A 143,252-nucleotide genomic window follows, 5' to 3' on the forward strand; every position below is an offset into this window, starting at 1 on the left:
AAGTCTTCACTGCTACTGGACCTTATCAAGGTATCACGACAAGATGACACACTACTGTGAAGATGCCAAAAAGACGATTATTGTGTGTGGGTGAATAGTTTAGTAATTCTGAAGCAGCAGCGACTCGTGACCTTGGATTTTGGTGTTGCAGGACAACATTAATAAAGACAAATAAAATGAAGCAGAGACGCTATCACACTTGACTTATGCTACAGGTTACTATCTAGTGACTTTTTAGAGTAACCCTTTAAAAGGTGGTCGAGTGTCAATAACAATCAGTCATCCAGAGTGCAGTCTAGCAGCTCGTTTTCAGCGATTTCAGCAAAAGTTTTCCAAAACCTGAAACTAATCTAAAAAATTTGCCATTGGAAAATGGAGACACATTTTTCTCAGCCTTTATGTGGGGAAACAAGGTCACTGTAGTGCGCACACATTTCTGATGTATGGATATTATATATATATATATATGGTGGGGCTCTGCATTACTGCCCCATGGATGGCTCTAAAGAACTAAAACTGCTTAGTGAACAATACGACACAAAAAGTATTTCACAAACCACTTTTAATTACTTGAAGGCTGTATTACATAAAAGGAAGATAAAATTGTGTCTATTCCCAATATACTAAATAAACCTTACCTTCATTTGGGTTTGTCAGGGCATGAAGTATCTTCATCACAGGGGTGTGTGTCACGGCCGACTCAAGTCTCGTAACTGTGTTGTGGACGGACGATTTGTACTGAAAGTAACTGACTACGGTTACAATGAAGTTCTCCATGCCCAAAAGTTCCCCTACACAGAACCTAAAGCAGAAGGTAAGTGTTTTGTTTAGTTTATTTTAGTTTAGTGTTGTGTTTAGTTTATGTCACTTACACTGATGCATAAACAAAAAGTCGCAAGCACATTGACTTGAATTAAATAGCAACATAAAGCGTTTTTATAACATTCATAAGGTATTTGTAAGGTTATAAGAAAGGTAGGCTATAACATTCCAAATGTTATGTTCCTGCAATGTTTTAAACTCATCTGTTGTAATAATGCTTCATAATGTTATTAGAATATTACTCAACATTCACAGGTAGATAAAACTTACAGAAATGTTAGTGTTCAAGTTTCTACAGCTAACAATGTTGCAGCAACGTTGTAGGAATGTGTACAAACTTTATATAAAAATGTTCGCAGAACATACAGAAATATAGAAAGAATAAAGCCGTTTCTCAATATGTGTTCTTATGTGATCTTTCTTCCCTGTGAACTCGTTCTACGTCATCATCTACCGCCGAAGTTCAGTTCCAGTTCTCAAGAACGCACGACCCGAGGAAGCGTGAGATTACCCAATGTGTTCTTGTGACGGAAACCTGACCCATACCTGTAGTTTTAACAACTTTTTAATGACAATAATCTAAATATGAATCTAAAAAGAATGAATCTGATATATGATTTAGATTGAGAGGTTTTTGAAAAGTCTATTGCTCAACAGGAAGCTCACATCTCAATTCTCACAAAGATGCATTCTGTGTCCTCATGTCCTTCCGAGTTTGTTCTTCCAAGGTCTCCTGGCATGACCGGCCTTCACGAGAACGCAAGTTCGTTCTTTGTGTTCTTAGAATTGAGAAATAGCCTAAGTTCACTCAAGTCCAGAAAGGTTCTGCTAAGCTAAAATTGTTGCTTTGATAGCGGTCTTCAGCTCGTCTGTATCGTCGGGTCTGGTGTCTCTCGTAGTCTCTCTATGGGGTTCGGGTCAGGCGAGTCGGCTGACAATCAAGCACACTAATACCACGGTCAGTAAACCAGTTACTAGAAGTTTTGGCGCTGTGGGCAGGTGCCGAGTCCTGCTGGAAAAGGAAATCAGCGTCTCCATAAAGCTCGTCAGCAGACGGAAGCATGAAGTTCTCTAAAATCTCCTGGTAGACGCTGCATCGACCCTCAACTTGAGAAAACACACTGGACCAACACCAGGAGATGACACGGCTCCTCAAATCATCACTGACTGTGGAAACTTCACTCTGGACTTCAAGCAACTCGGATTCTGTTCCTCTCCACTCTTCCTCTAGACTCTGGAACCTTGATTTCCAAATGAAATGCAACATCAACCAGACTGAGAGATTAAAGCCTCAGGAAACCTTTATATGTATATATATATATGTGTGTGTGTGTGTGTGTGTGTGTGTGTGTGTGTGTGTGTGTGTGTGTGTTTCCTTGGGGACTCTTTTTAAATGGTTTTCCTAGGCCCAGAATGTATCATGATGTGTACGTTAAGCAAATAACTAGTGGTGCATTTAAAAAAGAACTTTGAAACTAAGCTTGAATATATTTTTATTTACAGTCTACAAAAAATAAATTGACACTAAAAAGGAAATAAAAAAAATTAGTAAAAGATCAACAATTTTAATGATTAAATCTTTAAAAAGGTGACTGATTCAGCTGCATCCGTTTAATTCAGTTCGTAATAATCAGCACAGGATAAGCGGTATAGAAGATGGATGGAATAATCAGCCCTCGTGTCTGGTGTTAAATATTTCACTGCTCTGTGTCTCGGTCTTTACAGATCTGCTGTGGACTGCTCCTGAACACTTGCGTACTCCGCACCCTGGCCAGTTTGGTACTTATGAGGGTGACGTCTACAGCTTCTCCATCATCGTACAGGAGGTGGTGCTGAGAGGGCCTCCATTCTTTATGCTCCAAATGTCTGCTGAGGGTGAGCCATAAACTCATCAGCATCAAGAAATACTCACACACAAATGCTAATGCGGCTAAAATTGAAAACAAAAACCCTAATGGGGCTCAGTGCGATAACCATAATTACATTTATATTTATTTACATGGCAGATCATTTTATTCAGAGCAACTTAACCTGAAAGACTAAAGACGAGTAAAGAGAAACTGTTTTATTATATGATGTAAAAGTGGATCTCTATATTAATGTGAGCAGTTTTAGTGGAATAGAATATCATTATCAAGTTCATGAGCAGATCTATTGAGGTTCTACTGAACTGTTCATTCATACTTGTGGTATGTTATGGAAAGTTTTAATCCAAACAGGTGTACTTTTATCTACAGAAATCATCCAGAAGATTAAGAAACCCCCTCCGCTGTGCAGGCCAGTGGTTTCTCCTGACTACGCTCCTATGGAATGCATTCAGCTCATCAAGCAGTGCTGGAACGAACAGCCAGATCGACGACCTGCCTTTGATGAGATCTTTGAACAGGTGCTGCTCTCCTTAGCTCAGATCAAACAGCAATCAGGAGAATCAATACATTCATTTCTAATTCATCCATAGCATCAGTTGTGGAAAAATTACCGAGACATTATACATGACGTGAAAATATTTCAAATCTTCCTAGATTAAAAGTAGGAGTATTCAGCTAAAAATATACTCAAGTTAAAGTACGTATTAAAAGTGAAATTAAATGCTTTTAACTGGTGAAATGAAGTTAATATCATGCTTTCAGCTGAACTTTTATTACTTATCTAAAACTGTTAGATCATTATAGTTTTAAAGCAACAATGCATTTTTATATGAACTCATCACTCAGTCTCTGTGAGTTTGCTGCTCGTATACATGACGAGCGCTACGTAGTTTACTAATAAATGAATCAGAAGTTAAATATCCTGTAAATAACCGATATTTGCCATTAGCTAGAATTTAACTGGCTGCCTAGCCAACTATGTTAGTTACAGGACTTAATGTTAGTGTAACCTCGCGTTAGCAAAGAAAACAAGCTAACTTAATTACATAGAGCTAGTTAATGTTCACAGATTAGTGAAACTTACCTCAATATGGTTTTAGATCGAGTTCATGGCTTCTAGGGAGGTAAAGGAGACGCCTTGTTTTATACGAGTCTTGGTTTACTCCAGCGTGCTGAAGTATTTGACTGTGGTAGGGTCAGGAGCGCTCATCCTCAACTTCCACACTGCAGTGCGGCGGATTATCCGTCTTCAGACGCTCACGGATGGCTGCAGCGCTAACTACACTGTGTAGTGTGAGAAGGTCGAGCAGATGATGAATCGATTCATGATTCGTGACCATTTTTTTCTACATTGGACGCTAAACTGAACCCATGTGCTTGATGTGTAGCGTACAGTCAATGGCTGGATGACAGATTAGGAAAACTTTGTGACATGGAATGAGTCCTTTAAGGTCTAAATAAAAATGTAAGGTGTAAAAACCTCTATTTGGTTTCAGTTATTATTCAATGTTTTTTCCCAGTGTCAGTTTCAGTCCTGTGAAGACTTTTGTCTTTGGCCTCAGTTTAGGAACATTAACAAGGGGAAGAAGACGAACATCATAGACTCCATGTTGCGAATGTTGGAGCAGTACTCTTCCAACCTTGAGGAGCTCATACGTGAGAGGACAGAAGAGCTGGAGATTGAAAAGCAGAAAACAGAAAAGCTGCTCACGCAGATGCTCCCCCCGTAAGCATTACACTCTCATTTCACACACAAACCCTCAAAACACACCTATTAGACATACACAACAACTTTAAGTGTCTTTCCCATATAACGAATTTGTTGTTTCCCAGATCTGTAGCTGAGGCCCTCAAAGTCGGCGGCACTGTGGAACCCGAGTACTTCGATAACGTGACGTTGTACTTCAGCGATATTGTGGGCTTCACCACCATCTCTGCCAACAGTGAGCCCATTGAAGTGGTTGACCTGCTCAATGATCTATACACCTTATTTGATGCGATTATTGGAAACCATGATGTCTACAAGGTAAAATGTTCTTATTATTAAAGCATAATAATATCACAGTGAGGGATTAACCTCATTCAGCAAACAGCTCTCTAATATTAAAATCTGTTATTCCAAAATTATATCCTAAAATGATCATGAAAATACCTGAAATTCTACATCATAATTTATTCTTTAATGAACTGTGAGTGTGTTTGCAGGTAAGAATAAGCAGCTTCTCCACGGGAGATTACATACTTCTTCTTCTGTAATTAGATTAACTGTATGACATGTACAGTATATATATAGAAACACACTGTGACCTTTAAAAGAAGTGAACTGTAAATTAGCTTGGCGGATGCACACACAAACATAAAAATGTACTATATACTGTCACTCCTGCAATAATCAATACATTTAAAATGTATACACACACACACACACACACACACACACACACACACACACACACACACATATATATATATATATATATATATATATATATATATATATATATATATATACATACATTTATTTATTATACACCTAAAAATCGATAACTAACCCTCACCTATGATATTCAGGTGGAAACAATCGGAGATGCGTACATGGTGGCGTCTGGAGTTCCTGTTCCCAACGGCGACCGACACGCCGCCGAGATCACGAACATGGCACTGGACATCCTCAGTGCTATAGGCACCTTTAAGATGAGACACATGCCAGACGTTCCAGTACGCATTCGAATCGGACTGCACACAGGTCAGTGGCATGCAGTGTCCCTCAGTGTCTATATTCAATTATCAAGAACGTACTTCATAAAAACGGTCCAGATACACAACAGAGGGAAACTTTCAAACACTGGAAAAAGGCCCAGTTACAGATTAGGAAATGATGTAGGAACTACATCTGCTATTTTGTGAAATAAACCTGTTCTCCTACATGTCCCTTCAGGGGACTCCTCTTAACCCAACACATGCTGCTGTGTGTTTTAGGTCCGTGTGTGGCTGGAGTTGTCGGTCTCACCATGCCTCGATATTGTCTGTTTGGGAACACAGTGAACACTGCCTCGAGAATGGAGTCCACTGGCATGCGTGAGTGACTCGATTATATAAAAAACAACAATATGACAATAAGGAAGTGAAAGAGCCATGGTGCCAGTGTTTTACCACAGGGTTTCCTAAGAGCAAAGAACAATGCAATGTGTGCAAACGGAAATTACAGTTTGTTGTTATTGAGCTGCACAGATAAATCAAATTTAAGGCCTGCTCTTTGAATTATTGCAGTGGTGCAAGGGTGAATAGAGAGAGTAATAGACTAAAGGAAGAAAATAAATTAAAAATGGGTTTTCCAGGTCTAATATTCACAAATTTTGAGTCAGTTCAAAAGTGAAATTCAAAATGTAAAATAAACATTATTGCTAATGTTTTGTAAAAGCTATAATGTAATGTTAAAATAGTACAAAATGGTATGCTCGACAAACTGCAAAATGATCTGAAATCCTGAAAAGCGACCCTGAAAACTATTAGAGTTTAAGTCTAAAGCTACTGACACAAAACAGACAGTCAGTTTCCTCAAGAGCATATGAATAGTTGTGTACAGGGAGTTATTATAAACCTTTTTTAGTAAAATATGGACATTATATTGCAATGTAGTGCAGATTCATAAGTATAATTTTCCAGTGATTAGGCATGTGACTGTTGTCCACAGCGTACCGCATCCATGTCAGTCACACTACTGTTAAGATCCTTCTTGAGCTCAAGGAAGGATACCGAGTCCAGATTCGTGGAAGAACCGAACTAAAGGTAAATATATATATATATATATATATATATATATATATATATATATATATATATATATATATATATATACACACACACACACACACATATATATATATATATATATATATATATATATATATATATATATATATATATATATATATATTCACAATAAAGTGTAGCGTAGACCAATTATTGCTGATTAGCCTGGGTTTTGTTTATGCTCGTTTTATCAATACATATGTTTACATTTTAATTACATTTAGTATTTATTTTAGCTAGCTAACAGTACCGCAGTAACAATGAGCCAAAATCAGGGATTTTCCAGGGAACGAAAATGACAAAATTTTTCACTGAACTTAATCAAAAACATGAGCTACAACCCTCTAAATTGTTCCAGAGTGAAAGTATTATTTTAAAACTGCTAAACTGGTTAATATTGTTATTTTTCCATTCGAGCGTCATTTCAAGAAAGCACCATAACCCTAAACCTAAACATTTCTCCAATAGGCCTAAATTCCTGTCCAGAATTTGTCACTTCCTGTCCGGCTACAGGAAGCTCTGACTTTAGATAACTGACATAGCCGGCTTTTTGAAGACAGGGCGATGGCAGGAAAATCTGCATAGAAGGATTTATTTCTTATAAATAATTTCTAATCCCTGATCAAAATACACTTCACTCCCGGCAGGGCAAAGGGATGGAGGAAACCTACTGGCTTGTGGGTAAAGACGGATTCACTAAACCACTACCTGTGCCCCCTGAGCTCAAGTCAGGGTAGGTTAATTAATCAGAGATCTTTTAGGGGTAGCTGTCTTTGTTCCTGGAGGTAATCATCCTGTGATGCTCAGAACAGCTAAATATTTCCACAGGGTTGTGGGTTGTAGGTTAATACACATTAAATGATAAGATGTCTGATAATAAATTTTACTGGATCTAGCCCAACCCTTATTTTGGTGAGACAGTAGGCCTCCAGGATTGAAGCTGGTTGCCCCTTTCCCTGTCCCTGTATTGTGTTTGGCTTGTTTATCGTGCCTCTTTAATATATCTTTCAGACAAATGGCCCATGGCTTGCAGATGGAGGAAATCGCCCGATTCAAACGGAAAAAAGCCGAGGCCCAGTTAGCGAAGAAGAAATGAGGTAGTGTTACGCATCCAGCGCTGGACCTCGAATCGTCTCAACCCTGTTCCTGACCCAAATTCATTTCAGTGTTTATTTTTTATTTAATTTGATCTCTGCTGTGTGGTTTACCCCTTATTGTCTCTCAAATATGCGGTGATACTTACAGGACAACGAAGAGGGTATTCATAAAGAATCTGAGCGAAGCGTTGTTTTACCATCATTCAGTCCAAGAATACATGCTGTCCAGTCAAATATTACTTTTATAAAACACTGTTCCAAACAAAAATGACAAATCAGTGGTGTTTGTCATGGAGCAGCTGTGATTGACACCTAAGCTGTCAACATGAGCACTTTAACTGTAGGTGAGAGGCTTGCCTTTTTATTAGTCGAGTGTCAGCATAAGATCTTTAAATTATGTGTATTATCATGGCAGTTATGGCGAAGGTTGTCAACAGTGTTTTAAGTTCAGGAGAAAGTCTCTCAGTAATGACAAACCCTGTTCATCTTAATCTGATCCTATTAAGCAGCACTGATCCAGCAGGAGTGCAGCTCAGATCCTTCATGAATGTATCTTCATACAGAAAAATTATTTAAACTATAAAGCTTTGACTGTGCTTCTTTTATTTCTGGCATCTCCATCATAGCTAAGAATTTCCTTCAGACACTTTCCTTGGGGCTTGTGTGATATTGATTTTTTCCCCGCTTGCAATTTTCCATTAAAAAAAAGTCAAGATATACCATTTAATGGTCTAGAGCTGATAGTCTAAAAAACTACTGAACATTTCCAGCATGTCAGGTGTAAGGAGAGTAATAATATTATCGGCTGTGCATTCGGGAACTGCTTACCAGGCAGTGCCAGGTGGAGTTTGAACTTTCATATTATTTTTCTCTTTTGGCAGAAAACTGAAAGTGCCGTTTTTATTAAATACATGACTGGGGTTAGTTGGTGGAAGGGGGCGGGGTTTCCAGGTGGTGTCAGCTAATATCCGAGAGTTTGAAACACTTATTCAACTGTCAATCATCCCAGATTCATGTGCTGACTGGATCATGTCACGTTTTATCAGGGAGAAAAAGACTGATCTTCTGGAGTATTTTTGAGTGAGAACTCGTACTAAGGTGCTCTGATGTTCAACTGTGCAGCTCTTACACAGAATGTGTAAACATCAGCAGGTCTGATAATAATAATATAATATAATATAATCAGAGTAAACATCACTGGATATTGTAGCTGTGTAATATGAAGTAGAAACAGTTAAATTGTTATATCACACAAGTCTACTTTCCTTCTGTATTTAACATAAACTCTGCAGATTGTGGAGTTTACAGGAAAAAGATTTGGCAGTTTTTAGTGAAGGACTGGATAAAACCAGCTGAGGCAAAGTTAAAGCTTACAAGTTCTCCTCCTTCACATAATTGACTGTGTTAAATGACTAATCTACGCAGTTCTGTAATCCTGACAGGTCTCCCGAGGAACGAGTAGGATCGCGGGGTCTCAGAGATGATCTGAACTGATGTTGCTTATTGCTGTGTTGCAGGTCAGAGATGGCACGCGACTTCAAGCAGCTGCTGCAGAAAGCAGTAAGGAGGATTTTGGTTGTGAGGCACGTGGCCCAGCTGTCCAATGTGGACTTCACTGAGGAAAATGTTATGATCCACCATCATTAACAGCTCTATTGTGATGGACATTGAGAGAACTGGCCCACAAAAGCAATATCTGTGACTCAGTAAAGTTCCAGAAAAGTAGTTTTTTCTCCCGGCTCATTAATGTGTCAGGAACTATTAGAGAGCATTTTTTTCAAGATTCTTTTCTTCATTCCACAAAACCAGGCGAGTTTAAGAACACATGGGTTATACCATCTGGCTGAAGAAGCAACTCTCCGACTTGAACGTGAAATCTATGCAGCTTTCTAAATCATGAGCCTGATTCTTTTAACTGGAGGTTACAGTACCTTTCATCCTAGTGGGCATAAATGATTAATTCCGTACTTAAGGAGGATGTGGTATGTATGAGAGTCGAAAGGTGAAGTGCTTTGGGCACCTGGAGATTATCGGATACTTCAGTAAGAGGCTCTTCAAATGAATTTGGCTGTAAGGTTTATAAATAGCAAATGGGACTATTACGCTAAGCCAGAGAGGATCGGACTCTGTTCTCACCCATTACTCCAATTCACTGAGTCCAGCGAGCAGGTGCTGAGCTTTGGAAGAGGATCTACCTGAAACCCGTGCTGGAAGAATGAAAATATGTGCTTCTAGTTTCAAATACTGAACTAACACAAAGAAGGAAAGATATTGTTTAGAGTCCATTATATTTTATAATTCCAATGTGTAGTCTTGTTCCCTTTTTGAACAAATGAAAAAAAAAAGCTGATTGAATGCAATATTTATATCTGCAATTTATATTCTTCTTAGTTGCCCAGAATTAGTCCTGTACTCCCTGTAATTTAGCGAACTCCCTTTTAGGTGCTACCAAGTGTAATCTGCTGAGTGTTGTTAAGTGTCATTCAGAAATGTAATATTGATTTTAATTATTATTACAATGGATTCAAATAAATTGGCAGCACAGTGATGCCCTCACAGCTCCAGGGTTCCATCCTGAGCTCGGGTTCCTGTCTGTGCAGAGTTTCACATGTTCTCCCCGTGTCCGTGTGGGTTTCCTCTGGGTTCTCCGGTTTCCTCTCACCTCCCAAAAACATGCCAGTAGGGGGACTTTCTAAGATAAAAATTGCCCCTAGGTGTGAGTGAGTGAGTGAGTGAGTGAGTGTGTGTGTGTGTGTGTGTGTGTGTGTGTGTGTGTGTGTGTGTGTGTGTGTGTGTGTGTGCGTGCGCGCATGGTGCCCTGTGACGGACTGGCGTCCCACTTGGGGGTATTTCTGGGATAAACTCTGGATCCTCTCTGACCCTGACCGTGATAAAAACCAGTTGCTGAAAGTGAGTGAGTGAAAATAAATATTTAAATTAATAAATTAATTTGGAAGTAATTAAAAAGACATAATAATCCCAGTTTTCATAATCTCTACTTCTCTGATGTCATTTGTCCGGTTAATTATCAGTGTGCTTGAAACAGAAATGCATGAACACAAGTAAACCAAAACCCAACATTAAAGATGCACAATATACAGATGCAGCGTTTGTCAAACATAAATAAATAAATAAATAAACAAATAAATAAATAATATTTAAAGAGAGAGAGACGGAAACACACGTCTCCGATTATAATGTAATTATTTAAAAAAAAAAAAAAAAAAAAAACGAACCCGGAAATAACACAAGGCTAATAAATACAGATTTGTAAAACGTTTAATTTTCCTTTGTTCAGTGTGATCGCCCATCTTCTGCCTTTTTTGTCTCCTTTTCTGTAGGCACCTCGTCCTTATTCTCATTACACATCTCTTTTTTTTTCTTTTTTAAGCAACGCCTCCGTCTGCACACAGGACCAGACGCACCAATCAGACGCTCGAGACTGGCGGATTCGTCCATGTTACTGGTTGTTCCCGGTGCCAGTCACAATCCTTTTGACCGTCTGACCAATCCGAAGCCTAGTTGCCTAGCATGCACCCCCCCTCTCCTTTACCGTCCCTATCGCCCTGAACTTCTCGCTGACGTTTTGGTCACGTGATGTTTTCGCTGGGTCGTAGTGATGTGTAGCCACCATGAGTGAAGGGGAGAAATAAAGCGCGATCATGGCAGCGCGTGATTTCGGTGCGTCTGCTGAGGTTCCGTGTTTCGTGCTGAAGATACACCGGAACACCGCGTCCGACGGCGGCGAGGATTATTACCTGAACGAGTGAACCTCATCTTGGAGCTATAATTCTCTCTCTCTCTCCCCCTCTCTCTCTCTCCCCCTCTCTCTCCATCTCTCTCCCCTCCCCTTCACTCCCTCCACAAAAAATGGGCCGCGCGTCAGTGTAACTGAGGTAAAGTGACCTTTAATTTCATCGTCCCATGGAACATCTCCACGATAACGGCGTTATGTTGACGCTGGAGGCGCAGCCGCGTCGTGTTGTTGCAAAAACGGCGGCGGTCGCGACCAACGGAGAGCCTTCATCATCATCATCATCATCATCATCATCCTCCTCCTCCTCCTGCTGCTGCTGCTCAATCAATAACGGTGGCTCGCGCTTGCCCGTGCACTCGACGGCCTCTGCTCATCAGCACCACGTTGCCCCTCCGAGGAGACACCCACCCCCTTACCACTTCAGAGTTCATCATCTGTTCCCGGAGGAGAATGCTCAGGATCCTGTGGTGAGGAAACACCTCCCCGCGCTCCAGTACAAGGTCCACGACTCTGCCTTCTGCCGCGTCCTCAGCACGGACACCACGGCTGCTGCTCTGGCCGCCGCCGCCGCTGTGTGCTCGGGCAGCGTGGACGCCGATGTGTGGAAGTGTGGATATCTGAGAAAACAGAAACACGGCCACAAGAGGTTCTTTGTGTTGAGAGGGCCCAGTAACCTCGGGCCCAGTCGCCTGGAGTACTATGACAGTGAGAAAAAATTCCGAAATGCACTTAAAGTTGCTGCCTCCACTGCCGGTGTTTCGTGTCCTCCTAAGAGGGTTATTTACCTGTCCCAGTGTTTCACGGTCAACAAGAGGGCTGACGCCAAGAACAAATACCTCATTGCTCTTTATACAAAAGATGAGTATTTTGCGGTGGTGGCTGACAGCGAGCAGGAGCAGGAGGACTGGTACCTGGCCCTCACCGAACTGATGACCGAAGGCAAAAAGGGCCAGCTGGACACGGACGAGTTAGATGATGGCTATGGGACCATTTCACCTGGGACTATTTTTAAGGAGGTGTGGCAGGTGAATGTGAAACCTAAAGGTTTGGGGCAGACCAAGAATTTAATGGGGGTGTACCGTCTGTGCCTTTCCGCAAAGACAATTCACCTGGTGAAGTTAAATTCCGAGACTCCTGCTGTGAACCTGCCCTTGATGAACATTCGCCGCTGCGGCCATTCGGAGAGTTTTTTCTTCATCGAGGTGGGACGCTCTTCTTCTATCGGTCCAGGTGAGATCTGGGTGCAAGTGGAAGACTCTGTGGTGGCTCAGAACATGCACGAGACCATTCTGGACACCATGAAGGCTTTGAAGGCCTTTCCGGACTTCAGACCACGGAGCAAAAGCCAGTCCTCCGGGTCCAACCCCATACCCTTTATCACGACACGCCGCCACTTCGGCAATCTCCCTCCCAGCCACACAGGGCTCCAGCGTGCCTCCAGGACTGATTCGGTGATGGGCATACCTCCTACTGGAAAGAGTAAAGGAGTAACAGGACAGCGCTACCGTACCTCCAGCGAAGGCGAGGGCACTTCTGACCGACCTCTCAGCTCAGGCACGGGCAGCTTGTTGCACCTGAACACGCCCTGCCTGAATGTGGGCCGGGAGGAGAGCGGTGGCTGCTGCGCCCATGCCTCACCTGGTTCTGCCCATCATACTCGCTCTGCCTCCCTCCCGGTATCGCACTTTCTGTCTGCTACCAGTCCCATCAGCGTTTCCAGCAGCAGTGGCCATGGTTCAGCCTCGGACACGCACACACGACCCTCCAGCTCCTCCATCTGCGGCTCCCCCAGTGATGGAGGCTTCAACTCCTCTGACGAGTTCTGTCCCAGCCCTTGTGACTTTAGATATTTCCGTGCAAGCAGCAGTACACCTGAGCCACACAGCGACACTCCACCCATTAGGGAGGAGAATCGATTAGCGGATTACATGGCCATGGATTGGTACAAAGACGCACAGGTCGCTGCCAGGACTTTTGAGGAGGAGAGCAGTTATATGGAAAGAACTTTTCTCAAGCTCACACATTACGCCAAGCCAAAACCTGCTAACAGTTTAGGTGTCATGCACCAGAAAGCGACGCAGACTTCATCTTCATTAGATGAATCGAGCCCCGTGGAGTCAAAACGGCACGCCGTCTGCTCCTGCCTCCTCAAAGCAGGCTATAAATCTTACTCGGAGTTACATCACCCAAACAGGCCTCCCTCACTCAACTCAGACGGTCAGAAGAAGCTGCCTAAGGATGATGGCTACATGCCCATGATCTATAACATCGTCCCCTCTCCTCATACAGATTACACCCCTATGCAACCCAGAGCAAACCACATGGCCACCCTGCACCTTCATCCCTGCTCTTTACAGCAGGTGGACAGACATGGCTACATGATGATGCTGCCACAAGACAGCCCTTCTCCCGGAATAACCAGTCCCTCCTCCAGAAGCCAAACTGAGTATGATGATTACATGGACATGTCCCAGATCGGCTCAGCTGAAGGCTACAGGCAGGCTTCCCCTGAAGGCCCCAAGTCTTACGGCTCTTATTTCTCCCTTCCTCGCTCTTACAAAACTCCGTGTCGAGACGATCGCAGAAAAACGGAATATGTTCCCGAGTCACCAGTTGAACCTCCGAGTCCTCCCAGTCCAGGAGATTACATCCACATGGAGTTTGGAGACAGGCCTCGTCATGCAGCGTCCTCCCCGTCAGCAGTGGACTCCCCCTCCCAGCCTTGCTATCAGCTGTGCTGCTCCTCACCTGACCACGATTACATAGGCCTAAACATGGACAACCTCCTGAAGAACCGTCCTCCTCGGCACTCCCTCGTAGCCCCATGGAACCCTCCGAACTACGCACGCCCCTTAGGATGCACCTACAGTCAGGTTCAGAATAACTTTGTCCCTAAGAGCGTCCACAGAGAAGCTGAGAGTCCCTCTAGGATGATACAACACCTCTGTGTTTCTGAAAGGTGCCCCAGTCCTCAAACCGAGCCTAAGGTCATTAGGGCAGATCCTCAGGGCCGGAGGAGACACAGCTCTGAGACCTTCTACCCCTGTCCTGGTGGCACTGCGGGTGGATGCGCCGCCAGAGCCTCTGCCATCGTGAATCTTGTAGAAGGCTGTCGATGGCAGAATTCTGCCTCGTTTGATAGCATGTGGTCTTACACAGAAGATCAAGGATCTCCTGACTCTGTTCTCCTCACTGCTAACTGTGCCACTGGAGGAACGCGCTGCAATGTTTCATCCAGCTACCTCAACTACATTGCTCTGGACCTGAGGGAAGTCCAAAGGATCACCCACGATGCCACACCTCCACACCCAGCCCACGGGACACTCGAAGAGAGCGAGGCCTGTGCTGGTTTGGACTTATCCAAGTCAGGAGGACACACCACTGCCTCGAAAGGTTGGTTGTATTTCTGTCTCCCCTTATGCTACAAGTTAAATGACGACTAACCTGCCAGGTGTTTCACAGGTGCTTTTTGTCTGAGTTTAGCAATGTGGAAACGAACGCTCCGGCAAAGTGCGATGCGTAACACGCGATGGACCGCTCTTTCACTGCTGACTGTATTCTGTGTTCCGGTTCAGTTCATGCTTTCTTTCTCTGCTTTTTGTTTTGTTTTTTGTTTTTGTAAAATGGTTTCTCTTTTCAGAACCTTATTCAGTATTTAGAAGAGCAGTAGTGTTTCAGCACTGAGTAGTCGTCACTGTCAGTACACTGAAACACTCAAAATCAAAGAAAAAAGAAGTTGAAATTCTGAAATGCACAGAGTTACGCTTGATTTCGTTTGGAAAATTAAACGGCAGATATTTGTGGGGTTTTTTTTGCACTGAAAATTGCACTTTGCTAAATGCATAAACATTTGTTTATTATTTTGCACTCACATCTGTGCAGGTGTGTGATGTGGGATTGTGACTCCACATTAAAGATAAACTCACACAGATCATGTATGTTGTCTTTCCCTAGCTCATGATTTCTCCTGAAGGGTCGTGTTTTTTAACGTACGCACGCGGACGTGTTCTTTGTGTTCATCAAGTGTCCTTTATTTGTGTCTAACTGATATTTATGTCGGTAATTTTCTCTGATTTGATCATCACACTCACGTTAATACGGAGGTTTGTGTTCAGCTCGTTTAAAGCAGGTTGCTTCAGTGTATTTTTCACATCGTTTGAGGAATTACACACTGCACAAAAAACCTCATGAATAAATCTGAATAAGTTCTGTATGTATGATGTCATGCAGTGAAAGTCCACGCTCTGCTTCTCCTTATTGTTCAGATTATTATCCAGGATAACTAAATTACCCGAGATCTTTTATAGCACATATACAGTAGTCCTTCATAATAATCCTACACAACGGCCTGCTTTAATAAAAACATCTTTACACAAACGGTCTAAAAATAAATAAATAAATCTCACACTGATGGATTGTAAAAGGTTTAAACTGTAAAGGACATTACAGCGTCAGAGTTTCATTACAGTTCAGGAGCTGGAACTAAATCCGTCTTTCTGAGGCAGTACAGTGATGAGTACAGTGATGAGTACAGTGATGAGTACAGTGATGAGTACAGTGATGAGTACAGTGATCAGTACAGTGCTGAGTACAGTGATGAGTACAGTGATCAGGAATAAAACACTACGGGTCATACTGTTACAGGAAAATAATAAAGGATGGAGTGAGGTTTGTGTCATGTTTTCACTCCGGTGTCAATTATGACCTGAACCGTGTTACTCCTCTTATACCGCAGCCATTTACACAACGATGCAGTCTTTAATTTATTTATAAACATCGCGCTTTTTATCTGTTTATATTTACGTTTAGTTCCTGTTCTCACTTGTGTTACAGCAGCTGTATGTTTTTAAATGAATTCATTATTAGGTTTAGATTATGAGGAGCGGTCATCGGGCGAGGTATATATCACGATATATAATAATAAATGTTTATTATTAATAAACACGTTTATAATTAATTACTTTTATTTTTAAAAATCTTTATTTATAGATATGAATAAAAATATTTGACACTGAACTTTTTTGTATTTAAAAAAAAAAAAACAATTCTAAAGAATAAGTACAGAATTTTAACATCACATCAGCTGAGGGACAATTTGGGATTTATTATTTTTTTAAATAATTTAAAAAGAAAAACATTTCATGCTACCCAGAAGAATACTGTGACCCAATGATCACGATATCGGTATTACACGGCTATCACCCAGACGTAGCCGTGTCTCAGTCGGTGCGGGGCAGATGTGCGGCGTGTCTCAGTCGGTGCGGGGCAGACGTAGCCGTGACTACAGATCCAGATGTTTCTCACGTTTATGGTCATAGTTATTAAACATAACTAAACATGATCTAAAAGGAATGACTAGTCTCTCTGAGGCGAATGTTTTCTCACTCTTATGTTGAAGTGTTTTGGTGTTCGTGTAGAATTTCTTAACGTACACAATATATATATTTTAATATTTGTTGTGAGTCTCCATCCTGCTTTTGGTCCAATCACTGATTCCAGGCACTGAAGACTTCAGAGTCAACTCTAAAGCTTTGGAGTTGATTCCACACACTGAAAACGATTCACACACACACCCCCACACCCACGGAGCATCATTAGTGAGACAGCCAGTGGATGTTTATTTAACTTTTTTTTTTTTTTTACTGGTCTGAACAGATCATAATAAGATAAGAATATATATATATATATATATATATATATATATATATATATATATATTAGTGTGTGTGTGTGTGCGTGCGCGTGTGTGTTGAGCCGGTGAGAAAAGTGCAACAACACTACATTAGTTTGTGTGTCTCATTGTGTGGAAATAAACACTTTATAATATTCTCATGCTGTGACGGATTATCTGTTAAATCTCAGTAATGTTGTTAGTGACCTGTTATTTGATCAACACTAATTAAGAGTTCCGATTTACTCTTAAATAAAAAAAATAAATCAAACTAACCAATGATACACACAGTACTGTGTAAAAGGCTTAGGCACTCTAATTATTTTAAATACAAATCTTGTCTTAAATGTTTTTTATGACTTCATTATTATCAATAAAAACTTTTGATTCCAAACATTACTTTTCCTAAAAAAAAATGAAATGTTAAGGGAAATGTTTGTTTGTCAGTAAAGAAAGGAACAGATCACATAATACACCACTTTTGAAACCAAAGTCCTGATGAAGTCTGTGGGGTTTTATCTGCAGAAACAGAAACAGAAACGAGAGTCGACGATGCGTTTTTAATCAGCACAGCGCTGTTACGCTTCATATCCACTTGGTTTAGTTTATTATCGTTTACTGCTTTTAACAGAGGACTTTATTTATGTACAAATGTTCAATTTCATTATTTTTGGAAGACATCTTTGATTTATAGCATTTCTTTGCGTGTGTGTGTGTTCATTGTCTTGGTTATAATCATGGTGGATGGCGTGTGTGTGAGGTTAAACTGCAGGTTGTGTGTGAGGTGTGAACAGCCAGGTGAGGACCTCTGAGGAATTCTGCTTCCTGTTATATGGAAGTCGTGTTTATCAGCAGTCTATAAACTACACTCTCATCTACACACTTCCTCTCATCTTCTGAACTTCCTGAGATTTTATTCTTTAAAAAAAGTGTTTTTATACATATTTTTCTGTTTGATTACTTATTCACGGTGTAAAGCATTACCAGTAAATTTGGAGTGAGTTCTGACCCGTGTGTCTCTCGTGCAGAGTGAGCACGCCGTACGCTGGGAGGAAATCAGAACTTTGGAAATCCAGTGGACTCCAGAATGCAGAAGAGGAAGCTGCCTCGTCCTCCTCGTCCTCCTCGTCTTCATCAGACCTCCAACTGCAAAGACTGAATAAACTACACAGCCTCTTTTGCTCTGTATCTCCTACATAACTGCCTCAGATCGGTTCCATTTTTATTGTTCAGTTAAAACACGTGTTATTGTTTACGTGAGTGACTGCGCTGATCCTGAGTCCGAAATCAGAGCTGTGATCTTCATCCAGACTTCGAGCACTAATCTCCATAACCACCTTCTTCACTTCCTCACACAACCTGCTGAATCACTGTAAATACGAGGTGCTTGTGTATCAAATGAGATTTTGTAAAATGTGCCAACTACGTAGTAGTCCCCTACACACACACTCTCTCTCTCACACACACACTCTCACACACACACCTTTGTTTATTTAGATTGATTTGTATTTCTCTGTAGTTTTTTCTGAGATCCTGCACATCAGTTGTAAAAGGATTCACATTGACCACACACACACACACACACACACTTCAGACGTACACTAGTTGATGTTTTTGCCTCTGCTTAGGACTTGGATACGCTAGCGAAAGTTTCCACGATGCAACATTTCCGATAAATCCTGTTTCCAGAGTTCGAGCGTTCAGACTTCCACTGATTCCTTCAGCTTTCACTAAAACACTTAAATACTTCCACAGTTGCTGCAGAAGCATCTCCTGGATCTCCTGGATCTCCTGGAGCAGTAGATTGGAATGATATTTGGAGATCTCTAACAGAGGAGTGTATTATAGCGTATCCGAGCCCTAAGAAGATTTAGTATAAATACTCCCTTTCTTCCCCCAGAGTGTGGGAGGACGGAGTGAATTCAGATCCTCAACAGTGTGAAAATCTCACTTAACACAAACCACGAACTCACAGACAGCACTTTGTAGGTATTAGATAAATAAAAATGAATAAGACGGTGTTTCTAAGTCATGTAGTCGCTACCTCCAGTACATATCAGAAATCTATTCAATAAATCTGTCTCACAGTAACAACAGACCTGCAACTGGACAGCCTGGAATCCCTTTAGATGTAATGTGTGAACTTACACACACACACACACACACACGCACACACAAATAATTTCTTTCTGTATTTGAGTCTTCAGTATGGAAGGACGCTAAGTCAACATCTTTTCATTCTGTTGTACTTCATATTTATTTCATATTTGTATTTATTTTACGTGTAAATGCTGCAGATGAGTTGAAGTTTTATACTGATTTGAGTTTCAGCCCTGAAAATGAGAGAAAGATGTTTACTGAGTTGTTCCTCTGATCCACACAAGTGCGTCTACATGCTACACACTGTAGCCTACTGTTCTGTACTTTATTTATTTGTTTGTTTGTTTGTTTATTGATTGAATCAGATACAGTGGCGTTCGCTGAACACGGGACCATTTGTACAGAGCGTTGCTGGTGATTTCAGTTACGTTAATGAATTACAGAAATGGAGACGTTCGTGTAAATAACGGAGTTATTTAAGACCATGTGTTTTTTCTCATATATTTTTGTCTTTATTTATTTATTTATTTATTTATTTATTTATTTATTTATTATTTTTTGAATTGTTATTCACAGTCCCTTCCTTGCCTGTACCTGAAAGCTTTATAAGAAGAATTGTTGGCTAGGGTGGAAAGCTGTGTAGTGAGAAGTGTGTAGCTTTGCAGTAGTAGTCCAGATGATGTTGGGACAAAAAAACACGCTGTATGTCAGTGAGCTTTCCATTTCTTTCTTCTTTCTTTCACTAGCGTTTGTGTCATGCTATTGTGTCATGATATTGCGTTGCTTTTAATGTATGTGATATGTGACGTGGGATTGAGGGGGGGTGAAAAAATAAGAGTAGTATACCGTTTTTTGGGAACTTTTCTACACAATAACTGCAGTGATGAGCTGAAAAATAACCACGCTCGTGTTTTTATTTTGTACTTTGAGATCTTTTGAGGATCTAGAATTGGGGAAACTGATATTGTAATCATTGGAATCATGTTATTGGCCTTTTTTATTTACCTTGTTGTTTTAGTTGTTAAGGAAGAGAGCAGCAAGAAGAAGAAAAAAGACCTGAAATGTGCAGAGTGTGTGTTGACAGTTTGCATTTCTTTTCTCTTGAGGATCCCAGTCAATGCTCACAATCTACTGCTGAAACGGTCTGTGATTGGGCCGAACCGTGCCGGTAGGATCGGATCGTTCGAAACACTGTCTTCCTTTGTAAATATTGTAATTTTTTGATATCCCTTTCTCTTGTTGATCATGCTACGCAGCACCCACTTTCCTTGATTTCAGAACGAGGGTGTCTGAGGATTTTTTTGTCGGTTCTACATTTTTATATTTTATTTTTGGTGTATATTTAACAAATTGGGTTTTGCTTGTCATAGAGCTATTGCAATAAAAAAAGTGCCAAGGTATTCCTGACTGGGAACGATGTTTTGTGTGTTTTCCTATCAGATGTTTGTGATCAGACATGATGCAACATTGCTCCAAGATGTGTTAAGACCAGAGATTCCCATCTAAACACATAACTGACAAAATAGTCTTTTATTATGGAGCAGCTTGGTAAGTACTGCCCTCTGCTGGACAAAGTGAAGGTCACGTTCAGGGGCTTCAGCAGGTGAGTCTCTCCCCCAAACTGAAGCTCTTGACCTTGTCTCTGCATGTCTTTATATACGGACACGTGACTGACTGATTGGGTAAATGCATGAATGAGCAGGTGTAAGAGTGTTCCTAATAAAGAGGTCAGTGAGTGTAACGCTATAATAATAATGTAATGTATGCCACAAATGTCCAAACCCAAATCCATGAATGACCCAGCAGCCGCAGTTTAAAAGCAGAGCTGAATTCTACATGGAAACCCCGGGCCTGGCCACGCCCGGAGAACTTTACTGATTCATCTCATTCTCAAACCATTTCATTTTCAGAACTTTTGGACAATTTTTTTGTCTCAAATTTTACCTCCACATGTGAAACCTACTACAGATACAGATTAAGACCTGGAGAAGGTGCATTAAATATCTTTATTTTCAAGCATATTTACATGAATGTGCAATTTGTTTAAGAATTAGGGGTTTATTATATAACTTGTCTGATTACGAGGGAAAAGAAACAGTTACCCAAATCACTCCAACAGGCACTTTACTGTGTTCATCATTTCCCCTCATATAACACTGAATACACATTTCTGCATATCTGACTCCTACTCCTGGATTCAGGAGGTAGTGTGTGTGTGTGTGTGTGTGTGTGTGTGTGTGTGTGTGTGTGTGTGTGTGTGTGTGTGTGTGTTCTAAAAAGACATCTCCAGGCTTGTTCTCTCACAGGTCCTATGGAGTAAGAAATGTCATGATACAGTACAATGCAGTTAATGCAACCGGAGGGTTCTCCAAACAGTTTTATAAACACACACACACACACACACACACACACACACACACACACACACACACACACACACACACAGGTCTGACTATGAATAGAGCTAAAATCACACATAGTAGCTACAGTAATCCTTGGCTTTTTCTCGATTACCCCGTATTCCAGAGAGAGACAGTGAGATCAGGCGTTTCTGCTGTAAATACCGACTGTCCTTCACACAGGAACTCTGACCGTTCCGTGGTCTGTAGGTCCTGGTGTATTATTGTGGGGTTTTTTAAGTTATTTTTTGCAGTATGGGTGTTGTGCTTGGTGTTGATCTGAGGCACTTGTGTGGTGTGGATCAGTAGAAAGCTGATGATTCAGCTTTCAAACTTTCTTTGATTGCATGAAGGTTAAACGTGTGGAGCTCACACATTCAGGATCTCAAACTCCTCCTCAGACTCGAACAGCTTATCTGTGGACTCGATGAACTCTACAAAGTAAACAAACAAAGCTGGTGATGAAACACCATAACAATAAAACACATCGTTCAACAAGTGCCTGAAATATTTCACATCAGGTTTATATCAGAAATATTTCATTTCAGCTCTTTCACACAGCAGCTGAAATCTGCCACAGTGCAGATTTTTATTAAACCAACACACCACTACACTTCATGCAAACTGATATTAAAGGTCATTAAAGCAAAAGACTTTTCCAAGCACAGTCCTGTGTGGCTGAATGTAGACTCGACTTCATCTAATGTGAAATATTTTAAGATTAACAAACTACATTTCGCTTCTTTCTTTATCGTCTGCCTCACGGTTTTTTCCACTGGCTACTCGACATGTCCACGGCGGAGACTAAAGAACGCTGTGGCGACTCGTCCACGGGGCAGGTGATGCAGAGCCCCACGTTTTACTAACCATTTCACAAATCTTGATGAAATCCTGATTCACAGCTCCATACATTTCAAATTCCTGCCTCTTTTCAAGCACCAACAATTAAAAAAGTGATGTTATTTGACAGATATAAGCCGAGGTTCCATTTATTTGCTCATTTTTCTATGATGTGTGGTGCAGCGTACTCACTGCCCCATTTAGCACCATAGCATTAATATTGCACCTGGTGGTCAGAGTGGGAACTGCAACATGCGCTAATAAATAGAGGCCCACTGAGGCAAGACTCACGCTGCCCCAGGCTCACAGTATTAATGTTTTCAGTAGAGGAGGACAGGACAGTTACTGATAGAGGTGTCAGGTTGGAATTGCAATCTTGTTTTGTAGGAAATAACTGGAATTAAATGTAATACGTTTCTGTAAAAATGCACAGTGTAAGTGCAGGCAGTGTGTGTACAGCGGTGCTTGAAAGTTTGTGAATCCTTTAGAATTTTCTACATTTTTAAACATTTGTTTAAGTGTTGATTAGTCCTGCACATCGCCTTGGAGGAGTTTTATCCCATTCCTCAGTACAGAACAGCTTCAACTCTGGGATGTTGGTGCTTTTCCTCACATGAACTGCTCGCTTCAGATTCTTCCACAGCATTTCTACTGGATTAAGGTCAGGACTTTGACTTGGCCATTCCAAAACATTCACTTTATTCTGCTTTAACCGTTCTTTGGTAGAACGACTCGTGTTTTTAGGATCGTTGTCTTGCTACATGACCCACTTTCTCTTCAGATTCAGTTCAGGGACAGATGTCCTTTAGAACTCGCTGATATACTTCAGAACTCATTGTTCCATCAGTGATGGCGAGTCGTCCTGGTCCAGATGCAGAAAAACAAGCTTGAACCATGACACTACCACCACCATGTTTCACAGATGGGAGAAGGTTCTTCTGCTGGAATGCAGTGTTTTCCTTTCTCCAAACATAACGCTTCTCATTTAAACCAAAACGTTCTATTTTGTTCTCATCCATCCACATTTTCCATTAGTCTTCTGGCTCGTCCATGTGATCTTTAACAAACTGCAGAAGGGCAGTGATGTTCTTTTTGGAGAACAGTGGCTTTCTCCTTGCAGCCCTGCCATGCACACCATTGTTGTTCAGTGTTCTCCTGATGGTGGACTCATGAACATTAACCAATATGACAGAGGACTTTAGATTCTAATAATTTGCCCTGGATGATGAGGTCTTTTAATCTCCCTTTTACAGGGTTACTCTAAAAATCCACTAGATAACAGCCTGTAGCATAAGTCAAGTGCGTCTCCTCTTAATTATAATTTTTTATGTCATTATAAATGTCTGCAGTGATGAGGTCACCGGAGTAATGAGGTCACCAGGTCACGAGCCGGCGCTGAGTAAACGTGTTAGTCGACTAGTCTATACGACCCGTAATGTACGGTTGGGGTCAGTGCTCTCACCTGCTCCGGTGGTCTGCACCTCAGGTTTAGTTGGAGGAATGAACGGAGGCCAGTGAGACGGATGCTTCTCCACCAGCTCAAACATCCGCAAGTTCCGCTTCTTCAGGATCTCCTTAAAGGTCACGAGCAGAAAGGATTAAAGCACAAACCTGAATAAAGGCACGAACACATCAGCAATGAGGATCATTTATTTTAAAGTGCTACCTGCTGAACCTGATTACACCAGCTGTCAAAGTCCTCCTCACTCTTACAGAAGAAGCCCTGTTTCCAACACACACACCCACACACGCACAATTATATTTACAAGAACATACATTTTTACTGCTTTTCTTTTCATTTCAATATTCAAAGTACTTGTTAGGAATCTGAGATTTTTTTATTTCTTGCACCGCTCAGTCAATCAGTTGTGTTTTTGCATTTTTACATATTTGTTAGCATAATGCTTAATAAATATTTATCTAAATAAATCTGTTAAAATATTTATTTTTAATGTTGAACACTTAAGCATGTTTAAACGTAGATACTTTATGCTTTTCACTCGATTAGATGTTTTTTGCTTCATATTGTAAGATTTGGACGCAGAACCCGCTTCACTTCAGCTTCTCTGCTAGCTTCCACACAGAACATGGCTGCTACTGCGCATGCTTCATGGAAGTTTCTTTTACTTTTGAAATGAATAATGACTAAATTACTAACGACTCATGACGTGTGTTTGATTCTGACTCTTCCACTCCGGAAACCTCACCAGTGCTACAGAAGGGTCCAGGCTGGTGATCTTCATGCGATGAGGACTCCTCTGGCAGTGGTAGCTCTGGTCATCCACCCCGAGGTCCGTCTCCGAGTCCACAGCTGACTGGGTGGTGTGAGGGTCCAGATAAATCAGCTCATCATCTGGGGAAAGCGAATGTGGGAAGAAACATCAGAATGTTAATATAAACAGTGAAGCAATATGTCTGTAAGCCTTGACTAAAGTACACATGTGAGGAGATGGTGTTAGGGATTGTGCTAGTTTTCAGTTAGCACATATCAGGAATTGACACACACTCCTAGTTTTACAGATAATTCAGAGAACACCATGACAAAACAAAAATCTAGTCTTAAACTGCATAAACTAAATCAATCATATTTTAAACAGATCTCAGAAAATGATGAAATGAACAGAGTACACAGGGATTACCGTCAGTAATCAGCCTAATTAATATGACTGCAGGTCAATCGGGGTTAGTCTTACTGTCTTTTAATCCACCAACCTAACTTCTTTACTGTAAAAGAAACAAACCATGCTGGAAAAATCCCCCACATCGAAATATCCGCATCGTAACACAGCCTGAGAGCAGTTTTTCCTTTAATTTGTCACCCATGTTAATATATATTTAGTTTAAGGTTGCAGTGTATATTGCAGAGTGAAATACTGCTCAGAGACAGTACTCACCTATAAATCCAATAAAGTAATAAGCCAGGTTGGGTTTTCCACCAAGCACTCCACAAGACTGAGGCATCTTAAAACATTCCTTCATTAAAAATAAAAGATTTAGATTTAAAAACATTATACATGATGATTCGATTGACTACATTGCACTTAGCACTGTGTTTTGTGGCAGATTAATATTTCATCAGCACCTGTGGTCTTACATAAATTGGCCGTGAGAAATCCGATCAGAAAATTAAGACAAATAATATCGTTAGTTTAACACAATACAGAGATAATGTACTGTTAGGAGTACTGCGAGATCAGAATCCGATTTCTGCGTACTTTCAGGGCCTGGATGTAGATGGGGTTGATGTTGTTGATGCCCATGCGGAGTGGGATAAGAAGCAGCAGAGGCCTCCAATCCAGGGAATGCTGGGAATGCTGTTGGGAATACTGTTGGGAATGGGATACGGGGGACGGAGCCAGGCGCTGCTCACGGTCGTCTGTTAGTTTGTGTCCTGATGATGATTCGCCCGATGGAGGAACTTCTACACCTCCACGGATACACCGACTGGAACTCGCTTCCTGATGACACTGCTTCTCTATTGAAGAGAGTGAGAGAGACAGAGAGAGACAGAGAGAGAGAGAGAGAGACCAAGATAGAGGCAGAGAGGGAGAGAGAGAGAGAGACAGAGAGAGGGAGAGAGAGAGGGAGAGAGAGAGGGAGAGAGAGAGAGACAGAGAGAGAGAGAGAGAGAGACAGAGAGAGGGAGAGAGAGTGGAGAGAGAGAGAGAGAGGGAGAGAGACAGAGAGAGAGGGAGAGAGACCAAGATAGAGGCAGAGAGGGAGAGAGAGAGAGAGAGAGAGAGAGAGAGAGAGAGAGAGAGAGGGAGAGAGAGTGAGAGAGACAGAGAGAGAGGGGGAGAGAGAGAGAGAGAGAGAGAGAGAGAGACAGAGAGAGGGAGAGAGAGAGTGAGAGAGACAGAGAGAGAGGGGGAGAGAGAGAGAGAGAGAGAGACAGAGAGAGGGAGAGAGAGAGAGAGAGAGAGACAGAGAGAGGGAGAGAGAGAGTGAGAGAGACAGAGAGAGGGAGAGAGAGTGAGAGAGACAGAGAGAGAGGGAGAGAGACAGAGAGAGAGGGAGAGAGACCAAGATAGAGGCAGAGAGGGAGAGAGAGAGAGAGAGAGACAGAGAGAGGGAGAGAGAGAGGGAGAGAGAGAGGGAGAGGGAGAGAGAGTGAGAGAGAGACAGAGAGAGGGAGAGAGAGAGAGAGAGAGACAGAGAGAGGGAGAGAGAGAGTGAGAGAGACAGAGAGAGGGAGAGAGAGAGAGAGACAGAGAGAGGGAGAGAGACCAAGATAGAGGCAGAGAGGGAGAGAGAGAGAGAGACAGAGAGAGAGGGAGAGAGACCAAGATAGAGGCAGAGAGGGAGAGAGAGGGGAGAGTAACCATTGTGAACACTCTAAACCAGTTCTCTATAAAGAGAATAACAGGAGAACACTTACTGATGTCTTCGATCACGACGGTGTTGTCCATTGACACGTACACAGCTAACGAACTCCAATCATCAAACAGTGTGAGTTTCCTGTGATGGAAAATATATATCTATAAATCTCAAATCATGAAATATCAACACAGATTTTTAATGCTAACTTAGAACTGAATTTTGAATTCTTATAGCAGACATTTAAGAAAATGAGCTTAACCCCGTCACCGAGTCGTCTCAGGATGAAGGTCCACGCTGTGTTTAGAGCGCTGAGGCTTCTCCGGCGGTGCTGCGCTTCAGTTTCTCAATATCACATGTTTTATTCACTCAAACATTTAGTCTTCATTTATAGAAACTAAAACCTGACGTCTGTCTATTATTATTATTATTATTATTATTATTATTATTATTATTATGTCTATAATTCAGATTCAGCTGAGTTTTTACTCACAATGTTCACAATTTTTCATCTAATTTTTGTCAACACTTTGAAGTTGTGTTCGGAGTTATTCATATAAATGTGTAAACAGAGGAAAGAGTTATATAATATTGTAGTATTATATATTATAACATAATATTTATATAATAATTAAATAATATAAACGATTGAAAAGCCACTATTTAAGCACCAAACTTCCAGCCAGCGCAGAAACAACTCATTATCAACAAACAACTAAACTAGTCAAATAAATTCCACCGCTCGTATCACTACAGATTTACTTCATGAACATTATTTAAGCTTAAATGAGCTGTTTCTTCCAGAATGTTCCACAGACAGAACACATCAGGCCTCTGAGGATTTTATTTACACATGACTTGTTTTCGAGTTACAATTGAAATTACGCTTCACAGAGTCTTTCTGGTCCTCAGAACCCCACTGAGAAACACTGGTGTAGACCAATCAGTGTTCCGAAGGAAAAACAAGTAGAAGAACTCTTACCTGAGGACTTGTGCTACTGTGTTCGGACCATACCACTCTCCGACAGATTTACCCTCGCCCACCCCCATCTGAGCTGCTCAGAGAGAGAGAGAGGGAGAGAGAGAGAGAGAGAGAGAGAGAGAGAGAGAGAGAGAGAGAGAGAGAGACTCAGACAGAGAGAGAGACAGACAGAGTGTACAGGATGAAACTTTTCATTTGCATGCCACGTTTACACACACACACACACACACACACACACACACACATCACATACCCATCTGGTGAATTGAATAACAGCTATCTTTTCTATCCAGAAAGCAGTGGAGGATGCGCTGGTACTCGGCTGGCTGACTCTCCTCACTCACCCACCGCCAGGCTACAGGGTTTCACACCAACAGCACAGGGTCATGTTACAGGTAACAAAATGAAAAACCTTCTCGTTCAGGTGACTGGAACTGTCGCGCTACATGACGCCTAAATTTCAACTGAACAAACTTTATTTATATTCATTAACATGGTGACTGACACACTAACCATCAACACAGTGGAAAGGGCATACGAGGTAAATAAAGTAAGAGAATAAGAGAGCGAGAGAGAGTAATTTAATTAACTCAAAATACAGTACATAGTGTATATACTCACTGGTCACTTTATTAGAAACACCTTAGAAACATCTGAGATGCTTTTCTGCTCACCATGGGTGTACAGAGTACAAGGATATTTGAGTTAAAATAACCGTCTACATCAGCTCTGGTCATTCTCCTCTGACCCTCTCTCATCAACACAGAGTTTCTGCCCACAGAAAAGGATGTTTTTTTGATTTTTGCACCATTGTGTAAACTCTAGAGACTACTGTGTGTGAAAATACCAGAAGATCAGCAGTTTCTGAAATACTCACACCAACCATGCCACAGTCAGAGTCACTGAGATGTGATGTGAACATTAACTAAAGCTCTTGATGTCACATGACTGGACTGAATAATTGCATGATTGAGCAGGAGGTACGGGTGTTCCTAATGAAGTGGCTAGTGTATGAATATAAGTCTATTTCTTAAACTCATGTCCCTGAACAGTCTCTTGGTACTACTCTATCCAGTGTTTGGTGTAGCTCTGATTAGTCGTGATGGTTGTAAGAAGTCAGGAGTTTATATTCTGTCCTACTTCTCCCAAGATGGCTGCAGACGAGGGCCTGTGCCAGGATCATCTGTCCACAGCGCAGCATGCAGCCCCAGCCTGTGTCTGACGACGGACCTGTTCCTCCTGAAGACCATAAATACAACAGCATCAGCACAGAGCTCTACAACCATCCTGGCGTTATCGCTCACGGGCCGTAATGTAACGCTTCCCCAAAAGGAAAGCGGTGATGTGGTCACGCTACTCACCGATAGGGCTGAACTTTCTCCTGTACGTGAACCAGAGCCGTGAACACACATCAGAAAGAAGCTCTGACTTTTCTGCAGAAAACCAAAATAAGAGAGAAAAACATGACAATCACACAAACACCTGTAAGAGCTTCAGTTTACTCGATTCATTACGATATGCGTAAGCGTTCACATTTTCTCTTATAACGTTTCAGACAAATGTTTCTGATGTTATTTACAGAAACGCAGCACGGCCACGTGGGAAAAATATTCACATCAGCATCTCATGTAATAACAAGCTCTAATTCGCATAATAACATGATGATTCTCTCTATTCTCTGACCACAACTTCCTAACAAGCTAGGACGTGTGAAGAAAAGAATTTCACTGTACTGTAATGAATGCATGACAAATAAACACGACTTCTTCTTCTAATAATAGTAATAATAATAATAATAATAATAATAATAATAATAATAATAACGATGATTTTCTTGTAATAACGTGATGCTGATGCGGGTTTTTTTTCTTGGAGATGATATGAACTACAGAATGGTTTATTATGAATGCCACATGTCCATGCCAGGTGTGTGTTATTACCTGTTTTAACATGATAAGATTGTCCTAAAACCCAGACTGGATCTTCAGTGTCTGGTAAATCATCTAGGAATTCAGAGAACACGTTGATCTGGTTTTCATACTTGGCTAAAACTGGAACAAAGAGACCTGGATGTTTTTTAACAGCAGACAGTCGGAGGTAAACACACACTAAAGTACATCTTACAACAATCACATCATTGTATTGCTAATGATCAGAGAGATCAGCTCCTGTCTGAAACACCGGCGTTCCCACTTCACCCCGGGCTTATTTACATGCACGACTTTACAGTTAGGTACTTTACACAGAGTCGCTGAAAACGTTATGTAAAGCAGCTGTGTGTGTGTGTGTGTGTGTGTGTGTGCTGAGGATGTGTTCAGGCCACTAACCGAGGAACAATGAGAAAACTTACAACTCAGTTACGAAATGAAATTCCAGGAAAGAAATAAACACTTCTTTTCCACAGCGTTTCTCACTTTAACCTCGACACACGCGCGATAAACACACTGACCGACACACTCCACTTTAACTGTGTAGTTTTATTTCTATATTTCTTACCTGCCTCCATCCTGGGCTGTCATCGGTGTTTAAAGTCAACGATACAAATGCAAAAGCACGGAATTGTGGGTGATACTGTTCATTTCTTGTTTTCTTTGCGTCAAAAAGGACTAAAGAAACTACAAATCCCAAATATATTGGAAGACACGTAGTGGTCAAACGTCACCAAAAACATTGCGAGGCGTTTTGGGAGTTGTAGTTTATCTCTGGCGATAGGCTTCAGTTTCCGGTTTACGTCATATGTTTTCGTTTTTAGCAAGCAAGCTGTGTCTGTAGAGCAGGAATAAAGATCGGTTTCGGAGGATTTCCAACATTAGTATAACTTTTAAGGTATTCCTTTTATTCGGTGTTAGCCATGTTGTCTGTTAAAATCATAATGTTTGAAGGCTAGTCAGTGTGTGTTGTTAGCTAACATTGCTAGCAGCTAGGCTGACGTGTGATCAGGCTGCAGAGTAAATAGAAAAAGGTGTCATTTACAGATGTTGTTAGTTTATGGTTTGTTAATAACTGGTTAACACAGACAGGTTTAAGCTCATTGTTTATCAGGTAGCTGAAGTTGGTCTGTGTTACAGCTTTAATGTGTTATTTGTTCATGTTGAAACTCTTTAAATTAAAAGCATTGTTGACTCTTACTCTTTTCAGGGGAAAGTAGCTAATGCAAGCTCGAAAAGTCGGTAGAAGTCGCCAAATGATGTCACAGACTAATTTGCATATCCATTAAATCCCAGGGCGAAACACAGATGTGTGTTAGATATAGAATGTGATAGCTGTTATGTTCTGTAAAAAAATATTGTGGAATATTATTTCTCTCTGTACTGCAGCAGTTTGTAAACACGCTCATCTAATCGGAATTGTTTTGCAGGACGTTGATCGTGCGTTTAGCAGCAGCATGTCGTACATGTTCTCCAGCGATTCTCTGCAGGCCACGCTCCCGCTGCTGCAGGCCTGCATTGACGGAGATGTGGCCTACGCTAAGCGCCTGCTGGAGACCGGCTTTGACCCAAACGCCCGTGATTGTCGGGGACGCTCGGGGATGCACCTGGCTGCGGCGCGCGGGAATGTGGAGATCTGTCGCTTGCTACACAAGTTCGGAGCGGACCTGCTGGCTACTGACGCTCAGGGGAACACTGCACTGCACATGTGTGGACACGTGGACACCATCCAGTTCCTTGTGTCCAACGGACTCAAGATCGACATTTGGTTGGTTTTTTCACTGGTTTACTCCAATACTGTACAGTACTGCATTTGTAGCTAGGCCTGTGTGATATAATGATTTAATCATCTACACCATATTACACTGCAGAGATATCCTGTAATGTTTACTCTGATTATATTATATTTGATTAAATTATTAAATTAACACAACTTATACACATTTTGTGTAGGAGCTCCACAATAACATCAGACTACACTTTACACAGCAGGTTGCCATGGGAACTCGGGGAGAAGGCTGAACTGGGGGGAGGAGCTGAGCTGGGGGGAGGAGCTGAGTAGTAGTGGTGTAGTCTCAGAGCTGCAAAATGATTCTGAATCTTATTACTCCTCCACTACTATCTTTACCCCTGAAATGGTGGTAATGCTCGCTGTCCTGTCTTTATTCAGTTCTGGACAAATAAATAATTTATTGCGATTATTAAACGGTAAATCATAAGCCGAGGAAAATCTGTATCACAGTTTGTAAGCAGAAGACTTTGAGAATAATCTGTTTGAACATACCCCTTTCCACCTGCAGGGAGTTGTTGTTCTGATGACACTACAGTGGATTTCCTCTTGTGTCGTTCCGTGCTCTCTGGGTGGGAGGGGCATAGTCTTTCTCCCCTGTCAATCACAGTGGCACTAGCCAATCGTGGGCATCTGTGAGCTCGTGTATGAGGAAGAGGGTGGAGAGCGCTTTCCTCTGAGTGTGTTACGCAGCCCTGTGATGCAGCACGAGCGGCAGTCTAATGAAAAGACCTGCTTGTCTCAGAAGACTCCACCCTCCCTGATTGGTAGCTGTCATGTGGTAGGGCAGAGAGGGCTGGTGGGCGGGACCTCATCTTTGTGCAGCTGCTTTAAAAGTTTATATTGTGATAAAGTTCCTGTGTGTTTTTTTCTTTACAGTAATCATAACGGAGCGACTCCTCTGGTCCTGGCTAAGAGGCGTGGTGTGAACAGAGACGCTCTTCGTCTGCTGGAAGGACTGGAAGAGCAGGAGGTGAAGGGCTTCAACCGCAGCTCCCATTCCAGCCTGGAGAAGATGCACATAGCAGATAATGAGAGGTGAGCTTACAGTGCACACCACAATTATTGGCACCCTTTCACACAGTAATTTATCATTTCTACTCAAATAATACGATACACATTAGAACTTTTTTTAATAATACTGTTTTCTCTCAAAAATATATATGCCAAAATTATTGACACCCCTAAGGAACATTTATCTGTGCATTTCAAATGATCAGATGTTTAAGATTTTTTTCACAGTTATGAAGATGTGTTATATGTCTTATGGGGATTGATATTTATTAAACACATTTAAATGAACCTTTTTATCTGAGTTATAGGAAAATAATCCACACTGGGGTGGTGTGATACGTTACCACTCTGAACTGGTTTATTTTCTTATACCAGCATGGCGTGTTATTCCTCTTATTCCACAGCGATTAGGAAAAAATTACAACTTTGAATTTATTAATGAACAACATCATATTTTTATCCATTTTTAGTTACATTTAATGTTCAGTGAAATGAGTTAGTTCTTGTTGTCACTTACATTATGGCAGCTATAAACACTCGTTCCCTCACCAGCCCCCTCTTTATTCCCTCTCTTTATTCCCTCTCTCTATTCTCTCTCATCATGTTAATAAGATGAACAAATTGCAGCTTGTTACGCACAGTGCGTAAAGTGTAAACTCCTCTGTCCCGAAGATGTGGAAAATTTAAAGTTACAGCTTTACCTCTGACTTTTACACAACGCTGACACTGGAGACTCCTTCCATACATGTTACATAAACGTCTTTTTCTAACAGCATATGTTTTAAACATCTACCTGTTATTAGTTTTAGAATATCTGGAGCGTTTGCTGTACACGTCCCTGTGAACGAGCTGTTACTATAGAAACAATAAGGTATTAGCACGAGAGCATTAAAATAAACCAAGCCAACAGAAGTTATAAAAAGTATACTAAAATATTTCCACTATAATTGGACAACACGGTGTGACAGGAAATCTATCTGATTGCGTCTCGTGATAAAATAGAAATCAATCAAACACTTGATTGGGTCCATGAATAAATTTATGAGCTCACATCCCTCTCCAAACTATTTATCCGTTTTAAATTTTGTATTTACTGATGTACACACGCCTTTATTCCCCAAAAAAGATCTCCTTGTTCCTCTTCTTCCTCTCAGTGCCATGGAGAGTCATTCGCTCCTCAACCCTCACCTCCACCGCAGTGACGGCGTGTTCTCCAGCTTTCGCACCACATGGCAGGAGTTCGTGGAGGATCTCGGCTTCTGGAGGGTTCTGTTCCTCCTGCTCTTCATCGCCCTCCTCTCACTGGCCATTGCTTACTACGTCAGCGGAGTCTTGCCTTTTAGTTCGAATCAGCTGGAACTCGTGCGTTAGGATTATAATCCTGAGCGATAACGAACTGACGGAGGTGCAGGATTTAACTTGACTGAATCGGTGAATCATTTTAAGGAAATGAACCGTTTATGTTTCTTAAACTCTTGTCATGTGAATGACGTTATAATGCATTTTAATGTCTGTGTAAATAGTCAAAACTGTTTAGATGCCTTTTATTGCTGTCATGTAATATCCTGCACAAGTTGGTCTGAACATTTCAAACCGAATGCGTCTTGTAGAATCCTGACTAAAATTGGTAATTAACTCCTAATGTTAATGTACACATGGAGTGAGTTATACTCATCAAATTGAGAAATCTTATTCTCACAGATCCACGTGTTAATGTAAGCTTCTGGAAATGAACATTAACACAGCGTTTGGACCTGAACGCAATTTACAGTAGATCTCTCAGAGCAGGTTTCAAATAGGGAGGGTCCTGTAGTAATATTAACACATTTTATTAACAAAACAGCGTCTAATAATGCAAACACGAAACGCACAACACAATGAGAGTCTGTTAGTGATTATCTGTTTACCGTACGCTCACTACGCTTTATACATTTCTCTAAATCTAAGGTAACTCAGAAGATGATTATCAAGCTCTTGATGAAGGTAAAGGAGAGAGGGAGGGGGGAGGGATGAACAGAACTGAATTTCAGAACTAGATCCACAAATTTTCTTTAGCTTTTGATGATTTATATTAAGAACATTAACTAAAGAATGCTGAAGTCTAGTGTTTAGAAGAGTGAAAAACACTACTGCTGATTTAGTAAATGGAAGGAACAGCGCTTGTATGTTTAAAGTTTATTTCCTTTTTAACTTCATAATCCAGGATCTGACATCATCATCATCATCATAATAATAATAATAATGCTGCTGTTATGAACACTCTTGTCATGTAAGACATCACATGTTTTATGTGTCTGACGTTGCCGAAGTGCTTTCTCCTGAGTTTCAGTGGTTATTCCAGACACCGAGCAGCATTAGCTACATCACAGACATTGGAGATGAAAGATATTCCAGCTTTCCAGTGTACAGAATGAATGAGATTTTGTCATTACGGGGAAAATAGTAATGCTTTTTTTTTTCCTTAAAATGATCCGTTTGCTTCTATGTTACAGAGGAAATTGTGTAATCTTAAACGTATGATAAAGGCAGTAAAATTGAAAATCAGGGCCGTGGTAATAAAGGCATAAAGAGGCGTGGTCACGTCTCCCCCGAGGAGTTTTAAAGCTAGTACAAAACTACAACAATTAAATATATACAAGTAATAAATAATATTTACAGTGTAACAAACAGATTTCCGATTCTCTGTACATTTCCTTTAACCCAGAGTAAAGCCAGGTTCAGATAGCGTCTCTTCTAACGTCTCGATGTGCACCAGTGGAAGTTTCGCAACTTCAAAGAAGACTCTGCAAAAGATAAAGGAGGGATCACAAATCAAATACTCAGAAACTCATATCAGAAGATCTCATATCTCATCTTCACGTACTTGTGAGAGTACTTGTTCTCCACAGCTCTGAGGTTCTCGTCTGCAGGACTGGCCAGCATGGCGTACAGGCTCCTCACCAGCGGGCCCAGTTCTCCCAGTGTGTAGCCGCTGTGGTACTGCAGCGCCGCCGTCTGCACTCCAGAAAGTGAAAGTGAAAGTGTGTACAGGTGCATCTCAAAAAAATTAGAATATCAAAAAAAGTTCATTTATTTCATGATTTAATTCAAAACATGGAACTTTCATATATTCATTACATACAAGCTTTTTTTTCTTCTTTTTTAAAAAATCCTGATTATGGCTTACAGCTCGTGGAAATCAAACATCCAGCATCTCAAAATATTAGAATAAAGTGTTTATAATACGGAAATGTCGACCTTCTGAACAGTATGATAATTTATGCAATCAATATTTGGTCAAGAATCCTTTTTCAGGAATTACTGCATCAATTCGGCGTGGCATGGAGACAATCGGCCTGTGGCTCTGCTGAGGTGTTATGGTTTGTATAGAAATAGAAAAGAAATGTGGTTTTATTTAGGAGCTCAGTGAGGCCTGGTGTATACTCAACACGAGTGGGTGTGCGTGTCTGTGTGTAGAAGCAGCGGTATTGTAACACACTGGCTTGCGTACTTTATGTGCATCTGGAGGATTAACGCAACATCCACTATGTGGCACATCACAGCAAAAACATTCCTGTTCATCAGGTTCCAGTTCAAACTGTAAACTTTCAGCAATGCCGATGAACCCTGTCTCTCTTTCTGCCATCGTCATGATTGTTGTCATGATCCGTGTCTCAAACAGGAAACTCTGACCTTATGTTCAAAAGTATTTACCAATCTAAGAAATCCAGGAGACTGGGTATATGAAAGAGCTTTGAAGGCTACATGAGATGTTTTAAAAATTCTAACAGTAACGGGTAAACCGGTTAGTGTTAGTATTCAATAACAGTCTAGAATATTACATAAGTATGGGATTTGAGACGCAGCGCTTGTCCGGTTAGTCCGTTGCGAACACGGTCACATGGTGCTGCCCCCACTGTTTACGTTGGTTTTGCACCATATGGTTTCGTATTAATGCTTCTTTACGAAAACATGCATGAGTGACACTCCAAACGACAGCAGGCTTCATACGGCAGCCATCTTGGGTACATATACACATAGTTAAAAGCAAGTATTAAGTCAGGCTACTGGAGCAAACTCCTGACTAGAAACAAAGGGGGAAAAAAATAGCCTCCTCTCCATATTCTCTATCATAGAAAACATTCTGTTCATTCTGAATCATGTATTCATATTCAATTCCATCTTTAATATGTCCACATGGTGTGTACAGTAGGTGTAGTTCTCACCCATCCTCCCAGGTGGTTGGTGATGAGGGCAAGCAGGAGGCAGGCGGACGCCAAGCGCGATGCTCTCTCCGGTACCAACTCCAGCTCCAGCAGGCTCAGTTCACACACATAGCGTGCTAAAGTTAGCGTCTCCATGCTAGCATGAGCTACCTGTGGGTTTGGTCCACAGAGTCACGTGAAAAAATAAGTACACCTCATGGAATTTTTTTTTTTTAATCTGTGTTTTGTTAATTTACATGTCAATTTTATGTCAGTTGATATTCTCTATCACCTTTATTAATAGTCACTGTTTCAAATAGGAGCAAATGTTTGCTCGTCCAAATATGGTTAAAAAAAAAAAAAAAAAAAAAAAAGCCAATAATTTACAGGGGGTGTACTTATTTTTTCATAAGACTGTACATCACAAATCATAAATGAAGCTGTGCAAAGGTGCAAATTAAGGTATGCTTAGAGAAAGCAGATTTATGTTCTGTATGTTCTTAATATTCATGGTAGCGATCAGGTTTGTGAGAAGGAGAATAAATCTATAACGAGTTGAGCATACGAGTGTACACACTGTCACACGCTTCATCACGCTTCATCACAGGAGTTCCAGCTGTGTGAATTATAATCAGCATTATAACTAAGCAGTAATTCATGTAAATTATAAAGCAGCTCATAATTAAAGCTTCACATCCTCCAACCTTTGCGTAACGCCTGAGGAATCTGTACGGCACAGGGATGTTAATATCAAAGTTAAGTGCTTGGAGGATTTTCCTTTCCATAACGAGGAATTCTTGTCTCTTGTAGGCGTCATCACAAATGTACAGGAAGTCATCAACGCCGGGAGGACAGCGCTCCTTTACAAAACACCAAATATAAACATGAATTTATTAGTGTGTACTACAAGTGAGAAGCATCACAAAACAAATGAACCTCAACTAACATGTTGATCATGAACACGGGCTTTCAGCATTCCCAAATTTATCATTCATCAGCATTCCCAAACAATTCCCAAATCTATTATTCATCAGCTTTCCGAAACGATCATGAGATTTCATTATAAATTGTGTTGTTTTTTTGGTAGTAAATCACTGAATAATGAAAATCTGAACAATGAAACTTCTTAGGTACTGTCTTACTTCAAACTTGGCGGCGATGAGCATAGCTGTGGAGCCAATGAGCTGCAGGGACGCTCTCCTCACCTCTGTGACAGACAGGTAGTGGTCCGCCAGCTTCACCGCTAGGTACAGGGTTTCATGATTCAGCTCGAAATTTTCCTGCGTCGTGGAGACGTGTAAATAATCACGTGTTGATAATCGGTTATAATCATTAAACATCGCCGACGATATCAGACACTTAATCAGCCAAATTACTGTGTGTTCTACACGAACAGCATTTTTTGGGGCTGAATTTTTGAGATGAGCTTGTACCATTCAGAAGATATCCAAGGTCATCCAAGGTCAATTAACTTTTTGTCCACAATTTAAAAACAGCATTTTATGTCTTATACTTAGCTTATCATAACACACACACACCCCTTATATACATATCCTACTGCACACATTTGATTTGAAATAAAACTTTTTAAAAATTATAAATTTAGATAAACTCACTGATAGTATTTTCCCTTCCCCTGATCTTCTCTTTCACACAATTCCAGTCGTGATCTCTACTTTCTCATTTTTGAGATGATTTAGACAGCACGTGTGAGAATCCTGCTAACTCTGTACTGTGTCACTTCCTGTCCGTCGTACTGAAGGCAGAACCACTAATTCGGTTTTTACTGAATTCCCCTGAAAAACTTTGGAAAAGAACCGAAACCTGGGTTTCATTTTCCAGACTGTCGAGCTGAGGAATAATTTATCGCAATAGTATCATGATTTAGAAATGTTTTATTTAAAAACATCCACATAACAACATTAATGCTAAAAGATAAATAAATGTAATGAATACATTTGACAGACAGACAGACAGACAGACAGACAGACAGACAGATCCAGATAGATCCAGATCACAGGTTGTTACCTGGACTTCCACCATCCAGTCGATCAGTATACCTCTCATACTTCCGTTCAGGTCCGGCTGAGTGTGCATGTAATCAGTCAAGACAAATTTCTCCTGAAAAGCAACAAACACACTTTACACACTTTACACACTTTACACACTTTACACACTTTACACACTTTACACACTTTACACACTTTACACACTTTAGTTTTAAATGTATTGGTTAACATCACCGTGTTCATGACTTTTAAAGCATTTTAGTACAAACCTGAGACAAAAAATGTCATCTAATCCCCAGGAGATTCTCACCTCTCTATTTCTGAGGTAGTCAAAAATATCTTTAGCATACTCCGGACTCATCAAACAGTCTCCAACTTGCTCCTTATCAACATCAAACTCTTCTGGTATCTACAGGAAAGACGGACAAAGTCTTGAGTATAACGAGAGGATGTCTGTGATATTCCTGGGATCTACATGAGCAGAGTGAGTTTAGGAACAGAAGTGTGAGATATTTGTCTATAAACTAATAACGAGACAAACGAATATCACGTTCAATTGAAAGAGAACATCGTTCTGAGGTTAGATGAATGAGGAATACTTTTATCATTTATTCATCTTCAGTAAGAGCCTTATCCCGGCCACGCTGGATCCGGAGTCTTTCCCGGGAACACTGGGCACAAGACAGGAATATGCCATTCCATCACAGGGCAATGCGCGCGCATGCGCACACACACACACACACACACACACACACACACACACACACACACACACACACACTTTAGCATATCCAATCCACATACTGCCATATTTTTGTAAAGGTGGGAGGAAACCATAGAACCCGAATAAAACCACAGACATGGGGAGAACATGCACAGAAATTCCAGAGAAATCAGAACCGGACCAGGAACTCTCGAGCTGTGAGGAGACGACGCTACTCAATACACCACGAGCTATAAATTTGATCAATTCACTTCAATCTGTTCAATAACTTTATAGTAATCTTCAATAACCTTTTGTTCTTGGACTTCAGGCTGCTCCTTAGGAAGAGACGCACCAGTGTCTGTTGATATCGACTGCTCCAGCTGCTCCAGCTGCTCCAGCTGCTCCTCAGATTTTTTGCACTGCTCCTCAGATGACGGTTGTTTAGATCTAGAGTAATAACACTAGTTAAGAATTCTCACAGGATTCATATTATTACTATTATTTATTTATTTATTTATTTATTTATTTATTAATTATTGTGTATATTAAATGTCTGAAGGATCTGAGGACTGATCATTACACTTTCAGGTTGTTGTTCGCTTTTATAACCACTTTGCTTGTCGGTGTCTTCTTGACCGCTTTGCCGTTCTTGACACAGCCGTCATTCTGGACTTTTTTGGTCTGTTTGGGAAAAGAGAAAGAAATGTAGGAGGCTGATCTACAGTTCCAGACAAACACACAGAAATGTTCTTGTAGGTGAAGGAGGCATGTGGCAACTTTCATTTTCACATCCTAACAGCTGCCTGAGCTAATACCCCAGTTTCTGAGATCATCACTGTGTCGTTTTATAAATATTGCATGTTGAATGCTTTTATTCTGGACAGAACATTAATCTTGAATGAATGTTAGAGGGTTTTGCTTTCTGGATTTGGCTTCACTATACAGCTACACTCCTTTTTAATTCTTTACATAATCGCTTGCTAGCATGTTTGAGACATGACCATAGCTTTAAATACGGCAGGAACCGGCGCTGAGGACTCCGAGGTCTGGGTTGTGCTAGGGTCAAATGTTTTTCCATTTCAGTACACACCAGCTTTCCTAGAATATAATGTATATTTTTCATGTTTCTTCAAACGTGAAATACAGGCCATTAAATTAAAACTGGACAGTACTGTAACAAACCCATTACATGACAGTGTAGCAATATCAGATCAATGTTTAGAGTGTTTTGCTCCGCTTAGAGAGACCGAACTAGCTACATTAATCTCTTCAGCAAATTCATCAACTTGCATACTAGATCCCGTACCTACATGTTTGTTTAAACAGATTGGTCCAGTAGTAATTGAGCCACTTCTAAATATAATCAGTTCTTCCCTAAGCACTGGCTATGTACCTAAATCACTTAAATTAGCAGTTATTAAACCCTTGATTAAAAAACCTGATCTTGACCCGTCTCAATTGTCCAGCTATAGACCAATATCAAATCTCCCCTTCATCTCTAAGATTTTAGAAAAGGTTGTAGCAAAGCAGTTATGCTCGTACTTAGATAGGAATAACATTCATGAAATGTATCAGTCAGGATTTAGACCTCATCATAGCACAGAGACAGCGTTAGTTAAAGTAGTAAATGACCTTCTACTGACTTACGATCAGGGTTGTGTCTCGCTGCTTGTGTTACTCGACCTTACTGCAGCTTTTGATACTATAGATCACACTATTCTCCTTGATAGATTAGAAAATGTTGTTGGTATTAAGGGAACAGTCCTCTCCTGGCTCAGGTCTTATCTGACCGATCGTTATCAGTTCGTAGATGTAAATGGTGAATTCTCCATGCGTACTGAGGTTACTTTTGGAGTTCCACAGGGTTCTGTTTTAGGCCCACTGCTCTTTACTTTATATATGCTACCCCTAGGTCAAATTATTCGTAAACATGGAATTAGCTTCCACTGTTATGCTGATGATACACAGTTGTATGTTTCAGCGAAGCCAGAGGACAGACATAAGCTTAGTAAAGTTGAGGATTGTGTAAAGGACATTAGACATTGGATGTTAATTAACTTCCTTCTGCTTAATTCTGATAAAACAGAAATACTTTTATTAGGCCCACGTGTAGCTAGAAGTATCCTTTCTGATCACATGGTTACTCTGGATGGTCTTTCTGTTTCATCATGTGCAGCAGTTAAAGACCTTGTAGTGATTATTGACTCCAGCCTATCATTTGATGCTCATGTAGATAATATTACTAGGATAGCCTTCTTTCATCTCAGAAATATTTCTAAAATAAGAAACATATTGTCACTACATGATGCGGAAATACTAGTTCATGCATTCGTCACCTCTAGATTAGATTACTGTAATGCCATACTGTCTGGATGTTCCAGTAGGAATATAAATAAGCTCCAATTAGTCCAGAATGCAGCTGCTAGAGTCCTAACTAGAACTAGAAGATATGACCATATCACACCGATATTATCCCCACTGCATTGGCTCCCAGTAAAATCTCGCATTAATTATAAAATACTCTTATTAACCTATAGAGCACTAAACGGTCTCGCGCCACAATATCTAAGCGACCTTTTGGTTTTATATGATCCGCCACGCCTACTTAGATCAAAAGATGCAGGCTATCTGACGGTACCTCGAATAGTGAAGGCTACAGCAGGGGGAAGAGCTTTCTCTTATAGAGCCCCACAGTTATGGAACAGTCTTCCTATTAGTGTTCGGGACTCAGACACAGTCTCAGTGTTTAAGTCTAAGCTTAAAACGTATTTGTTTACTCAAGCCTACCCTGACTAGATTCTGTTCTACTTTCTCCCTCTCTCCTTTCGCCGAGCCCCACACGAATTTATGGAGATACTAGAGATCCTGATCCTTTCAGCCTCTGGATGGAGCTCAAATCTTCTTTAATTCCAGACTGCTGGGACTACGGCTGCTCTTAACACCATACAGACTTCATATAAATCCATAATGAACTTTTTCACAATATCTGTTGTTACCCAGATGAGGATGGGTTCCCTTCTGAGTCGGGTTCCTCTCAAGGTTTCTTCCTCTTAAAACATCTTAGGGAGTTTTTCCTTGCCACCGTCGCCACTCAGTGGCTTGCTCAGTTGGGATAAATTCACACCTTTAATATCTGTATACCGTGTTGATATTTCTGTAAAGCTGCTTTGAGACAATGTCTATTGTAAAAAGCGCTATACAAATAAAATTGAATTGAATTGAATTCAACAAAAACAGTAATAATCTTCTGTAAACAGGCTATAAAATACAAAATAATGCATCTCAGTTCTATCATTTACAATAACTGGATAAAGTTTTATGATTTAATGGCAAGAGCTTTATTTTTTATTCTTTAATATGAAATCGGCTTACTGTTGAAAAACATTCAAGAAAACTCACTGTAAGAAATACTCTTCTATTCTGAGGCTGTTTCAGTAAGTATTCATGTTCAGTATATTCATGTATACAGAGGACTTCTGATATTAATTCACTGCTTCATTTTTAAGAAACACCAGAGAAAACCGCAGAAAAGAAAACAGATATGGTGAAGAGTTTTTCATGGCTGAGATTAAAAGGAAAACGTAAACCAAAACATTTAACTCAGTTAAAATGAACTGGAGTCCGAGAGATTTATAGAAAAACGTAAAAACATAACAGAGTAAAAATGTGCAGCTGATATAGTTCACATTCAGCATCGTGATGGACCTCAAACTTTTGATCCTGGTGACGGCACGGACTTGAAATATTAATAATAATAATAATAATAATAATAATAATAATAATCAGCATGTTGACTGTCAGGATGTGTCTCTAGTATAGAGTGTGTACCAGTACACTCTCAGGTACAGGGTACTAAACTGTACCTTTCCTTGTCACTGGACTCACTCACACACACACACACACACACACACACACACACACACACACACACACACACACACACACACACACACACATTTTGTAGCATTAGTATCTTTCTTCCTTTAAATATTATTTAAAGGTACATAACTGGGCCAGAATTTCCTTTTAGAGTAAAGCTTTCTAGGTTAAAGATTTCTAGGTTAAAGATACACACTAAAGTACTCTTGAAGGTACCATTCCAGCATCAAGGAAAGTTACAGAGTAGTACCTTTATTCTGAGTCTAAAGGCCCAAAGGTAAATGTTTATTGTCTCTTTGTCTCATACAACAAAATTCTGTTAACTTCTGAACCTAACCCTTAATAAGTTACAAAATAACACAAAAATACTCTATTACAAGAGTACAAGAGAACAAAACAAAAGTGCAGATTGTACATACAGTACAGAAATAAGACATAAATAATCACACATATGAAGGATTGCAGGTAATGGATTAATGCATATTATATCACATTAAATAGAAAATATGGAAAAATGTCAGCTTACATTCGTAAGGTCAACAAAGGCAGATCTTTTTTTGGGAGCACCTTGTGGGGAGGATGGGGTTCTTTTCACATGATGAACATCTTCCTGTAACAAAGGAGACCAATATACAGGTTATATTTATAACAATATTATAACAACAACTATGGAATATTCATGAGAAACTCCAGGTATAACCCACTACACAGCCGTAGAGGTTGGGTCATGAACGCTCATGAACGCACACACACAGAGACAGAGGTCAGAGTGCTCACCTGATTATCACCTCCATTCCCTATACCCCGAGCTTTAGACTTACAGCAGTGTGTTCTGCTCTGCATGATGTCTAATCACACACCGATCTTTCAGTTCTCTGTGAAATTTATCCTTCAGTCTGAAACCTCACACACACACACACCCGTGTGTTTACACTGCAGCCGTTACTACCGCTGTTCCTCTGAGAATAAACACTGACACACACCTCTCATCTCACCTCATCTGACCGACTGCTGGATACAGGATCTAAATCTCAATCTAGAATTTTAAACTTGAAATCGGTGAGAAATTTAATCCTTACACATTCTTACGATTCTGAAAACACAAAATTTGAACTAAACGCTGCTCTAAGCCCCGTGCTGATTGGCCCTTTGTCATTAAAGTCAACGCCCACAGACAAACAGCAGTTTAAACCGCAGACCAACCATCACGAGGCTTTTAATTTTATTTCTGGCCAATAGGAGAAGAGTAGGCGGGGCGATGCGGCTGTGTTGCTTCTTTATCGCCACCTAGTGACTGAAAGTTTTTAACCCTTTAAACTCTTTAAAATATAAATAAATAAACAAATAAAAAATCACGGACCCCTCAGTACAGATTTACATTTTTATTAATAAACCACTCAAACTATTTCGATTAGGCGCATTATTTAAAGAGTACAATAGTATTTGTTCAACTGGCTTCCTGTGTTTACTAAAATCCTGGTTATTCTTACCAAGGTCTGGTGGACTTTAAAAAACACATTTAAGATTAAATCTGAAATAAATATTAAAGAACTTAATATTGAATATTATTTTACATTTTGTAAAAGTGGGTGGTCTTCAATATATATGTATTAATACATGGGTATCTGTATGAAAAAACATATTCAAATTAAAATTTTACATTTTATTGGTCACACACAACACCATACACAGTATGAACTGCTTTTTCCGACTGTCTCTGACATAACAATAGAATCTACATAAACCAGGTAGAAAAGGAAAATATTCTTTTCCTTTTCTACCTCTGGGTTATGTAGATTCTATTTTTTTTTATGTCAGTTTAAAATATATAAATATATATATAAGATAGGTTGCAGCAACAGTATTGAGTGTGTGTGTGTGTGTGTGTGTGTGTGTGTGTGTGTTTCACTATTCGTAATTTGTGTTTTCCATGTGTCCTGTATGTCAGAGGTTTCTGGGACGATTCAGAGTAAGAACTTCACTGTACTGTGTAACAGACTGTTTCCTGTGTATATGTAACATATGACAATAAACTCTTGAATCCTGACTCTAATAAAGTACAGATATGTGCATTTATTTGTGCAGTATAATGCTGTGCGACACCAGGCTGAGGTATATAGAAAAACTAACCATTAAGGTATTCATAAACAATTATTACATTTCATGTTATAAATCGATAAAATACTGCAATTACTAAAAGAGAATCTGCTGTGGTAATTGTTGTTCATAACGGAGTTAATATGGTTATATTGAAATGTCCCAAAATGTGCTGAGTGTCGTGAAATAAAACGCATGCGCAGTATAGCGTCGTAAAATGTGCGCGGTACAGCCTGGGACTCGAATACTCCCGCACTAAACAGTACGTGACGTTGGTGCGCAGCTGTTAGTGCGCTAGTGTGCGTTTTTCGTACGCGGTGATTGGCTCGCTGCGGTGTCAGTGATGTTAGCATGTTAGCTTGTCAGTGATGCTAGCGCTTGTGTTTGAACGTAAAGCAGCTCGCCTTGCCGTGCAGAGGGGTTTATCCAAGGCCTAAACCCGAGCTGTAACGTTACTTTAATGACGATGAAATCCGCAAGATCTCAGCAGAAACTCTACATTTAGTCCGCGCTGTTCTGAGCTCGACACGATGATTATAGATAATGTGGACGCGCTGAAGTCGTGGCTGGCCAAACTACTTGAGCCGATGTGAGTGTAGTGGGGTTACTCTGTGGAGTGACATTTTAAGCTCTTATTAGCACTTGCTAGCACGTATTAGCTCGCTAATCTGTTAGCATGCTAACTACCCACGGGCTCGTTTTTAAGTTGGTTAAAATGTGAACACAGCTCTTATCGCGGCTGTGGGATATCTGTCACTTGTCGAGCAGTTTTCCTGAGCACCCCTGCCTCGGTGTGCACTTTTCCTTAGCTAGATGCTAACTCTGTTATGCTATGCTAAGCTAAGCTAAGCGTGGGCTTTATGAGGACTGTCCAGCAGTGGTTTATTCACAGCATAGTGATTACTTTCACTTTGTCCAGGCCAGAGAGAGGTAGAGAGGGGTTTGTTTATATTTATGCTTATGTTTATTAGGAGTGTTTAGGAGTGAGAGAATGAAGCAGTGAGCAGCTCAGCTCTTCAGAAATACCCAGGTCTGAAGTTTGCTTGCTGCTGGTGACTTGTCCATGGTGCAGGATTTATTCACCTGATTCAAATCCACTGGGCGTTGTGGTGTTCAACACAAAATAAACAGATGCTGGAAATATGAAAATAAAGCCCTGTTTTCTTTTTTGCAGATGTGATGCGGACCCTTCTGCTTTGGCAAACTACGTTGTTGCTTTGGTGAAAAAGGACAAATCTGAGAAGGAGCTGCGGGCGTTATGTGCTGACCAGCTGGACGTCTTCCTGCAGAAAGGTAACGCTGACGTAAACCACACCTGCACTCGGGTTTGCGTTCAGCGACTTATACACTGGATAAATTCACCTGGATCTTTTAGACTTAAAGCTAAATCTCTACTGAAATCAGGAACTGATGCTTATTCTGAACATCTTTCCAACACGCAGCACTACATGACTCTATAATAATATACAGTTTTTTATATATATATATATATATATATATATATATATATATATATATATATATATATATATATAATCGCACTATCTGGTGTCACACAGATGAGGACTGGTTCTCTTCTTAGTCTGGTTCCGCTCGAGGTTTCTTCCTCAAGGAGTTTTTCCTCTGGTTTGCTCATTATTGGACAGTTATAGATGAATGTAAAATGAAATGGGCTAAACGTTGATACAGGTGAGAAACTCCCGGCAAACTGTTTGAAATTGGGAACTCCGTGTTAATAAAACGGCTTTGCAGTTCTGTGTAATTTCACTCGTCTGTTCCTCCTAATGCTTCTGTCTCGCAGTGAAAACATTACTGAGTAACGTCCTACTGGTGTGTGAGATCTTCTCTCTTCAGTTATTAGTAGGTTCGAGCTCACTGAGTAAAACTGATGGTTTGAAGTGAGGTTGGAGTAGAGCTGGGTGTGGTGATGATGATATAATGTTGATATCCTGATAAATTATCTCACTAAACGCTTCTGAGATTTGGCAGCTTTATCCGGTGACGTCTTTTTATCATTTTTTTAACAGCAGTGACAAACTGATTAGCGACTCCTGATTTGCTATTCAGATTTTGTACTGAGTTGTTAAGATCGTAAGATGTATATTTTATTTATTAGAATTTATAAAAAACTATTAGAATCCAGTTTAAAGTAATAAAAATTTTTTGGACATAAAATAGTTTTCCGTAGTTGGATGAAAGATTTATTTATTTATTTATTTGTCAAATCGCTCAGTCCTGGTTTCCACAGTGAAGGGAAAAGCTCGCTTCATCTCTTTACTCTGTACAACACCTGACTTAAAGGTTTAGGTTTTAAAATAAATGTTTATTCTCTCTTTTATTCTCATACATCCCTTGTTCCTGACAGAAACCACTGACTTTGTGGAGAAACTCTTTGAATGTCTCACCACCAAAAACTACCTGGGAAATCCACCTGTTAAAGAACTTCCTAAAGAGGAGACGAAAGCTCAAGCTCCAAAACCTGCTGAAACAGAAGAGGTGACGTTTCTACTCTCATTATTATTAGTTTTATTGCAATTCTGATCTTTTTTTATTCTCAAAATGATTACAAACAACTTCAAAACCTCTCCTCGTGCTGTTGCTGGAGATCAGAATCTAACAACCCTGTTAGAGAGGAGTTACAGCAGGAAAACAAGAGAAAAACACCTCTCTAACAGGGGTTTAAACCGAGTACACACACACACACACACACGATTTTAGCCTCGTTCTCCCAGAATAATTTTGGAGCTCAGTTCAGTGTGGAGTTTCTCTCAGAGGTGCCGATATTTTCAAGCATGTTTGTTTATCTGAGAGATGAATAGTGTAGTGTTTGAGCTGCTCTGTGACTCACAGCTCGAACATCACTGAGAAACAGCCAATGGGAGTTCGAGATGGAATCAGGTTCATTTCCTGTCCTGTGCAGCGGTAGCTCAGTGGTAAAGACGTTGGAACACTGATCGGAGTTTAAACCCCAGCACTGCAGCGCCCCTGAGCGAGGCCCTTAACCCTCAACTGCTCAGGTGTATAAATCAGATAAATGTAAGTCGCTCTGGATAAGGGCGTCTGCCAAATGCCCTAAATGTAAACGAATCCACATCATCTCTGTTAGTGTTTCAGAGCGACGGCAAAATACAATTATAAATGTTTTTTAGTCAAACCCAAATGGTCATTAGGAAGAGCAAAAATAAAAAAAACAAACACGACGTGATTCTGACAGAATAAAAGCGGTTTCTCCCTCCAGGATTACGCAATCGCAGGAATGAGCGCAAAATCAAGGAAACGCCGCGATATTCGGAGGAGCTGCAATTTCTCAGTTACCGCAGATTCGGCCTGAAACGCATCATGTGACATCATCACGGCGCACATTTTGCCAAATCCCGCTTCGATTCACGTGCGTCAAACGTGAGTTCAGCTAAAAGATCTCGTTTACCAACAAACATCACTGTGAAAGAGTACGCTGAACTATTTAGTGCGACTGCGTTTGCTGCAACAAAAAAAAAGTTTGCAGCAAAATCACACGATCACAAAAAACCCCCCAAAATCCTGTACGGACCGATTAATTTTCACTGCACCTCCAGTTCTCTTTGCAGAACAGACGATCCTCACTGATCTCCACAAACACCCTTCCTTCTTTCTGAACAAAGTGAACAAGTGATGTTTGAGAGGTGTAGTGTGCGTGTGTGTGTGTGAGAGAGACAGGTGATGTTTGAGAGGTGTAGTGTGTGTGTGTGAGAGAGAGAGAGACCGGTGATGTTTGAGAGGTGTAGTGTGTGTGTGTGTGTGTGAGAGAGAGACCGGTGATGTTTGAGAGGTGTAGTGTGTGTGTGTGTGTGTGTGAGAAAGAGAGACAGGTGATGTTTGAGAGGTGTAGTGTGTGTGTGTGTGTGTGTGTGTGTGTGTGTGTGAGTGAGTGAGAGAGTGAGAGAGACAGGTGATGTTTGAGAGGTGTAGTGTGTGTGTGTGTGTGTGTGTGTGTGTGTGTGAGTGAGAGAGACAGGTGATGTTTGAGAGGTGTAGTGTGTGTGTGTGTGAGTGAGAGAGACAGGTGATGTTTGAGAGGTGTAGTGTGTGTGTGTGTGTGTGTGTGTGTGTGAGAGAGACAGGTGATGTTTGAGAGGTGTAGTGTGTGTGTGTGAGAGAGAGACCGGTGATGTTTGAGAGGTGTAGTGTGTGTGTGTGTGTGTGTGTGTGTGTGTGTGTGTGTGTGTGTGAGAGAGAGACCGGTGATGTTTGAGAGGTGTAGTGTGTGTGTGTGTGTGAGAGAGAGACAGGTGATGTTTGAGAGGTGTAGTGTGTGTGTGTGTGTGTGTGTGTGTGTGTGTGAGTGAGAGAGACAGGTGATGTTTGAGAGGTGTAGTGTGTGTGTGTGTGTGTGTGTGTGTGTGAGTGAGAGAGACAGGTGATGTTTGAGAGGTGTAGTGTGTGTGTGTGTGTGTGTGAGAGAGAGAGACAGGTGATGTTTGAGAGGTGTAGTGTGTGTGTGTGTGTGTGTGAGAGAGAGAGAGACAGGTGATGTTTGAGAGAGATGTGTGTGCGCACTGGATATTTAGACAGGTTGTGATGAGAATGTTTTTGATGGAGATTTTGCAGCGCTTCTGTTTCTCACTCTGGAGAAATGCATCTGTTAAATACTGTAAATGTAAATATTAAATACTTTCACATCGCCTCAGATTCCAGTCGTTCTTCAGACGGGTCACGTGGAGGATGAGAAGGAAAGCAGAAGAAGACGAAGTCCACTGAGGAATCGTTCAGACTTTAATGAATCAAGGTAAATATCTCTCTCGTCTCCACGCTGCTGGATGTCTATTGATGAATCTTCCATTAAACACCTGATTATTTTTTTCTGACTCGCACTGTGTTTGTTATTGGTCCTGATCTTCTGAAGCAGAGTGTGGAGAATTAAATAATAGTAAACAGGACGGGATGTTTATGAACTGTTCTGCTTTTCTCTGTGGGGTTTATCCGGGGCGTGTCCGATATCCGGGGCGTGTCTTTAATCACAGTACAGTGATGGAGATCATTAATCATAGGGTTATAGCTTTTAAATGACCGAGTGCGCTTTAAAGTGATGCCATGATGGTCCTTGTTAATGATAACTCTAGTTAAACCACCGTAAGTTTTGGGGCGGCCCAAATTAATATTGGCACCCTTGGTAAATATGAGCAAAGTAGGCTGTGAAAAATTGTCTATTGTTTAATATTTTGATCTTTTGTTCAAAAACTTCAAAAATACTCAGCTCTCATCGAGATCAAACAATTACAGACACAACACAGGTTTATTTTATATATATATATATATATATATATATATATATATATATATATATATATATATATATATATATATATATATATATATATATATATATATATATATATATATATATATAATCTCTGTGTGCAACAAAGAGAGCTTTTTGTTCGGAGAACAATTGAATATTTATGAAGTTGCTGTCCTGCGTGAGGGTGTGTGTATTTGCACACACTCCTGTTCCTGCATGCGCACGGACTCCTGGTGGTAGAAAAGTGTACAAGTGTAAAAACTCTGTTTATGAGGAGCTTCATCACACTTCTTGTCGGTGTTCTCAGTATAAATGACTGTAATTACTGACTCACAGCAAGGTGCACACAGGTGAGCAGGACGACATCTAAAGTGAAGTCGTGTGAAAGGTGCAGCTGAAGATGATTATGGTGATGACTTGCTTGTTTCCCATCTGTAATTACGACAGTAGAACGATAAAATACACACATGAAACACGAGAAGCCATCAAATAAAAATGCTCTTTTTTCTGTTTAATATAAAATGCTCCACTGCCTTACGCCTCCATCTGGTGGAGACCGAGGTCATGCTGGGTATAAAAGGAAACGCTGACATAAACAGTAAACTGAATAAATGTGTGCTCGGTGACTCTAGGTATCTGCTAAAGCTAGCAGCGTCGCAATATGTGCGTTTGGCATCATGTGCCATCGTCTGGGAAACAGCTTATACGTCCGGTTAGTAAAAAAACTGCTCGTGTTCCATTTGAGGTGATATTACCTTTCTAAACTTCATACACTAGACTGTAGAGTACGAGAAGTAATGTAGTGAGCGAATATACCGTGCGCAGACCAAGTAATCCATAATGAGATTCGTTGACATCAATTTTTCTAATAGATTATTATTGGTTTTATCGATTAGTTGTTTCAGTTCTACGGTGAAGTTCATCTTCTTAGAAATTTGAACATAGTCCGTGTTGTTCATCAGAAAGCAGTACCATGAGCAGGCTGCTCGTTCCTTCGGCTGGTTCTCACACACAGAACTGCAACTTGTTCCCCACACACACGCGCTGCTAAACGAGACCCCTGATCGTTTCCTGCTGTGTGTGTTCACGTTACTCAGTACGACATCAGACATGATTCAGATATCAGCTGTAGCTAATTTACACGTGCACCACTTATTTTGTGCACGTGTTACACCAGGAATCGGGACGAGCGGCGGAGAGACGAGCGCAGACGGCGGGAGCCTGAGCGTCACGGGAAGAGCGGCGAGATGTACCGAGAGAGAGAACGGGAACGAGAGAGGAACGAGCGGAGGAGAGCGAGCTCACGAGGACGCAGTCGGAGTCGCAGTCGCAGCAGCAGCAGAGGGAAGAGCCGAGACCGAGAACAGAGACGAGGTGAGCGACGATCGGAGACCTGAAACTGCGTTTAATTCCTAAACCACAGAGGGTCAGACACACACTGTATTACAGCTGTTTCACACCTTTTTAATTCCATATTAATGCAGAGTATTATTATTCTTCTGATTAGGGTTATTTTTACATTTTTTTCCCTTATATCAGCTGTATGTGTGTAGTTGTTTAATAATGTTTATATTATTACAGAAGAAAATCAGTCTGTAAAACACTGAAGGAAGGATTTTTTTTTAGTCAAGTGCTGATTCATAATTATGGCTTTGTGTTTGTGTCTGTATTAACAGTATTTATAAAAAAAACTCTTTCCACAGAACACAGGTCCAAATTCGAGCCGGAGCGGAAAGAGCCGGAGCCGTACACGCCGTTATCCTCAGGTCCCTTAGGCAAACCTCAGCCACCGCCGCCGCAGCTGCCTCTGCTCCCGCTGCCCCACCCTCGCTCGCCGTTTCCCCCCTCGGGCAGTCCCAGCATCCCCAGCGCCGTAACGGCTCACCTGCCCGACAGCACCACCGAGAACTGGGCTGCTTACTTTAACCACGGCGAGGGCAAGAGCGGCACGCTGAAACACCGCTGCCGGGATTACGACGGTAAGCATTGCACTTTAAATCGTCCTCGCTTTCCTGAGCCAATCGGGTTTATAACGAGGTGATGAATATTTAATGAGGTGATTATGCAAGTCGACTGATCTCCATTAATGTGTTAAAGTGAAAGATAAAGTATTTGAGATCAAGGCTTTCTTTATTTTCTTGAAATTATAGTTTTAGTTCTTCTGACACCTTTTTAAGTGTTTTAACTGTTCAGTGTTTCAGTTCTTATTCTCCATTTTACAAATGAAATGTTATTTATAGTAAATCATCTTACACTTTCATTCACGGTACACTTCTGAGATATTATTTTTCGTATACAACAATTAAAAAAATGTATTATTAATTTTTTTGCTTAAAATAAACAAATGTATCATTAGTAACAGTTTTTAAATATAGCCCTGCGGTATTGTTGGCTGTTTGTGTCGACACACATGCAGTAGAAATGACTATAATATTAATATATTAAATGACTATAATAATGTAATATTTCTGTCACATGACCCAGCTCAGTTAATACAGTGTAGATTAGAATCTTTTACATACTGAAGTGTTCTTAATTGGTCGTCTGAAGGTCGTGTAAAGAACTGACACACCCTGAATTAACCCTGATTGGCCGAGTTGTTTTCAGAGCGAAGTGAAGAGTCTGATGTTCATTTTATTTTATTTACATTTTGCTCATTTGCCTGAAGCTTTTATCCAAATCAGTTTACAGTCGAGACGCGAGACTGACTGAGCAGATCAGGGTTACTAACCCAACTGTGGTTGTGCTTTGGGATTTAAACTCATGACTTGCGCTGCTCGTGTGTGTGTGTGTGTGTGTGTGTTGGCTCAGTGATGAATCTGTCCTTGCTAATGCCCGCTGCTGAAGGTTTTCGTGGTGGTAATACCTCCAGGGCCGCGTCTCAGTCAGCGCTGGGTTCAGAGGGATTTGACTAAAACAGTAGTGTGTATATTTACCCTGCGGTCTCTCAGGAGCTTGTTCACACCGCTGGGAGACGACTGAAATGATCTGATGAGGGAATGAGATTGTCTAAGTAGGGCGTGTGGAGGAATAATTGCTATACGCTGAGCTCGTTAAACACACACCGTAGTTGTGTTTTTAATCTGTAATGTAAACCTAGTCTAAAATCTACACTGTTCTGTCACACATCAGTTAGCTGTTAAAGTTTACATCAGGGTTTTTTTTTTTCAAATATATAATATAATATAATATAATATTCTTAGTTTGGATATTCAGTTAATAAATGAATAATTTAATTTCCTTACCTGTAAAACCAACCTTTTAAATTTATATATATATATATTTTTTCCTCCAGAGAAAGGATTCTGTGTCCGCGGTGACCTTTGTCCTTTCGACCATGGCAACGACCCTCTGATCGTGGACGACGTCGCCCTGCCCACGATGATTCCCTTCCCTCCCCCCGGCATGCCCCCCGCACGCATGCCCCCTCCCATGCCCCCCATGCCCGAGCCCCTCCCCATCATGCCCATGCCGATACCTCCCCATGGACAGCCCCCGCCTCCAGGCATCTACCCCATGGCAGGTGAGTTCACAGGTACTGGATTGGTTCTGGTTCTGGAATTTTCTTTCTAGAGTTTCTTTAGTTCTTTCTTTTTAAGAAGTTTCTTGAAAATTTTTTATAATTGTATCAGACGTTTTACGTTTCAGTTTGTCTCTCTTTACGTATCCAGGAAAACGTTGCTGATATTTACCTTGATGTAAATTTTGTTTTATTTAATAACGTGGGCCGCGCCGTGCCGTTTTGGACCCGAGTGACATTAACGGTAATGACGTAGTGTAATGGTGTACTGACATACTGTTCGGTACAGTAGTATGCAGTTGGGTACGCTGACCCAAGTGACCCAGAACTTGTGATGTGCATGTCGGTGTACCTGTCACAGTTCCTGAGCACCAGGTGAAAGAGCCAAACCGCTCGGCTGTGCTGCTGAACTGTTTCACCACAGAACATCTCCCGTCACCAGCAGGCTAACGTAACGACTCCCTCGCTAAACAGCTTCACAGCTGGCTAAGGATACACACTCCACAACACCATCGACTGTCATTCACTCACTTTACACCAAATTATACAACAAATAACTACCTTACCTGTTAATCAGGAACAAAGCTAACACACAATCACAGTGAAATCCTTTGTCGTCTTTGCTGTTTTAGTTCTAGTGTTTGCACTGATAAACATTTATTATTAAATTGGGCATTTGTCTTCAGACATAAAAAATTAACTGCCCTAAAATTCTCAGTCCAGTTTGTTCTGACGCTGCTGTGGTGCGTAGCTTAGCTTAGCGTAGTGTAGCGTGATCCTTCTGCAGTTAAACCCACTAAAGATGTAAGTGTATAAATGTATAATGTCACACTGAAGGTTTACAGGAGCAGCAGTTCCATGTGCCAGTGATTTACGACCAAAAAACAGATTTCAAAATAAGTGTTGATTTCTTATTAGATATTGGATATTTATTCTGTCTTTGTATTGTTTTCTGGTATTTCACAGATCTGAGCTCTCCGCAGTTATCAAGAGCAAACACGCATTTATTTTCCATCTCCCCCTTTACACATGACTTTATTCCCACATTTTGCACAATCGATCCCGTTACACACACATTAGCGTACGTTACGTGATAAATCTCGGACTTCTTTCGTTGGCGCGTGATGAAGTTTGATGTTTTGAGTTAAAGTCGGGTCGTGTGTAACTTGAACTGAGGGTCACGCTGACGTACACAACATAGTTTTTTTTTTTTTTATTGGCATAATTTTGGAATATTTCAGAAACACTAGCATTTATTATTTCTTCTCAAATGTCTTCAACAAAGTCTTCAGCTGCAGCGCACACTACTGTGCTGAAGAGAAATGTGATGCAGTTTACCATTTTGTCCCGTTTAGGACCACCTCTAATCCCATCCAGTGGGATAGAGACTCCGCCCCATGCACGGACGAGCACCTCCTCCCCTCTGGCTCCGCCCGGAGTAAACCCACCTCCACCTCCTCCTCCTCCACCTCCTCCTTCTTCCTCTGCTATTTCTTCTGCTTCTCTACATCCTCAGTACACTCTGTCTGAATGTAAGCCGCTGCCGCCGTCTCTTTCATCCTCTGCAGTGGTTTTAACTTTCAGCTTTTAAAAGATCGTTTAGACAGAATTCGGGTAGCTCCCGTTGTGGACACTCGGTAGGACAGGTTATTACCTCAATTTGACCTGGAGCTACAACTTCAACAACAACTAGCAAGAATTTCTTCACAGGCTAAACTATTTTACACCTCGGCACAGTTGATTTCTCAGATCACAAGGAGTTGATTAATTTTCTGTAACAGCAGCTTGGACAGTCGTTCCAGCTGTGATCTCAATCACAGGTTTATTTTAATGCGCTCGATCTAATACGTTATCGTTCTATAGTAACAACTCGTTCACAGGGACGTGTACAGCGGACACTCCACATAATCTAGCGCTAATAATAAACTGAATTTAAAAAATCTGAGTTAAACAAAGAAAATCATGATATGATGTTTTCTGGAAGGAGTCTCCAGTGTCAGCACTGTGTAACAGAGGTGAAGCTGTAACTTTAAGTTTTCAACATCTTCAGGACAGAGGAGTTTACACTTCTGTACTCTTTCTCACTAACACGAGTTGTGTTTTTATTTATTTATTTTTGGCTTATTAGCTTTGAGAGAGAGAGAACTAACTTGTCATTTGGATGTTCCACAACATTAAATGTGACAATTAATGGATAAAAGGCGTGTCATTCAGTAATATATTTAAAACAAATATATATTATGTATATTAGGGATGCACCGAAATGAAAATTCTTGGCTGAAACCGAATATAATGAAAAACTTGGCCGAATACCGAACACGTTTTTTTGTGTTTTTTCCATTTATTTTACCCTTTTTTTCACCATTGCATAAATTAAATAGTCAAAATGTGCTTTTTACTATTTTGTCTTGCTTTTCAAAGAAAAAAATCAATTACAAAAACTATCATTTCAAAATATTTAACACTGAACATTTTTCTTTTCATCCAGCAGGCATAGGCTACCAATAAGGCACAATATTAAATAACTTTAAACAACTTTAAATAATTAAATTAGTAAAACAAAAATATTTTGATGTGGTCATCTTTGAGCCCCACTTGAATAGCTGATGTTAGGCCTATAACTGACTGCTGAAAGAATGTAACACACTGTAGCCCACAACAAAAAAGTGTATTGACGAGTGCGATAAATGGTTCTATTGGGTTCTATAGGGCTGATGATATTAGGGATATATACTGCTCGCGTCCCTGTACACCTCGCCGAGTATTATAGTAGATATAGTATAGTTAAATACGTTGTTAATGTTACGTTCCCTTAAATAAATACATCTTTACCTGCTTCCGTACTCTACTCCCTTACGTCTCGTGACGTGACTGAATACTCCGGAACAGAAACGAAACAAACGCACATGTCCACAGTAAACAATGTCACGGTTGTCAACATCCGAAGAGTATGCGCTCGTGCACGTAGCTTGTGCGTGTGCGCGCCCCCTCATCTCTGAGCCCGCTGCCGGAAGTGAAGGTCGTGAAATTCGCCCATCTCATTCTGGTTGCTAGGCTATTTGGCGCATCATCAAACACGTCACAGTTATTCGGCCGAACACCGAAAGAGCTTTTTTTGTTTTTTGTTTTGTTTTTTTGCTATTTTTGGGCGAATAATTTCGGTTGCCGAACATTTGGTGCACCCCTAAAATAAATAAATAGCTATATGTATGTATGTATGTATGTATGTATGTATGTATATGTGTGTGTGTGTGTGTGTGTGTGTATATATATATATATATATATATAAATAATTTTTATTTATATATATAATGTGTGTTTATTATTTAATGACATTGTACTACAGTGTACTAAAGTTGTTGTTTATTCATATTTTGTAATTCATATGAAACTGGTATAAAAGTCCATTACCCTCGATAGAGAGAGTTCAGTGTAATACTCACTTGGCCATTTAATGATCTTTTTGCTGTAACAGTCTGGGGGGGACTCATTTACTTCATTATAACAAGACCCCCAGTGTGTTTTGTCCCAGTACATGTAGCGCAGCTAAACTAGCATCGCAAAAGCACACAGATGTTCAGTGTGATGTGTTGGATTGCTCAAATATAAATTATATAAATTATAAATGGCATAAAATTAATAGAGCAGATTAAGCTTTCATGCTGCAGGGGGATTAAATGTGTGTATACCTATATGTCTACATACTGTATGGTTTATATGTTGACTGTAAATAGTGTAATTACAGGCTTTGCCCAGTAGGTGCTGGTGTTGCAGCATGATAGCTTTAGTTTTAAGGCTATATCAAACAGCTTTTTTAAAAATATTAATTTAAAGCTGAATTGAGAACTGTTGATGTACAAATAGTAGACATCATTAATTAATCATTTGGCTTATTTTTGTTTGACTCCACAGACAGCTACGATCCTGAAGCGTATAATCCAGAATCTCCGGCCATCACCGGGACGGGCCGAGTACAGTACCGACAATTTATTCCTCGCATTCAGACCCAGAGACCCAACTTGATCGGTCTCACGTCAGGAGACACACAGAGCTCCCGAGGTATCCTGCGGTTCTCTTTTCTGTGTCTGATTGTTTATTTTAATACATTTTGAACTAGACTGATAAAGTAACTGTTCTGAAACCTTCCCTTACACACACTGTACATCTCTGAGTATACACACAGCTCTGTTAAAGTGTACTAACTATAAGAAAAAGTAATAATTTTGTGTATGTTTAGCTGCTAATATAGTAATCCAGACTGATCCGTCGATAACCAACGCCACGAGCGGTGAGGTGAGACACGGCATGGAGCTCGACAGCAGGAAGAGATCACTGGAGTCTGCAGATGGGCCTCAGGCCAAAAAGCCCTGGACAGACAAGTAAATATTTATTACTTTAGAATTAAAGTTAAGGAGTCAATTGTGTGACGCTGGATAACATTCTCTCCTCCATCACTCGCCACATCCGTTTTTAGGTAACAGATAATAATAATAATAATAATAATAATAATAATAGTAGTAGTAGTAGTAATAGTATGTGGTGTTTCATGTAAAACAGCAATTTTCTAGTCACTTTATCTGCTTACAGAGAAAAAGTCTACTCAACCCGATCCGTTCAGGGCTTCAGTTTCTACACGTATTTGTTCCAGCCGTGAACCACACGGTCCGATCTCACTAATGAGATCCTTCACCAAGAACGAAACCTAATTCTTCAGATGAGACTCTGTGGTTCATGGCTGGAGCAAATGCCAGATCACACTGAGGCCCAGGAACAGTTAAGGGTGTGTGTGTGTGTGTGTGTGTGTGTGTGTGTGTGTGTGTTCTACACCATGAGCTTAACAGCCATGCTCAAAAACGCCTTAGACATTCTTTAACATGGAGGAAATTATGTTGAATAATTTGCAAATAAATATATAAAATAAATCAACGAAAATAAAGATACACAAATGATTTAAAAACAGAAGTTTAATTGGTTCTAAATTAGAGAGAATGGGTAGTTTACTCCACCTGCATTTACATGTAATGTGGCATGTATTTGAACCAGATTCATTGATTTGTGTATTTTATTTTGTAATATTTCAGACTGGTACAGTTCAGTGTGTGTTTATTTCAGCTCATGTTCAAACAATTAAATTAAAACACAATTTAAACTATTTTCTGCTTTCAATACGCTTCGTTATGTATTCATTTTTGTTTCTCTTATTTGTAGGCAAAATTTCAACAATCAGCACAAGCCGGCCTTCCCCAAGAAGAACCACTACGTCAACACCAAACTGGAAGTCCGCAGAATTCCCCGAGATCTCAACAACATCACCAAACTAAACGAACATTTCAGCAAGTTTGGGACCATCGTGAATATCCAGGTGCACGTTTAAGTTAAACAGCTTTACTTCCTCCAGTACAGTTTCGTTCCTGACACATAAGTGGACATTGTTTATAGGTGACTTGTTTGAATGTTTTGAGGTTTGGATTAAATCCAGTCAAGCAAGACAAAAACTGCAAGAACGCAGTAATAAAATATAGCAGCTTTGTTAACTGTTTTTTTGATGATTTGATTTAATCATTATGATTCACAGACCTCTGAGGTTTCTGCTGTCATGTTAAAGAGAAGTGTGTGTGTGTGTGCGCGCATGGTATTGGGTCAGGTGGTGTTTGGTGGCGACCCGGAGGCGGCTCTGATCCAGTACACGGCCAACGAGGAGGCGCGGAGGGCGATCTCTAGCACCGAGGCGGTGCTCAATAACCGCTTTATTAGAGTGTACTGGCACAGAGAGAACACGACGCAGAACCAGGAGCAGAACACCAACCAGAGCACCACCCTCGGCACACAGATACCCCCTGTCCATAAGGTCAGCAGGGCAAAAGGGAGTGCGATTGTGTGGCTGTGTATGAGAGAGAGAGAATTGCTCTATAATTACTGAATTCTGTTACAAAGAAATACCTTGAAGTGCTTCGTAAAATCAGCACCGCATCTTATTTATTTGAATATAATAGCGTAAGAAGACAAATAAAAACAAAGTGTTAGAAGTTTCTTTGTTCAAAAGTGTATTTCTACATGTTTAGTGTTCGTTAAAATGGAGAATAAAGCTGCCTGAATTCTTTATCTTCAGGTCATTAATAAGCCACACACACCCGGGTCCTATGTGCTGAATAAGAGCTTCCCAAAACAGCAGAGTAGCTCCGGGACCGGACCTACAGCCAGTCTTGACCCGCTCAGTCCCGCTCCAGAGTCCTCATCGGTAAGAGACATGAAGATACTGTAGATCCCACACACTGACAGTAAAACTACATTTCTCTCATTCTGCATGTTCACTGTGATTGAGCCTGTGTGCTGTGTCCTGGGGGTTTGATATAAATGTGTGTGTGATGTGTTTTATGTTTAAAGGCAGTCGCTCCAGCTTCTGCACTACAGAAAGGACTTTACTCACGCACAGCATTTAAACTCCTCCCAAAGGGTCTGGGGAAAACGGCCAAAGCCCTTGAGGATCAGGATGTTCTGAAAAAGAAGCAGGTGAGCGTTTCCTTTGGCGGTGTACGGCAAGAGCGGAGGTATGACTTCCTGTTTCGGACGCTTTAATCTTCTCCTCTCTGTTCTCCTTTAGGAGGCGCTGAAGCTGCAGCAGGATATGAGGAAAAAGAAACGAGAGATGCTGGAAAAACAGATAGAGTATCAAAAAGTAAGATGGTTTCTCTCTCTGTCTGTCTTTCTCTCTCTTCTCCCTCTCTCTCTCTCACTCCCCCCCCTCCCCCCAATTTGTACAGACAAATGAGAAAATAACTACAGAAATAAATAAGTAGAAACGGATGTACACACATTTACCACTACATTCAGAAACACTAGTACCGAGGCTCATAGAACCCTGAAAGGGAAAAAATAAAGAAAAATACCCATACATATGTATATATGCATTTGTGTGTGTGTGCAGCTCTCTCTGTGCTCCCCAGTAGGTGGAGCAGTGTGTGGGGATGTGAGAGGAAGTTAAAGTTGGGGATGAGTTTGTTGATGTTGGTGAAGAATGGGGTTAGAATGTGGTTGTATTTAGTGAATTCAGTGAGGAATTGCAGATCTGTCTCTATTATATTTAGTGTACACTGGCACAGTCTCTGCTCTCGGGGCAGCAGGACTGTCTGTGTGGCCCGTCTCCATGGCCAAGCGGTGCTGAGTCTATACTTCATCAAGGTGTTTTTCAGTGTTGGATCAGTGACCTGAGATCAGATCTGTGTTCAGGGCCAAATAATCAACAGGGCAAGTAGTTTACTTTCAATATTTGTGTGATTTGGTTCATTCTGATTGGGTTTACAAAATTCTTCTGTTTCTGAGTCTTTATTGTGTTGGCGGTGTTCGGGTGCGTGTTGGAGCTGCGCGAGTGTGTGTTGGCGGGGTGTGTGAGGTGTTTGGGGTGTGTGTGTGTGTTGGCGGTGTGTGTGTTGGCGGTGTGTGTGTTGGCGGAGTGTGTGTGTGTGTTGGCGGAGTGTGTGTGTGTTGGCGGAGTGTGTGTGTGTTGGCTGTGTGTGTGTGTGTGTTGGCGGAGTGTGTGTGTGTTGGCGGAGTGTGTGTGTGTTGGCGGAGTGTGTGTGTGTTGGCGGAGTGTGTGTGTGTTGGCGGAGTGTGTGTGTGTTGGCGGGGTGTGTGTGTGTTGGCGGGGTGTGTGTGTGTTGGCGGGGTGTGTGTGTGTTGGCGGAGTGTGTGTGTGTGGCGGAGTGTGTGTGTGTTGGCGGGGTGTGTGTGTGTTGGCGGGGTGTGTGTGTGTTGGCGGAGTGTGTGTGTGTGGCGGAGTGTGTGTGTGTTGGCGGGGTGTGTGTGTGTTGGCGGGGTGTGTGTGTGTTGGCGGAGTGTGTGTGTGTTGGCGGAGTGTGTGTGTGTGGGCGGAGTGTGTGTGTGTGGGCGGAGTGTGTGTGTGTGGGCGGAGTGTGTGTGTGTGGGCGGAGTGTGTGTGTGTGGGCGGAGTGTGTGTGTGTGGGCGGAGTGTGTGTGTGTGGGCGGAGTGTGTGTGTGTGGGCGGAGTGTGTGTGTGTGGGCGGAGTGTGTTGGCGGAGTGTGTTGGCGGTGTGTGTGTGTGTTGGCTGTGTGTGTGTGTTGGCGGTATGTGTGTGAGTGTGTGTGAGTGTGTGTTGGCGGTATGTGTGTGTGTGTGTGTGTGTGTGTGTGTGTGTGTTGGCGGTATGTGTGTGTGTGTTGGCGGTATGTGTGTGAGTGTGTGTGAGTGTGTGTTGGCGGTATGTGTGTGTGTGTGTGTGTGTGTGTGTGTTGGCGGTATGTGTGTGTGTGTTGGCGGTATGTGTGTGTGTGTTGGCGGTATGTGTGTGTGTGTGTGTTGGCGGTATGTGTGTGTGTGTGTGTGTTGGCGGTATGTGTGTGTGTGTGTGTGTTGGCGGTATGTGTGTGTGTGTGTGTTGGCGGTATGTGTGTGTGTGTGTGTGTTGGCGGTATGTGTGTGTGTGTGTGTGTGTGTTGGCGGTGTGTGTGTGTGTGTGTGTTGGCGGTGTGTGTGTGTGTGTGTGTTGGCGGTGTGTGTGTGTGTGTGTGTGTGTGTGTTGGCGGTGTGTGTGTGTGTGTGTGTGTGTGTGTTGGCGGTGTGTGTGTGTGTGTGTGTGTGTGTGTGTGTGTGTTGGCGGTGTGTGTGTGTGTGTGTGTGTGTGTGTGTGTGTGTGTGTTGGCGGTAGGTATGTGTGTGTGTGTTGGCGGTAGGTATGTGTGTGTGTGTTGGCGGTAGGTGTGTGTGTGTGTTGGCGGTAGGTGTGTGTGTGTGTGTTGGGGGTGTGTGTGTTGGCGGTGTGTGGGCGGTGTGTGTTGGCGGTGTGTTGGCGGTGTGTTGGTGGTGTGTTGGCGGTGTGTGGGCGGTGTGTGTGGGCGGTGTGTGTGTGTGTGTGTTGGCGGTGTGTGTGTGTGTGTTGGCGGTGTGTGTGTGTGTGTTGGCGGTATGTGTGTGTGTGTGTGTTGGCGGTATGTGTGTGTGTGTGTGTTGGCGGTATGTGTGTGTGTGTGTGTTGGCGGTATGTGTGTGTGTGTGTGTTGGCGGTATGTGTGTGTGTGTGTGTTGGCGGTATGTGTGTGTGTGTGTGTTGGCGGTATGTGTGTGTGTGTGTGTTGGCGGTATGTGTGTGTGTGTTGGCGGTATGTGTGTGTGTGTGTGTGTGTGTGTGTTGGCGGTATGTGTGTGTGTGTGTGTTGGCGGTATGTGTGTGTGTGTGTGTGTGTGTTGGCGGTGTGTGTGTGTGTGTTGGCGGTGTGTGTGTGTGTGTGTGTTGGCGGTGTGTGTGTGTGTGTGTTGGCGGTGTGTGTGTGTGTGTGTTGGCGGTGTGTGTGTGTGTGTTGGCGGTGTGTGTGTTGGCGGTGTGTGTGTGTGTGTGTGTGTGTGTTGGCGGTGTGTATGTGTGTGTGTTGGCGGTAGGTATGTGTGTGTGTGTTGGCGGTAGGTGTGTGTGTGTGTTGGCGGTAGGTGTGTGTGTGTGTGTTGGGGGTGTGTGTGTTGGCGGTGTGTTGGCGGTGTGTTGGCGGTGTGTTGGCGGTGTGTTGGCGGTGTGTTGGCGGTGTGTTGGCGGTGTGTGTGGGCGGTGTGTGTGGGCGGTGTGTGTTGGCGGTGTGTGTGTGTGTGTTGGCGGTGTGTGTGTGTGTGTTGGCGGTGTGTGTGTGTGTGTTGGCGGTGTGTGTGTGAGTGTGTTGGCGGTGTGTGTGTGTTGGCGGTGTGTGTGTGTTGGCGGTGTGTGTGTGTTGGCGGTGTGTGTGTGTTGGCGGTGTGTGTGTGTTGGCGGTGTGTGTGTGTTGGCGGTGTGTGTGTGTTGGCGGTGTGTGTGTGTTGGCGGTGTGTGTGTGTTGGCGGTGTGTGTGTGTGTGTTGGCGGTGTGTGTGTGTGTGTGTTGGCGGTGTGTGTGTGTGTGTTGGCGGTGTATGTGTGTGTTGGCGGTGTGTGTGTGTGTGTGTTGGCGGTGTATGTGTGTGTTGGCGGTGTGTGTGTGAGTGTGTGTTGGTAGTGGGGTTGTAGTGCAGTGACTCAGGAGCAGTTGGAGCGGGGGACAGGTGTTTTTGCTCTTGGTTCTGCAGAGTTTATAATGAGCCGTGTAGAATGTGTAAGTTCAGTGTAGATCGGGATTGTTGAACGGAGATTCTCAGGATTTCTGAGCTAAAAAGATGATTACAGTTAGTGTTGGTGTTCTGCTACCAGCCAATTTCTCTGATCTTTAACAACGCTAACCTTCTGGAACATTTCCCTCAACAAACTCAAACCCAGAGAACTTTATACTGTTTGACTGAATATTTATCAGAATGTTGATGAATTTTCTGTAAACGCAGCTCAGGTTGCAGTGCAGCTGTTTCAGATGACAGGTTTGTATTAATGTGAACTAAATAAGGGAATATAGAGGAGCGTTGAAGCTGTTCTGGTGGCTCGTTGTGAACTTAAGACACTTAATGCTGATTAATTTCCTTTAATTTTCACACAATCTTTTATTTAGTGAAATAAAGACTACAGTAAATTCTGCTTTGGAGCTGCAGCTAAATCTCTGAACTGTATTTGTTGTTTTTAGGTGTTAATAAATCGCCTGGAGAAGAATCGTGGAATGAAGCCAGAGGAGCGAGCAAACATTATGAAGACCTTGAAGGAGCTCACAGAGAAGATCTCTCAGCTGAAGAACGAGATCAGCAATAGTAACGTCTCCCAGGCCACCGGCAACGCAGCTCAGCCCAAAACCAAAACTGACGTAAGACGATCATACACATGTGTAGCATGCAGCTCTGAGAGCATTCACGTGTTCACTGTGTGTGTTGTGGGGGGGGGGGTGCGATTGGAATTATTACTGGATGTTTGTACGTTCATCTGACAGTTAAGATCTGAGAGAGTTGAGTTATTATAAACACTTATAAGTTATTTTGATGTGAAGGCACAGAAGGAGCTGCTGGATGCAGAGTTGGACTTCCACAAAAAGTTGACCACAGGAGAGGACACTACAGACCTGAAGAGGAGACTGGGTCAGCTGCAGGTTGAGGTGAGCCGCCATCTTGTCACCTACTTGTTATCTACCATGCTAAACACCTCACTGGGTTAGGGTTTAAATAACACTTCACCTAGAGGTAAAGATACAGAAACACCTGACTGAATTTCTGAGTTTGGAGCAAAAACAAGAAGATTCTTGTGCCGCCATCAGATTCCTTTCCAGATCCCATGTAGAAGTGGAAAAAAAATGTAATCTTGGCGGACTGTTTGTATGTATGTGTGTGTGTTTATTGTGCACTGTGCTGTTAGGTTAAATAATCTTTAAATATATACATATATCAAAATGTAACTTTTATAAGATGGACATGATGAGGAATCTGTGGAGATTGAGAACTCGATCGCTGCTCAGCTTCTATTACACCCTCACGTCATGGGCACGTCGACCCTCACGTACACTTCAGCTCTAATCCACCTAAATCACACGTTCTGCGTCACGTCATTTTCCTCTCCGTGTACCATCAAGAAGTCTTTTCTTATTCCCCATGTCCTCTCCCGCAGGCGAAACGGTTAGGGCTGTTACCCGGAGGCCGAGCTAAGCTGCTTCCGAGCGCGAGTCGAGGCCGGGGCCGAGGCAGAGGAAGGAGTGGAAGAGGCAGAGGAGCTCCCGGCCACATGGTGGTAGATCACCGTCCTCGCACCCTCGCCATCCTGGGAGTCACGCAGGAGGAGAAGGAAGAGCTGATGCCGCACTTTGTGGTGAGAAGTACAGCTTTAGGTGGATGAGAGAATACGAGTTGACTTTCATCGTTAATCACACCTGCTTTCGTCTCTCAGAAATTCGGAGAGGTTGAGGAGCTTCGTGACCAGGACGCTACCAGCGTAGTGATGACCTTCAAAACTCGCAGTGAAGCAGAGAATGTAATGTCACTGTTCCTCTTTTTACTCACGCATGATTTATTTAGGGATTATATCGTTAGATTAACGTGTGTAATGCTCAGTTGGTTACATGAATCTGTTTAATAAATGCTTTTACACGTTGATTTTTATTAACGAAGCGTTACATTTTGTTTATTTACAGGCTGCAAATCAAGGGGCGAAGTTCAAAGGGCGGATTCTACAAATCTCCTGGTACAAACCCAAAACCCCGTCTGTCACCACTGAGCCTGAAGAAGAGGAGTCAAAGGAAGAGATGAATGCGGTAAGACTTGGTCATAACACACACACACACGCACGCACACATGCGCACACACGCACGCGCGCGCACACACACACACACACACATACACACACAGAGGTAGGTAACTCACTGAAACAGTTAAACCTTCAATGCCATTTATTAAACTGTGTGTGTGTGTATCAGGGCTCTAAACACCACCAGAGCCACGAGTGCCCCTCGAAAAACTATATTTTTTAGTACAAGTGCTTAATAATAATAATAATAATAATAATGATGATGATGATAATAATAATAATAATGCTGGATTGCTGTTGTGTTTTTGCAGGAATCAGTGAGCCCTTTCTTGCTGCCGGAGGAAGAAGAGGAAGACGACGATGAAGATGATGATTATGAGAGTCGCTCATGGAGGCGATGAGACGTTATTACTCTTTTTCATTGTGTAAAGTTAAGCCTTTTTAAGAAGCTTATTTAAGTCCGTAAATCATTTTGTTTTCAAAACTGGTTTCCAGTATTTTTAGAGTTTAAGAGAAGAGGACGACGGTGTGATGGACAGATGCTCGGTGAGGGATGGTCTAGATGAATGTGAGGTATTTAGAAGGAACGTGTTAGTTTTACTCTAAACCCTCAGCGTCATTTACTAAACTCTCACTTTTGCTGAGACAGAAATGGAATTAACTTTAATTGAATATTGTTTCACTGTGATTGAGCTGACATCAGTAATACTTCTGTGACTACTGTGAAGATTTCTGCCCAAAACACACCGGGAGAGGGAGAGACAGGGAGATAATCCAATATAACCCTAACACTTTTATTGTTATTCCTCTATCTTCCAGATTTGTGGTATCACTTGATGTAAATATGATCTCGGTAGGGTGTGTGTGTGTGTGTGTGTGTGTGTGTGTGTGAGAGAGAGAGAGAGAGAGAGAGAGAGAGAACATGTTCACTTTTGTCTTTCCCTCTGAGTTGTGTTTATTCATCTGAAACCAAAAAGAGCTTTGGATTGCAGTGTAAAAGATAATATTATTCTTTGCAAAGAAAATGTAACCGGTGTTTTAAGTGTTAACAATTTGATTTGTATATCTTTTTTTTTTTTTTTTTTTTTTTGCCTTACTCTAATTGCGGACAGCTAACTTTTTACAAGATTTCTGATTATTTTTTTTGTACATTTTGTAAATGGTTGCAATAGTAATGACTGTTTGCGTAATTATTTTAGCCATTAGAACGAATGGCACAAAGTTCAGATCGTTCACTCGCAAGAGTGCTTAGGTTTTTTTTTGTTTTTGTTTTTAAACTTGTAAAATATAAAATTGCTGCATATAGAGATTAGGAAATTTAGGTATTAGAAGTCAAATCTTCTATTTTGCTTTTGGAAAGTCTCTCAGATTTAGGATTGTCAGTTAAATTTCAAGACCCTGATAAAGATCTTTATTGTTTGTTTGCGTAACTGTGCTCCTACACCATGGTTGTGTAAAACGTTTACTGTAAACTGGATTTGAACTTTATTATTGTTTATATATTTGAGGCTTGATTAGATGTATTTTTCTTTTTTTCTGCCTGTAAAAATGGATTTCAAACACTCACAGTTACTTATTAATAAAGGTAAAGGAATGGGGGAAATCAATCCAAGAATAATAATAATTAAAAAAAAATTTAATTGGCTCAAATATGAAACCACTAAAAACAAAAAGGAGGAAAAAGAAGAAGAAAAAAGATTTGATAATCCATTCCAAGAATAACCTTCTGAAAATGTTGTCCAGTGTGTTCTTTCATGCTTTTTAACTGTCACTCTGCTGTTGGTCGGTGGTGGTGGTGGTGGTGGTGTCTCCAGTCAGGTAGGAGGAACGGGTAGGAGCCAGCCTCTTCAGTCAACAGGTTCTAACATGCTGATGTGCTTTTTTGATTAAAGCCCTGTGGTTCTCTCACTGACACGAGGTTGGGGTTTGGGGTTTAGTCTCAAGCTCAACATAGTTCTGAGATTCCTTCATTCTTACAGCTGCTAAAGGGCTTCATCATTGCAGTTGTGGATAAAAGCCCAAGCAACCTATCGAATGCGGGAACTGCACGTAATCGAGCCGTTTGAACGGAGTGGTAGGAGAGATGATGTCCACCACATGTTGGGGCGACAGGGTCACTAGCGTTCTCAAAGAATCAAGTGTCTCAACAATGAATTGTGTGGTCTGCTTTGGTATTAGGGATTGTTCTCAGTTCATCATGAGACCAAGTGCTGTAATGTAGTCGAGGAGGATGGATGTGACCCAGATGGCCTGCTACTTGGTGCACGGGAACCCATCATCCCAGTATGGCAGTGCCCTTCTGTTTCTGGCCATCAGAGGCAACATGGCTGCCTGCGTGCATCGTGTGAACACACAGCTGGAGGGTAGGACTGCAAAACCAAACCAAAATAAATCTGTGTTCCTGAGCGATGAAGACAAGACACATATATCTTGTCTTCATGCTTTATGTACAAACAACAAGAAAGATTTAATAATCAGATGAGGGCATTGTCCTTTTGAACTAATAAATATGTGGAGTAAAACCCTCTGCTCTGACCGTGGGCTCTGACCATCTCTCGACTGTACTTCTGCTTCTGTTAGGATTCAAGCTCCAAAGATTTATTTGGCATGCGCTCATTCATAGCAGGTACAAGAGGAAACAAACTTCCTGGAACAATGAAACCATGTGATGGATTTGGGAATTGGTCAGACGCTGAGGTCTGAAGACTACAGCAGAGATAAAGCTGTATATAACTAACTCAGTTTTGTCATTAGAACACGCTGAACTAATGAAACCACTGCAAGTGAAGAATCCTCTTTCATTTGACCATAAAGTATCCTTCACGTCCCTCGTGGATGGGTTCCGCCGAGCGTTTCGTGGTGGGCCGCGTCAGACACTGACTGAGAAATCTAGCAATCCAATCTGGTCGTTAATTCTCTTCAACTGAAATCCAGGACTGTATGAGAATTTTTAACTGAAAGTATTCAGGTGATTGATTCAGGTGAATGATGTTCATTAAGTATTCTACATTTGATGAGCATCATTTTAAGGTAATATTGGTGAGGAAGATAACACATTTTATTTCTCTCGCACTTGGGATCATTTAAGGTTTCTGACTGTGTAGTGTACACCGACTGCCTGTTTATATCACTAATATATATATATATTATGAACTAAGATCTCGTTTTTAGGATAATCAAATGTATGAACCCTAAGAATGGAAGAAAATGACAACAATGTGTTTTTAAACCCTTTAAAGTCTCAGGTTATTTTTCATCTTGAGTTATATTAAAAAAATTTGAATTATTCAATAACTTCAAAGAAACTTGACTAAAAAAAATGCAGTTAAAACAGTGAGGAATTTATCTCTGACGTTAGACAGAATCAAAGATTTGCTGAAACAAAAATATTAAGCTGCCGTGTGCTGCTGAGTTTGATGTTGGAGTGTAAAGCTTCATCCTGACATTCAAATGGTGATGAATAATGCATTAACATCTCTTACTTTGGGAAGTCGAGTGGAAAACACTCAAAGTCTATTTGATTTAACGCAATTGCAGTTGACTTCCACATGGGACAGAATGTCAACCACCATCACTCCACATTCCCTCATCCTGCAGCTCCCAGCTCTCAGAAAGACCAGAAAAGTCTTCATCTAAATGGAAATGGAAGAACACAACGACTGCTCTGTGGAGAAAAGCTATAACACATCAAACACCCAGCAGACTCCTGATACACCTCACCAAAACAAATTAAGAAAAGACATCAGCTAAAATCAGCACCATGTTATAAAATCCTCTGAGTAAAGTAGATGATAATAACATAGATGAATAACGTACAGTATCTCACAAAAGTGAGTACACCCCTCACATGTGTAAATATTTGATGATATCTTTTCATGTGACAACACTGAAGAAATGACACTGTGCTACAGTGTAAAGTAGTGAGTGTACAGGTTGTGTAACTGTAAATTTGCTGTCCCCTCAAAATAACTCAACACACAGACATTAATGTCTAAACGGCTGGCAACAAATGTGAGTACACCCCTAAGTGAAAATGTCCAAATTGGGCCCAATTAGCCATTTTCCCTCCCCGGTGTCATGTGACTTGTTAGTGTTACAAGGTCTCAGGTGTGAATGGGGAGCAGGTGTGTTAAATTTGGTGTCATCGCTCTCACACTCCCTCATACTGGTCACTGGAAGTTCAACATGGCACCTCATGGCAAAGAACTCTCTGAGGATCTGAAAAAAAGAATTGTTGCTCTACATAAAGATGGCCTAGGCTATAAGAAGATTGCCAAGACCCTGACACTGAGCTGCAGCACGGTGGCCGAGACCATACAGCGGTTTAACAGGACAGGTTCCACTCAGAACAGGCCTCGTCATGGTCCACCAAAGAAGTCGAGTGCACGCGCTCAGCGTCATATCTAGAGGTTGTGTTTGGGAAATAGACGTATGAGTGCTGCCAGCATTGCTGCAGAGGTTGAAGGGGTGGGGGGTCAGCCTGTCAGTGCTCAGACCATACGCCGCACGCTGCATCAAATTGGTCTGCATGGCTGTCGTCCCAGAAGGAAGCCTCTTCTAAAGATGATGCACAAGAAAGCCCGTAAACAGTTTGCTGAAGACAAACAGACTAAGGACATGGATTACTGGAACCATGTCCTGTGGTCTGATGAGACCAAGATAAACTTATTTGGTTCAGATGGTGTCAAGCGTGTGTGGCGGCAACCAGGTGAGGAGTACAAAGACGAGTGTGTCTTGCCTACAGTCAAGCATGGTGGTGGGAGAGTCATGGTCTGGGGCTGCATGAGTGCTGCCGGCACTGGGGAGCTACAGTTCATTGAGGGAACCATGAATGCCAAGATGTACTGTGACATACTGAAGCAGAGCATGATCAGTATGCAGTATTTCAGTATGATAATGACCCCAAACACACCTCCAAGACGACCACTGTCTTGCTAAAGAAGCTGAGGGTGAAGGTGATGGACTGGCCAAGCATGTCTCCAGACCTAAACCCTGTTGAGCATCTGTGGGGCATCCTCAAATGGAAGGTGGAGGAGCACAAGGTCTCTAACATCCACCAGCTCCGTGATGTCGTCATTGAGGAGTGGAAGAGGACTCCAGTGGCAACCTGTGAAGCTCTGGTGAACTCCATGCCCAAGAGGGGTAAGGCAGTGCTGGAAAATAATGGTGGCCAAACAAAATATTGACACTTTGGGCCCAATTTGGACATTTTCACTTAGGGGTGTACTCGCTTTTGTTGCCAGCGGTTTAGACATTAATGGCTGTGTGTTGAGTTATTTTGAGGGGACGGCAAATTTACACTGTTACACAAGCTGTACACTCACTACTTTACACTGTAGCAAAGTGTCATTTCTTCAGTGTTGTCACATAACGTAGATGATAACGTAGATGATAACGATGGAGTTCCATATCTAAGTGAGTTGAATCTTTTCATGTAGTAAGTGTGACGTTTAGGAAAATGTGTAATGTATTAAACCTAAAATATTAAATAACAGCATTGCTTATATGGCTGTAATTCATCAGTCATCTGTGTTTTATTAATTGAATAAGTTAATGATTATTTTCATGTTTCAATTTGGTGTTAACCAATTTAGTTATTAATAAATAATTACTTGGTAATTTACAAATCTGACACGTTACATTTCTGCCCCATTGATTTTTTCACTCCTTCGGGCAGAATGTTTGAAGCTCTTTTATATTCTGAGGTTTGAGCATGAGTTTTTTTTTTGTTTTGTTTTTTTGCTGCTGCTACTGTGACACCCTAATTTCTCCATCTGGGGATTAATAAAGTATTATCTTATCTTATTTTATGAGGACTTCTGTTTCCATTCCGACTGCAGGTTCTCAGGATGGAGACTGAGATGGTTATTTTGCAAATAAAAAATTTTGTGGTTTTATTCTGCATTGATTTGGAAGTACATCTTGCTCATAGTCTAGTCAAAAGTGCTGTCTATGTTCAAGCTGAACCTCCTGGCAGAGGCAACCAGGTTTTGGGCAGTGGGGGTGAATTCATGATGCCATGAAAGAATTCATCAGCCACAAAGCAGCCCTAAGCCCATTGTACATGCGTGATATCATTTCCTTTAGTGTGTTGCATCCTCCTCAAGTGTATGCAAATTTTAAGTAACTGATACTCTAACGATTTTTCATAATTAATTTTTATTGATTATTATTGAAGCCCATCATTTATTCCACTTTATACATCAAAATTCTATTCAGCATAATAACAGCAGCTCTCATTTAAAATAAACCATGCTACGAACATTTGCATTTTCAACATGTTACATCTAAAGGACCATTTTTTTGTTGTTGTTGAAACAATAAATGACCCGTGTGGTTGTTCTGTAAACTCATCAGTGTTTCAGTTGAAATGTTTGACCTGCATAAGGTGTATATAATTTGGAAGGATGAGTCAGAAACGAGTCCTGTGTAAACCATGTCGCTGTAAATCAAGATGAAAGGCTGAGCTATGAATGAGCCATTTTAGGTTCTCCTTTTGAAATATTCATGTGCTGAAATGTTATCTAGAGAAGAAAGCGGGCACGGCGTCACCATAAAAACTGTATCATAAAGTGTGTGGTGTATATCATGGCATAGTTGGATTGTTGCAGATAACTTCATTGTTGCAGAGGAAGCCCGTGTCAATCTCCATAATGAATAAGAAAATGCCAATGAGGTAATGGATGCCTGCCACAGAGATCGTGAATAATTGAGTGTGTTAGGACAGAAGAGGTGGACAGGATCAGGTGGAGCAGCCATGTCACTGCAGAGCTCCACTTTCTACACATCGAGCTGTTATACAGAGAACAAGTGCACACTGAAAATGATAAAAGAACGAGTTTCATGCTCAGAGCTTCCGTGTATTAGCATCGTCACTCCGTGTGTCTGTGTGTCTTCATTTCCGGTTGGCAGAAATATCATCTTCCATCACTTGCATGTCAATTCAGCTCCAAAAAAATACAATCGACTTTGTTAACTGACTTTTCCTGATCTTAGGAGCACTGATTATAAACATGATTTGACATTTTAGAGGTCTGCTAATGAACTGGATCTGTTTGGAGAGATTAAATGCATGGATTTATTTTACTGTCGTTAATATCTTGTATTCTCTCACTGTGTTCAAATTAACCTAAAATATAAACTGTGCTAATGTCCCATATAACATCACATCCTGAATACATTAAAAAAAATACACACACACACACACACACACACACACACACACACACACACACACACACACACAGATCAGCCATAACATTAAAACCACCTGCCCAATATTGTGTAGGTCCCTCTCTCCTTGTGCCTCCAGAACCGCTCGGACCCGTCGAGGCACGGACTCCACAAGACCTCTGAAGCTGTGCTGAGGTTTCCGGCACCGAGACGTCAGCAGCAGATCCTTTAGGTCCTGTAAGCTGCGAGGTGGGGCCTCCATGGATCGATTGTTCGACACATCCTACAGGCGCTCGTTCTGAAGAATTTGTAGGCCGAGTCAACACCTTGAACTCTTTGTCATCATGATAATGAGTCTTTATTAATCACATATACATTACAGCACAGTGAAACTCTTTTCTTTGCATACCCCAGCATGTCAGGAATATGGGGTCAGAGCGCAGGGTCAGCCATGATACAACGCCCCTGGAGCAGATAGGGTTAAGGGCCTTGCTCAAGGGCCCAACAGTGGCAGCTTGGCAGTACTGGGGCTTGAACTCCTGACCTTCCGATCAGTAACCCAGAGCCTTAACCACCAAACCACCACTGCACTGTCATGTTCCTCAGACCGTTCCTGAACAATGTTGGCAGTGCGTCAGGGAGTGTTATCCTGCTGAAGGAGGACACTGATATTAGGGAAAATCGTTACCATGAAGGGGTGAACGCGGTCTGGATCAGTGTTTAGGTAGGTGGTATGTGTCAAAGTAACATCCACATGAATACCAGGACCCAAGGTTTCCCAGCAGAACATTGCCCAGAGCATCACACTTCCTCCACCAGCTCGCCTTCTTCCCATAGTGCATCCTGGTGCCATCTCTTCCCCAGGTAAGCGATACACACACACCCGGCCTCCACATGATGTAAAAGAAATCATCATCAGACCAGGCCACCTTCTGTCATTGCTCCATGGTCCAGGTCTGATGCTCATGGTCCCATCGTAGGAGATTTCGGTGGTGCACAGGGGGTCAGCATGAGCACTCTGACCGCTCTGCAGCTACGCAGCTCCATCGCAGCAAGCTGTGCTCTGTGTGTTCTGACTCCTTTCCATCAGATCCAGCATGAACTTTTTCAGCAGTCTGTGCTGCAGTAGATCTTCTGTGGGATCTTCTGTGTATATCCCACCCCTCGACAGGTGCCACTGTATACACCATCAGCAATCGTATATAAAGGTCAGATAAGGTCAAAAAGCATAACACAGGTTTGCAGGTTGATAAAGACTCTGAGAAATGTGTGAATATAAACACAACATTCACTTATCAAATATACAGTTGCAATCTAAATTATACAACCTCCATTACAAATTAGGTTTATTGTCAAAATTTATAGACTTTCAGCTGTTTGCAATGAACAAATCAAATCACTGAAATAGTTCAACACAATGAATGCTTCAAGTGTTTTCCTCAAATTCAACTGAAAATGCAACTTATGATTTCTCCATTGTTAGGGACTTTCGCTGGTCATTTATACACACATTGACCAAAATATTCAACATACACACGCGATTTACAATCAATAAATTAACATTAAAACCCTTGCTATTCATTAACATTTAATTCATTACATTTGTAAGGAGGAAGTGATTAATTTTACGATACTGCTTTAGATCTCTAGTTAAAACAAATTATTAATGCTGAATGTTCTTTAAAAATTACATTTAAAATCAGACTGTAATCAGCTTACTGCAGCATTATTTCACTTACAGACGCTTTAAAGCGCAAGTCTGTCTGTCTTTCCGTCTCACTGTCGTGTCCTCAGCTGTAATTTGAACTTCATTCTTTAGTTTATTTCAGTTTATTTGTTTTATTTTAATTAGCTGAAGTGATCAAGCAGCAGGAGGGAAGATGAGAGTAAATGACACCAACAAACCGCTTGCTTCTAAACTGCAGCTAAAATCAGTATTATATTAAAAAATAAACATTAATACTGAATTTTCTGCAGAAATTGAAATATTTGAGCACGGACAGTTTCAGTGCGCATTTAGAGCGCGTGCTGTTTGCTCTCTGATTCTCAGGCCTGAAGTGTGTAAGGTGAGACGATGAGCAGGTGTGTGTTGGGGACAGGTGACCGGAAAGAGGTGGCGATGGAGAGAGCTGTACAGTGGGAGAACTCAGAGCCAGCGCGCGAGGAGAGAACCTGACAGCCATGAACGGCAAGCAGCAGTACTTCTCCGTGCACGCGCCGGTGCACGAGCCCAAGTACTCCAGCGTGCACACGAGCTCGGAGGCCATGCGGCGGGTGTGTCTGCCTGCACCGCAGGTACGTGTAACTGAAAACTTCATTATTCTTTACAATACAATATCAATTAAACACGCGTGTCGCTTCCCGTTTGAAGTTTTTCCCAGCTCGCTTATTCTCTTTTTTGCTTGTGCCCGACTTACTTCTCTCTCTCTCTCTCTCTCTCTCTCTCTCTCTCTCTCTCTCTCATGCGCGCTGTCATGGCTAACCCACTGCTCTCATATTAATTTTTATGACTTACCGCCTGCCACCCCCCCCGTAAATCCCGCGTGCACCCCCCCCTTTCCCGAAGCCCCCCCTCTGTTCAATCTTTCCGTTTCTCCTGTTTGTTTTCTCAGTTGCAGGCCAACATATTCGGCGCATTTGATGAGAGCCTGTTGGCGCGCGCAGAAGCTCTGGCGGCCGCCGATCTCGCCAAGCCTCACGCGACACCATACCACGCCATGAACGGCGGCGTGTGCGCCACATCCGCTTCCTCCTCATCTATCTCTTCCTCTTCCTCCCATCATCATCACCACCACCATCATCATCAGTTGAGCCAGACGCTGGAGGGCGAGCTGCTCGAGCACTTGTCGTCCGCACTGGCCGTTGGCGGCTTGGCACCGAATCCGTCGGCTTTGGCGCACCAACATCACCTTCCGGCCGTCGCGTGCCACCTGCACCAGGCCACAGGCCACGCGGGTCTCCCGCACGCGCACTCTCACCCTCACCTTCCCCTGCTTCCCGGCGGTGATGGAGACTCGGACCCACGCGAGCTCGAAGCGTTCGCAGAGCGCTTCAAACAGCGGCGTATCAAACTCGGCGTGACGCAGGCAGACGTGGGCTCGGCGCTAGCCAACCTCAAAATCCCGGGAGTGGGCTCTCTCAGCCAGAGTACGATCTGCCGGTTCGAGTCTCTCACACTCTCACACAACAACATGATTGCGCTACGGCCGGTGTTACAGGCGTGGCTGGACGAGGCCGAGGCGGCGCACCGAGACACGAGCGCGCGCACAGACCTGATGCTGAACGGTAACGGAGAGCGCAAACGAAAGCGCACATCCATCGCAGCGCCGGAGAAGCGCTCACTCGAGGCCTATTTCGCCATTCAGCCCCGGCCTTCTTCAGAAAAAATCGCTGCCATCGCTGAGAAGCTGGAGCTGAAGAAGAACGTGGTGAGAGTTTGGTTCTGTAACCAGAGACAGAAACAGAAGAGGATGAAATATTCCGCTGCGCACTGACTGATCAACACTTATTTACAAGGAACTATTAAACACTTAAACACACGTGACAGGGATCTACAAGTTCTGATCAGGAACCAGGGCACTGAAAGAGTCCTTTTTATTTTCTTGCTCTAAATGTATTTTGCACAGTAATGTCACAGGACAGCTGCAGCTCTGCATTTCACTTCTGTGGGTCTTAAAACCAGAAGATGCCAGTTTTATTGCGCTTTTCATTTTAGAGAAGCCTCAAAGGCGAAAGTAGCTTTAACACTATTTCAGTATTATCGCACAGTATGTCTAGAAGTGTGTGTAAATATTTACTATTAATGCACCTGTACATGAGCCGATGGTAAAGCGCCAGAAACATTCTTGAAATTATAATGAAATGTTGGTCAGAACTTCGCAGTTATCTGATGGACGTAACTTCCTTCCACACTGAACGGATTCTGAAATAAAATCTGCAGATCTGCTCGACAGAACGACAGAAATAAAGCTGCTATTGAATCGTAGCCACCTTCACTGACTCGGAGAAATGTCCTGAGATTTCACTTGAAATGTGTGACTGAATATTTAATAAACCATTTTTTCTAAGCTCTCGTGTCCACACATATCTGTATAAAAAAATTACATCCACTAAAGACTGAAATACCGGTTTAGTGACAACCTTCTGTCTCCTGCACACGGAATTATACTAATATTTAATTACAGCCTAATGATTATACTTTCTTACACTCAGTACAGAAAATGTGAGTTTTTTTTATTAAGAGAGCTATAACATCAGAGTTACTACTAATAATAATCTGCAGCACACTGAACATTTCTGTGTGGTTTATTAATAAAGAAAAATCACAAATGCTGAACATGTAACTGTTTACATGATGAAGAGACGCAGATACGATATATAAAGAATTATTTTTTATCTCTTGTTCAAAATCACTGCGTTGCTATTAATTTATTTTCTTCACGGCTTTGTGCTGACGGGCTTCAAATTATTAAATCATGGCGATGCAATATTAATAGTAGTTTGGTATAAAAGCAGACAGAGAGCGGTTATACACTTACACACTGCTGGGACAGAAATGGAGACACACACAGGTAAGACGGAAAAGAACGAGCTTCTGATTTTAATCTGTTTTGAGCAGCGGTTCACATTATAGCATTTCAATTGTTTTATATGATTATTATGATAATTACAATAATAATTATTCTTATTTAAACATGGCTCCGAGGCAAAAACAAATAAAAATGTGATAAACGGACTATAAATGATGTGTATTTTACTTTAAAATATACACACTTTAAAAAAAAACAAACTTATGAACTACAAATGATCCATTACTCATCGTTTATTGAAAACGGTTCTTAACGCAAAAATATTCGATTAATTTCACATTAAGAATGTTCTTAAATTAACAAGTGTTTCCCTAAACACAACTTAACTTAAATAGTCCGAAAACTCGTCCGTGAATTAAAGAGAAACACATTATTCACTTCTATCTTATTTATCTGAATTTCGCTTTCAGCTTAAAAAACACAAACAGATAATATGCAAAACCTCACCCACCCATTTGCCGAAAATTAGGCTATTATTATTATTATTATTATTATTATCATCATCTTCTTGTACTACGATTGCAGTTTGTTCTTTGTTATGCTTTTAAGTCAAAGCAGTGGACACTGTGTGGTCCATCAGCCGGAGTTGGTAACACTGTAACTTTGCGCATGTGGTGAAAAGACTTTAACTTCAACTTCCTCTACAAATGATTCTTTACGTCTCTGTGTGTTGTACAGGAGTTAAAGATCTCTCAGAGAGCGGTTTATGCCTGTTTGAACTCAGTGTTGAGGAGCAGTTGGGGTGGCAGGGGTTACTTCATGGGTATCTGTCACCCCTAGTCACCTGTGTGGCCACGCCCTTGATGACAGACAGACAGACAGACAATGCAGGGCTGAAATAATGTAGGACTTGCAGGACAGACTGTAATTCCGTTCATTCAGCAGTGCGGTTTAAACACAAGGTAAGTTTGGTCCGTAATAATTTAACATGAACTGAACTGCATATTATAACAGATAGAACTATATAACAATTTCTAGGAAAAAAAGTAAGTTGATCTGGAGGTTTGTCAGTAGACAGGTGGCGAGTGAGTGCTGCTGAATTATTCATGTTGGACTGAAGAATTAAGTTTACAGCCTGGATTAGATTTCCTTCAGTGTTCCCACCGATTACAGAACTCTCTTATGTAAGACTTCCACTGCAAAAATTGACTGAAATGCAATTTATAATAATTTATTAGTTAATAGTTTGTGCACATGATGTTGTGCTGGATGAGAGAGCAACATAAAAAAAATTGTTGCCTCAGCTATTACTGAAAAAGTAATAAAAACACAATCCAAGTTCATTATGTGCCAATGTGAGACTTTTAGTGAAGACCAAGACACGTACCACACGATTTCATTTATAACTTATTTTCGATAAAAAATTAAATGTTCTGTTAATGGAGTAAATTGCTGTAATCGTGCCAAAGAGAAAGTACTGTTTACCTCTTAAGAAACTGACAGAATGAGGATGAAAGTGACTCATTTATAGCCACACCCAAAATACCTGCCCGGCCCACTCACTCTTCTCCGTGCAAACACAGAACCTCTCTATAATTTATAAAGCACTAGAAGCAACACAACGATCTAACGTCCAGTGTGGAGGGAAACAGAACAGAGGATAACCAGATGTGTCTCTGATGATGATGATGGAGGAGATGATGATTTTTGTTGGTTGCTATAAATGGGTTCACTGTGAATGACTCACTTGTGACAGCTGGCTAAATGTCGGAAACAATGTGATTAGAGAATTAGTAAATCACTAGTAAAACATTTTCACATAAATACATCTGTATGTTGACAGATAAATACGGTGTGATATGTTCCATCTCTATTCATCTACAAAAATGTAAGTGATGTTTTATCACTGTAACATTTTAATAAACATCACCAATGATGCAAACATTTCTATTGCTTCACTGATGTGGAAAAAGCAAACCATTAGACTCTATTGATGTGATGCAAGTTCACCCTCGTACACACTCAGACACATACAGTGCTGCCTGAAAGTTTGTGAAGCCTTTAGAATTTTCTATATTTGTGCATAAATGTGACCTAAAACATAGTCAGATTTTTACACAAGTCCTAAAAGTAAATAAAGATAACCCAATTAAACAAATGAGACAAAAATATTATACTTGATCATTTATTTATTGAGGAAAATGATCCAATATTACACATCTGTAGTTGAAGGTGAAATTAGAGTCAGGTGTTTTCAATCAGTGGGATGACAATCAGGTGTGAGTGAGTGAGAGATCTGTTTTATTTAAAGAACAGGGATCTATTGGAGTCTGATCTTCACAAAACATGTTTGTGGAAGTGTATCATGGCATGAACAAAGGAGATTTCTGAGGAAGACGCATTATAGTCCACGAGGTCACAGAGGAACCCAGGGAAACTTCTAAACAACTAAAAGGTCTCTCTCACATTGGCTATTGTTAATGTTCACGAATCCACCATCAGGAGAACACTGAACAACAATGGTGTGCAGGGCTGCAAGGAGAAAGCCACTGCTCTTCCAAAACATTCCCTTCTGCAGTTTGCTAAAGATCACATGGACAAGCCAGAAGTCAATTGAAAAATGTTTTTGGTTTAAATGATAACTTATGTCTTTGCAGGACTGATCAGTTACCGCAAACATTTAGCTGCTGTTATTGCTGCACAAGGGGATCACACCAGATAGCTGCATCACCTGTTCAAAGGATGAGGATGACCAATATGAGAACGTGTAACCTTTTCTAGGTACAGTGGGTTTTTGGCAGGGGTACTGCATGAGAGTACTGGATCATCATAGACATTCCTATCACTATGGTTAGTCTAATGCATTGCTTAAGTCCAATTAAAGCATCCGTATGTTTTGTCTTAACAGCTCCAATTTATTTGTCGACATAATATTAATATACTTTTTATTGCCCACACAGGCGAAAATTCAGTTTAAGACTGAACCATGGCTGCCTTTTGGCAAACTTATCTAAAAGATATGCTACTCGAAATGTCACATCATTTTACTGATTTTGCAAGCTGTCCTCTCAAGAACCTGGAAAGTACCTGACAAACTGACGAAATGAAAAGCGTGTGAATATTTACCCAATACCTGGCCTGTTACCAATATCGGCAGTCACTAAAATGTTACACCTGAATTTTCTTACAAAAATAAGTTGCAGGAGTCCACAAACAAGTCTGAACTCATTTTTATTCAAATCCTCAATAAAGCCTTCCAAATGTGAAAGTGACAATGTTGAAAATATTAAAAAATAAAATTAATTAATTTAGAGCCTTACATGCCAATATAAATATGTGATTTCTTAAATTAAAGGAAAAGCTGAGCTCTGGTCATTCTGGTCTGGCGAAGACCTTTTGTGCACATTTCAACAGATCGTCTAAGAAAGTACGGAGGATTATTTCGTCTCCTTTGGTTGGGATAGTGCAGATGCACTGGAGAGAAAAAACAAACACAAAATATCAATTTACGTTAATGTCCGTATATTTTAAACCTACACAATGTATGCGGTATTCTGATATCTGAATGAACAATGAATTTATCTGTAACAGACATATAGCAGGATGAAGTGACTCAAGTGAAGGTTATAAACAATGAAACATACCTCATTATTGTACTGCTTCAGATTCCTGACCAGTTTATCAACACTGCACTTACGATCTTTGTTAAAGAGCTTCTCCTGTTCAGACAGGACTTTCTCAGCCTGACAGAAAAACTCTGCCTAAAAACACAATAAATGGTTAAGAATCGCTCGGCCATCTTTAAACGAATCTTCAGGAAAAAGGAAAAGGCAAGGCTTGAAATTAATCTTGGGAAATTTATGTAAATGTGAATAAACAATTTTAAACCAGCAGAAAAATGACAGTATCTCAGTACATCACTTGTTCATCTGCTTCATTTGGTAATCACACAATACAATAACCAAGTAATGAATTAAATGGAAAATATTTAATCAGGGTTTGATTAAATAAAAATTATATATATTTTATAGGCGTGCCTCACCTCACAACTGTCCATTTTGTTCTTTTTAAGGTCTTTCACAAAGATGTGGTCAAACTTATCCTAGAAAAAAAACATTAAATGTGATCAAACACGCTCCATTTTTCCCCCATGCGATAATTTAGACTCAAACCAAAAATGTCTTACCGTATCCAAGGTTTGCTTATGCAGACACTTTACAGCCGATGTTATTTCCTTCAGATTTGGATGAGGAGCCCCACAGGCAAGCGCAGCAGCAGTAGTTAGAAGCACAATCATGGCCATCATCTTGTTTGGTGAAGTTGGGTCAAGTCTAACTCTGTCAGATTCTTCAGGTTGCTTTTGCAGGCTAAATCTAGACACAATCCTTACACATGCTCCCAGTGAATATATATATGCACATGAAAGCCGGATATAAATCAGCACTCATTTTCTTGGAAGCTGTTATTTTGCACTGTAAGCATTTACATACACACTAGGAAACTCAGAGTAACAGAGCAGTCTTGATAAAGATGTGGTTGATTAGGTTTGGAGATTTGCTTATGATGCTCCAAATTCTCTGAACAGGGGAAACCGAGTGTTTTAATGACTATTTGCAAAAAAGATTGCAATGGTTCAGATAGAAGCATCTGTGGGAGTTGATGGAAAAAGACTAAAATCCCTTGACCATGTTTGGTTGTGAGAACTGACTGGGTTCTTTCAGCAGATGTAGCCACATAGTTAAATTAATTCAACTGAGTAGTGAAAAGGATTCTTGTTTTATATTATATATAAAGTATAAATACTTAAAGGCTAAAATACACTACTTTAAGACCCCAAGTATTACAAAAAGCAATAACTGGGATTTTTCTAACAATTTAAAATAAAATACACAAGTCAGCTGATATTTGTAATAAAACCCTCACATGGACAACACTGGTTCTTATCAAGTGTAAACAAACATTCAATAAACATCCAGATCTCTCTTCTTTCAAAATCACAAACATTTATTGGTGAACAAAGTTATAATTAATAATTAAAGTTGTTTTGCATACAGAGATGTCCATTTTATTAAGTGACTGCATTCTTACTGTGGGATAAAACCAGGAAACAAACATCAGTAGAATTTCATCGTTTTTCGTACTAGTGAAATTAGCATGTCAGAGCATTACTTCTCAAGTGTTTTTCCCTGTAATGGCCACCCCCCCCCACATACACACACGTCGAGCTAGTATGTAATGTCAATTTGCTGAAGTAAAACTATTTAATAAAATAATAAAAATTTAGCTGAACTAAAACTGAACATATCTGTTGTGTTGCAAAGCAGTGAGTCCTTATGAGTTTTGTTTGGTTTTGGATACAAACTTTTAGGGTTTAATTTCACCTGTATTCACTTGACCCAAGGTCAAATCTTCATTCCCATGTGTGATATATGCTGAATGCGTTAGCGCAGGTTCAGACTTTTGATGCTGCACTTGGAGATCACTGAGCACTGGTCTTGGTTCTTGCTGATCCTGTAGAAATGCTCCACATAATTGGAGCGACCCAGGAGCTCCACAAAATCTTCATCATGGGTGATGATGAGCAGCTGGAAGTTACACTGCTCAGAGCGACTCTTGATGATTCTGCCATTAAGAAAGTACATAGATGTTAGACCTAATACAAATAACCTACCTGCACAATCCTGAGAGAAACAAGCGGAAAAGTGTTTGGCCTATCGTCAGGGGATCGTGGGATTGAATCCCAACATTGCCACAGCAATTCATGTCCAGGAGTCCAAGAGAACTTAATTCTCCCAGGTTACAGCAGTAGCCCTAATGCCCATCTGGGTTTGGGATTGGAGCTTGTAAAGGATACGCTACATAATATAGCTTTCCTGATGCTTCAGACTCTGAACAACGTTAACAAGTAAATTAAGATTATAAAGAAAAAAAGAAAAAGAAAATATTTATGGCTCCTGAGTGGTGTAACCAAAGCGACACAAGCATCCAAGGAGGAGCCCAAGAAAGCAAAAAAAAAAAAAAACCCCAAAAGAAAACAGCCGTGCTCTCTGGGTAGGAGGGGCATACTCTCTCTCCACAGTCAATCACAGCAACACTAGTGAATCTTGTGAGCTCATGTATGTAGAAGAGGGTGGACAATGCCTTCCTCCGAGTGTCACGCCACCCCATGATGCAGCATGAGCTGTGGTTGGGAAAGATGGTTGGCTTCACACGTCTTGGAGGAAGCACATGTTAAACTTCACTCTACCCACTTAGTACCTGTCGTATGGAGGGGAAACTTGTCTGGTGGTTTGAAATCGACCATGATAAAAGTTAGGGAGAAAAATCCATCCATAAATAATTGGTTTAAAGTACATTACATTTGTAAAGTGGCAAAGAAAACAGGGTCTTTCTAATGCATTTGAGACATAAATCAACCAAAATTTCTGCCCAAAAAAGCAACAGATGATGTGATGTACACTTACTCCACCAAGGCATGGGCTAAAGACTCTATGTTCTCTCTGTCCAGATTGGTAGTGGGTTCATCTAATGCAAGGATTCCACAGCTCAAACAGAACGTCTCTGCCAAAGCCAGCCGGATGATGAGAGAAGCCAAAACCTGTGAAATCGAGGAAAGACAAGAAAGACGAGGAAAATGTATAAACAATACACACGGTAAAATAAATCATCTACAGTGACTTTAATGTACTCATTCATTAAAACGTAAACAACAGGCTATGGATTAGCCATTTATAAGCTTTTAAACATGTCTGATACTGATTTCAACTAGAGTCTAACGACACCTTCTGTCCAGCACTGCAGCGTCCTCGCATGTCTAAAGCTGTGTCTCCTTTGACCATGACCACTCTGTAGTTGTAGACCCGTCTCTTTGTACCCGCAGTGGCATTTTCATCCATGTCAGAGCGGATCTCTATATATTCAATATCTGAGACGAAACAATCACGCATACAGAAGACATTAGGATGATGTCCACAGGAGAGTTTTCATTAACAGGTCTTTTCTGGAATGTAAAGCTTCAAAATGTGAAGTAGATCACTCAGGTTAAAGAAATATTCATGTAAGTAGTTGTAAATTTATCAAAGTGTGATATTTCTAATCTATACATTGGAAACAGACTCCACTAAGTGAAGTATATTCTTGTAGAAGACCTTGTCCACGATATGTGCTCCTCCACAGGTCTCGAACGATTTTGTTGATCTCTTCCATCTTCATACTGTGAAACTTCATGATTGCTCTGCAAAAACGTAGACACATAGACGCTTAAGAATAACTAAATATACAAACTACCACACAATCATTGCTTCAAAAAATCTGAGCTTGGTCTTTCCTTCACACAGATGCACAGAAAGCACACTGATGCTATCATGACCGTGATGGGTCGAGCAGTTAAGAAAAACTGCCTAGACGAGTGGATGGCAGTTTGCATCAATATCCGTTCAGTTCTACAGTGAATGTAGGTATGCATTAACTTTTAAAAATGGAAATTCTTAATCAAAAGTTTTTATTATTATTTATTCAAACTAGAATTTATATTAATCTCAGGCCATAATAAAGTGAATGCTAGAGATCTGAAGGAAAATGTTATCTGCTGAAGTGTTACATATTTTAGTATACTTGTGGTTTATTAGACTGATCAAAACCAACAAGATAAAACCCTGAACAAGAGCTGTGATCAGTCAGCACACACTCAACACCCAGTTTCATATTTCAAGTGAACTTGACATTTAGAGAAAATTCTGAGGTAAGCCCCAAGACAATACTTAAATATTTTAGACATTTCCAACCATTTAATTATGAACATTGTGAGGAAAAACCTCTGAACACATTTCAGACCCTCTATCTTAGTAAGACTGTGTGTAAGACTGGAGATATTTATTCATCTCATCTCCAGAATCCTCCAGCAGCAGCTTGACTGGTGTCACAGTGCAAGTGAACAACCTGGAGGAAGAACCCCACACCCCTCTCCTCCTCAGGAACACTGTTCAGTAGTGTGAGTGGTGTACTGACGTACAATAGAAATCTGTAAAACCTGAATATTAATGTAACCACAGCAGACTAAAGGAATGAGGCTTCTCTCGCAGTTATTCACTTTAAACCCAAGTAAGAGCTCTGTAGTAGCAATTAAATATTTTTTTAAATAATCCAATTACCTGATTAATCACATTATTAATCAATGAACCATAACAATAGGCTCATCTTCTACCTCAAGCTTCACATCCATTTTATTCCCTGATTGCTGGGAATAAAATTCCCAGATTTATTAATTTTTTTTTTATTTTTTTTTACTGTGTACAAGATTCATTTATGGGTTTTTGCTTTTTCCAGGGACGTTTGCTTATTGTGAAAAGTGAATCTGATCTCTGAATACAGACATCATGGACATAGCTTGTGCTTTTAATTTATTTTGAGAAGGTGGAGATGACTCAGTGCCCTCCGTCACTAACCATGTTACAGCAGGGATATTCCAGTGTGTGCATGTGTGTGTGTGCCTACATACAGTTGCAACCAAAATTATTCGACCCCCCCCATTGTAAATCAGGTTTGTCAATTTACAGACTTTCAGCTGTTTGCAATGAACACAAATTGCTGAACTAGTTCAACACAACGTATGCTTCAAGTGGTTTCCCTAGATTCAACTGAAAATGCAACTTCATTTCCCAAATGTAAGCATTTGTAATGTAGGTTGAATAATTGATTGTAACTGTATATTCTTTGTGTACACCTACATACACAATTATTGACTGAAGACCCTGCTACACAATTTATCAGCCTCCATTCATAACAGACAGACCACCGTGGGACTGACTGAGCAGATATCTGAGGAGCAACAGCGTTTTATATCCAATAGCATTTTAGTGTAAACAAATCAAACGATTTAATTTAAAAAAAAAAAAAGTTATCCGTGTTCAACCACAAATCCAAGCAAAGCAGAGATCATTGTAGATGACAAATCAAAAGACAAATGCTATGTTAACTATATCACTGAAGCTTTTTGCCAAGAAATTTGAGAAAAACAGGAGCATAAAAGTTAATCTACAAACAAATCTGATTTGCTCGGTCTGAGCAACAGTCAGCAAAACAGTCGCCTCACATTTAGACAAACATCAAGACTTAAATATCTTCAAAGGCAATGAGAGGCCGCAGCTCAAAGGCTAAACATGAGTCAAAGACTTTTTCTTCGCCTGCAAACACGATGTTTAATCTCCAGAGACATTATCAGAAGATGATAGATTATAACTACATGAAGTCTCCTCCTCCCAAGAGTTCAAGTTCTCGCAATATATCCGTCTGTATTAATGCATACTTGAGTTAAATTATATTAGCTGCAGCTTTTAGCCACATTACTGGAACCTCCAGGCAAGCATACTACAGCTTTCACTTGGGCAGTGAATCAGCTAACGAGTTAATTATTTAACATAAAAGCATTCATACTTGAAGCAGTTGCATTTATTTACTTTTTTTCCTAAACCTTATTTTCTGTCTTTTGAGAATGAGAAATAAGAAAGCACAAAGGAAGATGCTAAAAAGTACAACTGCGTGAGCAAAGCTTTAAAAAAAACCAAAAACAAACAACAAAAACACACACACAACTGTTTAAATTGCTTATCTAATAGTAATAATGTTTGTTATTCAGCAGTAAAAACCATTTATTCACAGTTATAGATTACTGACTATTCACCACTTACTGGTCCAGGGCTTTATAGTAGATGTCCAGATCCTTGATAACCAGCTCAGTGGTCCTCTTGATTATCATCTTGTCCCGGAATCTCTCTTCAGCCTGACAGTACTGATCCTCACGAAGTTCCTTTCGAAAATGTAGGATTTCCTCCTCAAAGCCCTTCTGTCGCCCCAAAGCCACACTGCGATTCTTCTTCAGGTCCTCCACCTTCCGCTCCAACTCCCGCCGCTCACTGGTCAGACAAAACACAAGAAATGTTGTAAACATGTAGACACGAGTCTGGAATCTGTCAAATAAACCAATAGACCATACTTTAATTCCCTCCGCTCCTTTTAAACTAAACGTCTCTTCGTCTACCTCAGGTGCAGTACAGCTCATAAATTTACACCTACAGTCCAAAAAATCCAGATTAAACTACAGGGAACTAAAATGTGAGGAAGCAAAACATGTTTGTCTCGCTGTCTCAACACACAGCATCACAATGTTGTGGCAATGTGAGCCACTATAATGTTAAAAATTAAATTACATCCACACAAACTTAATGAGAGCGAATTACTTGCGCAGCTCCATGACTTGCATGTTGCCCATCTCCTTCAGTAAGACCTCTCTCCTCTTGGAAACCTCCTTCAGCTCCTCCACACGCTTTCTCAGGGTCAGATTATCCTGAAGCCAGCGCTCTTGGACCTAAAGAAAGAAAGAAAAAAAAAAACGAAAAAAAACAAACAAACAAAAAAAACAAACAAACACACACAAAAAAAAAAACACCACCTGATTTCATTGCAACATGGATAAAAAACACATCTATTCTTTTGTGTTTCTGTAAAGAGGATGACTGGAAAAAGTCTCTACCTTTTGAGTGTCTATATCTTGCCGGATATTGCCCATGTCGTTGTTGATTTTCTCTCGCTGTTTCTCAGCATCAGTCAGCTGAGCATTTATCTCCTGAAGTTCTGTCTCTTTTTGCTGAAAGGACAAAAAGTAAATGTAAAAAAGAATTTAAGAGTAAAAGAATGTGACATTAGATAAAAGAATGGGAAAAGTGAATCTCGTACCTGCTTGTAGTTATCTTTGTCCTCTTCAATGTACTTGCTGATTTCTCTTTCTAAAATGGCCAAAGTTTTAACTCTCTCTTTGATAGCATCAACCTATGATAAAAATTTTATTAATATAAATAATATATATTATGAAAAATAATATACATTATGTATAAATAAATAACATTAACTGTTGGAAATGTAATGCTATTGATGGCTTTATATGCATAAATAGGACAGAATAAACCTGAATACACATTCTGTATCAGTGTCACTGTTGCTCATTACCCTCTTATCAAGAGTAGTGAAGAGTTACAGTGAGGGAAAAAAGTATTTGATCCCCTGCTGATTTTGTACGTTTGCCCACTGACAAAGAAATGATCAGTCTATAATTTTAATGGTAGATTTATTTGAACAGTGAGAGACAGAATAAGAAAATCCAGAAAAACGCATGTCAAAAATGTTATAAATTGATTTGCATTTTAATGAGGGAAATAAGTATTTGACCCCCTCTGCAAAACATGACTTAGTACTTGGTTTAAAAACCCTTGTTGGCAATCACAGAGGTCAGACGTTTCTTGTAGTTGGCCACCAGGTTTGCACACATCTCAGGAGGGATTTTGTCCCACTCCTCTTTGCAGATCTTCTCCAAATCATTAAGGTTTCGAGGCTGACGTTTGGCAACTCGAACCGTCAGCTCTCTCCACAGATTTTCTATGGGATTTAGGTCTGGAGACTGGCTAGGCCACTCCAGGACCTTAATGTGCTTCTTCTTGAGCCACTCCTTTGTTGCCTCGGCCGTGTGTTTTGGGTCATCGTCATGCTGGAATACCCATCCACGACCCATTTTCAATGCCCTGTCTGAGGGAAGGAGGTTTTCACCCAAGATTTGACAGTACATGGCCCCGTCCATCGTCCCTTTGATGCGGTGAAGTTGTCCTGTCCCCTTAGCAGAAAAAAAACCCCAAAGCATAATGTTTCCACGTCCATGTTTGACGGTGGGGATGGTGTTCCAGGGGTCATAGGCAGCATTCCTCCTCCTCCAAACATGGCGAGTTGAGTTGATGCCAAAGAGCTCCATTTTGGTCTCATCTGACCTCAACACTTTCACCCAGTTGTCCTCTGAATCATTCAGATGTTCATTGGCAAACTTCAGACGGGCATGTACATGTGCGTTCTTGAGCAGCGGACCTTGCGGGCGCTGCAGGATTTCAGTCCTTCACGGCGTAGTGTGTTACCAATTGTTTTCTTGGTGACTATGGTCCCAGCTGCCTTGAGATCATTGACAAGATCCTCCTGTGTAGTTCTGGGCTGATTCCTCACTGTTCTCATGATCAATGCAACTCCACGAGGTGAGATCTTGCATGGAGCCCCAGGCCGAGGGAGATTGACAGTTCTTTTGTGCTTCTTCCATTTGCGAATAATCGCACCAACTGTTGTCCCCTTCTCACCAAGCTGCTTGGCAATGGTCTTGTAGCCCATTCCAGACTTGTGTAGGTCTACAATCTTGTCCCTGACATCCTTGGAGAGCTCTTTGGTCTTGGCCATGGTGGAGAGTTTGGAATCTGATTGATTGCTTCTGTGGACAGGTGTCTTTTATACAGGTAACAAACTGATATTAGGAGCACTCCCTTTAAGAGTGTGCTCCTAATCTCAGCTCGTTACCTGTATAAAAGACACCTGGGAGCCAGAAATCTTTCTGATTGAGAGGGGGTCAAATACTTTTTTCCCCTGATTAAAATGCAAATTAATTTATAAAATTTTTGACATGCGTTTTTCTGGATTTGTTTGTTGTTATTCTGTCTCTCACTGTTCAAATACAACTACCATTAAAATTATAGACTGATCATTTCTTTGTCAGTGGGCAAACGTACAAAATCAGCAGGGGATCAAATACTTTTTTCCCTCACTGTAAATACAGAGTGAAATAGTGGCTGTGTCCAAAATCGCACACCACGACAGGACGTACTGCACAGCCGTTGAAACAGTATGTACTAATCAGTACACGTGTATTATGACTACAATCCCGGACATATTACAGCCACCATGTTAGCGTGGTCATGTGACCTTCGACATCAAACAAATCTTGAACAAATTAATTTATTCAGGTATTGTTAAACAAGCCCTGTTTCACCAAGGTTTAATACTTAAAGAGCAGACACCGTCTCCTGCGGGGTTTTTTCTGAGCTCATCCGCACCAGTCCCATTGCCTCATGGGATTGTTTGACTCATGTAGTGTGCATACTGCAAAGCCTCGCCAGAAGCAGTACGTCAAGCGGGTATATCTCGCCTACTGAGAATTCGGACATACTACCCCTCTGGTGTACTGCTTTGAACCTACTGTGTAGTAGGCAAGTGGTTTCGGACACAGCCAATGAGAAGGTGAGAATGTGAGAAAGAAAGATCTGGAACTGAACCACAGGCACTTGTGATATTTCTTTTAGTATCTATGGCAAGAGGCATTGAAGCTGTTCTGACAGTTTACTTTGTTAAAACAACTTCTGTTCTTTTTTTCTGTTTAATTTTTCATTTCTACGTAGACCATTACAAGTTTCCACAAAATGAATCATGGTATACCTAGCCTCCACATCAACAAGACAGGAACCTACTGTAAGTTTTATATAGAGTATTCAACATAAACAGAAACGTTACATACCTTCTCCTGGCCTTCACTTTGTTTTTGCTTTCTACGTGCAATCAGATCCTGTTTTTCATTCTGGAGCTTCTCTAAAGTGATGGCCAGTGGAGAGACCTGCTCCTTAGCATCCTACAGCACACAAATGGTACGTTCTTTGGAATAAAACAAACGCCTTCATTCAACATTCTCCTTATCACACGATAGAGTATCTCAAAGAGCAGCAAGTGAAACTAGTGCTTGTGTGCGAGTGTTACCCGTATTTCTCTGAGCAGCTCCTGAATTTCAGCACTGAACTCCACACACTGCTCTTCCAGCTGCTGCTGCTTCTGCATGTTACTGGAAATCTGAAGCTTTTCAGCATGGACCTCATTCACATGACTCTTTAGGGACTGTATCTGCTCCTGCTGGTCCTGGATGAGTTTGCGTTTCAGCTCCATCTTACTGCAGGCTGAGATCAGAAAAAAAAACATCAGAATGATAAAGAAACTGTTCCTTCAGTCCAAGAACCAACTGAAGGAACTCACTAAAACAGAAAATATATTCCTGCACTCAGCATTATGTAGACAGAGGGTGGTCATCACTGATATTTATGAAAAAAATCTGATAAAGAACACGGTTTATTGTTGTGTTTATTCTGATGTGTGCAGAACCCATTTCAGTTTCAGTCTGGTGTTCATGCTAATATACACTGTCCTCCATTAATATTAGCACCCTTGGAAAATATGAGCAAAGGTGGCTGTGAAAAATTGTCTATCGTTCAACCTTTTATTCAAAAATACTCTGCAATTCTTTGATATCCATGAGGGCAAACAGGTTTATCAAAAAGAAAAACCTGTTAAATATAGCGGTACAACAATTATTGGAATTCATATGAGAAAATATATTTGAAGTATAATCCCGCCTATTTTCCATATTTTAGTACACCCGGGTAACTAGGAACAGGAAGTTGTTCAACCATGACTTCCTATTTCACAGGGGTATAAATATGAGGTAACATAGGCCAAATTGCCCTAGTCATTCATAACAATGCTTAAGACCAAAGAAAATAGCTGTGATGTGCAGCAAAAGGTTGTTGAGGTTCACAAAATGGGGCGTGGCTATAAGAAAATAACACAAGCATTGAAAACGCCCATTTCCACCATCAGGGCAATAATTAAGAAGTTCCAGTCAACTGGAAATGTTATGAATCGACCTGGAATTGGACGCGTGTCTATATCGTCTCAACGCACTGTGAAGAGGACGGATCGGGTGGACAAAACATCTCCATCCCAGTCCCCTGACCTGAACCCCATAGAAAACCTGTGGGGTGAACTGAAGAGGAGAGTCCACCAGCATGGACCTCAAAATGTGAAGGATCTGGAGAGGTTCTGTATGGAGGAACGCTCTCAGATCCCTCGCCATGTATTCTCCAACTTCATCAAGCATTATAGAAGACTCAGAGTTGTTATCTTGGCAAAGGGAGGCAGCACAAAGTATAGACAAAGGGTGGCAATAATTGTTGCACACCTATATTGAACAAATATTTTTTTGGATAAACGTGTTTCTAATTGTTTTGATATCCATGAGAGCAGAGCATTTGGGTTTTGTTTTTTTTTTTAAACTAAAGATCAAAAGGTTAATGCTCAAAGAAAGTTTTTCTTTGCTCATATTTACCAAGGGTACCAATATTAGTGGAGCCCACTGTAGGTGGTGGTTGGTGTTAAACATGCAGCACTCATACTGGTGTCAAGGCGATGTTGGACCTCCTGTTTTTCTTGGCTGACGTGCTGCATCGTGCGGCTCAAGTCCACTCCCTGAAGCTTGGCTGTATGCTGCACTATCTTTCTCTCCACATCCTTCAGATCCAGCTATGATACAAACGAATTGAAACATTTCAGTTTCAAAACGATTACATCAAAGGTTTTTATAAAAGTTTAAAGATTTCATTCAGTGATAAGGTTGCCTGGTTTATCTACAAAACATTCACAGCAATCTGAACATTCTAACTGCCTCCAACTTTCACCCATACACAAACATTCACTGTATTCAAATAGTAAATGTCCACAAATAGTGGAATTTGGACTACGCAACATTACAGACAGCGATATATTAATACACTACTTTCAGGGTGGGATTTACATACAATAGTATTCATCAAGTAATTAAATGCATAACACACAACAGTAAAGTGAAATTAAACCAGACAAACTACTGAATATTTACAGCATTTAAGAATGTACTGAAATGTACATTGAATGATTCTATCATTTTAAAGTGACTTCAGACCTGGTAACGGTCCATGAGGGAAATGTCCTGTAGGCAAGCTTTGGCCGTGTCCTCCTCAGACATCAACAGAGATAGCAGACTCTCCTGCTCCTCAACGTCTCTCTTCAACTTTTCTATTTCACGGTTCACACTCTGCAGTTTATTCCGTAACTCTGGCAGATCCTTCTCACGAAGTTCTGCAACAGACTGTCTGCGTGTGGAACAAAAACACTTTGTAACACGACAGCCATCTAAGATAATATATGTACTTTTTCCGCCTCTTTTTAAAAAAAAGGCTGGCATAAATAAGACACCACTGTAGCGACAATACAAGTTAGATTGTTTAGTTGAAGTAATTTGGAGAAGAAAAACCTAAATAGTATTAATCTTAACAAGAAAGCAGGCTGTTGATTTAATAATCTAAAAAGAACATGTGGGCCACAAGGTACGTGTTATGACATTACATAGGCCAGAGGACAGCAGGGCCTCATCTAGACCAAAGTAAAATGTTCTGACCTGACAGGTTTGAGGGTCATCATGTCATCACGCTTGCGTTCCTTCCTCTTCAGGTCCTGCTCTGTGTTTTTCAGCTTGTCCGGCACCAGACGCAGTTTAGACTGCATGTCATTAATGACGTCCTGGAGCTCAGCCTCTGAGGGGAAGACACGCTGACACACCGGGCAGCACGGCTCACCCTCTTCAGTCAGCTGGCTGATGAACTGGGTGTACACGGCCGTGGCCCCCGCCAGCATCGCTGATTAAAAAATTGAAAAGACGAAAAGAGGGAGAAACAAAATCCAGTCAGCAAGAAATAGGGAGAATAGTGGAGATGGAAAGAGAAAAAGAGAGAAATATTATTGCTGTGTAAAGTTTTCATGCCTTACAATATGATCACTTTGACCTTCCATGACGTACCTCTCTGCTTGGAGCACTTCTCCAGGTCATCCTGCAATTTGCTCAGATCAGATTCAAAGTCCTGACTACCACACACATTGAAGAGTTTCTCCTCATAGCTGGCCAGCTGCTGCTCTTTGGATCGAATCTCAGCTGTACAGTGACTCTTGTTCTGCTCTCTGGATGCCAGCTCCTTACTAACATTACAGACAGACCACATTGGACAAACTATTATAGAATGGAGTCATGTAGTGTTAATCTGAGGCCAGAACCCAATGAGATGAGACTGAAGTATTCTCCAGGTCAAGTAAAACATCTCATTCCAGGAGCTAAGCTCAGAACACTAACAGCCATGTGTCTCAATCCCTAAGAAATCTGTCTGGAATACTCTGAAGGCAACGTTCAGCTTCTGGTTCTGTACACATCACTTGTTTTACCTAAACCTTACTATATCCTCTTTCTACATTTTGAGAAATAAATCAGGTTTTGCCTTCAGGTAATCAGTGAATTTGTAATGAAAGATTAACTTTTTTTATTGTGCCATTTGGATACCCAAGAAAGAATGAAACCATTATTCAATCACAATAAGGACGTGACAGCTGAAGGGCATGAATCTGATCTGGAGACTCACTTGAGCTTGCTCAGCTTCTCTCTGATGGAGTTGATCTCTCTAGATTTGCTATGAATCCAGTCCTCAAGCTCTCTCTTGTTAGGAAAGTGGCCCAGCAGAGAAACCAGGTCTTCATTGTGTCTGGACTTGATCTTCCTTATTTGATCATCTTTATCAGTCTACATGCCACAATTGAATACAAATATGTACCATCTCATTTATATTTACAAGAAAGAATAATTTATTTTATTTAATCTTATTGCTTACTTTGCAGACATCAGTAATCAGCAGACAATTGATCAGTAGAGTATTAAACATCCAAATACGAATGATGAATATGTATGAATTCCTACATAATTAAAGGAGTAGAATACTGACTGATTAATTAGAAGGTGAAATGTGAATGTGCTCACTTTATCTTTTTTCAGCATGTCCATTTGTGTGCGTGCTGTGGTATGTATATTGAGAGTTTCCATTTCCTGATCGAGTTTGCGCTGGGCCTGGTCCAATTCAACCTTTTCTCTCTGTAGCTCCTGCACCTCCATCTTCAGACGGTCCACAGTGGAACCCTGTACAGCCTTCTCCAGCTCTCGCTCCTACACACGGTTATTACTACATATAAATATAATCTTATATACAGTACAAATATATACTCTGAACATATAGAAGCTCTTTCTGGTGGAAAAATGCTCTTTCAAGTTGTGAACATTTTGTGCGCATGTTCTGCTGTACCCTCCTTTGCTAAATAGTGTCAGTACCCAGTGGGGTCATTACTATTCAGTACAGTAGAACACAGTTTGAGATGTGTGCCAAATATTTGAGAACATGATTATTAAGTGTTTTGAGAACAGAAACATTACTGTTCACATCACAGTTACCGAGTTCCAGGTGAAAAAGAGAGTGAGCTAGTCGGTTAATGACAAGAGGTTTGTGTGCTGTATATCCTACAGTGAATACATTTTGATCAGACTGGAAATTCAGTAAAACTGTACTCACCAAGGTCATTTAACAAGCATTCGATTAGTGTCCTACTCGTGCAACCCTATCTTTCAGTCAGAGAAGCACAGAATAAACCAGAGGTCCAGAGAAGTGATGGATGAACACTTACTGCTTTTGTGAGCTCAGTCTCTAGCTCATGAAGTCTGGATGAGGAACCTTCCAGGTTCTGTAGGTCGGACTGTATTTTCTTCAACTCTTTTTGTTTCTTGGCCTGTATGTCCTTCTTCAGCTCGATGGTCCTCTCCAAACCAGTCTTCTTATCACGAATCTCATCAATGTTCTGCTGTTTCTGTGTTTCTTTCTCTTGCAGGTCAATCTGGAACAAAGTTTAGCCACTTTACATTGTACAAACCCAAGACTATTGTTCATACTAGAAAGGTAAAAAGACAGTTTTTGCCTTTTGCTGTACTCTACATTCCTAATCATATCAGGCAAAGAGAAAAAAAAATTGTGTGTATGAGACTTAGGCAAAAGGTCTGGTGTGAGGTGAGCACTACGCTGACCAAAAAGTATCACTCATTTGGTTCACAATTCACAGGTCAAAGTTCACCTAGATAAAGACTGAAGTGAAAATAACCACTACTAGAATCAAACAGCAAACACTATTTGCATTTAGTCTGTCTGCTGCTTCATCTATTAAATAAATAAATCTCTGAAGCAAAGGGTCAAAAGCCATAAAGGTGCCATTTAAACCCTGGATGTTGGCATCTACTCTGTACACCTGCATTAGGTGTGACTCCTAAGTCTAGCTCATGGTCAAGTGTGCTAAAATGTTTGAGGTATAGAGCAATAAATGATAAGAAAAGTGCACTTTGCTTACAGTGGATAATACCACAGGCTGCAATAAAATTTACTAACTGTATTTAACAACATGATGGATAAAAAAAATAAATAAAAATAAAGCAATTTACCCCAATACAACTGTTTGTTATAGGATGCTGCTAATAAATAAGATTAAGTGGATCTTTATTCCTCTTCCCAACTGACTGGAGTGTATGTAGAGATAAAATTTAATTCCAATAAACATTTTAACTTCCCACTAAAATGAGTCAGCCATCCGAGCGCTACTCTCACAGCTCTGTCCCTGAGGCTGCTTTCTATCTTGTAGAGCTTTTCTTTTAGGAGTAACTTGGGGGTAAAAACTTACCATGTCCTATTATCATTTACTTATATACTTACGGTTTACACCGTTTCAGTGCATTCTCATTGGCTTTGGTGATCCAGAAAATCACACTGGAAAAAAGGTAACAATTATGCAGAGAAGAGTTCTCAATATGGTGTATTAAGAAACACTCACCATAACCCTGTTGAGGGCCTCGGACTCTTGAGCCTGTCTCTCTCCGACTTGTTTATGGAAGCTTTGGAGCTGTCTCTCATTGAAAGGAGCTTGGTCATATCCTTCCATTTCCAGGTAAGAAGCTAAAGACCTCACCTGAGCATCTCGGTTCTTTATATGCAACACCTGCTTGTCTGCTTCCATCTGGAGACGACCTTCAGTGAGCAAAAGCAATACTCGTGAACAAATGAAAACTCATCTTTAGCCTGGAGTTCAGGTGACCAACAACTGTTAAAACATATTTAAACAATTCTCAGGAATGAACATAATGTTCCACTCAGATGTAAAATAAAATATATTTGATTAATATACATGTATGCTCTTAGCATTCTGTAGTCATCTCTTAACGACTAGCACCTTACATTAACGCCATTACTCCAGTCTTCTGTGTGTTATCCCTCACCACCTTAACTGGTTTTATTAAAATTAGATAACTTTGATATTTAATAAACTATTCAACAAAATTTAGTCCTTCATAACTGATACTGTACTGTTCTTGGCAAAGCCAAATTGAATTGTACAAAAATTATTGAGTGCACACCCACACTAAGAGCCTTTAACTCTGAATGAAATACAGCAACTAAACTATCAAAATACAGTTTAAGGGACACAAACGCACACCAAAATCATTAATTCACTTACAAAGTCACCCATGGTGACTGGTATTTAACGGCACTGGCTGAAAATATCTACAGAACCCTACAGTCACTAAGAGAAGAGCGTTATTACTTACCTTGTTCAACAAGTAGGTCTGATTTGATGTAGTTCATCCTCTGGCACTCACGACCTACCCTCTCCAGATCACGCTGACATTCCGTGAGTCTCTTCTCTTTCTTCTTAACCGTGAACTGGTGATTCTTGTACATCTCCTGCAGCTGCTCATCTGAACCCTGAAACACCTAGGAGTGGCCAAAACCAAAAGCTAGTTTAAAGTGTGTGTAGCCGAGAGAGAAAACAGTAAATGTAATAGTGTTTTTTTTAATGAACAAAAATAAGAGTAAACGTGAGAGTGCAGTGGAAAAAGACTAACCTTTAAAATTTGTAATCCTGAACAAATCTAAAACTAAATTAGTCTATTCAGAATTCTATTAACCAGAACCACTACAGCAAAAGCTACAACGATCATCATTTGCAGATATTTATTTAGTGAGAAAAAGAAGAGAAACTTGAACATGCAGCAAATATCCATCATCTCAGTTTTCGGTTTCCAGAGACTTAAATCATGGGACTGGTGCAAACACTGCTTTCACTTGCCCCGTGGGCAGGCGAATACATTTCTGTCTTGAGAGGTGGACCAGAATGCTTTCAGCAGCTGTACAGGTTTTACTTTTCATCACACTGTTTACAACCAACATATACAGTGGCGCTTAAAAGTTTGTGAACCTTTTTTAGAATTTTCTATATTCCTGCATAAATATGGACAATGGTCTTAAATTTCCTCCATTCGTACACAATCTGTGACTGTAGATTGGTAGAGTCCAAGCTCTTTAGAGATGGTTTTGTAACCTTTTCCAGTCTGATGAGCTTCAACAGCTCTTTCTGAAGTCCTCAGAAATATCCTTTGTTCATGCCACAATACACTTCCACAAATGTGTTGTGAAGATCAGACAGACATCTCTGTTCTTTAAATAAAACGAGGCACTCACACCTGATTGTCATCCTGCTAATGACATCAACTGCTAATCCTAGATGTTCACATACTTTTGCCACTCACAGATGTGTAATATTGGATCATTCCTCACTAAATAAATGACCAAGTCTTTGTCAATTTGTCTCATTTGTTTAACTGGGTTTAATTGGTTTGACCTTTTCTGATGTGATTTCACTATGTTTTGGAAATAAGTGTAAATCCCAGAAACATTTGAAACATCAATTTGTAAAAGCTTTTTTTCAGTCTGCTCCAAAAGGTTTATAATTTTACTTTGTGATGTTGCTTAGACACCAGATTGCTTTCTGTAAATCATTAAAGACTAATGAATAACCAAGCAAACCGCAAGACATCTCCATGTCAAAAAAAAAAAAAAAGAACAAATGAAGACTAATTTCCTGTTGCTGACATTTACAGGCATCTATCCCCCTCCATATCTGACCTACTGTGCAGCTCCGATGACAACGAGGGATGTTAAGGGTTACACAATAGACCGTGCAGTTTTTGGATAAATCTGGCATTACCTGCTCCATCTTCTCCTCTAATTCACGATTGTCATCTTCCATCTGTTTCTTCCTGCTCTCCAGAGCCTTGATGTCATTATCCAGTTTCATGACTTTGCTCAGATTGTCATCAATGTCATTTAACCGATTCTAAAAACACAGAGAAAGTACATATTATGAGGGAAAGAACAGACAACTTTGCTAGAAATCAATTATGCAATTATCCATTCAGCCCAGCATGTGTAAGCGGCATGGTGCATCAAATCATACAGATCCAGGTCGAGTTGGTTGTTGGAGAAGCTGCTGATCTCCTGGCATTTACACACCGTCTATCGAGTTTACACACAATGGTGTGAGAAAAGAAAATCCAGTGACCATCAATTCTGTGTACAGAAACACCTTGTTGAGAGAGGACAGAGGAGAATGACCAGATCTGTTCATGCTGACAGGAAGATTACAATCACTCAAATAACTCTTTACAACTGGTCAGCAGAAAAGCATCTCAGGGTCTGCATAAACTATATAGACTCTTAGAACATTAACTGAAGCCCTTGATCTGGATCTGTATGATTTTATGCATTGCTGACATGATGGGCTGATTGGATAATTGCATGATTGAGCAGGTGTAAGTGTTCCTAATAAATTGACCAGTGAGTGTATATAAAACTTCCATGACGTACTAGACAAACCTTAGGGTAAGATCACTTTCTATCTACATGTCATTTATGACAATGGGAACAGAACTAAACACATATCAGTCAGACCCTAACAGCAGCTCTGCCCTACCTCCTTGGGGTCGATCTGGTTCTCGATGTGCTGTACACTTTCTTTAGAAGCTGCTAGCTGGCCTTCTTTAGTGGATAGCAGCTCCTTGATCTCCTGAGCCTTTTCTTTATTCTGCTTCAGATATTTCAACTCCATCTGACAGGATTTGACAGTGTTGGCCTGTTTCAGCCTTACCTGACGAAGGTTTTCCATCACCTTGACATACCTTTGAGAGAATTATATTTAGTGAATAAAGGTGGACTGTTACTATGACAACTGAATGAAAACAATAAGTCAGGAAAAAAGTACAAGGACGAGGAAGTACAACATTTCTATTTTTAAAAAACATGTGACTAAAGGTTGGATAGAGTACATGGAATACAGACCAAGCTGTGCTCAGTGACAAACTTATTAGCCATGTGTTAACATGTTTATGTCACTGAAAATGGCCGTGCTCAGTGACATACATGTGCTAGTAGAACAATCGAGGCATTACATGACACTTAGACCATAGATGAGAGTAAAGACTGTAAACTAACATTAAAGAACACATCAAAGTATCAGAGAAGGATAACCTACTTCGTCGCTGAAAAAATCTCATCAAATTTCAGCTTGAGGGCTTTTCCTTCACTGAGAGGCCAGTTAGACTCTTCTTGGTGGCAGAAGATGACATGGGTGAGCACTGCTTTTGAAACGCCCAGAGCTGAGATCATCTCACTGTCTATCTCTGCACATTTTGAGCTCACACTAACTTTTTCTCCATTCCTGTGGACACAAAGCAGATATTCATCTTCAGTAATCACCTGATCCGTAAGGAACCCTGTCTACTGACCCAGGAACGCTGGGCATGAGGAAGGAATACATCCTGGATGAGACCCGTCCACACACCCTGGAAATTTAGCATAGCCAATCCACCTACTAGCAGATTTTTGGAAAGTGGGAGGAAACTAGAGAACCCGGAGGAAACCCACATGACCACGAGGGAAATGTGGAAAAACTCCAGACAGACAGTAAGCCGAGCTCAGGGACATATGGAGGCAGATACAGCATCACAAATATACAGATCTGAACAATTGAATCTCCAATTTCATGAAGGGGATCTGAAGATTTTGATAAACAGTTTGATTGCGTGTAACTAACAATTTTCCCTCATTATGATCTTTAAATAAAATGACACCAAGTGCTTCTAAAACATTTTTGCCAGGTTTCAAAAATCACACTAGAAGATAAGGAATAACTGTTTAAAAGTAATAAAAAGTTGCTTAATGATATTCTCACACAGTGACTATTGCTTCAGTACTTGTCCTGTTTGTGCCTGTGCAAGAATGTCTCTAAGAGCTGATGCTGCGTACATGTACAGAGAAAAAACTCAGACTCTCATTGATTAAGCAGCACAACTGGAGGCTCTCAGGACGAGCGGAGAAGCTGGAGGACCTGCTACTTTCATTTAGTTACTGTCCCCGTAAGAGTCTTTAAACCTGTCTGTAAGGCACGAGAAGTTCACTCAAGCTAACGTCCAAGTGAGTGGCCAAGCAATGCCTCAGACAATTCTAACCCCAAACTCACATTTAATGAGAGTTTTACAAAACTCAGCTGTATATATCAACCTCATAACTGAATCCTGTGAGACTAGTGTGACTGAAATTCATACATGCATGATTTCAGGTGTTCTGCTGACAATGAAGAACCACACTGTTGTAAGATCAGCATGGTGAAAACATGAAATATGAAAACTACTCTGAAAACTCAGAGGAGGATTATAGTTGGATTATTAAACCCACTTTAATCTGGTGATGACGCCTTCAAGGGTTTTAAACTCTGGTGCTTTTTTGCCCCTCTGTATGCTTTGCATGGAACGCTGAACAACGACGGGTTCCCCGTTAGCATCTCTGAACTGAAGCCGAATCTGAGCACGTACCTCTGTTTCATGGACGTCCTGTGAAAACGCAGCAAATATTACACAACGGTCCTTTTATTTATATTCACACAAAATATGGTCAAGAAATATGCAAATATGCCTTAATACAATATATAAGCATTCCATTAACAAGTCATTACAGTATCTTCTACATGGTAAACAATAAATATCACAAAAAAAACTGTTTAAAAACAAAGACACTACTTACCTTTGGATCATGAACAAAACTATTTCCTTTACTTCCAGGTGGAAAATCTCCTGAGGTGACATATTTAAGGCACTCAATAATAGTCTGGAAAAAAAGAAGAAATAAACCATTGTTGCGTTTTAACTCTAAATAGCATTAGATGTTTACACAGTCCTGTAGATACAGGTGAGTACGGGTCCATCTAAAGCAACCTTTTCAGTAGACAAATAATTACACAGTCCCTCACAAGAGTATTGAGCCCCCCTTGAAAGTCATTGGATTTGTCTGGATTATAAATGGAACTTACACAGACCAGGGTTTTAATTACAAACCATCCATCCATCTTCTACCGCTTACTCCTTTTCAGGGTCACGGGGAACCTGGAGCCTATCCCAGGAAATATCAGGCACAAGGCGGGGTACACCCTGGACAGGGTGCCAGTCCATCGCAGGGCACAATCACACACACTCACACACCCATTCATACACTACGGACACTTTAGACACGCCAGTCAGCCTACCATGCATGTCTTTGAACTACAAAACAGTTTGCTCTTAAATTTGTCAGATCTTGAAGAAAAGTTCAAAACTGAAAGATGCTGTTTGCATAAGTATTCACCCCCTGTTCTGTGGAATCCCACAGTCCCTCATGCTGATGAGGAGGAAAGAGCAGTAATTATATTCCACACACAGGTACGAGAACAAACCGTTTTTCCGGCTCCGTTGGGTCCGACCAGCACCGTCAGAGGACTGAAGAATGAAATTATCTGCTTGTCCCTGTCCTCGACTCCAAAACTCCTCACTCCGAGGATGCTCATCTTCTCGATCTTCGACATTTTGACTCCACTGCTGTTTGCAAGCAGTTAGGGAGCTGAAACTAAATATTAAAACAAAACAAAATTAAACCTTAATTTTATTACCACTATCAGTTAACATTTTGTCATAAAATCAGCAGCACTAACGAAAACTAAACACAATAAACAAAGTTATTTCATCAGGAACTGCTGAAACCCTTTAACTCAGTTAACCCATTTACTATTTATCCAACAAACTCGTATGACAACGTTTACGAAAAGACTTACTGAGAGTTATCAAGTTAGCACCGGGATAATATTGGGTTAACACCGGGTTAATATTGGGTTAGCACCGGGTTAATACTGGGTTAATGTTGGGTTAGCACCGGGTTATTATTGGGTTAGCACCAGGATAATATTGGGTTAGCACCAGGATAATATTGGGATAAGACTGGGTTAATATTGGGATAGTACCGGGTTAATATTGGGATAGTACTGGGTTAATATTGGGATAGTACCGGGTTAATATTGGGTTAGCACCGGGATAATACTGGGATAGTACTGGGTTAATATTGGGACAGCACCGGAATATTGGGATAGCACCAGGATAATGTTGGGATAGCACCGGGATAATATTGGGATAGTACTGGGATAATATTGGGATAGCACCGGGATAATATTAGGATAAGACTGGGTTAGTTAGCCGGTTTACATCAACATTACTGACAAAACTGTATGCGTATTTGCGATTTACAGCTAACTGATTAGCTTCAGCAGAGTAAACATTACCACATTATTACATTACTACAAGCGACACTGTGACAGCTGCAAAAAATATTTTCTGTTTTAATCCTGATGATATTTACCAAAGTTTAACTGCTGCAATAACCACTCTTGTCTTACGAAAACATTCGTTTTGACGGTCACTTACACAAACTGTACTGATTCCTCTTTCCCGCGTGACACACTACCGCAACAAGAGCGCACGCGCGCCAAACTTCCTCTACAACAGCGTTTCTCAACCTTTTATAACTGAAGCCCCCCCTATCATGTGGCACGCCCCGCCCCCTGATCTCTCAGCGCCCACCAGGTTGAGAACCATTGCTCTCCAACAATGCCGTGAAGTTGCGCAGTTGACTACAGCGACCACAATGCAGTTCGGCTGAGAGGATAAAAGTACTTCCGGTAATCTCAAACAGCACTAGTGGTTAGGGAGCGTTCGGAGAACATAAGTGATAATAATAACTATGCAAACGAAGTCTTTCCAAAATACTAAAACTCTGCGCATTTTTGCTCCGTGTGCTGTTTCTGCTCTGTAAGGAGAGTTGTGAATGCAGTCAGTATTTACTGTTATAAGTTAATAATCAGGTGACATAAAACACTATAACTACAAACATTACACAGTGCAGAGTTCAAAACATTTCCAAAGCGTGAACTTCTAAAAGTTAAATATTTAAACAGGTTCTAAACAACACTTTAACTAAAATAAAATCTCCAGACTCAGTTTTCCAAAATTTATTTTGGATTATCGCAAAAATAAACTCTGTGATCAACAAACGTTTATAATACTAACACGTCTTGTCCATCAAGATAATCTTCACAAATGAACACAACTTTCATTGAGTTTGAAGCCTAAATACTATCGCCATAACCGTATGCTATAAACGAACTACACCACGGACGCTCGACTTCAACGTCACCATCACCAAGCTTCCGACAACAAAGATATTTTCCATAATACGGTTTTACTCTGTTGGGTATAAAATGTAATGTTGATCTAAACAGTAAACAAGAAATTTATTTTCGTTGACCTTATTTGATTTTCGTGGGTATTCTGCTAACGCAAGCGGTGTCGCATTACGTGTAATGTCCCCGACAACGTGTGAAGTCCTGTTTAGCAATTTGTTAGCAGCAGCATTTTTCAATATAAGTAAAAGCTTTAAAAAAAAAAAAAACACGAGTGGTGTATTTTATATCGTAGAATAAAACTATATGAATATTTTGCGCTTATGTTCAGAATTTTAACCAAAATCCCATTTTAAAAAATCCATTGACTTTGGGCGATGGAACTGGAATGGCTGAAATGGTAACTTGTTTCCGGGTTTTGGCATACAAAATGACGTCATCACCGCGCCACTCTATTTAGTTTATAAACCCAGTTCAAATATTTATGTTAGGCTTATTATTTAAATGTGTGCAGTAATATTTTTGTTTATTTTTTTTATTGCCTTGGAGCTTTTTATTGCTTAACCTTTTACTGACAAAACATATGCGTGTATAATGTTGAATAATATTAACCAATCAAGCATTTAATTGTCTAAGGAGCACAGACTGTTGCTCTTTGGAATACTGCAGTTTCAGAAGCTTCTCTGGAAGCTTAATGTGCAGTTAAAATAGCAGCTTTACACACAGTTTCTGAAAAGCTTCAGGATGTATTTGCTGTATACTGTGTAAGTGAATGTCTGTATGATAAACTGTACAGCTACAATTTTCTGGAAAGATCAATGTTTTGTGGAGTCATTAATTCATTAAACATTTTTTTTTTTTTTTTAAATGGATCAGTGAGCATATGAGGTGGAGAACCTTAATATAATTAATTTAGTCTACTTTTTTCTTTCATATTCACCTTCAAAATGAATACTGGTGAAATTCACCACCAGAATTAAAATAAAAACAATAAATCTCAAAAAGGAATTCATCTAAAGCAAAATTGTTTATCAGTAAAACACAGAAGAAGCATTTCTGTGATTTGTCCGTGTGCGACTGCTACAGAAATCATGTTAGATCAGTCTCAGATAATGCCAAATGTCTGATCTCATTATTTCACATCAGTATGCAGGAGTTACTCAGTGACAGGTAAGCAAGGAGTCAAGGGCAAAATCAGAAAACTTTTGGCATTTATGTGATGTACATTCATTTACATATGTGTTCTTATTTGTTTAAAATAAGGTTTACGGCCACAAACTACAAAAAATGCTGCATTTTACATTTTGATTGTGTAATGAAATGCAAGGTTACGTTTCTGTCTCTTATTGAAAGGACACAAGTCTGATATACTTGACAAACATGTGGAGGAGGAGCATCCACGTAAGTTTTAGAGAATTGCCAACCTGAGGTTAATTATATGATATACATTATTATACAGTCAGCTCTAGAATTATTAGCACCATATACATTTATAACCTGAGGCTTTTTGTTCTTTCACCGTTTTGCAGCTATAAAGAAGTAATTGCAAAAGAAAACACTTGTTTTGGCAGAGTTTACTGATGGAGATGTGGCACTAGAGCAGTATATGACCTTCAGAATGCTGCAGTATAATATTAAAGCACTGCTGCAGCAGTCAGGGACAGAAACAGTGAGTCTAAGTTTAAACTAATTTTATAATAAATATATCATGGAGCTGATAAAGTTATGCTGAAGTTCTCTAATCATATATCATGTTTTCCTGCATTGTCCTCTATGTGGAAGGTTGGATTAAATTGTCCATGAGATAGAACGGAGGTCCTCACCAAGGCTGATCAGAAAGCTCCACATCTGATCTTTGTCAAGCAGTGTGTTAGATTTTTTTAAACGCTGGATGAATAGATGCTTGATCAATTCTGACTATTGATTAAGACTGTTGTGTTCTGACCATTACTACAATAATGTCACAGTGTGTTTTAAAGAAATAAAATGTGCACAAGAAGTAATTTATATTAAAGGGAAATACTCTATTCATGATTGTATTTTTCCCCTAATGTTTGTGAGAGAAGTTAGGAAGAGGTGAGGTTTCATTTTGATCAGTTAGACAGCATAATGTAATTGTAATAATTTCTTATTTAATAATAATGATAATAATAATAATAATAATAATAATAATAATAATAACTTTTATTTTATAAAGTGCCTTTAAAAGCAGCTTCTCAAAGCACTGGTCTAAGTGGTTTAAATTTTGTCTTCTAAAAATTAGGTGTGAAAGATTTGGTTTGTGGTTCCCAAATTTTCAGCAGAGGGCAGTGTGTTACAGAGGGTGAAAGCATCTCACATCACACAACAGCTGTAAATTGTTGTAGTCTGTAAAAGTATATCCATCAGTAGATGTGGGGAAAAGTGTGCATTTTATTATAGAATTTTATTTTTTAAGTTCCCATCACACCCCCAGTGTTCCTGGTAACCGCTCTGGATCCACAGCAATCACGACCTGGATGAAGTGCTTACTGACGATTAATTAATAATGTTTCATTTATATAGCACCAGAGCTCAAGGACACTTTACATTAGTAATACAATGATACATAAACAATGAACATTCATGGACAAACACAAAATGTGAAAAGCAATGAGCAATCAAACAGAGAAGATACGCAGTACAGTCACTGAGAAAGATGGATAGTAAGAGATTAGGACAGATAACACTGAGAAAACAGATACGTTTTTAATTGGGAATTGAACTCGGAGATGGATGTGATGCTGAGAAGAGTCAGAGGGTGAGAATTCCAGATTTTAGGTGCTACAACACTGAAAGGCGTGCCATCCATGGTAGAGAGACGAAATCTAGGGACAGAGAGAAGTCCAAGCCCAGAGGACCTGAGAGAGCAGGGTGGGTTGTAGGGGAGAAGCAGTGCACTAAGATAGAAAGGTGACAAACCGTGAAGTGATTTAAATGTAAGTGGATTATTTTTTTTATATGTAATGCGAAATTAAACCGGTAGCCAATCCAGTTCAGACAGGATTGGAGTAATGTAAACTGAGCACTTGGTATGTGTAAGAAATCTAGCGGCAGAATTTTGAATATATTGCAACCTAGCAGTAGAATTAGCAGGTAAACCAATGAGGAGAGCATTGCAATAGTCAAGACATGAGGATATAAATACATGAACCAGTGTTTCAGCATCTTTATGGCTAATGAAGGGACAGAGGCAAGGAACGTGACGCAGGTGAAAGAAACCAATTTTAGAAACGGAGTTTATGTGATCTTCAAAGGTGAGGGAGGGATCAGAGATGATGCCTAAATATTTTACAGTACTAGATGGTTTAAAGAGAGTGCTATCAATGTCACAAGTAAGATCATAGAGGATATTTTTAGTAAGTGTTAGTGTTCCGATAATAATGATCTCAGTTTTGTCCATGTTAAGTTTTTAAAAATTGGAGTTAAGCCATTTTTTTTATTTCATTGACACATGCTGATAGTGGACCAGTCTGGAGAACGGGAGCAGATCTACAAGCTGTATAGAGTTAAATGTCATCAGCATAACAGCAGTAACTGAAACCATGGCTGCGAATAATTTGACCCAAAGACAGTGTAGAGGTCCAAGAACCGATCCCTGAGGGACACCTAATTTTAAAGATACAGTAGGCAACCTATAATCCTGCATAGAAATGTAGAACTGTCTATCTGTGAGATAAGAAGTAAAGCCAGGAAAGAGCAGCACCTGTGACACCAATATCCGAGAGACAGGAGAGAAGTAAGTCATGACAGACAGTATCAAAAGCAGAAGTAAGATTGAGTAAAAGAAGAATAGAAAGAGAACCAGAGTTGGTAGACAGTAATAAGTCATTTACAACCCTTATGAGGGCAGTTTCAGTACTATGAAGAGGACGGAAGCCAGATTTAAAGGGGTCAAAGAGATTATTTTGAGCAAGGAAAGTACTTTCCAGTATTTTAGAAATGAACGGTGAGTTAGAGATGGAGCAAAATTTAGAAAGAATAATAAGGTTTCAGTTTAAACTAACTAGATCTATCAAGGACTATAACATTAACAATGTATCTAACTATACTATATCTACTATAGTACTCTGCGAGGTGTACAGGAACGCGAGCGGTATATATCCCCAATATCATCAGCCGTATAGAACTGAATAGAACCATTTTTTTTGCACTCTTGTCAATGCACTTTTTAATGCACTTTTTGTTGTGGGCTACAGAGTGTTACATTATTTCAGCAGTCAGTTATAGGCCTAACATCGGCTATTCAAGGGGCTTAAAGATGACCACATCAAAATATTTTTATTTTACTCATTTATTTATAATAAATTTCAACATAAAACATGGTATGTTTATAATGGAAACTTATAAAGTTAATACCTGGACATTTTTTTCTAATCCAATTTCACTCAATTTTGAACTATTTATTAAAGTATTGCCATGGTAGTTCAATCCAAATGTCATTGTTGTGGTCAGATGTATATTGCTCAAATCAAAAGCATCAGCTACATGACAACTAAATCATACATAATACTTAAACAGCACTTCTGCAGGTCCTATTCATTTTTCACTGACATACAGATAATTGACTGTTATCTGTATGCCAACAACACCATCTGTCACATATCCATAAAATGCTCTCATTACTATTGTGTTGTATGACGCGTTGTAATAGCAGTCCTTGAAGCGTTATCTCAAGTCAAGTGGCTTTATTGTCATTTCGACAGCTGGTGCAGTACTCAGTGAGGAGAAATAAGGTTCCATGGGTCTACATAAAACAACATAGACGACAAAGATCTACACAGGACTACATTAAGTGCATGTGAAGGAAGAAAGCCCCCGAAACAAACTACAGCTGATAGAGGCTCCGGTAAACACCTGGAAAAGCATCACAAAAGAAGAACCCAACATTTTGGTGTCAGTGAGTTGCAGGCTTGATGCAGTTATTGCAAAGAAGGGATATGCGACCAAATATTAAGTGTTGTTTACTTTCATTTACTTAATTGAATATAACCTACTTATGTTCCTATACTTGCCTAAACATTGGGTGGTCTGATCTATGTCTTATGTTGTTTAACACGTCTAGATATAAACATCAAGAAATAAAAGCTGAAATCCTAAACTCTCGTCTCTTCTTCGTCTTTTGATCTCAAACCCAAATGTTTTTGGTGTAGCACAAACTAATGAATTGGCCTTGTTGTTCCAATAGTTTTGAAGGGGACTGTATATCTGTGAAAACTATCGACTTCTGCAAAGAAAAGTGGATTGTGCTACTGAAGTGTTACAACCAGACCCGGTCTCCACTAGTTCCATCTTTCCATGGAACAGTTCTCACACGGTCTGCACTGGTAATGAATGACATGGATCCCGGAGGTTATCTGGAGTTCACACCACAGTGATGAAGTATATGTGGTTAAATTTTTTATCTTAATCCTGAGGTCACGGTGAGTTCTGTTTTACGCGTGCGCAGTCCACACTAAGTTTGTGTGAATTTATAAATTTGTCGATTTTAAAATAAAATGACACGCTGTACGGGTGGATGTGGTGAAGGCTGATTTTTCTCCTGGATTTAAACCATTCATGAAAGTAAAGTAAGTGTTAATGAGAGCTCCAGCAGATGGCCTCATCCAACAATTCAATATGTAGTAAATAAGCAGCTATGGCACATCATCGCGTCTCACCGGTGACACTGCAGCCTACAGCACACGCGCTCATAACTGCACGTGTGATATAAAATAACCTAATATAAATAAATAGCGGAAAGAGGGCATATTTCTCACGTTATAACGTCTGTGGAAATAACCGAAGATCATAGCGTTCACGTGTAATAACCTTTAAAACGACTGAAGGTAAAATAACCTTCAACATGGGCGCGTTTCTAAACCGGTTTTATGTTCCAACGGCTCGCGCACGAGAACACCCGGTTCAGTTCGGTTCGGTTCACTTCAGATCGACAGAAACACACCGCTGAGGAAAGAGCACGGGAGGACTGACTTAGTGCTGCACTTCTAATTGATCTAATTACTAATGAAGGAACCGACAAAATCCATTCCGGTCACCGGAATCCGGAGCATCAGTAAAGTCACTGTGACTGGATTTAAAGATGACGTGGACAGAGATCTATCTCCTCTTAGTGATGGTGAGGACAGGTTTACCCAAGACAACAACCTTTGGATTCTTGCTCTTATTAAAATCTAATTAAAAATACCGTCGGGGATTTTTCTTCCGTTATGCGCGCGCGATTCCAAAACGAAGAGACAGAGCAGATTTCAGAGCGCATTATTAACTGAGTAATCTCATTCAGTCTACTCATAGAAACATTCCCTCTCCTGATAGAATGCACAGAACCCAATAGTCTGAAGTAAACTGTCCGAGCCACTGCTGGAACTGCAAACCTGAAGGAAGTGAATATATTTAAACGCCGATTGGAATGGCTCAGACAGCGCGAAAGAAGGCACATGGAAGACATCATTCCTGTCTCCTTTCCCAACCCAGAATAACGATGAGAATTGTGTGTGGACAACCGACGCCTGTGCTGGATGGAACAGAATCAGAGCAGTCCGCCTCAGGGACAAATCAGAGCAACGCAATCAATAGAGCACATCAATGAGCTCGTGTATAAGGCTAATGATTGTGCTTGGACAAGCTTACTTAAACATGCTGGAGGGAATAAATTGCGCAACAGGGAAGAAAAACAGCAGCCTGTTAAAGTAACTGAATGATTTGCCAGTTTGTTATATTAGGTTTGTTTTCTCAGCAATCTAACAATGTCAGTTGGATTTGGAGACTGGAACATGGGACACCATTTCATGGCTTCTGCAAAGGTAATATTAAAATAATGACTGATGGATTTTTGTAAAATGTTTGGCACTATGAGATTGGAGGAGATTATCCTGATCTTTGAGTCACCAAGCTTTATGCTGCTTCTGTGATTCATCCCTCGCACTTTGGAAGAGTGGAATTATGGGGTGACTGCTGCTGTTACTCAGAGAAAAAGCCATGGATGTAAATTTTTCCTCGGTTCTTGACAGCAGTTTAGTGCGGCGTGATTCATCAAAGCGTGTTCTGACCGGCTGCTTTCTTTCTCTCCTCATCCTGACCACTCTACTGGGAAACACACTGGTATGTGCTGCCGTCACAAAATTTCGCCATCTGCGTTCCAAAGTCACTAACTTCTTTGTTATATCACTGGCTATTTCAGACCTACTGGTGGCCATTTTGGTGATGCCATGGAAGGCAGCTACTGAAATTGTGGGATTCTGGCCTTTTGGTGCTTTCTGCAATATCTGGGTGGCATTTGACATCATGTGCTCCACTGCTTCCATCCTGAACCTATGTGTCATTAGTGTGGACCGGTACTGGGCCATTTCCAGCCCATTTCGTTATGAGCGAAAAATGACACCCAAGGTGGCGTTCATCATGATTAGTGTGGCTTGGACCTTGTCTGTTCTAATCTCCTTCATCCCTGTCCAGCTAAACTGGCACAAAGCACAAAGTGCAGGTTATATTGAACTGAACAGCACCTACGCTGAAGTTCCACCAGACAACTGTGATTCTAGTCTTAATCGAACATATGCCATATCCTCCTCCCTCATCAGTTTCTACATTCCTGTAGCCATCATGATTGTCACCTACACCCGCATCTACCGCATTGCTCAGAAGCAAATCCGCAGGATATCTGCGCTGGAGCGAGCAGCAGAGAGTGCCAAAAACCGCCACAGCAGCAGGGGCAACAGTAGCAGCATAGAGTCTGAAAGCTCTTTTAAGATTTCCTTTAAGCGTGAAACCAAAGTCCTCAAGACACTGTCGGTCATTATGGGGGTGTTTGTGTGCTGCTGGCTGCCCTTCTTCATCCTCAACTGCATGGTGCCTTTCTGTGAGCCCAATGAAAGTGTGGACTTCCCGTGCATAAACCCAACCACCTTTGATGTCTTTGTCTGGTTTGGCTGGGCTAACTCCTCACTCAACCCTATCATCTATGCGTTCAATGCTGACTTCCGCAAAGCGTTCTCTAACCTGCTAGGCTGCCAACATCTCTGTCCTAGCAGTAACTCTATAGAGATTGTGAGCATCAACAACAACGGAGCATCCAAGCATGTCTCACACTATCAGCCCAAGGGCCTCATACCCAAAGGTGACAGCAACAGCAATTGTGTAATCCCTCATAGCATACTAGACCAGGATGAGGAAGTACAGAAGAAGGAAGAGAATTCAGGGTTTAAGACCTTGGAAACGTTCTCCCCATATATGTCAGACAACCTGGACAGTGATGCTGACATTTCCCTGGAAAAGATTAACCCCATCACACAGAATGGGGAGCACAAATCCATACCTTGCTGAACTTAAGGTTTATGAGTGCTGTTAGTACAGAGCTCAGCTATTAATAAAGATCACTGGTTTCAGAATAAAACAACATCTGGATTAAGTAAAAGCTGCAAGCTTTTAAAGAATGTTTCTTTTGGAAGCACTTTATCTGGAGGACTATCTGCAAAATACTGACAACGTGTTGACAAGGTTAACAGGTTAGTTTTACTTTAAATAACTTGAATAAAGAAAATGCATTGGTATATAAACATAATTTGCATTTTAAAGGTGTTCACGGACGTCTGCTTGTTCATTTGTGGCAGAAGTACTATTGCAGGTGGAACATGGACAAATAGAAAATAAACTAAATCTTGTAGGTGAAGGTTTTTTTTTTTTTTACATGAATATGTTCACAAGTAGTGATTTCCTGTCAGCAGTACTGTTTCTGTTAGTAGTGTCTCTATTTTTACTGTGTATCAGTGTTGGCTTAGCCAGCAGTTCCATATGCCGCTAGTTATTTTACTCGTGCTTTAATGCATGAGTGCTCACATCTTTTAATTAGGGCTGTAGCATCTCATCTTTCTGTAACATCAGGTGAAGGAAACAAAGATGATTTTTTTGAATTTGAATTTGAATAATCAGCCGCTCTGGTGTAAAACTCACTTCAGCAATAAACACTTATTGTTTCTGTTCTTGTGCTATTCCTTTCCATCCCCAGTGCCATAATAATGAAATGGTTCTTCAGATAATAACAATGATATTCATCTTGTTGGAGACAATGCAAGACAACAATTTTACATTTTTAAAGTTTGTTCCTGAATTATTTGTTGGGATTGAGATTGATACTGCAATAACACATAGTGACGCTTTTGTTGAGACAGAGCAGGAGTTCTTTACAGATGTATGTTCACGCCCTGGACAAATACACACCGACAGTTCTGGATCTCGGTTGGTTTTTCTCAGTATCTTCGGTGAGACTGGTAACCTCGCTTACAATGAAATATAATACATGCCTGAAAAACTTGCACACTGTACGTTACACATTCTGCATTGATCCAGAATGCACTTGACATTTCAGATACAGGACAGCTGGCACAATTAACATTTCTGGATAGAGTTAAATTATTCAGAGATAATTTAAATTACAGTGTATACTATGGTATTGTATAGATAGTTACTATGTTATTAGCATAATTTTATCAATTAAAAAAACAATAACATGTTTATACACTCTGCATCAATTACAGTTTGTGTAAATCAGTGTGTGCATCTTTCACTGCTCTTACACTCTGAGAGTCTCTGAAGCAGGGAAGGACCAAGGTAAGGAAAAAATATTTGAAAAAATCTCCTGTCTGTGTTAACTACCCTGTCACAAAATGTTTTGACAAATATCTCTAGCACGAGTGGACGATTCGAGCTGGCTTTTCAGAAGGACACAGGGAATTGATGTACTTATACACGCATGTAAAGAATTCACATTGTTACAGTTGTGCCAGCTCTCCATATAACTGTCTGTTTCATCAGAACAAATTAAATATATTTAGTCTAACTGTAGTTTCTATTACAAGGGTATAAGAGGCTGTGGTTAAATTATGGTTTTATATCCTTACAAGCATTAAAATATCAAACGATGTAAAAACCGTACAGTCAAGGATTTTATAATTTGCCATATTGTTTCTGGTGATCAGGCTGTATTGTATTTAACAGTGAGTGAGTGCTTGTTTGATGACGATGTTAGAGTTAAAAAATGAAATAAAATCCGCAGAATGCCCTCATAAATAATCTGAAATAAATGAAACACCTGCAAAACTGCAAAGCTGCAAAACTCCGGTCTTTGGGAATAAAAGAAAGAAACATCCCTGCGTCGGCTTTGCATTACTTTAAATGCAGGAATTATTATTTTTTAATTATGTTGTGTAAATTAATAAATTTATACATTAAAAATGTTAATTTTCATTTAATATCTGTATTTATGTAAAGTTGCTTTGTGACCGTGTCCACTGCTAAAAGCATTTTATAAATAAATTTTAAGTGAATCGAGTAAATTGCAAAAAACCTCTCCATGCTTTTGTATCACTTGTGTTAAGAGAGAATTGTAATGGCAATGGAACAATTAGTTTACTAAGATCAGATTCCTTCTTTTAAACAGCCAGATTAGCATTCCAAATTAACCAGCATGGCATTTAAACGAGTCCCAGCTGCCGTTCCAGCTCGATGCTGATGTAAGTTAATCAAGACTCTGAGGACCATTTTTAAAATACATTAGTTACGTGTGAATACATTACAGAAGGAAAGTTTTCTTTCTTTTCTTGCCAAACCCTAGGGTCTCATTTATTTCAGTTTCCTATTTTAGTGATAGCACATAGAAGTACACCTCATCTCACTGGCACCAGCACAGAATTATGTGAGATGATTTCTTATCTACTGCTTCTTATTATAATTTCTCTCTCCAGTTCAGTTTCAAAGTTCAGTTTCATACCATCATGAGCTATTCCATAAAAACTAGCTAGCAAGTGCCACAGCAAATTTTAAATGTCAACTAATTGGGTTTGAAAATGTACACAATTTAACAGCAGATGTAAACACAAGTGCTTTTTTTTATCATCTTGATCCTTAAATGTGATACAAAAAATCCCAGTGTGTTGTTTTTCATGTCGTTTGTAAATGCAGTAAAAAACACTGTCATGGTTTGAATTTGTGCTGCTATGTTAAAAGCATTTAAGTTTCTTAAATGCTTATTTCTTACACTACCTTCTTTACAGATTGTAAAAAAATTTAAACAGTGTTCCCTTTCTAAATGCAAAATAAAAGTCAATATTGGTTTATCAATATACTTGTTTGCTGATTCTTTTTTATTTGAAGTCTGGCTCTGGGTCTAAAACTGAAACCTATATTTTGGAAGTTTTGTAATGTCTGAATGTATAGAAAATATAAAATATATACTGCACTCATTCCATCAGACAAATTACAAAATAGATACAGTAATATGTAAGTGCTTAAATAATGCACTAATGTTTGGACACATGATCTATAAGAGGTTTCAGGCTTATCCACATAAGACTAGTACCAAAACGTTTACAGTGGTGTTTATGCAACTGAATATGACTGTCACTACAAATTGATGAGCATTGTGTTTGATGTGCTTTATTTAAATAATGAATTCTCTTCCATATGTTAATGTAGTACGAAATACTCTCAATTCTCTAATGTAGGGAAAGATGCCATTTTGCTGATTGATTGATTTATGGATCTAAATTTACATTTACAGCATTTAGCAGAAACCCTTATCCAGACAGGCCACATCCTGCAAAATTATTCATGACACAAAAGAAACAGAAATTGTTTCGTCTCAAAAAAAAAATTTTTTTACAGACAAACATGAAAAAAATACTTAAAAGTTTAGAATGCAGAAGTACAATTTCAGTGCAGCATTAAGATGAAAATAATTCCTACTATTTATCATTGCTAGTTATTAGTTGAATGGTTATGAGCTGAATGATAACAGTCATGAGCTCTGTGATGGTTACTGCTCTTTATGACTCCACCGGTTAAACCATCTAATAACCTTTCTTGAGGTCTTTATTGGTCGCATAGAATCAGAACATTTGTAAAAATATGAGTGTGCAGTACCTCTGGGTGGATAAAGTCTGTAAGGTATGTGGTGTAAGATTTTCTAGGCAGTGGATAAAGTTTGGAAAAATGACATAGTGAAGGTTAATGACAAGCCCGCGGCTGTGCTTGTTGTTGTGGAAATGGATGGTGAACAACCGTAATGTGCTTATATAACCATGGTCCTGATTTTACTCTGAGCACAATATCAGCACTGGAGCTTAGCACTAGCTCTAAAAATATCCAGTGTATAAAAACACAGTCTTCCTTCTGCTTTCGTTAAACAGCCGTTTCAGTTTCCCCTCAGTGACTTGGTCATACTCAGGAATAATAATAGGATTACAGACCCAGAGACCAACTGACCAGTTATTCCATTATTTTCACAGACAGAAGCACACACACACACACACACACACACACACACACACACACGTCAGAAATAATGTCTTGTCATCTGTACCCTTGCTGAAGGACTTTGTAATACATCATACAATGGTGTGTCACATACAGAGAGAGAGAGAGAGAGAGAGAGAGAGAGAGAGAGAGAGATTCACTCAGAAATTGCTGCCGTCCAAGAATGTTATAAAATCAAAAATGTTATCATCAAAATTTTTAGTGAGAGATTTTTTTTAAACCCATGGTTAAAAAACTAAAAAGGAAATGACTTATCACTGCAGAATCACAGCAAAAGTATAATTCCAAGACTTAATCTGGATCCAGAAAACAAAAGAAAGGAATTAGGCAGAAATAAGACATGTTTTGAAGTGGTCATCTTCTCATATGATACATTTCCATGATAAATTCATCCTTGATATGAACACTTTACTTTTTTCTATGAATAATAATAATATACTAGTACTGTTAAGAGAACACAATCAAAAGATAAAAAGGCATAATAATAATAATAATGTAGGCCTAGTGATATGAACTGCAAGTAAACTAGTTATGCTTCATAATTCATAATTCTACTTCATATTTTTGTGTGAAGTAGAAAATAAAAATTAATAACTCGCATTTGAACTGCTTTTTCAATCCACGTGTACTGAGACATCCAATTAGTGTGGATCAGATTTGTGTGGACTGGCGTAAGTGATGACATCTAAGGCACTACTTGCACTCAGGGCTATGATGCATTTTCATTTTGAAATATTGCAGTTGTAGACTTTGTGAGTACTGGTAAATCCTTCGTAATGCGGTCAGAAATCAGTGTCCACTGTAAGTTATTAAGTCAAGTCAATTAAGTCAATTAAGTCACTGTAAGTCACTATAAGTCAAGACCAAATATTTTCAAAGACAAATTAAGAAATTTCATGAGCATGGCTGTGTTTAAGCTTCCACAGTTTTTCAGCTCCGAATGATCTCAGGAGATGATTACCAAACTTATGTCACGACCAACTCACAATTTCCACCCATATGAAGGTCTGTAGCAGACATTTCAGACCAAATCAGCTAGTAGAACCAAAACCACAGAGGATCACAGAAGACCGAGAAAATGCAGCGCCATGGCTCTTTAAATGGGATGGCTACAGAATGCAAACACCATGGCCCAGTATGTGGGAGAGAAAGACATGGGATAATAACAAATACCTAATACGAAACACTATATTGAATTATTATTATTATTATTATTATTATTATTATTATTATTATTACTATTATTATTATTATTCTGCGATGGGTTGGCACCCCATCCAGGGTGTCCCCCACGTCATGCCCCGAGTCCCCTGGGATAGGCTCCAGGCTCCCCGCGACCCTGTGTAGGATAAGCAATACAGAAAATTTATGGATTATTATTTATTTTTTAAATTATTTTTATTATTACGTTACTAAACATACTTTTACATGCTGATAATATGGGTAACATACGTTAGTAATATTTACCATTGTAGCATATGTGCTACCGTGGTAAAAAAAACAATAGACTGTCAATTTCATGGATTGTCAATTTCATGGATTGGTTAGGGCAAATTAACAGTCTTCCCCTAAAATGCACACAGCTGTACAGTGAGAAGTGGACACGTACACTAGGTCAGAATAATAAGACAATAATGTTTAGTTTTATTAGGCAGTGGATGACAGTGTTGCAGAGATACAGACTATGTTCCTGCTGTCAGCTCCAAACCCATTGCTTTTTTGGGGGTCAAGGCCTTGTTCATCTCAGATCCCAACAAAGTTGTTGCTCTGCCTTAAATAGTTTGTTCCATCTTGGACAGAGCCACTGATGGCAGGAGATCCTGCCATTCAAAAGGACAGCAGGTACATCAGGTTCAATCTAAGAGACACTCTATTTTTATATGCTATGGTAATGTATGTAGTTCAAGTGGACAGATACATATATTCTGTGGATCACTTTTAATTTCATATTCCTGTTTCCCTAGAACAAAGATGCTTCCAAGATGTGCCAAGATTTTCCCAGGGCAGATATTTCAATTTAAAGTCTTTCCCCAAGCAGTACAGCTGTTTTAAAGATGCATAAGGTGACCTTGTCTCCTCTAACGTCCACCAGAATACTGCCATGTTTGGATAATGGGCTCCTGTGAGCTCCTAACAAAGAGCAGTCCATCTGCAAAACATCCACACTCTTCTCTCACATCATGCCGCTTGGACCTACAGTGAGCCAAGAGGTCACACAGTTCTCAGTGCTAAGTGTATTTGAGACGTTTGAGAAAAGTACAAATTAAAGATAAGCAACTTTGAATTTTTTTTCTGTATTTACTTCTGAGTGCAGATAAGACATTAGGCATAATTCCGTTGACTCACTCTTGGGTTGCATTTTGTTATCTTTTAGGCTTTTTCTATATTCTAAATGCAGTGTAGCCAATTAGATGCCAGGACATACAATGTTTGCATTTAAATATTATATCATGTCTATAATTGACCCATAACAATATTATAATAAATTTAATTTCCATATTCTGATCCCTACATCCTTGTCTTGCTTGTTTAATTTAATCAAGATTCTAAAAAGATTGCACTCGCATCCAAAAGTACTCCTATTCTAGTAAATGCGCTCTTTGCTAAATTATCATAAAATTACTATACAGTGGCCATAATGACACAACAACCTGATATCTCAATTTAGATGTGCAGTCAGCTATAGCACTGTTTTATTATTAAAGCAAGAAAGACAAGGAACTATTCCCAACCAGTACACCTACTTGAGAAAATCTGAGATTGTGTTTTCATGTAACTATGACAGCCAACTAGTAATGCGTTTTTTTATTCAGTGTGCAGAACTTCTTCACTACGCTGCATTTATCTAAAGTTCTTTTGAACCAGCAAACAACATTGATATATTCCCTCTGTGAACATCCACAGCACTGTAACATCATTCTGTTTCAACAATCAATTACACTTTCCATTCACCTCATACATGGCTGAATTGGTGTCAGAGCAGCTTGAGAATAAACAGAAAGATACAGGTCTCAAACTGGGTCACTGTTATATAAGGGGTACAAAAGTTGTGGTTGGCAGATGGCTGCTACTGAAATATAGGTAGATGTCTAGGGGATAGACCAGCTGGGATGTTTCTGGGACTGGCAGAGGAGCCATCATCTGGAACATGGTCTGTATTCATCACATTTTGTACTGCGTGTTAGCTCAGGAATCTCCCGGATGGATGTGAGTTTGCCAGGTCAAAAAATAATCAGAATTCTTAATTTACAGCTTAAATTTACTTTACTTTAAATTTATCCATGAAAATTCAATCTGTGAGATTAGCAGTGACTCTGATTAATCTGCATCTTCTCTGATCTCCTCCCTGCAGAATAAAACTTTTTGTAAACTTTAAATGGATGATATAATTAATTAATTAATAACATTTATCATGTTTATGTATTAAATATTGGCCTTGAATGATGTACAGTAGTATTTTGAGTGTATTTGCGCCCCCCCCAAAAAAAAAAAAAAAAAAATTCAGTGTAACATGTTGCGGTAACACCAAACTGTCAGATAGCAGCACAGGACTTAATGTACTTACCCGAGACATGCCTGTGTTTGAGACAAACATCCTCGCAATGCCTGAACAACCGTGTAGTACTTAAGTCTGCAGTTATGTAGTTACATGAATACTGATGTGCTCAATTTCAGCATAAACTCCTCACTAGGCACACATAACACAACTCACAGAGTTGAGCTATGTGCTCATAGTGAGAAAATGGTGCTTCAAACCCCTCTCATGTCTCAATCTGTTGAACTCCATGCAGTTACAGTTACCTCTCCGATCAACCTTCTCATCACTGTCACCTACCACCATCCCCTAGGAGACTTTCTTGAAGAAATGGACACACTCCTCAGTCTTTTCCATACTGGCAGCACCCCTCTTATTACCCTCTGAAACTTCAACCTCCCCTCAGACAAGCTCCAGTCCTCTTGCCTTCTCCCTTTTCTACATTCGTTCTCCCTGAGTTTCAACAGCTGCCCTCCCACACACAAGGGAGGAAAGGTCCTGGACATGGTCTCCAGTCACCCCTCTCCATCTACATACATCAATGCTCCCCCACTCCACATCTCCAACCGTCACTTGGTATCCTTCACCATCACCCTCCCTATCCTGCCTAAAGTCAGCTATCAATATTTCTCTCCCACTTGCCAAAATCTCCACTCTATCTCCCCTTCCGCTGTAGTTTCTTGCACCGTATCTTCCCTTCCAGACCCTGGCTCCTTTCCCTCAGAACTATTGGAGTTAGCCACAGACACTTTCCTCTCCTCGCTTTCCTCAACCATAGACCTCCTCTGCCCTCTATGTTCTAAACCCAGGAAGATTTCTTTCCCTGTTCCTTGGCAATCTGATGTGTTACACAGCAACCGAAGAAAATTAAGAACAGCAGAAAGTAAGTGGAAGAAATCACAACTTGACACAGATCTTGTCTCATACTGTGCTCTCGTGTATAAACTCTCACCTGAGGTGACTTTTGCTAAGACTGCCTTCTGCAAGGAAAAGCTGGAAACTTCTGCACAAGAGCCTCACAAGCACCACAATATCTTTTCTTCACTATTTAACCCGCCCACTCCTTCTGCTCTGTCCTCCATGACTGCTGACGTGTTTGCTACTTTTTATGAAAGGAAGGGTGAAAATTCCTGACCTTCACTTCTACCCCAACTCCTACAATATACACACTCAGGAAGCCCCTTCTTTTTCACCGGAACATTTTAGTAATCTAGCAACAGAAGAAATCTTGCAAGTCATCTTGTCCTGCAACCCCACTAGCTGCCTGCTGGATCCAATCCCTTCCACAATGCTCCAGACCATCTCACAAGACCTCCTCCTCTTCATCACTACAATCATTAATGGCTCCATAACATCTAGCCATGTACCAACTGCACTGAAGAAAGCAAGGGTTATTCCCATCCTGAAGAAAAATACTCTTGATTCCTCAGACACCAGTGACTACCAGCTGGTATCACTTCTATCGTTTCTTTCTAAAAATCATCGATTGCACCATCTACAATGAATAATAAGGGTTTCTGCCAAATGCCATAAATGTAAATTTAATGAGTTAATATAGTGTGTGCACTTTCCAGCTCAGAACACACAAATGGCAATAATACAGACATAAAAAATTATAATAATAAGCATATGTACTGTGATATACTAAAAATAAATGTGAAATTTGGCTGTAGTCAAAACTGTTTTATGAACCATGAATTTTTCATACTGCTCCAATCCTCTATCTGTATGATGGCTTTAACTGCATTTTCTCTTGCTCTTCCTAAAAATGAATAATTTCAACAGATTACATTACTAAGAAGAAGAGATCTAAGAGATTGTTGTCATGCTGCAATGATAGATGGTGTCTCTGATGAGTCAGGCAGTTTGATTATGTTTCACAGAAAAAGTCAGCTGCAAGGTGAGAGCTGAGGCACTTTGAATGCCTTTTCATATTCATCTTGATGATAATCATCCACACTCTGAAGGAAGGAATTCGATCAAACACATTTTGAAAGACGATGGCTTTGCTGAATATACTATTGTATGATTTAAAAAGAAAGTCGAAGCAGTTGGTGAGTTTTTCATGTGCAAGTGGGTTACCGAAAGATTTGCCAGAGCATTTGAAATGAGATTGTTGAGCTCTTTAACGAGATGACTGAGAGTAGATACCTGCTAAATGTTATGCCTTTGTGCAAGAGATTTAAAAAGTCTCAGCTGAGGAGTGATTTGTTCAGTGAAATGCTTTGATATTAATTTATTCCTATTTGTAATGAAAATGGCTATGAGCATTGAGTATATGCATGATATTTATTATTTAAATAAGAAATCAAAGTGCGTCCAATAATACGTTTGGCTGGAGAGGGAACACAATTATAGATAATTGCTGGTCTGAAGACAATGTGTGGGAGGATGCGTTCAAAGGATCATGTAACACAATTAGTTGCAGCATAATGTGAATGTACAATGAGACTGGATTAAAGGGAAGAGAGGAAGACCTACATGTGTATCTGATTTCTCTGTCTTGGACTATTTCTTATTCCACACAGTATATTTTTCAGTGTCTGTTACATGTCTCTTCTGGTCACGTTCTGATCAAAACAGCCCCATCAGTTACAATAACCATGGCTTTTATTAGTTCCTTAATCTAAAGGCTGTGGATCGGCAAAAATATAAGGACCATTCTCAGGATTCAGTGCCCTTTATGTCCCCAAGACAAGTATTAATATTATTAATAAGGAAAATCACTACAATATAACTGACCCAAATTCATCAATAAAATGACATGTATTTGCTTTGGCATGCAAAAGAAAATGTAAAAATACAATATAAATTTCTTATTAAAAGTTTGTGTTTCATGGAAATCTCACCCATGTCTCATGTACATTAAAAAACATAAAACTTTTTATTTTTATTGAACTGAAGATTGATCTCTTTCCTATAATATGTAGGTTTTTCCCCCCTAAAAGGATATTTGAGATATTTCAGCATGTTTAATCGTCCCTCAGTTGCATTCAACCCCAGAACACGATGACATTTTTCTCTGTTGGACTGCATTAATCAAAACGAGACAAGCTTCTTTTCCCTCCTCTCTGAATACTTATCTTTATTTTTACATTCAGATCAAGCAGTGTTAAAACCTCAGTCATTTTTTGCAGGCGTTTTTGGCATAGGGCTAAGTACAAAAATGTCTGATGTGAATAGCACAGTGTTGTACAATGATGCTTGCTTAGCCATTTTTAGACAAAATATCAACCCCATAACATTCAACCCTGTCACAGATCTAGAGGGCTCACAGACATGAATGTAGAATGTTGTAGTGAACTGGGATGTTTGCATACTGAAATTTCTTGGTTAAACAACTGCACTATTTTAGCATCTAGTGTTATCACATTTATAGAAGGGGTGTATTTATTTATAATCACACTATCCGGTGTCACCCAGATGAGGACGGGTTCCCTTTTGTGTCTGGTTCCTCTCAAGGTTTCTTCCTCATATCGTCTCAGGGAGTTTTTCCTCACCACCGTCACCTCTGGCTGCTCATTAGGGATAATTTCATACATTTAAAATCTATATCCTGAATTTATATATTTCTGTAAAGCTGCTTTGCTTATGTCCATAGTTAAAAGCGCTGAACAAATAAAACTGAATTTAATTGAACTGAGGAGTAAAATTGGATGCATTAATTTTCTTAAATATGATCGCGCTAATAGAAAAGTGTGTATTCAGTACAAACAGGGGTGAACGGGTCAACTGAAAAATATGACACTGGTGTTTAATAGCAATTTAGGAGTGTAGCACAAAATACACAACATGGATCTGTATCTGTATTTGGACTTAAACACAAAGCAGGTATAATTAAAAACAGAACATTTCCCTCATCAACATCACTTCAGTTCATAACTGGTCTCAATTAAGTACGTATGTGGGACTGTTTTATTAATCCTGTCTGTGCAGTGATCAGGGCTGGATTTATTGACTGGGGGCCCTTTGGGCTTTTTAAACTTCTACAATCATGCTTAACAATGAAATATAATATTTGAGACACAAAGTGGAACTGCAGGCTCCTTGCCATATGTTTTTTTTTTTTTTTTTACTTTCATTTCTGCACAGCCATCCATATGGACAGAGGGACAGTGTTCCAAATTTTATTTTATTTTATTGTATTGTATTGTATTTTATTAATATAATGTAACAAGAAGATCATGAATATAATCATAATTTTATTTTATATATGTCTGCATCAAAGCAAAAGTAATTTCTGTTTACCTCACTGCCCACACCCAGCGTGTTTCCCAGGAGACGCAGGAGACAGGCAGTGATTGTAATAGTGGTTCAGCACTGTGAGACAGGGGTTCTTGTGCACTGTACAGTGACAGTCGCTACAGTAAATGTGTATAGTGTGAAAATGTTGGGGAGTAAATACTGTGGTCTGTTTCAGCATTGTTTTTCACACAGGCCAAATAAAATGAGGCAGCAGGACTTATTTGGCATGTGATTTAATTAATCTACTTATTAATGGGAAAAAATATTTGAAAAGTCCTGATGCAAACATTAGGGAGTGTAGGAAAATTTGGGGTAGCCCAGCACCTCCTAAATCCAGCTCTAGCTGCTTTTGTTTGTACATGCCCATGATATTTTCTAATGAATTTAGTTGTTTCTATTTCCCAAAATATAAACCATCTATTAGCCTAATTTGAACCACTGCAACCCAAATCAGTTACTAAGGATGAATGAACGAATGCTGTAAAAACATCATGCAGAACCAAGTCTGACTTTGCTTGTCCTACTTACTGCACCCACATACAGTAAAAGGTAAAAACCTTTGCATCCTGCAAGATTCCAGTCCTGATACACACCTCTAGTCTCTAGACAAGCTTTCTAAAAAAGTTCATGTGTCAATTTAGAAGATCTATTCAATCCAAATGATGAATTTATACTTGGTTACATCCCTGTTAATACATTTCCCCTCTCCTGAGGTTGCATACAAATTTAAATCATAAATATTAAATATATAGTAGGCACAAGAAGTGGAGAGTGGTGAAAAACATTTAAAAAAAAAAACTAAAGAAAGAAACTGTGAAGATCATTGTCTCCCCTCCAAATTAATTACTCAATTACTCATTACCATTCATTATTCTTCCACCTCGACCATACAGAGACTTATACAAGGATCTTATATTGAACTTCAACTCAGCGTTTAACACCATCATGTCAGATATCCTCTACACTAAACTGATCCATCTCTCTGTGCTCACCTCCACCTGCCAGTGGATAATCAGCATCCTGACAGACAGACAGACAGATAGCAGCAGAAGAGGATGGGTAATTCACACCATCCAACACCCGCACAATCAACACTGGTGTATACAAATGACTCTCTCGCTGCAGACCTTTCTGTCTTGCTAAGTTCCACCTGCCACTTGAGCTGCTGATACAGGTCTACTCAGCCATCATTGAGTTGTTCTGTGCACTTCAATAACTGTTTGGTTTCATTGGGCCAACAAATCAACCAACTCAAATCAAGTTATAGACCAAGGAATAGTTTCATTTACTAAAATTAGGGCTCAAACATCTCAGTGGAGGTGACTGCCTGAACTAAGGATCAATGGTGCGCGCAACTCCATATTGGAAAAGAGTGACATTTTTCTCAACAATAAGTAGAGAAGGAAACAAATAATTTTTTTGCTTATTTATGAAATGCATATGTTGTCATTGATGAGTACATTAAAAACTAATTTCCCACCACAAACTGAAGTCTGTTCACATGCCAAGTAAGTGTGAGACTGTCTTTCACCATTATCAGAAATGTCATTCAGTGTAACTCAGAAAGGTCAGAGTTAAGCTAATAACTGTGAAATCTACATCAGGAAAATAAGCACATTGTTAGTGTGGAGAAAGTTCTTCCCCAGACATCATATATCCCAACAAAGTGCTTCAATGAATTCCCCCAGAAAAAAAAATCCTACATTTTTTGGTCATGTTAGCTGTAGAATCAGTAAACAGTATTAATGGCAATGAAGCAATGTTTTTCCAATATTTACAATCTCTAAATGCATGTGCATCTATAAAGCTAATGTCAGTGTATATGCTGTGTACATGCACATTAAATGTATACAGTTGGACTTTACCACTCTGTTGGAGATAAAATGAAGATGTTCATCATGTTGCTGATGGCCAGTTGGCAGGAAAATGAGTGGTATGGTTGGTGTGCATTTTTATCAACACTTCTGTGCAGGTGCCTTCTGCATCTGTTTTTGATCAAACTACAGAAGGGGATTCTTTTAGAAAGAGTAAAATGGTCTGACACTCTTTTGCCAACACACTCCTTTAGCTTATTCAAAGTATGCTCTCTGAATTTTGCAAAGCACAGCACAACTGCTAAGATAATGATAGATGATTGTGTTAAAAATGATGAAGAGCTGAGCTGCACACTGGATATTCATTTTGACCAAGTGGTGTTTTTTTTCTGAAAAAGATTCTGTTATGAATGTTGGAAATTATATAAACTGTGAGGACAGTGTTGATTTAGGTAAAGGGATCTGCATGCAGTTTCTCTTTCTTGTGCAATTGCATATTGTTTTATTAAGAAAATTTTTACAACATGCACACAGTTTATATTTTTCAAGATTTCCATATGATGATTAGCTGTTGAGTCAAGGGAATCTAGTTCCTCTGGGACAAACTTTTATTAAATCTGGATACATTTATCTCTGTTTTTGTGTATAAAATCACTTAATACCATTTAGTCCTAAGTGTCTAATAAACCACAAGCTGAGATAATTGTAATTTATTTTAAGAAAGGCCATGCTAGGAAAATCCAGTGCAACCACATTATTTACTCAACGTCTGCCCAGACTCAGCAAATCTGACACATCAGACACCAGACAGCCAATGTTTTTTTTCAGTTTCTATATATAGAGTCACGTCTGTGCTGTCTTTCATTATGCAACATCATACTATGTAAAATGACTGTAACAGTTCAGTACCTCAGACAGATTTCATATCAATTTATTGGCAGAAGAACATACGGCCATGTTTCTGAAATGTATCTAACACGTCATATCATGTGACACGTGACATAATTATTAAGAGTGTGACAGCAGCTATGTGGCAAGAAGTTAATAGTTTATGACAGAACTCATTTCACTGTTTCATGTTAACAGCTAGGTTCTGAACTGCACATAAACAAACACACACACACAATCTCTCTTTCTCTCTCTCATGCATGCATGGACACAAACACACAGATAGAAAGAGATAAGGCAGTAAAGCTCACAGCAAACACTTACCTTTTTCACTAAGCAAAATATTTCTATTCTAGTGCACTCATGCTGCTGTCAGTCAATGGCAACACTTTTCAAGCAGCCAAGGGCATCCAGCACTCATTTCACATCTAATCAAATGGCACCAGACTCATTTGTGAAATGCCAATATAATATTTGGCACAATGGCAAGTGACAGACAACCATTGACTGCACTAGATATGTGCCTTTATAATGTAATATGGCTCTAATTTGGAAGCAGATGATAACAGTAAAGGTTAACTGAACATTGTAAAAGAAACATTATTTTGAACACTAATTAGAAACTTTATATAAATTCCTGCTTAAGTTGCTTAAGTCTCCAGCATCATTTTTTCTGGTAGAAGCTGTCACATTTAGCATGAGGGTTAGGACGGATGCAAATGCAGATAAGAGCTTTATTAGAGTAGAGACAGGCAGACAAATCCAAAATGTGAGACAATAGCGTGGTCAAAAAAGGCAATAGGTCAGGCGATCGGCAAACGGACATACACAAGGATAAACAGGAATCGAGAAAGAGGATGAGAACAGGATCAAATTTATGAAACAAAACATGATGAACAAAAGCTTGGTACACGGAAAACTCATGCAATACTTCGCAAAGTACAAAGACACCAGGGGTTCAAATGGCAAACGTAATCAAGGGTGAACACAAAACAGCTGAGACTAATGATGACACATACAGGAAACAACCAATGACAATACAGGGTCGGAGACAGGAAATAAACTATAATAAAACACACATGTCAAAAGAAAACAAAGTCAATGACACTGAATCCCGGAAGTGCGTGCTTGTGCTTCGGAGCGCGCTGCGTGCTCCAGCGCTTAGCGTGAGGGGAAATCGTGACAGAAGCACTGATTGTTACCTTTCTTGTGAAAAATTATTCAGGACCATTACTTATGTAAATAAAAGATCTAATTTGCATTTCCATAGTTAAATTCCACAAGGTTATATTGGGAAATGTAAGCTTTTTAGAACAAAGGTGTTGATTTTAGCTGTCGCTTTATTTGTATAGCACTTTTAACAATGGACATTGTCACAAATCAGCTTTACAGAAATCCAGATATAAATTTAAATTGTGAAATTTATACATTTATCCCTAATTTAAAGAGTCAAAAAGTATAATTGTTTTAACAGGAACTTGAGAATGAGCATCAGAGTAATTTCTGAATTCATTAGTTTTAACTTTAAGTCTAAGTGAAAACTGTTCTTAGCAATTGCAGTCTTGAGGTTATCCAAGGAAGAACATCCACAGTCATCTTTATGTTTCTATGTGGTACCATCCACAGTAATCTCATAGTATTCTTTAGATTCTCCATGTGGGGTCATCCTCAGCAGCAACGAGTGATTTTCAGGTGATCGGTTGGCAATGCAATTAAAAAAGCACCAACATTCTCATTTTGCAGGTCAGGAATTATAATGTATAATGACTGTATTATGAAATGCAGTATAATGTGAGTGTGCTTTAGAAATATACATGGCCAGCAATTAAAAATACAAATGTCAGGGTCAGTATGATAGACATTTATTTCTCTCCCAACTACATGACTAAAGGACAGCCCCAGTGCAAATATTACATCATTGATTTGCTAAAAGATCACCAGAAAAATAACAGGTTCATATTTATGTCTGGTGATGTCTACAAATGTCTTTCCTCATTGGTAAGTTGCTTTGGATAAAAGCGTCTGCTAAATGAATAAATGATAATGTAAATGTCTGCACTAAGCTTATATAAGGAGATCCTTTTCTTTCTCTTTTACTTTTTCTTACTTCCCTTTGAAGGTAGATATCAGAGCTCTTATCTTTATATTCTAGCTGAACATATTGAGAATGAGAGTATAAAGTTATTCTGTTCAGGAGAAATTTTGTGCAGAAAAGTGAATTACACTTCTTCTTATTTTGATCCTTGCTGCAGCTACTGTTCTTTCATTCTGACCCACTGATGCAGAGTGGCTGACTCAACAACCAAAAGGTCTTACAAATTCATTTTTTTCAACTATTTTTAAACAGTGACTCCTGTAGGGTGAAAAAAGCTAAGATTTCCATCTGCCATCTAAAATGAACAGTAGAATCAGGTGCAGGTTAATGTTAAATTTGTGTATATCACTACATCACACGTGTCTTTTGACTGAAACATGATTTTATGGTCTCCAAAGTGAATCTTTTAAACATGTACCCTTTGAAGAGCTTATTCTGCTAACCCAGCAGTATACTTTTTTAAAAATGCATGCAGTTAAATTGCTTTCACAAGCACCCCATTTTCTACGAACTCCAAATCCATTAATCCTCACTACAAACTACACTTGCTCCAACTCCCTGCCTTTCTTATTAGGTTAAACTGTTTCTCACTACACTCAATGTATATAGACTCCTTGAGTTCTCACTGCTAAGTCTTGTTTGTGTATCTCAGACTTCTTTATGATGCCTTTGTGACCTCATGTTCTGCTCTTTTGTGTGCGTTGGTTTTCTGTTTTTCTGAAATTGTTTTGCTGCTTTTAGCTTTGTTGTTTCGTTGGTAATCAGTTTATGGTTTTGATTCTATTGCCTAACCAGCACTCCTCCTAGTAGCTTATAAGAAAGGACTTTGTGCAGATCTAGTCACAGAATTTGCTTGTCATAGCATATCTTCTAACCTAGACTTGCTTACTGACCTTTCTATTTGTCTGAACAACATCCTTCTGAAATGACAGTTGAAAAGCAAACGCTCTGAATCTTTGGAAGAACAGACCCAACCCATTCCACAATCGGTGCAGATGGAAGAGCAGCGGTGATACAAGGAACGTATCTGTTTGTACTGCTGATAGTCTGGCCATCTTCTGTTTGAATACTATGGTGTATTTTTAAGCAAATGCTAAAAATATGTTAAGAAATCAAAGTGAGATCCAATCATGTATGAACAAAGAATAAGATATAAGAGAGTAACCAATTCTTTAATCAAAGAAACTACAATCAAAGTAGGACAAGCTGATGTGACTAACTTATGAAATCACTGAGCACACATTCCTCTTTTAGAAAGTTTATCCTTTTCCTCTAGGCTTGCTCTGTTATTTCCCAGTGAAAACTCATCCACTGTACCTGTTAAGAGACATTGAGTCTGTACTCTGTATTTTTAAGTCTGTATTTTACCAATCTGATGTTTGTGATTTCTTAAGATGTATTGTTGAAAACTATTATGTTAATCAGTAGATAAAAAAAAACTTTTTTAAAAATAAGCTTGCTGAACCAAAACATCAGAAGTGTGATTAACAGAAACAAATGGGGAAACCCTGCCTAATGAAATCATTGTTTTAGTATTATTTAAAAGCATGAGTCTTGATTGTATTTGTCAGATGATCTGCGGACATCTTGGCTTTTGTGATTCTTTAATAAAGTCTTATTTTTTACATCATAAACCCCTTGACTCTAAGAAGTTTTATTTTTGTCTAAGAAGATGTTGCACCACAATACCAAGCCTGCTCTCATAGATGAAATTCAATGAATACATGAACAAATATGAAGACAGATACTCTTTGCTGCATTTACTCCTTGAGATTAATGATTCCCAGAAACTCTACTATCACCATACTTTATCGTAAATGCAGTAAATTGGGACAAAACACAGAGCTATTCCTGTTTGACATCAAAAAATTAGGGCAGCTGTGGCTCAGGTAGAGCGGGTTGTCCACTAATCGTACGGTTGGCGGTTTGATCCCCGTCCCACATGACTCCACATGCTGAAGTGTCCATGGGCAAGACACTGAAAACCAAGTTGCTCCTGATGGCAGGCTAGAGCCTCGAATGGCAGCTCAGCTGCTTTTGATGTGTGAGAGTGTGTGTGTGAATGGGTAAAGCAGTGTAAAGCTAAGGTTAAAAGGCGCCATGTAAGTGCAGACCATTAAAAAAAAAAAAAAGCTTATCATAAGCATATCGCATGGACGCATTTGGCTCTTTCCATTGCTCAGAGACAAAGACATACAAGTTCTTGAATCATAGATTCTGCTGGGACAGAATGTTTCAGGATGTACACCAGTTCCTTTCCACTTGTTCTTCTGTGCTCAAGTCAGGACTCTAAGAATCCTCTTAGTGCGGAAACTACACCACTACCAGAATACCCATGGTTCCACATTGCTCTTGATATTGTCTTAGATGTATGGACATATTTGTATGGAAATATTATAATACTTACAGTAGTAATTTATTGACAGATTTATTGAGATTCTATTGAGATCTATTGAGAATCTGATACAGATTTATTGAGGTAGTTGGAGTCATTCCCCTTCCAACACTGCCTCCTGCCTTCTGAATAGCTAAACAACTTTTCCATTTGGTCAGGGGAAGCACCACTACTACAACATTTTATGCTTTTAATGATATTTCATAAAATTTGAGGTATTTCAGCTGATATTTAAACCCCCGCCTTGTGCCCGAGTTCCCTGGGATAGGCTCCAGGCTCACCCGCAACCCTGTGAAGGATAAGAGGTATGGAAAATGGATGGAAGCTATTTAAACTAGATATTATGTGCCGTAACAAATGCTGCAACTAGAACATACATCAAGCAAATATTCTTTATATTAATTTTATTAAACAGTAAAGAACCCACAACGTCTCAATATTTGCTTTATTATACAATACTAGGGTTAACACAGTTACATTCCACTTCTATGGAACATTATAGAACATATTAAATTATATAACTAAATATATTTGAAGAGACAGTATTTTTTAAATGCATTAAAACCCATGACCAACAATAATGGTAAATAGTCTGCATTTATATAGCACTTTTTTAACCTTACCGGATCTACAAAGCACTTTACACTGTTTCTTATTCACCCATTCACACTCACACACCAATGGTTGAAGAACTGCCATGCAAGGCACTAGCTTGCTATCGGAAGCAACTTGAGGTTCAGTGTCTTGCCCAAGGACACTTCGGCATGTGGAGGCATGTGGGCCAGGAATTGAACCGCCAACCCTACGATTAGTGAACAACCAACTCTACTGCCTGAGCCAGGCAAATGTAAACACATTGAAAACCATTGCTAGCTGCTGCTTAAACTGATGCTCTGTGCATACTGGTTTGTCATCATCTTTTTGTATTAGAGAAGAGGTACATCTTTCATTAGTCTATAAAAACATACAGACTAACTATGTATTTAGCTTTTAGGGCTATATGGAGCCAGGGTCTGATTATAATACAGTAAAAACATGGCACAAAACACCTTTAAATGTACATCATAGTAGTTTGTTTTGACCACACACACACTTCATTTTACTCCTCAGGCAGCTAATAACAGCAAAAAAAATTGTTCATGAAGTTAGATAGCAACCACTGCCATATAAAGTGGAGCTACAAATAGCCTATTTTAGCAAAAAAACAAAAAAACAACAACAAAAAAACAAACAACCCAGTTTAAATCACTATTTTATCCCACTGAAATTGAAATATTCTATAAGTTTATCTGCATGGAAGTTTATAATAAATTTAAAAGCATGTCATAGTTAATAAATTACTTAGTAGACATTTGGAATTGTAATGTACTTAGTCAAACTGTAATTGATTTCTTGTGTTTTGCTCTCAGAACTAATTTCCCTTTACAAAAATAATGCCTATTACTAAAGAAAATAGAATACTTTAACAAATCATCGCCAATGTATCTAAAAGGAGGTAGCTCCTGGCATCCCTAATTGAGTAGACAGATCATATAATGTTCCTGTAGAAGTGACACAGTAATCCAGTTGGTTATGGCTGAACTTATTAAGAGCTATGAGTAATTTCATTTGTGCCCTCTAACTACTGAAACCAGCATCAAAACCACTTTGCCCGAGTTCCCTTTAAAGGTGCCTGATTTAATGGTTTCATTTGCCTAGTATATTTCTAAACCAATTATCGTCTTAGTGGACACAAATATTAGCTAATTAACCTCATGACACAATATGTTCAATCACACGCTGCAGACAACAGTCAGACTTTCCCATATATGTGGTGGGGAACTTGCTGTGGAAAAGATTTGTGCAGTATTCTATGCCAAAATGTTTCACTTGTTCTGAGCAGTTTGCTGGATGTTGTATAACAACAGATGCACGAATATCTCAACATTTGGGTGCATGTAGTGAGGAGTTAAGACAGAAATAGTGTTCAGTATTCAGATCTTAAACTTAACTGTAGACTTAAGCACTATTCAGACTTAAGCACTAGTGTACAGGATTTGTACACTGAGGGAGGAATTTGCCTAGAACAGAGGTGTGTCTCATTGATGTACCTGCAATACATCATACTGAAATTAGTTTTGGTTGTTAAAACACTGAAAAAAGGAAGGACAAAAGATTTTGGGTTTATTTATCAAAAAGGTGTTTGAGCCACTTTATATGTATCTAAGTGAGAGGAACTATTGCAGCAAGAGCAAGAATAATAAGTGCAAATAAGTGAAAAACCAGATGGAACAGAACCAGGAGTACAGCATCAGGATCATGTTCAAGACCAGGTCAGGAAGGTGAGAGGAGCATCTTTCTCCAACATCACACCATATAACAGTAGACCTCAGCTAGTGTTGACTACATTTTTCTCACTTGCTGATTGCTTCTGTACTTTCTCCTTCACAATAAACACAGGTTTTTGGCTTTGTTGACCTTTTGTGGAAAAGCATGGCTGGTACAATATACAGTGAATATAAGAAGTTTACACATGCCTGTTAAAACTGCATAGTTTTGTAATGTAATAAATGAAACCAAGATCAATCATGTTGTTGATGTGATGCAGGAACCAACAAAATTCAAGTGAAAAACAAACAGAAATGTTTGAGGAAATTTTTTTTACAATATCCTGATTGCATAAGTGTGCACACACTTTTATAATCACATTCAAACTCATGTTAAAAAATTATCATACAGTGGTCATCATCGAACACGTTTACATACACATCAATATTCCGATATTCTTCAGAATTTGGCAATATAGTTTTTACTCACCACCATCGCTTCTGGCTTGTTCTTTAGGGATGAATTTATCAATTTAAGTTTTATGTGTGGAATTTATATATTTCTGCGAAGCTGCTTCATTGATCAACAATGTTCACTCTTAAAAGTGCTATACTAATAAAATTTATTTGAACTGAACAACATGGAGGTATCTGTTGTCTGTTTAGAAGCTGCTTCAGAGTTACCGATGTACTATAAGTAGTTCTGCACACAAATCCCTCATACTGTGTTCTTTAAAAATGAGGGACTTATCATTGGTAAATGTCACACTTACATAACGCTTTTATCCAAAGCACTTTACACTGTGTCTCATTCATCCATTCACACACACAGCAATGGTAGCAGAACTGCCATGCAAGGCACTAACTTCCCATCAGGAGCAACTTGGGGTTCAATGTGTTGCCCAAGGACACTTCAGCATGTATAGTCATGTGGGCCAAGAATCGAACTGTCAACCCTATGATTAGTGGACAACCCACTCTACCAACTGAGCCACAGCCGCCCAGCATTAAACTTAATTATATTTTACACATTGCCATAAGGAGGCTTATGTGTAGTACAAGCAGTGAGGAGTTTCAGGATTGCAGAAAAAAAAAAAACATTTATGCAATTTATACAATGATGATTCAGCAAATTGTATTTAAACAGTGTTTAGCAAAATTGCCTAGATACTGGTATATGGATGATTTTATATTAATGTATAAATTTAAATGATATCTTTAAATACACCTAAATTGTTGTATTAATTTGACCTATACCAAAACAACAGCAACTACAACAACAACAAATAAGTTATAAATCACAGTGGTAGATTAATGGATGTTATTCTGCATGAGACCGGCAGAGGGGGCCAAAATATTCAACTTAATCAAGCGCATTTTCAGACGTAATTAAGAACAGACCGTTGTAACTACAAAAAGGTTGCTTGAATAAAACGGTCTTGCTTTAAAAAACAAAAACAAAACAAAACAAAAAACAACTATTAAAAAAACCCACACAGCCTGATGTCATCTATAGCTAAAAACACTCAAATGGAAGTGTGCTATAGGCAACAAACTGTTTTGGCATGGAGCTTTATTATCTTAGAAATGCAACTAATATGTTCAAATTGACAGCCCTAGAGAAAAACACCTCTACATATTTTTTGTCCTTTGCAGGATGAAGTGCTGCGTGGAAAAGCTTTATGCTACTGTGCAGCACATCACCTTGAAAATATATGGTCATGGCCAAGATTCAAAAAGCCTACATGATATGTGCAAGTTGTTTTCCATTTATGAGAAAAAGGAAATACATTCTACTATATAGTAATAATCCATAGGTAATAATTTTATTCTATTTTGGGGAAAAAATAACTTCTGTTTTATCTGTAGAATGTGACCATTTTCAAAGGACTCAAAGGGGGAAAAAACAGTATATGCAAAACGGAGTAGAAAAATAGTATGGCCACAAAGGAATGTAACGTAAAGCAATGTAACAATGAATAACTATACATTTTATAAAGTGAGTGGTGAAAGCTAATACCAATCCTTGGAAAACTAAACTGATGTTTAATTAATTTACCACACAAAGGATCTAAGTACTGAGTCTTCAGCTTTGACAATTAAACTGCATTTTGTTTTTAGGTTGAGGTATGAAGCAAATGGAAATAAAACCAATTATTTAAACAGCAGAAATCAATCAACAGTACCACTAAATCAATATTTGATGTAGAAAGAATTATTTGAATTACAATACATTACATTAAGATGAATAAAAAGCACATACTGTACACACATATGCACATACACATATAAATACAAAGCAATGAATGCATCCACCCATACAGTAATGATATAAAATCAATCAGTTATGGATTAAAGGCAAAGGTGTCCTCTTTCCAGGTCAGGCACTTTTGAGATCTCTGATTGATCAAGTAGTTTGCATTCACAGACTGGTTTTAGTTTAGTTTTTTTTTTGGCTGTTTCCATTACATCCCTTCATGCCAGGTGATACAAGCCATATCCAAGAGGTGTTCCATATACTCCGAGTGGCGAAACAGGCACCAGGGGCCTCTGGTAAGGAAACGAGTTGCTGAAGAGTGGCTGCCCAACAGGCAGTGCCACATCAAAAAAGGATGGACCTGATGTCAGTGGAGATTTAGTAGCCAGTTTAAGTTTCTCGAGTTCAGCCTCATGAAGTCGCTTGGCCTTGGCACGGCGGTTCTGGAACCAGATCTTCACCTGAGTCTCTGTAAGTGTGAGTGAGCTGGAAAACTCAGCACGCTCAGCAATGGACAGGTATTGTTTTTGGTGGAATTTGCGCTCAAGTGCCAGTAGCTGAGCTGTGGTAAAAGGTGTGCGTGGTTTGCGGTTGGACTTGTGCTTGCGCAGTGTACACTGTGGACTCACCTGCCCTGTGGAACGAGGTTAAAAAACAGACTGTTATTGTACTTTTTACGGGGTTATTTGACAAATCACTGATCAGTTTTTAGAACAGTGTGGAGTTTCCCATTTCTGTGCTAGGATTTTAGCAATGTGATGAACAGAAACAGTGATTTTAGATTTTAAATATTTATTGTATATAGTAATAACTGCACTATACTGATGTTCAAAAAAGGATTAAACCAGTTGGGATCATGCTGGAACAGTTCTGTAAATGCATACATGCAACTGTGACTTATTTATCTGCATACACATATGCATCACTTCCCTGTGTCCATCTGAAAAATAAAATAAATAAATAAAAAAACAGCAGGATTCTGCCTCTCTTGTTGGAGATATTTTTTTTTTAATGTGCCATACAGGTACAGTTATTATTATTATTATTATTATTATTATTATTATTATTCTCATGTTCCCTTGCATGTTCAAAAACTGAAATCGTTATAGTTATGTAGACATTACATACAGCATTGTTGTTTTGTAGTTTCCATGGAAAACTTCCTCATACTATGTCAGGGACCGAGGATACCATCAACCTAAAACCAAGTTGGGAGTTAGCACTACACTAAATGTTATCTTAGTTTGTGCTTGTAATTAGTTACATTGATGTTGGTTTACAGCATTTTTGAGTGGTTTCTGAACCACACAATGTTACAATCGTGCTGCTTTGCTGGAACACAGGACTCCTTTTGGGTTCAGTCAAATTGTACAGTCCATACATTGACTCGCTGTCTGTAAACATACTGGTGAACTGGCACATGAGCAAAATTAAGTAAACATGTACATAATATTATGAAGGGACTAATAATGTCTAGCATTGCAATCACAAAAAAATTAAATAAAATGTTCTCTGTGTGTTGCCCTACATTGGACCTACGGAAGACAAAAGTCAGACCAGCAAGATCTCTCTCTCTCTCTCTCTCTCTCTCTCTCTCTCTCTCTCTCTCTCTCTCTATATATATATATATATATATATATATATATATATATATATATATATATATATATAACCACTGTGATGTTCTAACATCGATATTTTTATGATACAGATTAGTTTAATGTAGGCTAGACTCAGTATTGTTAAATATACTGACATTCTACACATTTAAATAAGACGGTTTCCTCCCAGCGTTTACCGTCTATCACATTCATTTATTTAAAAGAAATGTCGGCTAATAGATACGGGGAAACTTACGTGTGTGTGAATACGCAGAGTTAGTTACCCAGGCAGCCTCTAAATCCTCAGGCTCCGGAGACTCCGATTTGACGAATGAAGTTTGGACACAGTGCTGTCGGACATTTTCCGTGTTTTGATGCGATGAAACCTGACTTTGTACGAACGGATACTCCGAACTTTTCCGCCGCTCCTTGATGCTTTTTTCGCAGGCTATAAGCGACTCCACGCTGAAGGAAAGAGTCGGAGCCTGAGCTTTGCGTTGCTCCATCACCGCCCTCTGTCCGTGCCGTTTCGCTTATCTCTTTCTCTCAAACTCGGAGTGATGGACACTGCAGCTTTAACGAGTCTTCCGCGATTACGCTTTCAGTCAATTGACTCGCGTGCCTCACAGGTAGCCTTTGACCCCCGACGGAACAAGCCTGAAATTCTGGACCAATAGGAACCTCGTCTGATCTGCAGCCAAAACTTAACGCTCTGCTTGCTCGCTTGTGATTGGCTGGTCGAGAGTTTGCAATTAGACCGCTGACCTTACCGAAGTAACTGATGATTTGATTGTATACATACATGAATTACAGATACACAGTAAACAACTTTACAGAAAATGCAGGTTATATACATTTTGTTCATACATTGCCAAGTAACACTGATCGTTTTAAAATACATATTTTTTTTTCTCTATAGGCTACAATACACATAATTTACAACAGCTTGTAATGTAGGCCACCTAGAATTCTGCAGAAGTTCTAAGTACAGCTTCTCTAACAAGGTTAAAACAAGGTATGTCTTTCTCTCTCTCTCTCTCTCTCTCTCTCTCTCTCTCTCTCTCTCTCTCTCTCTCTCTCTCTCTCTCTCTCCATCCTGTCCTGGTGTACAGTTAGAGATGTGCAACAGGACTACAGAAAGTATCTGGTCTAGGCAGATGTCCATGATACAGCACTCACGGTATGTCTTAAACAATGTCCACCATGAACTCCATTTTACACACAAAGCAGTGCTCTCATATGGAGAAGATTCTAAAAAAAGAAGTAACATGAAATGCAAAATTATTGCTTTTCATTTGTGACATATTGACAATGTGTTTTACTGAAAAGTAGAGCTTCTTAAATTAATATGTATTTTTTTTGTTTAATAAAAATAGCCTGGGCGCACGGTGGCTTATTGGTTAGCACGTTTGCCTCGCACCTCCAGGGTCCGGGGTTTCGACTACCGCCGGGACCATGTGTGTGCAGAGTATGCATGTTCTCCCCGTACTGCGGGGGTTTCCTCCGGGTACTCCGGTTTCATGTCCAAAGTGTCCGTAGTGTATGAATGGCAGGTTATCTGCATATGGGCAGTGATGGCTTGGTGGTTAAGGCTCTGGGTTACTGGTCAGAAGGTCTGGGGTTCAAGCCCCAGTACTGCCAAGCTACCACTGTTGGGCCCTTGAGCAAGGCCCTTAACCCTCTCTGCTCCAGGGGTGCTGTATCATGGCTGACCCTGTGCTCTGATCCCAACTTCCTGACATGCTGGGGTATGCAAAGAAAAGAATTTCATTGTATATGTGAGCAATAAAGACTGATTATATCACAAATGAAAATCAATACTGTTGCGTTTCACATTTTTCTCCAGAGTGAATGCTTTATGCTCTTGCATGGAATCATCTATATACTCTTGCACTGGGTATTTATTTATAACTCATTTAGTGGTTTAACACATATAACAGGCAAAAATCTCTACTGACAAATGAATACAAGTGTCTTAATTTACATTTTAACTGACATCAGAGTGTGTGTTTAGGTTTGTCTACCTAATGTTTGGAAATCTTTACTGATGATGACAGCTCATGATGATAGCTAACTTGCTAATATTATAAGGTTGTAAGGTTTATTATAATACAGATATACTTGTATTTGATCTAATCTCACTCTGAATGTAATTTTTCTTCTTTTTTTTTCTATACTTGGTGTATATAAGGCCACATATATGTTGTTATGTAGCTGTCTAATGCTAGCTCTGTATGGGATATTGGAAAAAAAAAATTAATACACAAAAATAATGCAGCAAAAATAAGTATTGCCAGAATTGACTGTATTGTGTGTTAGGGTTACATTTTCAGTTGATTAAAAACATTTAACATTATAAAAGTGCAATTATTGAAACTTGAATGAAACCTTAACATTAATTCAATGAATTCTATTCAGATTCTTAGGAGCATATAACAAAACAAAAGGTGTTCATTAGAATGGAACGCAATTAAATAAGCCTAGCTTTTTGTGGTGTGACTTTGCGTGGTATGTCTGAAGAACATTTCTTTTTCATTCTGATGTTAGCTAGTTCCATTGAGTTCTCTGTAGCCCTCAATGTGTTTTTGAATCCTGCAGAATTCTCCACTACCAGATATGATACTTGACTGAACGCCACAGTGATTTCTATAGCCTTGATAGAATGAGTGAGGAAAGGCTACCTGAATGCAGCAGAGAATTTGCTCTGTGTGAAAGTGTGTGTGTGCATTAGGGCTGTTCATAATCTATTAGTTGGCTGATTATTTTTTTGATTAATGGCGGGGGGGATTAATGGTGGGCAAACTTTCTATACCTTTTTTTTGTTTATTTAAAATAAAATTCACAAACTGAGTGTTACGAATATAAACTTCAGACTAAAACTTTATACAACTGTTTGTCCAGTTATATAAGACTGAAAAGAACCCAATACACCCACACACACACACACCAGAATATATATGAATAATTTAGGACTGTAGTTTAATTCAGTGCTTTTTGTGCATCCATAGAAAAGAATGCATAAATACTTAGGGTATATATAATATAAACTAAAATAAATGTGTGTGTGTGTGTGTGTGTGTGTGTGTGTGTGTGTATGTGTGTATATATATATATATATATATATATATATATATATATATATATATATATATATATAAAGTAAATAAAAACAAGTAATGTATTAGATTATATGCATTATGCATTTTTAAAGTAAAAGTAAAAAAAGTAATGCATTATATATATATATATATATATATATATATATATATATATATATATATATATATATATATATATATATATATAATGCATTACTTTTTATGGATGCACAAAAAGCACTGAATTAAACTACAGTCCTAAATTAATAATAAAAACTCACTTTCACTCCACCTTGTGGTTTCTGTTCTTCACTGCCTTTAGACATATTATTTTACTTGTGTTTACTTTTGATCATAATGTTTTAATTTGACATTACAGATCTTACTTGCGCTCCCACTGTGTATCACTGCGTCTACACCGCACGTGATCAGCAACGCGGCCTCGTTGCTAACAGATCACTTCCATTATAATAAATGACAGAAGTTACACTGCAAGCGCGCAAATACAGCATATAATGACAATAAACTTAAAATTAATTAAATTAAACCTCTTAAGCAGCTTGTACTAGTTTCCCCTGCCCCTTACACACAGTGGAGCATTTTGGAAATAAACATAATTTTATGCTCGTGCATCAGTTTGATCTCTGCTGTGTTTAATATAAAATGCTTCCCTGCCTTAGAGGACTTTCTTCCTCAGTCACGTGATGATTTCTCCTCCGTCTGATGGTGACTGAGGTCATGTTGGGAATAAAAGGTAACGCTGACATGAACAGTAAACTGAAGAAAGTCATTGTCGGTGACTCTAGGTGGCTGCTAATGCTAGCGTGCGTATGACGTCATGCGCCGTTGATTAGGAAGTGGCTTATACTTCCGGTTAGTAAAAAAAACACTAGTGTTCCATCATATTAGCTGTATGTTTGCAGTAGTGCTGGTGTATTGTACACATATTTTATGTGGCACACTGTAATGGTTTCACTCACTGGCCATCAATGTTGTAACTTACCAGGAAGCCGAACTGCTTCCCTTACACATGACCTTACAGACTTGGGGGAATCTCCTGATTCGAGATAAAGAGGAAATTATTCAAAGGAGGGAGTGTGGGTTTGATTAAGTTTAAATGTTTATTACACCTCACATAATATAAGCAGTATTTTCTGACAAATAACCTACTTTATTATGCAGTTGAATGTATTGTTTGATGTGTAGATGTATTAAATCGAGAGCCTTGTGTTGAATGAAATTATATGCTGTATCATTACACCCCTAATTAATACTGTTGTCGTACTTTTAGATGACCAGTCACAACTTTGCTTCACATGGAACCGCTGTCTAATGATCTTATGTTATTTAGTACACGTATAATATCAGTTTGAATAATAATGAACAATACAGTTCAGTGGTAGGAATGGGGGCATAAGGAACTTGGTCAGTTCACATAAACGGACCAGTGTTGTATTCAGAGGTGCTGAAACATAGCACTACAATCCAGGCTCTCGATTGGATATGTTTGCATATCATAAAAATAACATTGGAAACAATAACTGTTGCTAACTTACATTTTTAGACTCATGACCCCATTTTTACTACTCTGACAGAAAAATTTTAAAAAGGCCTGCCACTTTAAAATATGCATTTCTCTTTAATAAAATTTTACACAGGCAATCAGTTGCCTGTTGAACAGATCCATTTGTTTTTGCAAGAGTGTGTTTTGTGCATGTGTATGTGAGCCAAAGCTGCAGGGCGAGATTCTATGAGACTGCCGTTCCCAAGAGGCCTTGGCATTTATTAAGCAGGGTGATTTCACAGACAATCTGAGGTTTGTGAAGGCGCCAGTGAGCGGGGAGATGAAAGGAGCCTCTCCTCAGGG

The 143,252-nt window shown here is 39.8% G+C and overlaps 10 protein-coding genes across 19 annotated transcripts in view; 6 read left to right on the forward strand and 4 right to left on the reverse strand.

Annotated features, from left to right (window-relative positions):
* Nucleotides 1-10,196, forward strand: part of LOC108278675 (retinal guanylyl cyclase 2) — a 15,250-nt gene extending 5,054 nt beyond the window's left edge. The window contains exons 8-19 of the mRNA XM_053687889.1: nt 1-30; nt 658-814; nt 2,548-2,697; nt 3,060-3,208; nt 4,253-4,416; nt 4,524-4,716; nt 5,262-5,436; nt 5,670-5,768; nt 6,385-6,479; nt 7,151-7,236; nt 7,515-7,580; nt 9,118-10,196. The exon at nt 1-30 is cut by the window's left edge and continues 147 nt beyond it. Coding sequence (XP_053543864.1) covers nt 1-30; nt 658-814; nt 2,548-2,697; nt 3,060-3,208; nt 4,253-4,416; nt 4,524-4,716; nt 5,262-5,436; nt 5,670-5,768; nt 6,385-6,479; nt 7,151-7,236; nt 7,515-7,580; nt 9,118-9,247 — 1,494 coding nt within the window. The 3' untranslated portion in view covers nt 9,248-10,196. The remainder of the gene's footprint in view (nt 31-657; nt 815-2,547; nt 2,698-3,059; nt 3,209-4,252; nt 4,417-4,523; nt 4,717-5,261; nt 5,437-5,669; nt 5,769-6,384; nt 6,480-7,150; nt 7,237-7,514; nt 7,581-9,117) is intronic.
* A 950-nt stretch (nt 10,197-11,146) lies between these two features.
* irs4a (insulin receptor substrate 4a) lies at nt 11,147-20,528 on the forward strand. Of its 2 annotated transcripts, none has more exons than XM_017492143.3 (2): nt 11,147-14,750; nt 14,820-16,957. In XM_017492143.3, exons 1-2 carry the CDS (start codon nt 11,525-11,527, stop codon nt 15,014-15,016), a joined length of 3,423 nt encoding a protein of 1,140 aa, XP_017347632.1. In that variant the 5' UTR covers nt 11,147-11,524; the 3' UTR covers nt 15,017-16,957. The 2 variants fall into 2 exon arrangements, with proteins under 2 accessions (XP_017347632.1, XP_017347633.1); XM_017492144.3 differs by lacking the exon at nt 14,820-16,957 and adding an exon at nt 18,057-20,528 and having other exon boundaries at nt 11,153-14,750.
* A 587-nt stretch (nt 20,529-21,115) lies between these two features.
* On the reverse strand, nt 21,116-30,271 carry atg4a (autophagy related 4A, cysteine peptidase). Of its 5 annotated transcripts, none has more exons than XM_017492152.3 (13): nt 30,163-30,271; nt 29,607-29,717; nt 29,028-29,099; nt 28,807-28,905; nt 27,920-28,021; nt 27,667-27,739; nt 26,746-26,825; nt 25,583-25,842; nt 25,262-25,340; nt 24,575-24,720; nt 24,034-24,090; nt 23,830-23,941; nt 21,116-21,961 (listed from the first exon to the last, which is right to left on the reverse strand). In XM_017492152.3, exons 1-13 carry the CDS (start codon nt 30,170-30,172, stop codon nt 21,897-21,899), a joined length of 1,266 nt encoding a protein of 421 aa, XP_017347641.1. In that variant the 5' UTR covers nt 30,173-30,271; the 3' UTR covers nt 21,116-21,896. The 5 variants fall into 5 exon arrangements, with proteins under 5 accessions (XP_017347641.1, XP_017347640.1, XP_017347642.1 ...); XM_017492151.3 differs by having other exon boundaries at nt 29,607-29,732; nt 30,163-30,261; XM_017492153.3 differs by having other exon boundaries at nt 29,607-29,669; nt 30,163-30,248.
* A 74-nt stretch (nt 30,272-30,345) lies between these two features.
* ankrd46a (ankyrin repeat domain 46a) lies at nt 30,346-34,973 on the forward strand. The gene is made up of 4 exons (XM_017492157.3): nt 30,346-30,492; nt 31,025-31,362; nt 32,263-32,421; nt 33,552-34,973. The coding sequence occupies exons 2-4, from the start codon at nt 31,052-31,054 to the stop codon at nt 33,766-33,768; spliced, it is 687 nt and encodes a 228-aa protein (XP_017347646.1). The 5' UTR covers nt 30,346-30,492; nt 31,025-31,051; the 3' UTR covers nt 33,769-34,973.
* LOC108278678 (G2/mitotic-specific cyclin-B3) lies at nt 34,558-44,349 on the reverse strand. Of its 2 annotated transcripts, XM_017492155.3 has the most exons (12): nt 44,171-44,349; nt 43,953-44,078; nt 43,702-43,785; nt 39,877-39,977; nt 39,605-39,743; nt 38,901-38,999; nt 38,610-38,702; nt 37,724-37,861; nt 37,286-37,441; nt 36,603-36,752; nt 35,261-35,391; nt 34,558-35,180 (listed from the first exon to the last, which is right to left on the reverse strand). In XM_017492155.3, exons 2-12 carry the CDS (start codon nt 44,016-44,018, stop codon nt 35,093-35,095), a joined length of 1,245 nt encoding a protein of 414 aa, XP_017347644.1. In that variant the 5' UTR covers nt 44,019-44,078; nt 44,171-44,349; the 3' UTR covers nt 34,558-35,092. The 2 variants fall into 2 exon arrangements, with proteins under 2 accessions (XP_017347644.1, XP_017347643.1); XM_017492154.3 differs by having other exon boundaries at nt 43,953-44,349.
* Nucleotides 44,350-45,567: 1,218 nt separating this feature from the next.
* Nucleotides 45,568-67,972, forward strand: rbm27 (RNA binding motif protein 27). 2 transcript variants are annotated; one of them, XM_017493349.3, is made up of 21 exons: nt 45,568-45,861; nt 46,447-46,565; nt 47,638-47,768; nt 49,940-50,037; nt 51,728-51,924; nt 52,254-52,529; nt 53,846-54,073; nt 55,426-55,602; nt 57,983-58,129; nt 58,308-58,449; nt 59,279-59,432; nt 59,715-59,918; nt 60,180-60,308; nt 60,455-60,580; nt 60,672-60,746; nt 64,594-64,767; nt 64,948-65,052; nt 65,559-65,756; nt 65,835-65,918; nt 66,079-66,198; nt 66,503-67,972. In XM_017493349.3, the coding sequence occupies exons 1-21, from the start codon at nt 45,803-45,805 to the stop codon at nt 66,590-66,592; spliced, it is 3,033 nt and encodes a 1,010-aa protein (XP_017348838.1). In that variant the 5' UTR covers nt 45,568-45,802; the 3' UTR covers nt 66,593-67,972. The 2 variants fall into 2 exon arrangements, with proteins under 2 accessions (XP_017348838.1, XP_017348839.1); XM_017493350.3 differs by lacking the exon at nt 55,426-55,602 and having other exon boundaries at nt 66,503-67,971.
* A 7,249-nt stretch (nt 67,973-75,221) lies between these two features.
* pou4f3 (POU class 4 homeobox 3) lies at nt 75,222-77,519 on the forward strand. Its single transcript, XM_017492051.3, has 2 exons — nt 75,222-75,659; nt 75,977-77,519. The coding sequence occupies exons 1-2, from the start codon at nt 75,546-75,548 to the stop codon at nt 76,856-76,858; spliced, it is 996 nt and encodes a 331-aa protein (XP_017347540.1). The 5' UTR covers nt 75,222-75,545; the 3' UTR covers nt 76,859-77,519.
* Nucleotides 77,520-81,107: 3,588 nt separating this feature from the next.
* rad50 (RAD50 homolog, double strand break repair protein) lies at nt 81,108-104,974 on the reverse strand. 3 transcript variants are annotated; one of them, XM_017493105.2, is made up of 29 exons: nt 104,953-104,974; nt 103,055-103,224; nt 102,370-102,453; nt 102,025-102,179; nt 100,823-101,008; nt 100,265-100,469; nt 99,500-99,628; nt 98,061-98,226; nt 97,289-97,482; nt 96,101-96,307; nt 95,406-95,588; nt 95,014-95,171; nt 94,404-94,579; nt 94,005-94,242; nt 93,510-93,699; nt 92,965-93,091; nt 91,499-91,692; nt 91,263-91,373; nt 88,625-88,717; nt 88,422-88,535; nt 88,129-88,256; nt 87,580-87,804; nt 85,042-85,127; nt 84,676-84,818; nt 84,358-84,491; nt 82,080-83,515; nt 81,936-81,995; nt 81,538-81,654; nt 81,108-81,367 (listed from the first exon to the last, which is right to left on the reverse strand). In XM_017493105.2, the coding sequence occupies exons 2-26, from the start codon at nt 103,181-103,183 to the stop codon at nt 83,335-83,337; spliced, it is 3,936 nt and encodes a 1,311-aa protein (XP_017348594.1). In that variant the 5' UTR covers nt 103,184-103,224; nt 104,953-104,974; the 3' UTR covers nt 81,108-81,367; nt 81,538-81,654; nt 81,936-81,995; nt 82,080-83,334. The 3 variants fall into 3 exon arrangements, with proteins under 3 accessions (XP_017348594.1, XP_017348591.1, XP_017348593.1); XM_017493102.2 differs by lacking the exon at nt 104,953-104,974 and adding an exon at nt 104,073-104,187; XM_017493104.3 differs by lacking the exon at nt 104,953-104,974 and adding an exon at nt 104,008-104,113.
* Nucleotides 104,975-110,635: 5,661 nt separating this feature from the next.
* Nucleotides 110,636-115,871, forward strand: drd1b (dopamine receptor D1b). The gene has a single exon (XM_047161938.2). It carries the CDS (start codon nt 111,824-111,826, stop codon nt 113,162-113,164), a length of 1,341 nt encoding a protein of 446 aa, XP_047017894.1. The 5' UTR covers nt 110,636-111,823; the 3' UTR covers nt 113,165-115,871.
* Nucleotides 115,872-136,233: 20,362 nt separating this feature from the next.
* msx2b (muscle segment homeobox 2b) lies at nt 136,234-139,089 on the reverse strand. The gene is made up of 2 exons (XM_017491944.3): nt 138,544-139,089; nt 136,234-137,320 (listed from the first exon to the last, which is right to left on the reverse strand). Exons 1-2 carry the CDS (start codon nt 138,791-138,793, stop codon nt 136,905-136,907), a joined length of 666 nt encoding a protein of 221 aa, XP_017347433.1. The 5' UTR covers nt 138,794-139,089; the 3' UTR covers nt 136,234-136,904.
* Between the last annotated feature and the right edge of the window lie 4,163 nt (nt 139,090-143,252).

This window comes from Ictalurus punctatus, chromosome 18 (assembly GCF_001660625.3).
Source record: "Ictalurus punctatus breed USDA103 chromosome 18, Coco_2.0, whole genome shotgun sequence".
NCBI lineage: Eukaryota > Metazoa > Chordata > Actinopteri > Siluriformes > Ictaluridae > Ictalurus > Ictalurus punctatus.

Coding starts and splice junctions, on each gene's coding strand:
- irs4a (XM_017492143.3), top strand. CDS start 11,525: ATGGAACATCTCCACGATAACGGCGTTATGTTGACGCTGGAGGCGCAG. Junction 14,751..14,819: donor ACACACCACTGCCTCGAAAG/GTTGGTTGTATT, acceptor GGTGTTTCACAG/GTGCTTTTTGTCTGAGTTTA.
- atg4a (XM_017492151.3), bottom strand. Junction 27,740..27,919: donor TTATTCAATTCACCAGATGG/GTATGTGATGTG, acceptor CTCTCTGAGCAG/CTCAGATGGGGGTGGGCGAG. Junction 24,721..25,261: donor TTACTTTATTGGATTTATAG/GTGAGTACTGTC, acceptor CGCTTTCCCCAG/ATGATGAGCTGATTTATCTG.
- ankrd46a (XM_017492157.3), top strand. CDS start 31,052: ATGTCGTACATGTTCTCCAGCGATTCTCTGCAGGCCACGCTCCCGCTG. Junction 31,363..32,262: donor GGACTCAAGATCGACATTTG/GTTGGTTTTTTC, acceptor TTTTCTTTACAG/TAATCATAACGGAGCGACTC. Junction 32,422..33,551: donor CACATAGCAGATAATGAGAG/GTGAGCTTACAG, acceptor TCTTCCTCTCAG/TGCCATGGAGAGTCATTCGC.
- LOC108278678 (XM_017492155.3), bottom strand. CDS start 44,018: ATGCAGAGCAGAACACACTGCTGTAAGTCTAAAGCTCGGGGTATAGGG. Junction 39,978..43,701: donor CCTTTGTTGACCTTACGAAT/GTAAGCTGACAT, acceptor TTTCCCAAACAG/ACCAAAAAAGTCCAGAATGA. Junction 38,703..38,900: donor ACTACCTCAGAAATAGAGAG/GTGAGAATCTCC, acceptor GTTGCTTTTCAG/GAGAAATTTGTCTTGACTGA.
- rbm27 (XM_017493349.3), top strand. CDS start 45,803: ATGATTATAGATAATGTGGACGCGCTGAAGTCGTGGCTGGCCAAACTA. Junction 47,769..49,939: donor AACCTGCTGAAACAGAAGAG/GTGACGTTTCTA, acceptor ACATCGCCTCAG/ATTCCAGTCGTTCTTCAGAC. Junction 54,074..55,425: donor AGGCATCTACCCCATGGCAG/GTGAGTTCACAG, acceptor TGTCCCGTTTAG/GACCACCTCTAATCCCATCC.
- pou4f3 (XM_017492051.3), top strand. CDS start 75,546: ATGAACGGCAAGCAGCAGTACTTCTCCGTGCACGCGCCGGTGCACGAG. Junction 75,660..75,976: donor TGTGTCTGCCTGCACCGCAG/GTACGTGTAACT, acceptor TTGTTTTCTCAG/TTGCAGGCCAACATATTCGG.
- rad50 (XM_017493105.2), bottom strand. CDS start 103,183: ATGTCGAAGATCGAGAAGATGAGCATCCTCGGAGTGAGGAGTTTTGGA. Junction 94,243..94,403: donor GAAGTGCTCCAAGCAGAGAG/GTACGTCATGGA, acceptor TTTTTTAATCAG/CGATGCTGGCGGGGGCCACG. Junction 91,374..91,498: donor AGCTGCTCAGAGAAATACGG/GTAACACTCGCA, acceptor TGTGTGCTGTAG/GATGCTAAGGAGCAGGTCTC.
- drd1b (XM_047161938.2), top strand. CDS start 111,824: ATGGATGTAAATTTTTCCTCGGTTCTTGACAGCAGTTTAGTGCGGCGT.
- msx2b (XM_017491944.3), bottom strand. CDS start 138,793: ATGGAGCAACGCAAAGCTCAGGCTCCGACTCTTTCCTTCAGCGTGGAG. Junction 137,321..138,543: donor CTCTGCGTATTCACACACAC/GTAAGTTTCCCC, acceptor CTCGTTCCACAG/GGCAGGTGAGTCCACAGTGT.